Source organism: Petromyzon marinus, chromosome 53 (genome assembly GCF_048934315.1).
Source record: "Petromyzon marinus isolate PM22_M1 ecotype Great Lakes invasive population chromosome 53, UKy_Petmar_22M1.pri1.0, whole genome shotgun sequence".
NCBI lineage: Eukaryota > Metazoa > Chordata > Hyperoartia > Petromyzontiformes > Petromyzontidae > Petromyzon > Petromyzon marinus.
In genome coordinates this window covers 1,321,950-1,444,227 of record NC_133719.1, presented here as the reverse complement: position 1 = coordinate 1,444,227, position 122,278 = coordinate 1,321,950, and the positions used below count along the sequence as shown (strand labels likewise).

The 122,278-nt window shown below is 52.4% G+C and overlaps 1 protein-coding gene across 1 annotated transcript; it reads right to left on the bottom strand.

Annotated features, from left to right (window-relative positions):
* Nucleotides 1-7,013: 7,013 nt before the first annotated feature.
* Nucleotides 7,014-116,554, bottom strand: LOC116953858 (protein kinase C epsilon type-like). Its single transcript, XM_076051894.1, has 17 exons — nt 115,551-116,554; nt 52,620-52,994; nt 47,668-47,799; nt 44,353-44,569; nt 39,775-39,928; nt 30,577-30,611; nt 29,125-29,207; nt 27,560-27,689; nt 26,651-26,784; nt 25,853-25,949; nt 24,875-25,131; nt 24,227-24,475; nt 22,642-22,796; nt 19,566-19,704; nt 15,623-15,811; nt 14,718-14,864; nt 7,014-14,197 (listed from the first exon to the last, which is right to left on the bottom strand). The coding sequence occupies exons 2-17, from the start codon at nt 52,836-52,838 to the stop codon at nt 13,793-13,795; spliced, it is 2,742 nt and encodes a 913-aa protein (XP_075908009.1). The 5' UTR covers nt 52,839-52,994; nt 115,551-116,554; the 3' UTR covers nt 7,014-13,792.
* Between the last annotated feature and the right edge of the window lie 5,724 nt (nt 116,555-122,278).

The following is a 122,278-nucleotide window of genomic DNA, read 5'->3' as shown; positions in this document are numbered from 1 at the left end:
AGTCTGGGTCGGGTATCTATGTGAGTCTATGGGTCTCTATGTGAGTCTATGGGTCTATGTAAGTCGATGGGTCTCTACGTGAGTCTATGAGTCTCTGTGAATCTATGGGTTTCTCTGCGACTCTGTCTCGGTATGAGTCTATGGGTCTGTGAGCCTGTGAGTCCCAGCAAGATGATGGTGATCGTGATGTTGATGGTGGCGGTACGGTAAATGGCTTCCGGTCGCCGAACGAATACCTTGTTAATAGGTAGCACTCATTACACACAAAAAGCTTGCCACAAATGAACCACAATACCTCGCTGCTGATCTCGTCAAGAAACACGAATCATCCTAATGCGACCTCTGCTCATCCTCACAGCAGCGGCTTTTGGCGAGCCACCGAACGGAGATGGTCGCCGCATTTCAGATGCGCTGCTTCGACTGCCGTCTGGAACGCTCTTCCGATATTACGAAGCCACTGGAGCGAGGGCACTTTTAAATCATCGAAGGTTAAAAATAATTTCTTTAAAACTGCTTTGTGTTTAGTTTGTTGTCCTTCCCCCACACCTCCGATTATCACGGTTGGCTACGTCCGGTGCGAAAGAAGTTCAACATACAAATGTCAAATCGTAGTGACCGGTGACTTTAACATTCATGTTGAAGCAGCACGTGACCCACAACATGCTGCTGTCCCTTTAACCAACATGCTGTGATGGAGGAATGTTCAGTGGAGCCCACCCAATGTCATCTCAGACCACATCGTCGTTTGGTGCCACCTGCCATGTCTCCACCAACCAGTACTGCGAGAGGTTGGGAGCCGGAGTGGGTTAAATAAGGAGACATTCCAGACGGCGAATATCAACTCTAAGCTCTCTGGAGCTCACGACGTAGATAGTGCGGGCGGATTTCTGGGGACTCTGTGGGACGGACGTGGCAAAGCAACCAGGGAGCAGATTGGCCGTCGGCGCAGGACCTCCGTGAATGATTTCACTCCGGGGGTTGCTGCCGCTGATAGAGACGTGGAGGGCAATAATCCAGAGTCCTTTCTGCCACCAGCTGCCGACGTTCCGGATATGTTTACGTCATCTCCAGCGGAGGCAACCTGGAGGATCATCATGGCTGCTCCAGCAAAGTCCTGTGCACAGGACCCAACGACGACCAACATTTGGGAGGCGTTTCTTCCGGAGCCTCTGCCTTTCGTCACGAGCTTGTGCAGCGCTTCACTCACGCAGGCCAGTCGAGCCACGAGCCAGCGCCGTGCTACAGCCACGCCACGGTTGAAGAAGGCTGCAGCAGACCCCTCTTGACAAGAATACCTGCAGGCCAATCTCCAATTTGACATTAACGTCGAAAATCGTCGAGGGACTGCTATGTCGTCACCTAATGTCCTATTTAGAGCAAAACAGCCTCGTTCCAAGCCTTCCATCAGCGTCCCGCCATGGTCACTGGGCAGAGGCGGCAATGCTGAAGGTCATCCACAATGCACTCATTGTGGAGGCGTGTGATCGGGTTGATGATAACATCTTCGAGCTGCGTACGGTGTACAGGGTGGTTGGCGTGCTTTCATGGACTGAGTGCTTCGTTACAGGTCGGACACAAAGGGTCAGCCGCTTTGACGATAACCCGTGGTACACACAGGTCACCGTTCACGTGCTGTGTGTCACAGGGACGCCTGCTTGGCCCGGTGTTCTTCCTGCTTTACACCACTGATGCCATCGGCATCGCCCGCCGTCACAGTATCAGCGTGCATTCATAAGCCGACAACGCACAACTTTACTTCCATACGCCAGCTGACTCGTGCGTCTCACACGTCCCACGCCTCATGTGGTGTATCGACGACGGTAGCAACTGGATGACGTGAAACCATCCGAAGCTAAACTTGAGTAGGACTCAATTCATTATACTTGGGAACCCACCATCAGCTTCATAGAGTCAACTGTGAGTCTACACGCAGCAACGGTTGTGACATCCCAGTGTCAGAGAGGGCATCGTGCCTTGGTGTCCTTGCCGATAGCGAACCGGCATTTAGCACTCACAACAGGCGCCTGGCTGGACGGTGCTTCGACCAGCTTCGACAACCGCGCGCAGTCCATCGTGTTCTGACTGTCGAAACTGCGAAGATGCTCGCCCACGCGTCCATCATCATCATCATCGTCACCCACGCAGACTGCTGCAGCAGCAGCAGCTTCGGCTGTGCCAGCGCCGTTCACATGTGGTCACTCAGGTCGGTTTTCAACGCGGCTGTTCGTTTGATAGGAAACAAATATGAGCTGATCACGAGTTTGACACGCGATAAGCTGCGCTGGCTACACATTCAATGGAGGATTGTGTCTAAATTATGCCTACTCATCTGAAAGGATCTCCATCAATCTGTTCCGTCCTATCTCGCCAATCACGCAAAGACAAAGATCCCCTCTGGAGCCGTGTCAGGCTGCGCCAGGGGCAAGTGCTGTTATAGCGAGCACCTAATAAGAACACCGGGGCAGTAGTGTAGCCACAACCAAGCCCGCCGCCGCCTTTGTTTCCCCAGTTCTGATGTTTCACACATGGCAGCAGCGTGTGCTCATTTTAAGGCCGGGTCCATCTAGAGGCGGCCCCAGAATCCAGTTCGGATATTCGTCATTGACGTTGGCCGTGAGCGGGAATCAAACTCGGGGGAGTCGCGGAACGCCCACCCAGCGGAAAAAAACCACGGGGACAAAAACACCACACGCGCACACAGCCACACGCGCACACAGCCACACGCGCACACAGCCACACGCGCACACAGCCACACGCGCACACAGCCACACGCGCACACAGCCACACGCGCACACAGCCACACGCGCACACAGCCACACGCGCACACAGCCACACGCGCACACAGCCACACGCGCACACAGCCACACGCGCACACAGCCACACGCGCACACAGCCACACGCGCACACAGCCACACGCGCACACAGCCACACGCGCACACAGCCACACGCGCACACAGCCACACGCGCACACAGCCACACGCGCACACAGCCACACGCGCACACAGCCACACACTCAGCCACACACACAGCCACACACACAGCCACACACACAGCCAACACACACACAGCCCCGAATGACGCGCATTAAAGGATGCAGATTCAAGTTCAGTTAATAAAGTCGGGGAAGCACGTTCGAAGTCAGGGAACGGGGCGGGGGGAAGGGATGGGGTAGGGATACACACACAGAGAATCACCACCGCCACACACACAGAATCACCGCCACACGCACAGCATCACCGCCACACACACAGAATCACCACCACACACAGAATCACCGCCACACACACAGCATCACCGCCACACACACACAGAATCACCACCACACACACAGTATCACCACCACACACACACAGAATCACCGCCACACACACACAGAATCACCACCACACACACACAGAATCACCGCCACACACACACAGAATCACCGCCACACACACACAGAATCACCACCACACACACACAGAATCACCGCCACACACACAGAATCACCACCACACACACAGAATCACCGCCACACACACACAGAATCACCGCCACACACACACAGACTCACCGCCACACACACAGAATCACCACCACACACACAGCATCACCGCCACACACACACAGAATCACCACACACACACACAGAATCACCGCCACACACACAGCATCACCGCCACACACAGAATCACCGCCACACACACATAGAATCACCGCCACACACACACGGAATCACCGCCACGCACACAGAATCACCGCCACACACACAGAGAATCACCACCACACACACACAGAATCACCGCCACACACACAGAATCACCACCACACACACAGAATCACTGCCACACACACACAGAATCACCGCCACACACACAGAATCACCGCCACACACACACAGCATCACCGCCACACACACAGAATCACCACCACACACACACAGTATCACCGCCACACACACACAGAATCACCACCACACACACACAGAATCACCACCACACACACAGAATCACCGCCACACACACAGCATCACCGCCACACACACAGAATCACCGCCACACACACAGCATCACCGCCACACACACACAGTATCACCGCCACACACACACGGAATCACCGCCACACACACACGGAATCACCGCCACACACACAGCATCACCGCCACACACACACGGAATCACCGCCACACACACAGAATCACCGCCACACACACACAGAATCACCACCACACACACACAATCACCGCCACACACACAGAATCACCGCCACACACACAGAATCACCGCCACACACACAGAATCACCGCCACACACACACAGAATCACCGCCACACACGGAATCATCTGCGACTTCAATAGGCGAGCAAACACAAGGGAGCCCACCACACACACACACACAGAATCACTGCCACACACATGGCTTCACCGCCACTAATGCCAATAGCCGCCATTCGCCACTAAGTGACGGTGATTTCACCATGGCGCCTGTGCCAGGCCAGGTGCACATTGAGGCCACGTGACGTGTGGAAGGTTCGCTGACATGGGTTGGCTGAGATGACCGGTAGATGCACCAACTGTGCCCCCTCCACTGTGCCAACTTTCTTCATTTTAGCCGCCTGGCACTCCGCTCATTGTTGTGAGTGTCGCTCCTCTGCCCTCCGTTGTTGCTGGAGCGTCCTTCACGAGCCTCCTCCATAGGGGCTGATCTTGACACTCTACATCCTCCCGTAGCGCATAAGTCCACCTCTTGTCCAGCCCATGTCATGCCCGTTCAGCACCCCCCTATGCGGCCAAACAGAAGCTGCTTGGGCATGCGGTGGCTGGGCATGCGGGCTACATGACCCAGCCAACGCAGATTTACCTGCCGGAGGAGCTCACCGATGGGACTTTATCCAGATCTTTCAAGGATTGTGAGCTCCTCACACAATCCAGCCTGGTTAAACCCAGGATGGATAGTAGGCATGCCAGCCTGAATGTTTCTAACCGGCGCAGATGTTCAATTAGAGGGATCCACGTTTCACAAGCATAGAGAACGGAGGGCATGACTGTCGCCGAAAAGACCTGAAGCTTCGTGTGGAGCGACAGACCAGGTAGCTTCCACACAGCGTTACACAGCCGATTAAAAGATAATGCCGCTCGACTGATTCAGAGTGAGACCTCTGTTGTTAAACCGGAGCTGGTCATAAGCACAATGCTCAGGTATGGGAAACTCTCCACTCTCTCCACAGCTGCTACATCACCAATGGGGAGCTGAGGGGGTGGAGTGTTTGGTGGCACAAAGTACCCAGGCAGGTGCTTAGTTTTGGTGGGGCTGATGGTAAGACCCCACCTCTTAGTGGCACACTCCAGGTTCAGCAGCAGCGCCTCCAACTCATTCTCTGAGTGAGCATCAATCACCAGATCATGAGCATATATACCATGGTTGACTAAAAGGGAGCCATCCCTCGACCGCACCTGATCATCAATCAACCTCCCGTTGTCAGTTTAACACGTAGGATGCTTTCGCGACCAATATCATCCATAATAGAGGTTTTTGGGTTAGATCGCGTAAATATATAAATGTGTCGTTAAACCCGCCACCACCCGACACAGCCAACTAGTAAGGGTTGTCACGTAAACAGAACGTGGCCAATTCGTCACTAGTACAGCACACCGGTGTGTTAGAGAGCCAAGCCACAACATTTACAAACTGAGTACGACGTTCCGCCAGTAATTACAACCAGCTTCATCAGGCGACAGCCAGATGTGTGGAGAAGTCTTCCTGTTTCGTTCCTTATATAGAGGCGTATGTGTGGTGACCACGCAGCTGCGGTCTTGCACAACGTGGGGGGGGGGGGGGGGGGGTACTTAGGCTACTTATATTATGCATGCACATTATGCGAGCTCTTTGAACTTGTCCTTCCTATCTACTGTGTTTATTAAAATAGCCTTACCACCGGTGATCCCTATTGAAGCACTTTGTAGGCATGCATTTAAATAATGTATTATTTGATTATTCGCTTCCAAGTAACACTAAGACTATCCGAACGGTTAATGTTATTTTGATTTCTTTCAATTTATGGGCTACCAAAAATTCACAAACCTGATGTCCCATTAAGACCCATAGTACAATCGGCTCTGCCACGTACAAATGAGCACAATACGTAACGAAACAAAGACATCCCTACATCGGTAGGACCTCTTCGTTCATCAAAGACTGAACATCTCGTAAATATTATTAAAGATATTAAGCTTAACCCTTATGATATTCTCGTAAGTTTTGATGTGACTTCTTTGTTCACGAGGGTTCCGGTAAACGAGTCAATTCAATTACTCGACACTCTGGTAATGAACAAAGGTTTAGCCAAAGATTTCCCAAGACTAGCTGAACACTGTCTAAAGAACACCTATTTCTTGTGGCAAGGTGACTACTATAAACAAAAGGAAGGAGCAGCAGGTTCTCCTTTGTCTCCTGTGATAGCGAATTTGTACATGGAAGATTTTGAAACAAAAGCAATAGCTTCAAGCACACTGAAACCATCTGCTTGGTTTAGATATGTGGATGACACATTGGTGGTCTGGCCTCACGGCAAAGATACTCTGAACGCATTTCTAAATCATGTCAACTCGCAAAACACATCCATCCAGTTCACCATGCAAGTGGAAGCTGACAGAACTCTACCATTTCTGGATATTCTGCTCGGACGGGGTAGAAATGGTAAAATAACACGCAGTGTTTACCGAAAGAAAATGCATACTGATACCTGTATTAATACAGTGTCACACCATCACCCTGCACAGAAATGTGCTCTTATCAAGACACTAATTCATCGAGCTAAGAAAGTGTCAGATGGTGACAGTCTGAGAAATGAAATTCAACATGTTAAAGAAGCGCTGCAAATGAACGGTTACAATGATGCACAAATCAAACAGGGCATTGAATACCAAAACCAAATAAAATAACAAGAGCATTGAAACTGCCCAAGTAATTAAAACGACCAAAACACCGTACATTGAGGGAGTAGATGTTTGGAAAAACAACACATTCGAGTCAGATTTGGCACGGTACATAAAAAACAGAATTTAATATCTGGTACAACAGATGTATTACAGGGTTAACTGCACGAGTGGTAAATGTTGTTGGGCAAACAGGACGAATGATCAGCACGAGACTAAACGAACATCAGATAAAAATTAAATTATCCCAAATGCAACTGTCAGAAGTAGCAGAACACGCGTGGCAACAAGGAGACTCAATTGATTTTGATAATTTAACACGTAGGCTTTCGCGACCAATATTATTCATAATAAAGGTTTTTGGGTTAGATCGCGTTTATTTATAAATGTGTCGTAACCCTCCACCACCCGACACGGCCAATCAGCAAAAAAAGTGTCACGTTGACAAAGACAAATAATTCACTACTTCAGCCCACCGGTGTGTTGAAGAGTTAATCCACATTTACAGTTTGAGTACGACGTTTCGCTGGTAAATACTTCCAGCATCATCGGGCAATTCGCATCATCATGCCCGATGATGCTGGAAGTATTTACCAGCGAAACGTCGTACTCAAACTGTAAATGTGGATTAACTCTTCAACACACCGGTGGGCTGAAGTAGTGAATTATTTGTCTTTTGTCAACGTGACACTTTTTTTGCTGATTGGCCGTGTCGGGTGGTGGAGGGTTACGACACATTTATAAATAAACGCGATCTAACCCAAAAACCTTTATTATGAATGATTTTGATAATGTTGACGTTTTGTGCAAAACTAGCTATTACTGGCTAAGACTAATGAGATAATCTATCGAAATTGAAAGAAATAAAAATAACTTCAACCGTTCGGATAGCTACCGCCTTAGTGCTGCGTGGAAGCGAATCATCAAATAATAATGCATGCCTACAAAATGCAGCGTACTTCAATAGGGATTATCGTTGGTAGGGCTATTTTAATCAACACAATAGACAGGAAGGACAAGTTTAAAAGGCTCACATAATTCACATGCATCATGTACGTTGTCTCAGTTATCCCCCCCCCCCCCCCCACATTGTGCAAGAGCGCAGAAGGGTGGTCAACACAAGGAACGAAACAGGAAGACTTCTCCACAAATCTGGCTGTCGCCTGATGAAGCTAGTTGTAATTACTGGTGAAACGTCGTTCTCAGTTTGTAAATGTTGTGGCTTTGCTCTCCAACACACCGGTGTGCTGTACTCGTAACGAATTGGCCACGTTCTCTTTACGTGACAACCCTTACGAGTTGACTATGTCGGGTGGTGGCGGGTTTTAACAACGGATTTATATATTTATGCGATCTAACCCAAAAACCTCTATTATGAACCTCCCGTTGTATCTGTACCAGATGTAAATTCCTCCAGTACAGCCATTGAAAGCTTATACGTGGTCAAAGAAAAAGATAGTGTTAAATATTGTGGGAGCCAGATGACATCCCTTTTACACGCCAAAGAGAACAGGGAATGGCTCCAACTCCTGGTCACGAAGCTTTATCCAGGCCTGCCCACCATCATAAAAGCCCTTAATGATTGTGAGCAGAGAGTCAGGGACTCCCAAAGCACGACGAACTGCCCATAGCTCTGGCCTGTTGATGGTATCATAGGCCTTGACCAGGTCAATAAAGCAAATATGTAGGTCTTGTTTGAATTCCCGACACCTCTGCTGTAGCAGACTGACAGAGAATATGGCATGCGCGCAGGACCGCCCTGGTCTGAAACCACATTGGGGCTCCGCAAGCCTCTCCTCAGCGTGCCTGGCAAGGCGATGTTGAATAATCCTTGCCAGGACAATGTTGAGGCACCGCTGCCTAGCCGGGTCCGTCCCTACCTTTCCCCATGTCTGGGCTGAGGGAAATCCCCTCCCCCAAGACCTCACAAAAATGCTTTACAGACCTGTTCCTGGGGGTCGGAGATCAGGTTACCGTTCTTTTCTTTAAGGATGGTGATAGGCCAGGTGCTGAAACTTACTTTTTATGGAATTAAATAGTGATCTGTAATTGCGGGCTACTGAGGAAGATTCCATCTCCTCAGCAACCCACCCCCACCACTCATCCTTACAGTGCCGCACCGCAAAACGAATCTCCAAGCGAAGGCTGTGGCAAGCCTCCTCATTCTCCAATGTTGGATTTTGTAGACGACGGGAGTGGGCCTGTCGTTTTCTCTCAACCAGCCGGAACACCTCCTCCTTCAGCCAGAGTCTCTGGGGAGGTCTGGACTGCATACCCAATGCAGCCATTGCAGTTGCATGAGCCACAGTCCTGAACGTCACCCATTTCCCCTCAGCATCACAAGGAGGGGGGCATGATGCTAACCCCAGCTGCAAGTGGTTGAAATTCCTACTTGAAACTATCCTCAGATAGCTGACACCAGACCACTGTGGGTTGCAATGGGGTGGACACCCACCACCGGAGTGGAAGAATGGCAGGCGCATCTTACAGATAACAAGTCGATGGTCAGTGGGGAAATCAGCTCTACGGTAGATTCTGGTGTCAAGGACATGGGCCCGCATCCACTAGTCCATCATTATATTGTCCAGCAGATTGTCTTGCTTGGACCTTGCATGCATCCATGATGTTGTGTGGATGCGCTGATGCCGGAACAGCGTGTTCATAATAACAAGCCCATGGGCTGCACATAAGTCTAGTAGCCTCCTGTTTTATTAAGCTGATCTGGCCCATCACTCCACTTCAGGTGTCGCATATCATGACCCACTCAGGCATTAAAGTCACCTTGAACTAGTGCCTGGGACAGGTTATAGAAGGCACCCGACTCATCGGCCTTGTCTGCATCCCTCCACCAATGTTCATCTTTGGTGGGGGCGGAAGTAATCACCACCACCATTCCTCTTCTCTTGTTGCTTTTTGGTAGTTTCCTGCCCCGAGTGCAGAACTGTCCACTGCTTATGATGACTGGTACCAGAACCGGTCCACCGGACCTCCTGTATTCCACAAAGGTCCAGACGGTACCGGTCCATCTTCTGACCGAGGGGTGGCAGCCTCTCCTCCGCAACGAGAGTCCGAACGTTCCATGTGTCCAACCTCAGTGTTTTCCTGTTTCTGGATCTACCAGATGGAGTTTGGCCCGAAGGCGTCATGGCCGCCTGTCCCCCTGGTCTCTTGCACGGGCTCATGTCGGTGTTTCCACAATCGTGTTTGGTAGAAAAAAGTGCCAGGTGCAGGGGTTACTACCCCCATGCACACACTGATCTCTCTACATACACATCGCCCAATCACACCAACATGGCCCGCATACACGCATAGCCTGCACCACTTACACACTCTACATCACACACACGGCTACACACACATACATGGAATCACCGCCACCCACACATACAGCCCCACACACGACACATTATCGGTCATGGCAAGCATCCTTGGACGCGCTGATCGATCACTGGAGGGAAGCATTTTGTATTCTGACCCCGCATGGCATTCGTAGTGCCACGCTCAAGTCAGCTCTGTTTACTAAACTATTAAAACTATTCGACCATTTTTTTTGTATTTTACCAGGCAAAGCCCACTGAGCATTATTTAGCTCTTTTTCAGAAGCACGACCACCTGGCTATCACAAATGATTGCCCAACGAAGTGGCTCATCATCATCATCGTGTGGACATTTATAGCAGCAGCCAAAGACTCTAAACGCGTGATTTTGATTCTGTGGAGGGAAAAACCGGAGAACCCGGAGAAAAATCCACGCGACCACGGGGAGAGAGAGAGAGACACGTAAACCCCAAATATACAGCAGGCATCAGGGTCGGGATCAAACCCATGACCTCCTGTATACCAGGCGAGGTAGTTAACATCTCATAGCCACCATAGCGGACAGCCGCACTCGTTTCCGAGTCGGCGGTGGCGCAACGCGCCGGCAGGAACTGGAGCCTGCGGCCCGGTTCCTTGGAGCGGGCCAAGCAGGGAAAGCTGCTCGCCCGCTCTGCGGAGTCCACGGCTGGTGAGTAGCGGCCACACACCACACAGAACCTCAACATGGAACGGAGGCTTCCCCACTGCGGACAGCTGGGCGTCGATAGAAACCGCTACCCACAACCGCTACTCCTAAACGGAATGATACGATGTTTAGACGGCCCCTGCGTGTTCACGACACAAAAGCAGGATGCCGTGTAGCCTCGCCTCCTAGCGCTGCTCTGCCTCCTCCTCCTCGCAGCGCCACCTCCGCCCAAGCGCGACTCGCTCTCGCTCCACGATGCGCGTGAATAATCTATGGTCGGAAGCACATGGTTACGGGGACACGGGGTTACAGTGTCATGGGATCATGGGGACACGGGGTCATGGGGACGCGGGGTCACAGGGTCACAAGGTCATGGAGACGTGGGGTCACAGAGACGCGGGGTCATGGGTTTGCGGGGTCATAGGGTCGTGGGGTCACGGGGTCGTGGGGTCACAGGGACGCGCTAGGAGAGACTATCCCACGAGTCCAATCAGCAGAGACCCTCTTTGTCTCTCTGTCTCCTGTCTCGCCTCTATCTCTCGATCTCTACTGGTTCAGCTTCGCCTTGTTCTGGCTGTCTCATTCACGTACATTCCCTTTAGAACGGCTTGGTGTCTTGTGTTCAGCTCGTTGTCCCGATTATTCGCATGGTTTGGCTATGCACGGTGCGTAAGAAGTTCAACACACTACACACACAGTACAAAGACACGCGCACACACGCAGGCGCATTCCTTCTCCTGCATACCGTCCATCTCCCCTGGTAAAATGCGCAACGCCGGCACCAATGTTGGGCCAACGTTGGGCCAACGTCGCGCGTTCACGGGGGCCGCTTCAGTGGTTGCGACGTCGCTCCCCCCCCCCCCCATCTCCTCTCGCTCCCCTCCCTTCCCTCTCCCCTCTCGTTCCGTTCAGCCGCGACCTCGATGACCCACGGCCGCGATGGGCGACCGCGGTCGGCTCCCCCGGGAGGCCCTGCCTGGGAGGCCCTGCCCGGGAGGCCCTGCCCGGCTTTGTAAACCGTCTTGCCCCCTGTGGACGGCCCCACCTCGTGGCTGGGAGGGGAGAGGCTCGCCGATGGCTCGGGTCGTGAACGACGGCACGGGACCACGGCCACCCGGCTGGTGGGGACGCACGCGGACAACGACGACGACGACACGGCCATCGCGGCCACCAGGACGGGAGCGGTGACGGTGGTGGTGGTGGTGGTGACGATGATGATGGCGATGATGATGGGACGATGTTAATGATAGCAATGGTGGCAATGATGGCAGTGATAGTGAAGATGATGGTGATGATGGTGGTGATCGTGGTGGTGATGATGGTGGTAATAGTGGCGATGGTGATGATGACGATGGTGACAATGGTGACGATGGTGATGGTGACGCTGGTGATGGTGACGATGGTGACAATGGTGATGGTGACGCTGGTGACAATGGTGATGGTGACGATGGTGACAATGGTGATGGTGACGCTGGTGACAATGGTGATGGTGACGCTGGTGATGGTGACGATGGTGACAATGGTGATGGTGACGCTGGTGACAATGGTGATGGTGACGCTGGTGACAATGGTGATGGTGACGCTGGTGATGGTGACGATGGTGACAATGGTGATGGTGACGCTGGTGCGCACACTGAAACGAGAACAGCAGCGACGATTGAACTGCGACTCGGTGCAAATATTGCACGAGTCTTCATCTCACTGGTAGACCTCATCTCCACACCTCCTCCACCTGCTCCACCTCCTCCACTCTCACCTCCTCCTACACTGATCTCAACACCACCTTCATCTCACCGGTAGACTTCATCTCCACACTTCCTCCACCTGCTCCACCTCCTCCACTCTCACCTCCTCCTACACTGATCTCAACACCACCTTCATCTCACCGGTAGACTTCATCTCCACACCTCCACCACCTGCTCCACCTCCTCCACTCTCACCTCCTCCTACACTGATATCAACACCACCTTCATCTCACTGGTAGACCTCATCTCCACACCTCCTCCACCTGCTCCACCTCCTCCACGCTCACCTCCTCCTACACTGATCTCAACACCACCTTCATCTCACCGGTAGACTTCATCTCCACACTTCCTCCACCTGCTCCACCTCCTCCACTCTCACCTCCTCCTACACTGATCTCAACACCACCTTCATCTCACCGGTAGACTTCATCTCCACACCTCCACCACCTGCTCCACCTCCTCCACTCTCACCTCCTCCTACACTGATCTCAACACCACCTTCATCTCACGTCCAACTCATTCACCTCCTCCTCCCGTACACCTCATCCCCTACACTTCATCATCCTCCTCATCGTCCACCCACACCTCCTCCTCGCCATCCCCTACACCTCATCCACTCATCCTCTCGTCACCCACACCTCGTCGTCCTCCTCACCCCCTACACCTCCTCGCCATCATTTAGACCTCATCCACTCCTCATCATCTCCTACACCTCATCCACTCCTCCTCATCATCCCCTACACCTCATCCACTCCTCATCATCATCCCTTACACCTCATTCACTCCTCCTCATCATCTCCTACACCTCATCCACTCCTCCTCGTCCCCTACACCTCATCCACTCCTCATCATCCCCTACACCTCATCCACTCCTCCTCATCATCTCCTACACCTCATCCACTCCTCATAATCTCCTACACCTCATCCACTCCTCCTCATCATCCCCTACACCTCATCCACTCCTCCTCATCATCCTCTACACCTCATCCACTCCTCCTCATCATCCCCTACACCTCATCCACTCCTCCTCATCATCCCCTACACCTCATCCACTCCTCCTCATCATCCTCTACACCTCATCCACTCCTCCTCATCATCCTCTACACCTCATCCACTCCTCCTCATCATCCCCTACACCTCGTCCTCCTCCTCCTCGTCCCCGAGGCCGAAGCCCAGGCGACACTCGGCGTAATATTCGGCCGACCTGGCGGGGCCGCAGGCCCGCGGCACCGGGTCTATGGCGAGCGTGGTCGGGGGCGGGCGGGGGCAGGGGGGGGGCCGCGGGGCCCCCCCACCCCTCGCCGTGGGGGACCGCGGCGGGGGCGTCGGCTGCCGCGGTTGTCGCGGCGACGGCGGCGGGGACGGGGGGGCGCCGCCCCCGCCCCCCAGGCCCGGCCCCGGCCCATCGGCCACGAAGGAGAATCCCCGGAACTCGTCCGGGTGGAGCTGCAGCAGGGCGGCCGGGTCGGTGGGAGTCAGCGCCGGGTCCTCGCGCGTGAAGTCCCCGTCAAAGTTGGTCACGTCACGCTTACCCCGCTACGCAGGGAGGGGCGGCGGCGGGGGGGTAGAGTTAGCCATAGCGTGGGGATAGAGATAGCGTTACGGAGAGGGTTCGGGAGAGGGTTAGGGGTAGGGTTATTGTTGTGGATAGGGGTCGGGGTTTGGTTAGAGCTACGCAGTAAGGTGATCAACAGTTGGTGGTGCCGTCACCACTGCGCTTGTGCCAGGCTAGGTGCATCTTGAGGCTATCACGTGAAGTGCAAGGCTCGCTGCTGGCAGAAGGTCACGGGAGAGACAATGCTGCTGCTGATGATGATATTGATGACGGTACCACTGCTGTTGATGATGCTGCTGCTGCTGATGTTGATGATGTTGCCACTGTTGATGATGCTGCTGATGATGACGATGATGATGATGCTGATGAGGATGATGATGCTGATGAGGATGATGATGATGTTCCTGATGCTGATGAGGATGATGATGCTTCTGATGATGCTGCTGCTGTTGCGCACGAAACCCCCCCTACCCCCCTCTGCCCCCCCTCCCCCAGGCTCACGATGCGTGGGCGGAAGGGAGCGGGGAGCCGGCGGTGCTCCAGGGCATCCCAGTCGAGGCCGCGGTAGAAGGGGTGGGCGCGGATCGCCGCCTCCCCACCCTGCGCCGCCACGCAGCCGAGACGGCGTGCCGGGGACTTCACCATGAACTGGGACACGTGGAGACGCGGGGGGTGAGACGCACGCGGACACGGTGGTGAGACACCGGGCGAGATACGGTGGGGGGAAACACAGTGTGAGACACGGGAGGTGAGACACAGGGGGTGAGACACGGGAGATGAGACGTGCGGAGACACGGTGGGGTGAGACACGGGGGGGGGGGTGAGACACGGTGGGGTGAGACGCGGTGGAGTGAGACATGTGGGGTGAGACACGGGGGGGTGAGACATGGGGGGGTGAGACATGGGGGGGTGAGACACGGGGGGGTGAGACACGGGGGGGTGAGACATGGGGGGGTGAGACACGGGGGGGTGAGACACGGGGGGGGTGAGACACGGTGGGGTGAGACACGGGGGGGTGAGACACGGGGGGGGGGTGAGACACGGGCCGGTGAGACACGGTGGGGTGAGACACGGTGAGGTGAGATAAGGTGGGGTGAGACACAGGGGGGAGTGAGACATAAGGGTTGAGACATGGGGGGGGGTGACACGGGGGGGGGGGGGGAGGGTGAGACACAGGGAGTGGGGTTAGACATTGGGGGGGTGGGGTGAGACACGGGGGGTGGGGTTAGACACGGAGGGTGGTGAGACACGGGGGGGTGGTGAGACACGTGGGGTGATGAGACACGGGGGGGTGGTGAGACACGGGGGGGTGGTGAGACACGGGGGGGTGGTGAGACACGGGGGGGTGGTGAGACACGGGGGGTGGTGAGACACGGGGGGGTGGTGAGACACGGCGTGCGTCTCACGGCCTTGAGGATGTCGACGGCCTGGGTGCTGAGCCACATGGGGAAGGCCACCTCGTCATGGAGGATCGAGTCAAAGAGGTCGTCCTCATTGTCCGCCTCGAAGGGCGGCTGGCCCACCACCATCTCGTAGACAAGGACCCCCATGGCCCACCAGTCCACAGAGGGGCCGTACTCCAGCTCCTGTAGGATCTACTCAACCACCACCACCACCACCATCATAACAACCACCATATTCTTTGGGTCTTTCCGTAAAGTTACGTAGATAGGTTCAAAGAAAATAACAAAAAACTACGACGTTTCGATCGCAACACAAGCGGTCGTTATCAGGAAAAGGGGGTTAGCCTCTAAAGGCAAACTGTTTATAAAGGTTTAAAATGGGCGTAGCCCAAGTATCGTCAGCATGGGCGGGGCAGCTGATGTTAACGTGAGTGATGTTAACGTGAGTGATGTTAATGTGAGTGATGTCAATGTGAGTGATGTTAATGTGAGTGATGTCAATGTGAGTGATGTCAATGTGAGTGATGTTAATGTGAGTGATGTTAATGTGAGTGATGGTACTGGTAGAGGGCCACGACGGGGCTGGGCTGGTGGTGGGTTTTCACAAATTAAAGGGCTGCCAAGTAATCATGGCACCTCGCTTTACACACTCGCACTGTCGACGGTGGAGGTTGCTGTTAGTGGTGATGGTAGTCGTAGAGGGCCACGACGGCACTGGTGGTGGGCTTGCACCAGTAAAGGGCTACTGCTAGTGGTGATGGTAGTAGTGGGTAGTGATGGTCCTGGTGGTGGGCTTCCACCAGTAAAGGTCTACTGCCAGTGGTGGTGGTAGTAGTGGGCAGTGATGGTCCCGGTGGTGGGCTTGCACCAGTAAAGGTCTACTGCTAGTGGTGATGGTAGTAGTGGGCAGTGATGGTCCTGGTGGTGGGCTTCCACCAGTAAAGGTCTACTGCTAGTGGTGATGGTAGTAGTGGGCATTGATGGTCCTGGTGATGGGCTTCCACCAGTAAAGGTCTACTGCTAGTGGTGATGGTAGTAGTGGGCATTGATGGTCCCGGTGGTGGGCTTCCACCAGTAAAGGTCTACTGCCAGTGGTGATGGTAGTAGTGGGCAGTGATGGTCCTGGTGGTGGGCTTCCACCAGTAAAGGTCTACTGCCAGTGGTGATGGTAGTAGTGGGCAGTGATGGTCCTGGTGGTGGGCTTGCACCAGTAAAGGTCTACTGCTAGTGGTGATGGTAGTAGTGGGCAGTGATGGTCCTGGTGGTGGGCTTGCACCAGTAAAGGTCTACTGCCAGTGGTGATGGTAGTAGTGGGCAGTGATGGTCCTGGTGGTGGGCTTGCACCAGTAAAGGTCTACTGCCAGTGGTGATGGTAGTAGTGGGCAGTGATGGTCCTGGTGGTGGGCTTCCACCAGTGAAGGTCTACTGCTAGTGGTGATGGTAGTAGTGGGCAGTGATGGTCGTGGTGGTGGGCTTCCACCAGTAAAAGTCTACTGCTAGTGGTGATGGTAGTAGTGGGCAGTGATGGTCCTGGTGGTGGGCTTCCACCAGTAAAGGTCTACTGCTAGAGGTGGTGGTAGTAGTGGGCAGTGATGGTCCTGGTGGTGGGCTTCCACCAGTAAAGGTGTACTGCTAGTGGTGGTGGTAGTAGTGGGCAGTGATGGTCCTGGTGGTGGGCTTCCACCAGTAAAGGTCTACTGCTAGTGGTGATGGTAGTAGTGGGCAGTGATGGTCCTGGTGGTGGGCTTCCATCAATAAAGGTCTACTGCTAGTGGTGATGGTAGTAGTGGGCAGTGATGGTCCCGGTGGTGGGCTTCCATCAATTAAATGGCTGCCAGGTCTAAAATCGAAACATTATAGCCAGTTATTAGTTAAACTGGTTGATAACGTCCTTCCAGTGATTGCAGATTTTGTACCCATCTTCTCTGTTGAAATGATCACCCATGGCCGAGGTATTGGTCCTACCGTGTTTCAGATCTGCCTTATGTTCACGAACATGGTCCGAGACATGTCGCTTAGTTTCCCCAATGTAATTACTGCCGCAGACACAGCTTAGTTTGTAGACGCCGGGTATTGCATGTCAGGGATCACATCCTTCACAGATGGGATCAGATCACGAATTTTATGTACTGCGTTAAATCGAACCTGGATCTTGTGTTTGCTCATGATTTTGGAAATATATTTGGTGACCCCTGCTATGTATGGCAAGGTGATGGTTTTGATTGGGTCCTCAGATGGTTCTTTCCCAACGGTTGGGGTGATAGCTTTATGGATTGTGTAGTCTGGATATCCATTCTTCTTGAGAGCTTGGTGTATGTGTTCCAGTTCACTTGCTAGGTGGTGATGGTCAGAGATACATCTAGCTCTATGGTGTAGAGTTTTGATGAGGGAATTCTTCTGGGATGGATGGTGGTTAGAGTCAGGTTTTTAGGTAGGCATCCATATGGGTGGCTTTCCTGTAGACAGAGTGGCCCATTGAGCCATCTGGTCTCTTTTCGATGAAAACATCCAAGAATAGTAGCTTGTTATCCTTTTCGACCTCCATGGTGAATTTGATGGCTGGGTGTATAGAATTCATGTGGTTGACGAATTGGTTCAGAGCTGGTCGGCCATGTGGCCAGATGACAAACGTGTCATCTACGTACCTCTTCCACAAGGACGGACGTAGAGTGGATGCCTGGATGGCATCTGTCTCAAATGTTTCCATAAAAAACATTGGCTACAACCGGAGATGAGGGAGAACCCATTGGGGTACCTTCAACTTATTTGTAGAATGTTCCATTCCAGGTGAAGTAAGTGTTGGTGAGGCAGTCTAACCAGGGCCGGTACATCAGCATTCAGTCCTTGTTGGACCAAATCTTCAATGATTGCAATGGTGTCAGGCACAGGAACTTTGGTAAACAAATAGACTACATGAAACTAACGAGCAAATTACCTGTCGATAGTGAGATGTCCTTGATTGAAGATATCAAGTGAGCTGAGTTGAGTACAGCTGAGATGGTCTTACCAGTGAATGGTTGTAAGGTCTCAGACAGAAATCGGGCCAGTTTGTAGGTGGGTGAGTCAATGGTGGAGACGATAGGACGAAGGGGTGTACCCTCATTATGGATTTTTGGTAAGCCATAAAATCTGGGTGTTCTAGCAGCAGAGGGTTTTAAGGAAAACCGCTTGGTTGGTTCGATTAAAGGTGTCGAATCAGTGATGATATTGTTGGTTTTCATAACGAAGCTGTTGGTGGGATCTCTTTTAATTTTTGCATAGCTACCATCATTAAGTAGGTCCTGAATTGTGTTATTGTATGTGGTTTTGTCCATGATAACTGTGGAATTGCCCTTGTCGGCTGAGAATATGAGGATGTCATCTCTCTTTTTTAATTGAGAAAGCTCAAAGCGCTCATCCCTACTGAAGTTGCTGATACGTGTCATTGCATTTTTAAGGATTGCAGTGATTTCCGATCTTGCCACGTCTGCAGTGATGTGTCCCAAACCCTTAAGGGCTACATCGACCTGGGCAATGATATCATCCACTGGGATGTGTTTAGGGGTGACTGCGAAATTCAATAATTTAGCTAGAACCGATTTTAGGCTGTTGGAAATCACAACCACCACCACAATCACCGCAACCACCACCACCACCACTGCAACAACCACCATCACAACAACCAGCACCACCACAACCACCATAACGTGCCAATCGGTGCGTTCTTCGCTCATATTCCCCTTGGAACCAGTGACCGGTTCTCCAACGGGTTACCGCGTAACGCAGTTAACAAGCCCTCGCCCCATCCACGCCCTAAGCTGCGCGAGTTGGAACGAGCGGCGTGGATAGCAGCCACCTCGGCAGAATCAGATCCCTCTCCCTCCCCTCCTACCCCCCACCCACCGCCCCCCTCCTTCCACCCCCCCACCCCAACCTCCCTCCACCCCCCTCCCCGCGGCCCCCCCACCTCGGGAGCGATGTAGTCGGGGGTGCCGCAGAACGTGGAGGTCGTGACCCCGTCCTTCACGCCCTCCTTGCACATCCCAAAGTCGGCGAGCTTGCAGTGCCCCTCGGCATCCAGCAAGATGTTGTCTAGCTTCAGATCCCTGCTCACGGGAACACACGCAGGGGGGGGGGGGGTCACACGCAGGGGAACACGCACACACGGGAACACACGGGAACACACACACATGGGAACACGCGGGAATACACGGGAACACATGTACATGGTAACATGCACACACGGGAACACGCACACACGGGAACACACGGGAACACACGCACATGGGAACATGAACATACGGGAACACGCACACATGGGAGTACATGCAGCGGAACACGCACACAAGGGAATACATGGAAACACGTGCACATGGGAACACGTGGGAACACGTGCACATGGGAACACCCGCAGATGGGAACACGTGAGAACACACACACTTGGGAACACGTGGGAACACACACACGTGAGAACACACACGCGGGAACATACACACGTGGGAACACACACGTGGGAACACACACACGTGGGAACACACACACGTGGGAACACACACACGTGGGAACACACACACGTGGGAACACGTGGGAACACACACACACACGTGGGAACACACACACGTGGGAACACACACACGTGAGAACACACACGCGGGAACATACACACGTGGGAACACACACACGTGAGAACACACACGCAGGAACATACACACGTGGGAACACGTGGGAACACGTGGGAACACACACACGTGGGAACACACACACGTGGGAACACACACACGTGGGAACACGTGGGAACACACACACGTGGGAACACGTGGGAACACGTGGGAACACGTGGGAACACACACACGTGGGAACACGTGGGAACACGTGGGAACACACACACGTGGGAACACGTGGGAACACACACACGTGGGAACACGCGGGAACACGTGGGAACACGTGGGAACACACACACGTGGGAACACGTGGGAACACACACACGTGGGAACACGTGGGAACACATACACGTGGGAACACGTGGGAACACACACACGTGGGAAAACGTGGGAACACACACACGTGGGAACACGTGGGAACACGTGGGAACACGTGGGAACACACACACGTGGGAACACACACACGTGGGAACACGTGGGAACACACACACGTGGGAACACACACACGTGGGAACACGTGGGAACACACACACGTGGGAACACACACACGTGGGAACACGTGGGAACACACACACGTGGGAACACGTGGGAACACACACACGTGGGAACACGCGGGAACACGTGGGAACATCATGGGGCCTCCTTTGCCAGTACCAAAATATGAGAATAGGTTTTCCCCTTTTTTCTGACAACAAAACAGGTGTTGAGATGAGGGTGAGCAGGGTGAGCGTCTCACCGCTAGACCCCCCCCCCCCCCCGTGGTGGTGGTGAGGGTGAGCGGGGGTGAGCACCTCACCGGTAGACCCCCCCGTGGTGGTGGTGAGGGTGAGCGGGGTGAGCGTCTCACCGCTAGACCCCCCGTGGTGGTGGTGGTGGTGGTGAGGGTGAGTGGGATGAGCGTCTCACCGCTAGACCTCCCCGTGGTGGTGGTGAGGGTGAGCGGGGTGAGCGTCTTACCGCTAGACCTCCCCGTGGTGGTGGTGAGGGTGAGCGGGGTGAGCGCCTCACCGGTAGACCCCCCGTGGTGGTGGTGAGGGTGAGCGCCTCACCGCTAGACCCCCCCCTGTGGTGGCGGTGACGGTGAGCGGGGTGAGTGTCTCACCGCTAGACCCCCCGTGGTAGCGGTGAGGGTGAGCGGGGTGAGCGCCTCACCGCTAGACCCCCCCCCCCCGTGGTGGTAGCGGTGAGGGTGAGCGGGGTGAGCGTCTTACCGCTAGACCTCCCCGTGGTAGCGGTGAGGGTGAGCGGGGTGAGCGTCTCACCGCTAGACCTCCCCGTGGTAGCGGTGAGGGTGAGCGGGGTGAGCGTCTCACCGCTAGACCTCCCCGTGGTGGTGGTGAGGGTGAGCGGGGTGAGCGCCTCACCGGTAGACCCCCGTGGTGGTGGTGAGGGTGAGCGCCTCACCGCTAGACCCCCCCCTGTGGTGGCGGTGACGGTGAGCGGGGTGAGCGCCTCACCGCTAGACCCCCCCCCCCCCCCGTGGTGGTAGTGGTGAGGGTGAGCGGGGTGAGTGTCTCACCACTAGACCCCCCCCCCGTGGTGGTGGTGAGGGTGAGCGGGGTGAGCGCCTCACCGCTAGACCCCCCGTGGTGGTGGTGGTGAGGGTGAGCGGGGTGAGCGTCTCACCGCTAGACCCCCCGTGGTGGTGGTGAGGGTGAGCGGGGTGAGCGCCTCACCGCTAGACCCCCCGTGGTGGTGGTGAGTGTGAGCGTCTTACCGCTAGACCCCCCGTGGTGGTGGTGGTGAGGGTGAGCGGGGTGAGCGCCTCACCGCTAGACCTCCCCGTGGTAGCGGTGAGGGTGAGCGGGGTGAGCGCCTCACCGCTAGACCCCCCGTGGTGGTGGTGAGGGTGGTGAGGGTGAGCGCCTCACCACTAGACCCCCCGTGGTGGTGGTGAGGGTGAGCGGGGTGAGCGCCTCACCGCTAGACCCCCCCGTGGTGGTGGTGAGGGTGAGCGGGGTGAGCGCCTCACCGCTAGACCTCCCCGTGGTAGCGGTGAGGGTGAGCGGGGTGAGCGCCTCACCGCTAGACCCCCCGTGGTAGCGGTGAGGGTGAGCGGGGTGAGCGTCTCACCGCTAGACCCCCCGTGGTGGTGGTGAGGGTGAGCGGGGTGAGCGCCTCACCGCGAGACCCCCCGTGGTGGCGGTGAGGGTGAGCGGGGTGAGCGCCTCACCGCTAGACCCCCCGTGGTGGTGGTGAGGGTGAGCGGGGTGAGCGCCTCACCGCGAGACCCCCCGTGGTGGCGGTGAGGGTGAGCGGGGTGAGCGCCTCACCGCTAGACCCCCCGTGGTGGTGGTGAGGGTGAGCGGGGTGAGCGTCTCACCGCTAGACCCCCCGTAGTGGTGGTGAGGGTGGTGAGGGTGAGCGGGGTGAGCGCCTCACCGGTAGACGACGCCGTGGGTGTGCAGGAACGTGAGTGCACAGGTGATCTCGGCAGCGTAGAAGCGCGCTCGCGGCTCGGGGAACTTGCGTGCACGCTGGATGTGGAACATGAGGTCCCCTCCACTCACGCACTCCATCACGAAGAACAGCCGGTCCTGCAGCAACAACAGCAGCAGCAGTAGCAGCAGCAGCAGTAGCAGCAGTAGTAGTAGCAGTAGTAGAAGCAGCAACAGTAACAGCAGAAGCACTGTGTGTAGTTGGGGTGAGGTAGGGGTGAGGGTGAGGTAGGGGTGAGGTAGGAGCGAGGTAGGGGTGAGGGTGAGGTAGGAATGAGGGTGAGGTAGGAGTGAGGGTGAGCTAGGGGTGAGCTAGGGGTGAGCTAGGGGTGAGGGTGAGCTAGGGGTGAGGGTGAGCTAGGGGTGAGGGTGTGATAGAGGTGAGGGTGAGATAGAGGTGATGGTGAGCTAGGGGTGAGGTAGAGGTGAGGGTGAGCGAGGGGTGAGGGTGAGCGAGGGGTGAGCTAGAGGTGAGGGTGAGCTAGAGGTGAGGGTGAGCTAGGGGTGAGGGTGAGCTAGAGGTGAGGGTGAGCTAGGGGTGAGGGTGAGCTAGGGGTGAGGGTGAGCTAGGGGTGAGGGTGAGCTAGGAGTGACGGTGAGGTAGGGGTGAGGGTGAGCTAGGGGTGAGCTAGAAGTGAGGGTGAGCTAGGGGTGAGGGTGAGCTAGGGGTGAGGGGAGGTAGGGGTGAGGGTGAGCTAGGGGTGAGGGTGAGGTAGGGGTGAGGGTGAGCTAGAGGTGAGGGTGAGCTAGGGGTGAGGGTGAGCTAGGGGTGAGGGGAGGTAGGGGTGAGGGTGAGCTAGGGGTGAGGGTGAGCTAGGGGTGAGGGTGAGCTAGAGGTGAGGGTGAGCTAGGGGTGAGGGTGAGCTAGAGGTGAGGGTGAGCTAGGGGTGAGCTAGGGGTGAGGGTGAGCTAGGGGTGAGGGTGAGCTAGGGGTGAGGGTGAGCTAGGGGTGAGCTAGGGGTGAGGGTGAGCTAGAGGTGAGGGTGAGCTAGGGGTGAGGGTGAGCTAGAGGTGAGGGTGAGCTAGGGGTGAGGGTGAGCTAGGAGTGACGGTGAGCTAGGGGTGAGGGTGAGCTAGGGGTGAGCTAGAAGTGAGGGTGAGCTAGAGGTGAGGGTGAGCTAGGGGTGAGGGTGAGCTAGAGGTGAGGGTGAGCTAGGGGTGAGGGTGAGCTAGGGGTGAGGGTGAGCTAGAGGTGAGGGTGAGCTAGGGGTGAGGGTGAGCTAGGAGTGACGGTGAGCTAGGGGTGAGGGTGAGCTAGGGGTGAGCTAGAAGTGAGGGTGAGCTAGAGGTGAGGGTGAGCTAGGGGTGAGGGTGAGCTAGAGGTGAGGGTGAGCTAGGGGTGAGGGTGAGCTAGGGGTGAGGGTGAGCTAGAGGTGAGGGTGAGCTAGGAGTGAGGGTGAGCTAGGGGTGAGGGTGAGCTAGGGGTGAGCTAGGGGTGAGGGTGAGCTAGGGGTTAGGGTGAGCTAGGGGTGAGGGTGAGCTAGGGGTGAGCTAGGGGTGAGGGTGAGCTAGGGGTGATGTGATCTCACCGCGGTCTGGAAGCAGCAGAGCAGCTGGGTGAGGTAGGGGTGAGCACGCCCCGTCACCAGGACGCGCTTCTCCGTCAGGGTGCACTCCACGTCATCGTCCTGTACGATCGCGTCCTTGCGCAGGACCTTCACGGCGAACACCTCACCACCATCCTCACCCTCCTCACCCTCTTCACCACCCTCACCACCCTCACCACCCTCACCAGCCGCCCGGCGTCCCCCCCGGCCACGCAGCTCCGCCAGCAGCACCTGCGCCGCACGGAGTGCAGCTTGAGAATCAACGCGACACACCTTGTGAAATGACAGAAGCTCTCGCTTGGATGCACTTTGTGAGATGACATGGCATGCGGCTCACTGGGGTGCACCTTGAGAAACGACACATTACTGGGTGCACAAGAGACTTGAGTTCACTTTGTGAAATGACAAGACTCACTTGGGTGCACTTTGCTAAAGGACACGTGGGTGCAGGTTGGACACACGCTCCTCGGATGACCACACCCGCAGTGCAACTGAGGGTGCACCCAGCAAAATATCCCACAAGCCCCAGGAACTTTGAAGACGCCCACCCACGTGCGAGCGAATGTGCCACCCACACCGTTTTGGGGTGCACGATGAAAAAGCGCCCCCTTCCCTCCCCTCCTCCCTCACCTTCCCGAAGCTGCCCTTCCCCAGGACCTTGATGAAGTTGAAGTCGCCCAGGCCCAGCTTCCGACGCGGTGCCACCTCGTGGGAGCCGTCGGCTGGGCTCCCCCCTCCCGGTTCGACAGCGAACCCAGGTGGCAGAGGCAGTCCCCCACCCTCCACGGCGACCCCCGCCTCCCCCCCTCCTCCTCCTCCTCCATCCCCTTCACCGCCGTTGAAGGACCGAGCCTTCCTCACACCGAAGTGGCCCTCCTCCTCAACATCTGCAAGGCCCAGCGAGAGAGAGGGGGGAGGAGAGGCGATTAGTTGATCAGGAATGTGCAACCTGATGATGATGCTGCTGATGATGATGATGCTACTGCTGCTGATGCTGCTGCTGATGATTCTGTTACTGCTGATGGTGCTACTACTGATGATGCTGATGGTGATGCTGCTGATGATGATGATGCTGATAGTGATGCTGCTGATGATGATGATGATGATGCTACTGCTGCTGATGGTGATGCTGCTGATGATGATGATGATACTGATGGTGATGCTGCTGCTGATGATGATACTGATGGTGAAGCTGCTGCTGATGATGATACTGATGGTGATGCTGCTGATGTAACTGATGGTGATGCTGCTGCTGATGATGATGCTGATGGTGATGCTGATGATGCTGATGGTGATGCTGCTGATGATGATGCTGATGGTGATGCTGCTGATGATGATGCTGATGATGATGCTACTGCTGCTGATGATGATGCTGCTGCTGCTGATGATGCTGCTGCTGATGATTCTGCTGCTGCTGATGATGATGCTGATGCTACCACTGATGATGCTGCTGATGATGATGATGCTACTGCTGCTGCTGATAATTATGTTACTGCTGACGATGCTACTACTGATGATGCTGCTGCTGATGATGCAGATGCTACTACTGATGCTGCTGCTGATGATGATGCTGATGATGATGATGCTCTTGCTGATGATGCTGCTCACCTTCAGGCTGTGGCTGTGTGGGTGGGGCCGACTTGGACCTGTCCACGTGACTGTGCTGCTTCCCGTCTCCAGCCAGGACCAGAGGGGGGGTGCCTCCCTGATTGGGGGGGGGGGGGAGGGGGGGTGAGAGGGTGAGTGGGTGAGAGGGTTAGAGGGTTAGAGGGTGAGAGGGTGAGTGGGTGAGTGGGTGAGTGGGTGAGTGGGTTAGAGGGTGAGTGGGTGAGAGGGTGAGTGGGTGAGAGGGTGAGTGGGTGAGAGGGTGAGTGGGTGAGAGGGTGAGTGGGTGTGTGGGTGAGAGGGTGAGTGGGTGAGAGGGTGAGTGGGTGAGTGGGTTAGTGGGTTAGAGGGTGAGTGGGTGAGTGGGTGAGTGGGTTAGAGGGTGAGTGGGTGAGAGGGTGAGTGGGTGAGAGGGTGAGTGGGTGAGAGGGTGAGTGGGTGAGAGGGTGAGTGGGTGTGTGGGTGAGAGGGTGAGTGGGTGAGAGGGTGAGAGGGTGAGAGGGTGAGTGGGTGAGAGGCTGAGAGGCTGAGAGGGCGAGAGGGTGAGTGGGTGAGAGGGTGAGAGGGTGAGTGGGTGAATAAGCGAGCAGGTGGGTGAGTGAGCGAGTGAGTGAGGTGGTAAATAGAGGAGATAGTGAGTGGGTTAGTGAGTGGGTGAGCATGGCGGTAGTTGGAGGAGTGAGTGAGTGGGTTAGTAAGTGGGTGAGTGAGTAAGCGAGGTGGTGAGTGAGTGGGTGAGTGAGTGAGCGTGGCGGTGGTTGGAGAAGTGAGTTGGTGAGTGAGTGGGCGAGCGTTGTCCACCTTCCTCCGGGGCTGGTTGATCTTGTCGGGAGTGACCCCGATGGTGGCGAGGACGCGCGCCATCTCCCGCGCGTCCACCCCGCAGTTGGGAGCCACGTTCCGCTCGCACCGGCGGTGCACGTCCATGCGGCACTCTGGGACACGGAGACATGGAGACACGGGGACATGGAGACACGGGGACATGGAGACACGGGGACATGGAGACACGGGGACATGGAGACACAGAGACATGGAGACACGGGGACATGGAGACACGGGGGCATGGATACACGGAGACATGGAGACACGGAGACACAGAGACATGGGGACATGGAGACATGGAGACACAGAGACACAGAGACACGGGAACACGGGGACACGGGGACATGGAGACACAGGGCGTTACAGAGACACGGGGACACGGGGACACGGGGACATGGAGACACAGGGCGTTACAGAGACACGGGGACACGGAGACACAGGGCGTTACAGAGACACGGGGACACGGGGACACGGAGACACACAATGAGACACGGAAGAAATAGATAGTGACATGGAGACACAGACACACCGTGAGACGGAGACGTACCCCCACCCCTCCCTTCCGCTCACCACCACCGCCGCTCACCACCACCACCACTCCTCACCACCACCACCACTCCTCACCACCACCACCACCACTCCTCACCACCACCACTCCTCACAACCACCACTCACCACCACCAGCACTCCTCACCACCACCACCACTCCTCACCACCACCACTCCTCACCACCACCACCACTCCTCACCACCACCACCAGCACTCCTCACCACCACCACTCCTCACCACCACCACTCACCACCACCACTCCTCACCACTCCTCACCACCACCACCACCACTCCTCACCACCACCACCACTCCTCACCACCACCACCAGCACTCCTCACCCTTGCAGTGGAGTCCCTGGCGGAGCAGCCCCCAGAGCAGGGAGCCGCAGTGGTCACAGAAGGTGGGCACCTTGTAGTTGTGGATGTAGAACTTGTGCGGCACGTTGATGTTGAACCTCTGACCCCCGACCTGCACGCACGCAAACACAAAGGTCCCCCGGGTAGCCTCGACGCACTGTGGGGGCAAGCGCTGCGAGCACTTGGCATAGGTGCTCCACCTCCACCACTTCCACCACGATCGTCTCCATCACCACCACCATCACCACCTCCACCACCACCAGCATCACCTCCACCACCACCTCCATCATCTCCACCACCATCACCTCCACCACCACCTCCACCACCACCATCACCTCCACCACCACCATCCCCTCCACCACCACTTCTATTACTACCACCATCACCTCCACCACCACCACCATCCCCTCCACCACCACTTCTATTACTACCACCATCACCACCATCACCACCACCATCCCCTCCACCACCACTTCTATTACTACCACCATCACCTCCACCACCACCACCATCCCCTCCACCACCACTTCTATTACTACCACCATCACCTCCACCACCACCACCATCACCTCTACCATCACCAGTGAGTAGCACCGATGATGGCCGACACGCCGCACGAGCGGGTGGTCAGCACCCACGTCCGCTCGGCCGCCTTTGTCTCTCCAGTGTCGATGTTTATACAAAGACAAAGATCCCCCATATAGCCTTGATACACTGTCGGGGCAAGTGCTGTTAGCGAGCACCTTTGAAGGCCGGCACGGTACACGAAGGGGTGGGTGACCAGCACCACGCCCGACCGCCTTTGTCTCCCTAGTGGCGATGTTTACACACCGCACCAGCTACTCATTTGAGGCTGAGTCGACCTAGAGGAGTCACAGGACCATGTTCCGATAACCGTCACTGGTGGTGGTAGCAGTGAGCGGGAATCGAACTCTGGTCGCCGCCATTCGTAGCGCAGCTGCGCTAACCACTGCGCCACCGCTCCCCCGCTGCGCACACAGTGACGGTGATGGGCAGAGTGGTGAAGATGATGGTGGTGATGGCAGTGATGATGCTCGTGGTGATAATGGAAGTGGTGATGGCGATGCTGCTGCTTGTGGTGATGATGGTTGCGGTGATGGCGATGATGCTTGTGGTGGTGATGGTGGTTGCAGTGATGGCAATACTGCTTGTGGTGGTGATGGTGGTTGCGGTGATGGCGATGCTGCTTGTGATGGTGGTTTCGGTGATGCTGCTTGTGGTGACGGTTGCGGTGATGGCGATGCTGCTTGTGGTGGTGCTGCTGCTGCCCGTGGTGATGGTGATGCTGCTGGTGGTGGTGATGGTGGTGATGGTGGTTGCAGTGATGGTGGTTGTGGTGACGATGGCGGTTGCAGTGATGTTGCTTGTGGTGGTGATGGTGGTTGCGGTGATGGTGGTTGCGGTGATGGCGATGCTGCTTGTGGTGACGGTTGCGGTGATGGCGATGCTGCTTGTGGTGGTGCTGCTGCTGCTGCCCGTGGTGATGGTGCTTGTGGCAGCGATGGTGATGTGGGTGATGGCATCACCTCGGGGGAGGAGTCTCTCTTCATGCCGGGACAGCGCGTGATGATCAGCTGATGACATCGCTTGTGAACAACGCACGTGCACACTGAGGGGGAGGGGCGGGACCAGTGGGGGGATCCAAGATAAGAACGCGAGTCGGATTGGCAGGGATGCGATTTAACTTGATGGGGTGGTCATGGGGATGGCGGAAGTGATGTGGGTAGTGATGGGGCTTGTGATGGTGATGTGGGTAGTGATGGAGGTGGGGGTCGTGATGTGGGCAGTGATGGGGGTTGTGATGGGGGTGGCAATAATGATGGGGGTGCTGATGGTAGTCAGGGAAGTGATGTGGGTAGTGATGGTAGTGGAGATCTTACCATCAACTCCACCAACACTAAGCACCTGCCTGGGTATTTTGTGCCATCAAACACGCCACCCCCTCAGCTCCCCATTGGTGATGGAGCAGTTGTGGAGGGAGTGGAGAGTTTCCCATACCTGGGCGGCGTGCTCATAACCATCTCCGGTTTGGCAGCAGAGGTCTCACCCCGAATCAGTCGAGCGGCAATATCTATTAATCGGCTGCGTAACACTGTGTGGAAGCTACCTGGTCTGTCGCTCCACACGAAGCTTCAGGTCTTCTCGGCTACAGTCATGCCCTCCCTTCTCTATGCTTGTGAAACGTGTATCCCCCTGATGGAACATCTTCGCCGGTTAGAAACATTTAGGCTGGCCTGCCTATGATCCATCCTGGGTTTAACCAGGCTGTATTGTGTGAGGAGTTCACAAATCCTCGAAAGATCTGGACAAAGTCCCATCAGTGAGCTCCTCCGGCAGGCAAATCTGCGTTGGCTGGGTCATGTAGCCCACATGCCCAGTCACTGCATGCCCTAGCAGCTTCTGTTTAGCTGCATAGGGGGGCTAAATGGGCACAGCACGGGCTAGAGAAGAGATGGAGTGATGTGGTACAAGAGGATGTGGGGGCAGTCGCCCTCCAGCAACAACGGAGTCCAGATGAGCAACACTCACAACAACGAGCGGAGCGCCAGGCGGCTAAAACACATCAAGTTGGCACAGAAGGGGGCACAGGTGGTGCATCTGCCAGTCATCACAGTCGGTCAACCCATGGCACCTGGGTCTGTCCCATGACCTCCTGTCAGCTAGTCTTTGACATTTCATGAGGCCTCAAAGTGCACCTGGCCTGGCACGGGCGCCGTGGTGAGATCACTGCCACTTAGTGGCGAATGGCGGCTGTTGTTGTTGGCGGTAGTAATGAGGGTGGTAATGGTGATGGGAGTTGTGATGGGGGTGATGGTGGTGATGGGGGTAGTGATGGTTGGGGTGATGGTGTGGATGGTGATGGTGGTGGTGGTGATGGGGGTGATGGTGGTGATGGTGTGGATGGTGTGGATGGTGATGGTGGTGGGGGTGGTGATGGGGGTGGTGATGGTGGGGGTGATGGTGGGGATGCTATTTACCTTGGCATTGGTAACCCTGTTTGCCTATAACTCCCCTGCACACGCACACAAAGACAAAGATCCCCCGCGTAGCCTCAACAGACCGTGTGGACAAGTGCCATTCACGATCACCTATGAGGGTCGGCACGGCACAAGAGGGGGGATGGGTGGCCAGCACCAAGCCTGGCCGCCTTTGTCTCCCTAGTGGCGATGCTTTTTTACGCACTGCCCCAGGCTGAGTCGACCCACGTGAGACCCAGGACTAGTTTGGATATTCACCGTCACGTGTGTTTGGCCGTGAGTGGGAATCGAACTCAGGTGGTGGGGTTCGTAAGCTGCAGTGGTGCAACTGTGGGCCATATAGTGAACACGACTGTGGTGTGTGCGACACGAACTCTCTCTCTGACACGAACTCTCCGACACGAACTCTCTCTCTACTGACACGAACTCTCTCTCTTTGACACGAACTCTCTCTCTGACACGAACTCTCTCTCTGCTGACACGAACTCTCTCTCTGTGACACAAACTCTCTCTCTGACACGAACTCTGTCTCTGACACGAATTCTCTCTCTCTGACACGAACTCTCTCTCTCTGACACGAACTCTCTCTCTCTGACACGAACTCTCTGACACGAACTCTCTTTCTACTGACACGAACTCTCTCTCTGACACGAACTCTCTCTCTGTGACACAAACTCTCTCTCTCTGACACGAACTCTCTCTCTCTGACACAAACTCTCTGACACAAACTCTCTCTCTGACACGAACTCTCTATCTGACACAAACTCTCTCTCACTCTCTCTGACACGAACTCTCTCTCTCTCTGACACGAACTCTCTCTCTCTGACACGAACTCTCTGACACAAACTCTCTCTCTGTGACACAAACTCTCTCTCTGTGACACGAACTCTCTCTCTGACACGAACTCTCTCTCTGACACAAACTCTCTCTCTGACACGAACTCTCTCTCTCTGACACAAACTCTCTCTCTGACACAAACTCTCTCTCTGACACGAACTCTCTCTCTGACACAAACTCTCTCTCTGACACAAACTCTCTCTCTGACACAAACTCTCGCTCTGACACAAACTCTCTCTCTCTGACACGAACTCTCTCTCTGACACAAACTCTCTCTCTGACACAAACTCTCTCTCTGACACAAACTCTCTCTCTCTGACACGAACTCTCTCTCTGACACAAACTCTCTCTCTGACACAAACTCTCTCTCTGACACAAACTCTCTCTCTCTGACACGAACTCTCTATCTGACACAAACTCTCTCTCTCTCTGACACGAACTCTCTATCTGACACGAACTCTCTCTCTGACACAAACTCTCTCTCTCTGACACAAACTCTCTCTCTCTGACACGAACTCTCTATCTGACACAAACTCTCTCTCTCTGACACGAACTCTCTATCTGACACAAACTCTCTCTCTCTGACACGAACTCTCTATCTGACACGAATTCTCTCTCTCTGACACAAACTCTCTCTCTGACACAAACTCTCTCTCTCTCTGACACGAACTCTCTCTCTCTCTGACACGAACTCTCTATCTGACACAAACTCTCTCTCTCTGACACGAACTCTCTATCTGACACGAATTCTCTCTCTCTGACACAAACTCTCTCTCTGACACAAACTCTCTCTCTCTCTGACACGAACTCTCTCTCTCTCTGACACGAACTCTCTATCTGACACAAACTCTCTCTCTCTGACACGAACTCTCTATCTGACACGAATTCTCTCTCTCTGACACAAACTCTCTCTCTGACACGAACTCTCTCTCTCTCTCTGACACGAACTCTCTCTCTCTCTGACACGAACTCTCTATCTGACACAAACTCTCTCTCTCTGACACGAACTCTCTATCTGACACGAATTCTCTCTCTCTGACACAAACTCTCTCTCTCTGACACGAACTCTCTATCTGACACAAACTCTCTCTCTCTGACACAAACTCTCTCTCTCTGACACGAACTCTCTATCTGACACAAACTCTCTCTCTCTCTCTAACACGAACTCTCTCTCTCTGACACGAACTCTCTATCTGACACAAACTCTCTCTCTCTCTGACACGAACTCTCTATCTGACACAAATTCTCTCTCTCTGACACAAACTCTCTCTCTCTCTCTGACACGAACTCTCTGACACAAACTCTCTCTCTCTGACACGAACTCTCTATCTGACACGAATTCTCTCTCTGACACAAACTCTCTCTCTCTGACACGAATTATCTCTCTCTGACACAAACTCTCTCTCTCTCTGACACAAACTCTCTCTCTCTCTGACACAAACTCTCTCTCTCTCTCTGACACGAACTCTCTCTCTCTCTGACACGAACTCTCTATCTGACACAAACTCTCTCTCTCTGACACGAACTCTCTATCTGACACGAATTCTCTCTCTCTGACACAAACTCTCTCTCTCTGACACGAACTCTCTATCTGACACAAACTCTCTCTCTCTGACACAAACTCTCTCTCTCTGACACGAACTCTCTATCTGACACAAACTCTCTCTCTCTCTCTAACACGAACTCTCTCTCTCTGACACGAACTCTCTATCTGACACAAACTCTCTCTCTCTCTGACACGAACTCTCTATCTGACACAAATTCTCTCTCTCTGACACAAACTCTCTCTCTCTCTGACACGAACTCTCTGACACAAACTCTCTCTCTCTGACACGAACTCTCTATCTGACACGAATTCTCTCTCTGACACAAACTCTCTCTCTCTGACACGAATTATCTCTCTCTGACACAAACTCTCTCTCTCTCTGACACAAACTCTCTCTCTCTGACACAAACTCTCTCTCTCTGACACGAACTCTCTGACACAAACTCTCTCTCTCTGACACGAACTCTCTGACACAAACTCTCTCTCACTGTCTCTGCTGAAGCCCTCTCGTCGTGGCCAGCAGCAGCAGCAGAGACCTCGAACATTGCCATCGTGGCACGCAAGAGGAGAACAATGTGGTGGTGAGGGATTGCTCGTGAGTGAGCGATGGTCAGCGTGTGCTGCGAGGGTGCTGTTAACCTCTGACTTATACCAATAGCCTGCGGTGTAAACAGCCATCATGTGAGCTCGTGCTGGAGGCCTCCGGGGAGGAGAGGCGTCCGTGACGCCTGCTGGCAAGACCCCGTTTGGTGGAGACAGACTCTACCCCCCTCCCCTCGGGGCTTGTCAAGAAACACTTCGGGAGAATTTTCGTGACTGCAGGAATTCATATTATTTGGTTCTCTCGGTAAAGTCACGTAGATAAAAAAAGTGAATAAAAAACAAATAATCAAAAAACACTCGTGTAGACTGTAGCCTGGTTCTTAATATGAGTGAGCGTACTGGCAGTCTATAATGTAGACTTAAGAATCAGGCCACAGTCTACATTATAGACTGCCAGTACACTCACCCAGCTTAATAACCAGGCTACAGTCTACATTATAGACTGTCAGTACACTCATCAAACTTAATAACCAGGCTACAGTCTACATTACAGACTGCCAGTACACTCACTCAGATTAAGATCCAGGCTAGTCTCCATAAGTGTTTTTTATTTTTCACTATTATTTTTATTTGTATTCACGTGATATTTATATTTCTCTCTATGTCACTTTACCGAAAGAACCAAAGAACACTTCAGGAGAACACCGAGGTTGGCCACGTGGAATGTCCGAACGTTTGCCGTGGAGGAGAGACTTCCATTCCTCTGTCGGAAGCTGCACCGGTACCGCCAGGACCTCTGTGGTGTAAAGGAGGTCCGGTGGCCTGGTTCTGGTTCCAGTCCCCACACTTCTCTGCAGGAAACTGCCAACCAACAGGGAGCAGCTCTTCTTTTGAACAAAAGGATGAAGGGGGTGTGGAAGCGTGGGCAGCTGTGAGTCCCAGGTTATTGAGGACTCGCATCTCCATCAACGAGACGAGAGGGATAGTGGTGATAGTGGCTAAGGGGCCGTCCATAAATGAGGTCACGCGATTTTGGACGATTTTTGAAACCCCCCCCCCTCGTCACACGGCGTCGCAAAAAGTCAACCCCCCCTTAAATATGACGTCACAAAGCTCTGCCCCCCCCCCCCAAATATAAATAAAACACGCTTCAAATCGCTTTAAACTATTGTCATTGTAGTGCGTATTTAACGTGGCGCTGCACTCTGTTGTAGGAGAAAAAGTTTATTAAAAAGTCTATTTAATTAAGGAGAACGTGTTGGCTATATTTATTAAAAGTTGCGCATTTTGATGTGACGTCACATTTCTCAAACCCCCCCCCCCCCCCGTCACATTTGTCTAACCCCCCCCAGGTGCGTGACGTAATTTATGGACGGCCTCTTACACCCCCACCAAAGATGAACATCAGTGGATTGATGCTGCCCACGCTGATGAGTCAAATGGCTTTTATTACCTTCTGTCCCAGGTGCTGCCTGATGTCACTCCTCGAGATAGAATCATCCTATTGGGTGACTATAATGCCCGAGTGGGTCATGACGCAGACACCTGGGTTGGAATGATTGGAAAGCATGGGCCAGATCAGCTCAATGACAACGGTAGGAAGCTGCTAGACTTATGTGCAGACCATGAGCTTGTAATCACCAACAAGCTTTTCTGGCATTAGCGCATTCACACAACATCATGAATGTACACTGGGTCCAAGCAAAAACATTCTGGACTACATAGTTACAAAACAGTGAATGCAGGCCCACGTCCTTGACATCAGGACCTACCGTGGAACTGGTCTACCTACTGACCATCGGCTTGTCATCTGTAAGCTGTGCCTACCATTCTCTCACTGTGGTGATAATTATCTATCAAGGACTCCACTCCAAGCCACAATGGCCTGATCCCGTCTAGCTGACGAAGGTTGCAAGCAAGAATTTCATCATCACTTGCAACTGGGCTTGACATCCCCCCCCACCTCCTCCTGACGTCGAAGAGAAATCAGTGTGTTCCAAGACAGCTACTAAAGCAGCTGCTATGGCTGCATTGGGTACGCAGTCCAGGCCTCCCCAGAAGCCCTGGCTAACAGAGGAGCTGTTCCGGAATGTTGAAAGTAAGCGGCAGGCCCACTCCCACCATCAAAAAAGTAACTTGGCGCGCTACACTTATCACCATCCTTAAGGGAAATAAAAGTGAGCCGATCTCCAACCCCCAAGTACAGGTTCGCAGTTTTTACTGAGCAAATCTGCGAGGTCTTGGGGGAGAATCCCCTCAGCTCAAACAACAACCATAGGGGCAAGGCGGGGTTGACCCTGCTGGTGCTGCTGTGTCTGAAATATTGGAGGAAGTAGCCACTCCTTGTGAGTGGTCAGCTGAGGTGCCATCTGTTGAGGAGGTGCGAAGAGCAATCTGGAGCTTGAAACCAGGCAAAGCGCCGGGGAGAGATGACCTTTTAACCGAATTGCTGAGGGATGGTTTCGTTTGTGTACAGACTGCCCTATGTGAAATCATTATGACGGTCTTGTCTACAGGAAGGATTCTGCAGGATTGGAAGGATGCCGTTCTGGTCCCCATTTTTTTTTTTAAGGGGACCACACTGATTGCAAGAACTACCGGGGTTTCTCCCTCCTCAGTGTGCCGGGAAAGGTCCTGGCAAGGATTAATCAACATCGCCTTACCAGGCACGCTGAGGAGAGGCTTGCTGAAACCCCAATGTGGTTTCAGACCAGGACGGTCCTGCACAGATGCCATATATTTTGTGCGTCTGCTATAGCAGACATGTAAGGAATTCTGACAGGACCTACATCTCTGCTTTATTGACCTGGTCAAGGCCTATGAAACCATCAATAGGCCTGGGCTATGGGTTGCTCTTCGTGCTTTTGGAGTCCCTGACTATCTGCTCACAATCATTAAGCACCTTCATGATGTTGGGCAGGCCCAGGTAAAACTACGTGGCCGGGAGTCGGAGCCATTCCCTGTTCACCTCAGAGTGTGACAGAAATGTCCTCTGGCCCCTATACTATTTAACATCGTCCTTGTCCATGTAGTTCGAGAAGATCTCCATGGATGTACAGTGAGGGAAAAAAGTATTTGATCCCCTGCTGATTTTGTACGTTTGCCCACTGACAAAGAAATGATCAGTCTATAATTTTTATTATATGTTTATTTGAACAGTGAGAGACAAAAAAATGCAGAAAAACGCATGTCAAAAATTGTATAAATTAATTTGCATTTTAATGAGGAAAATAAGAAAGATTTCTGGCTCCAAGGTATCTTTTATACAGGTAATGAGCTGAGATTAGGAGCGCACTCTTAAAGGGAGTGCTCCTAATCTCAGCTTGTTACCTGTATAAAAGGCACCTGTCCACAGAAACAATCAATCAGATTCCAAACTCTCCACCATGGCCAAGACCAAAGAGCTCTCCAAGGATGTCAGGGACAAGATTGTAGACCTACACAAGGCTGGAATGGGCTATAAGAACATTGCCAAGCAGCTTGGTGAGAAGGTGACAACAGTTGGTGCGATAATTCGCAAATGGAAAAACACAAAAGAACTGTCAATCTCCCTCGGCCTGGGGCTCCATGCAAGATCTCACCTCGTGGAGTTGCAATGATCATGAGAACGGTGAGGAATCAGCCCAGAACTACACGGGAGGATCTTGTCAATGATCTCAAGGCAGCTGGGACCATAGTCACCAAGAAAACAATTGGTAACACACTACGCCGTGACGGACTGAAATCCTGCAGCGCCCGCAAGGTCCCCCTGCTCAAGAAAGCACATATACATGCCCGTCTGAAGTTTGCCAATGAACATCTGAATGATTTAGAGGACAACTGGGTGAAAGTGTTGTGGTCAGATGAGACCAAAATGGAGCTCTTTGGCATCAACTCAACTCGCCGTGTTTGGAGGAGGATGAATGCTGCCTATGACCCCAAGAACACATTATGCTTTGGGGGTGTTTTTCTGCTAAGTGGACAGGACAACTTCACAGCATCAAAGGGACGATAGACGGGGCCATGTACCGTCAAATCTTGGGTGAGAACCTCCTTCCCTCAGCCAGGGCATTGAAAATGGGTCGTGGATAAGAATTCCAGCATGACAATGACCCAAAACACACGGCCAAGGCAACAAAGGAGTGGCTCAAGATGAAGCACATGAAGGTCCTGGAGTGGCCTAGCCAGTCTCCAGACCTTAATCCCATAGAAAATCTGTGGAGGGAGCTGAAGGTTCGAGTTGCCAAACGTCAGCCTAGAAACCTTAATGACTTGGAGAAGATCTGCAAAGAGGAGTGGGACAAAATCCCTCCTGAGATGTGTGCAAACCTGGTGGCCAACTACAAGAAACGTCTGACCTCTGTGATTGCCAACAAGGGTTTTGCCACCAAGTTCTAAGTCATGTTTTGCAGAGGGGGTCAAATACTTATTTCCCTCATTAAAATGCAAATCAATTTATACAATTTTTGACATGCGTTTTTATGGATTTATTGTTGTTATTCTGTCTCTCACTCTTCAAATAAACCTACCATTAAAATTATAGACTGATCATTTCTTTGTCAGTGGGCAAACGTACAAAATCAGCAGGGGATCAAATACTTTTTTCCCTCACTGTACCGGTGGAAGTTCCATCCGGTACAGATACAATGGGAGGCTGATCGATGCCCAAGATGGGGACTCACCATCAGCTCCGCAAAAGAAAGCACCTGCCTGGGTATTTTATGCCATCAAACACTCCCCTCCCTCAGCTCCCCATGAGTGATGGGGCAGTTGTGGAGAGAGTGGAGAGCTTTCCATACCTGGGCGGTGTGCTTATGACCAGCTCCGGTTTGCAGCCAAGGTCTCACTCAGAATAAATTGAGCGGCATTATCTTTTTATCAGCTATTTAATGCTACCGCATTCCCAAGCAGCTTCTGCTCTGCCATATATAGGGGGCTAAACGGGCTCAGTATGGGCTAGATAAGAGATGGACTCATGTAGTACAAGAGGATGTGGAGCTGATTGAACTTGCAGATGACTTGTTCCAGCAGTGTCAAGATCGGCTTTTGTGAAGGAGGTTAGTGAAGGACGCTGCTGGGGATTTGGTGGCAGTTGCTCTCCAGCAACAACGGAGGGCAGAGGAGTAACACTCACAACATTGAGCAGTGCGTCGGGCGGATAGAATGCAGAGAGTTGGCTCAGTGGGGCATACAGGTGGTGCATCTGTAAGTCATCTCAGTTAGGCAACCCATGGCACTTGGGTCTGTCCTAACAGCTCCTGTCAGCGAGCCTTCGACACTTCACGTGGCCTCAAAGTGCACAGCATGTGCCGTTGTGACGTCACGGGCACTTCGTGGCAAATAGCGGGTTTTGGTATTGGTTGTGTGAGTGAAAAAATGTTGAACTTCGACCGCATCGTACAGAGCCAACCGGGCTAATCAGAGTTACTGCTGTTTACACACCGCACTAGGTACTCATTTAAGGTTGAGTCGATCTAGGTGAGGCCCAGCACCTATTTATGTATTAGTATTGGTCGTGTGCGGGAATCCAACTCTGGTCACCGGATTCGTAGCGGAGGACGCTAACCATTGCGCCACCACTCCCCACTCTGGTGAGTGAGTGTGGTTGTGCGAGTGTGAGTGTGGCGAGTGAGTGGATGAGTGGGTGAAGGTGGTGATGGGGTTTGTGATGGTGGCGAGTGTGGCGAGTGTGGCGAGTGTGGTGAGTGAGTGAATGAGTGGGTGAAGGTGGCGAGTGAGTGAATGAGTGTGGCGAGTGTGAGTGTGGCGGGTGAGTGGATGAGTGTGGCGAGTGTGAGTGTGGTGAGTGAGTGGATGAGTGTGGCGAGTGTGAGTGTGGCGAGTGTGGCGAGTGTGAGTGTGGCGAGTGTGGTGAGTGAGTGGATGAGTGTGGCGAGTGTGAGTGTGACGGGTGAGTGTGGTGAGTGTGAGTGTGGCGAGTGTGGTGAGTGTGAGTGTGGCGAGTGAGTGGATGAGTGTGGCGAGTGTGAGTGTGACGGGTGAGTGTGGTGAGTGTGAGTGTGGCGAGTGTGGTGAGTGTGAGTGTGGCGAGTGAGTGGATGAGTGTGGCGAGTGTGAGTGTGGCGAGTGTGGCGAGTGTGGCGAGTGTGAGTGTGATGGGTGAGTGGATGAGTGTGGCGAGTGTGAGTGTGGTGAGTGTGAGTGTGGCGAGTGTGAGTGTGGCGAGTGTGAGTGTGGCGAGTGAGTGAATGAGTGTGGCGAGTGTGGCGAGTGTGGCGAGTGTGAGCGTGGCGGGTGAGTGGATGAGTGTGGCGAGTGAGCGAGCGACTCACCAGATGAACTCCCGGCAGTGTGAGCAGTAGGTGGGCTGCCGCAGGTAGGTGGCCATGAACTTGTGGCCGCTCACCTGGTGGACGCGCCGCCTCACGGCGCCCTGCCGCTTGCGCGCGAACGGCCGCTCGCGGAAGGTGCCCAGCTCCTCCGACTCTACACAGGCAAAGGTTCCCCATGTAGCCCACACACGTCACTGGGGAAAGGTGCTTGCTGTTAGCGAGAGTGGCACCTCGCGAGAGTGGCTAAAGCCGCCCCCCGCCGCCTTTGTCTCCCCAGTGGCGATGTTTACACACCGCACCAGGTACTCATTTGAGGCTGAGTTGACCTAGGGGAGGCCCAGGACCGTTTCAGATAATCGTCACTGGTGTTGGTGGTCGTGAGCGGGAATCGAACTCGTGTCACCGGGTTCATAGCGCAGCGTAGCGCTCACCGCTACACAGTGGGGGCACCCTCACCCACAGTGGCACACACACAGTGGCACAACAACAACCGCCATTCGCCACTAAGTGGCGGTGACGTCACCACGACGCTTGTGCCAGGCCATGTGCACCTTGAGGCCACGTGAAGTGTCGAACGCCCGCTGGCAGGAGGTCACGGGGCAGACCCAGGTGCCACGGGTCGACTGACTGAGATGACTGGCTGATGCACCACCTGTGCCCCCTACTGTGCCAACCTGCTGTGCTTTAGCCACCCGGCGCTCCGCTCATTGTTCTGAGCATCGCTCCTCCGTCCTCCGTTATTGTTGGAGGGCGACTGCCTCCAACTGCCCAGTAGCATCCTTCACGAGCCTCCTCCACAGAGGCCGATCTTGACACCGCTGGTACCAGTCATCGGCAAGTCCACTCAGCTCCACGTCCTCCTGTACCACATCACTCCATCTCTTCTCTAGCCCGTGCCGCGCCCGCTTAGCCCCCTCAATCCGGCCAAACAAAAGCTGTTTCGGCATGCGGTGGCTGGGCATGCGGGCTACATGATCCAGCCATCGCAGCCTTGCCTGCCGGAGGAGCTCACCGATGGGACCCTGCCCAGATCTTTCAAGGATTTGTGAGCTCCTCACACAATCCAGTCTGGTTAAACCCAGGATGGATCGTAGGCAGGCCAGCCTAAATGTTTCTAACCGGCGAAGATGTTCCATTAGGGGGGTCCACGTTTCGCAAGCGTAGAGAAGGGAGGGAATGACCGTGGCCGAGAAGACCTGAAGCTTAGTGCGGAGCGACAGACCAGGTAGCTTCCACACAGCGTTACGCAACCGATGAAAAGATATTGCCGCTCAACTGATTCGGAGTGAGACCTCTGCTGTTAAACTGGAGCCAGTCATAAGCACACTGCCCAGGTATGGGAAACTCTCCACTCTCTCCACAACTGCCCCATCACCGATTGGGAGTTGTGGGGGTGGAGTGTCCGATGGTACAAAATACCCAGGCAGGTGCTTAGTTTTGGTGGGGCTGATGGTAAGGCCCCACCTCTTAGTGGCACGCTCCAGTCTCAGTAGCAGCATCTCCAACTCCTCCTCTGACTGAGCAGCTATTACCAAATCATCAGCATACATAACGTGGTTGAGCAATAGAGAGCCATCCCTTGACCGCACCCGGGCATCGATTAGCCTCCCATTATATCTGTACCATATGGAGATTCCCCCGGTACAGCTATTGAAGGCTTCACGAACTACGTGGTCAAAATAGATGTTAAATAATGTGGGAGCCAGAGGACATCCCTGTCGCACCCCAAGGTGTACAGGGAATGGCTCTGACTCCTGGCCACGTAGTTTTACCCGGGCCCGCTCACCATCATGAAGGTCCTTAATGATCGTGAGCAGAGGGTCAGGTACTCCAAAAGCATGAAGAACGACCCAGAGCCCAGGCCTACTGATGGTATCATAGGCCTTGACCAGGTCAATAAAGCAGAGATGTAGGTCTTGTTGGAATTCCCAACACCTCTGCTGTAGCAGACGGACAGAAAATATGGCATCTGTGCAGGACCGCCCTTTCCTGAAACCGCATTGGGGCTCCGCAAGCCTCTCCTCAGCGTGCCTGGCAAGGCGATGCTGAATAATCCTTGCCAGGACCTTTCCCGGCACACTGAGGAGTGAGATGCCCCTGTAGTTGTTACAGTCTGTGCGGTCCCCCTTCTTAAAAAGGTCCCCCTTCTTAAAAAGGGGGACCACCAGGGCAACCTTCCAATCCTGCGGAACCCGTCCAGTGGTCCAGACTGTTGTTATGATGTCATATAGGGCAGTCTGTGCACAAACGCCACCCTCCCTCAGCATTTCGCTTGGGAGATCATCTCTGCCCGCTGCCTTTCCTGGTCTCAGACTCCGGATCGCCTTCAATACTTCCTCAGCAGATGGCACCTCAGCCAGCCACTCACAGGCGGTGACTTCTTCCAATATTTGAGGCACCGCAGCCTCAGCAGGGTCATCCTCACTTTGTGCCACGATGTTTTCCTGGCTGAGGGATTTTCCCTCCCCCAGGACCTCACCGAAATGCTCAGAAAATCTGCGAACCTGTTCCTGGTGGTCGGAGATTGGATCACCGTTTTTTCCCCTAATGATGGTAATAGGTGTGGCGCTGCAGGTTAGTTTTTTTGATGTAGTTAAATAACGACTTGTGATCACGGGCCACTGAGGCAGACTCCATCTCCTCAGCAACCCGCGACCACCACCCATCCTTGCAGCGCCTCACGGCTCTCCGAACCTCCGAGCGAAGACTGCGGTAAGCCTCCTCATTCTCTGACGTGGGATTCTGTAGCCGATGACAGTGGGCCTGTCGCTTTTTCTCAACCATCCTGAACACCTCCTCTGTCAGCCAGGGTCTCTGGGGAGGTCTGGACCGCGTACCCAAAGCAGCCATTGCAGCTGCATGAGTCACAGTCCTAAACCTCGCCCATTTACCCTCGACATCAGGAGGAGTCGGGGACGATGCCAATCCCAGCCGCAAGCGATGATGAAATTATTGCTTGCAACTTTCATCAGATAACTGAGACCAGGCCACTTTATGTTGGAATGGGGTCCTGAGTGTACACCCACCACCGGAGTGGAAGAATGGCAGGCACATCTTACAGATGACTAGTCGATGGTCAGAGGAAAGATCAGCTCCACGGTAGGTCCTGGTGTCAAGGACATGGGCTCGCATTCGCTGGTCCGTTACTATGTAGTCCAGCAGATGTTCTTGCTTGGACCCGGCATGCATCCATGATGTTGTGTGGATGCGCCGATGCCGGAACAGCGTGTTGGTAATTACAAGCCCATGGGCTGCACAAAAAATCTAGCAGCCTCCTACCGTTGTTATTGAGCTAATCTGGCCCATGCCCTCCGATCACTCCAGACCAGGTGCCAGTATCATGACCAACTCGGGCATTGAAGTCACCCAACATGATGACTCTATCCCGAGGGGCCACTTTAGCCAGCACCTGTGACAGGAGGTCATAGAAGACATCTGACTCATCGGCTGTGCCTGCATCCCTCCACGGATGTTCATCTTCGGTGGGGGCATAAGTAACCACGACTACCATTCCTCGCCTCCGGTTGATGGGAAGGCGAGCCCAAAGTAGCCTGGGGCTTACAGCTTCCCACACCTCACCGCCACGCTCCCACCCCCCCCCTTCATTCTTTTGTTCAAAAGAAGAGCCACACCCTGTTGTTTGGCAGTCTGCTGCCCCGAGTAGAGGATTGTCCACCCCTCATGGTAGCAGGAGCCAGAGCCTGTCCACCGGACCTCCTGAATGCCGCATAGATCCAGGCGGTACCGGTCCAGCTCCCGACAGAGGAGTGGCAGCCTCTCCTCTGCAGTGAGCGTTCGAACATTCCACGTGGCCACCCGTAGTGGCTTTTCGTTGTTTCTGGAGTAGCCTTGAGGGTAGGTATTCAATCTCCTGGCTCCGCCAATTGGGGTTTGGCCAGGAGACGTCATAGACGCCTGGCCCCCCGGGGCCTCCGGCACAAGCTTATTTGTTACATATTTCAGTTTAACTCGTGGTTTCGTGGTAATTAATTGAAGGTGGAGGGGTTACCAGCCCCTCGCACCCGTCCAGAGCCCCCGTTTAGCCCCTGTGGTGGACACAGGCGCCATGAGGGGAGGGGCCAATCAAAATTGGATCTCCCCCCACAGCACTGTCCACGACAGAGTTGCCCGTCCGGCACCGCGAGGAGGTAGGGGCACACACACAGTGGCACACACACAGTGGCACACACACAGTGGCACACCCACAGTGGCACACCCACAGTGGCACACACACACAGTGGCACACCCACAGTGGCACACACACACAGTGGCACACACACAGTGGCACACACCCAGTGGCACACACACAGTGGCACACACACAGTGGCACACACCCACAGTGGCACACACCCACAGTGGCACACACACAGTGGCACACACACAGTGGCACACACCCACAGTGGCACACACAGTAACACACACAGTGACACACACACAGTGGCACACACACAGTGGCACACACACAGTGGCACACACACACAGTGGCACACACACACAGTGGCACACACACACAGTGGCACACCCACAGTGGCACACACACACAGTGGCACACACAGTGGCACCCGTAGGCCCGCGTACTCTTGGCGAGGCACTCCGTGGGCAGGCCCAGACCGCCGCCTCCACCGCCGGCCCCGGGCAGAGCGACGGCGCGGCCCTCGACGAGGCCGGGCGAGGCCGGGGGAGGAGCTACAAAGGCGGCCGCCCCGGCCCCCCCGGGCCCCCCGGCCTCCTCGTGGCTCGCGGTGCCCTCCAGGTCGATCTCCACCCAGACGCGACCCTCGGGTTCCAGATCCAGCTGGGCGGGGGGTGTGGGGGGAGGGGCGAGGGTGGGAGCGGAGTTGTGGGGGGGGGGGGGAGTCAGTGAGTGGGTCAAGGAGGTGGTGATTGCGTACGTTGGGTGAGCGAATGAGTGAGGGGGAGGATGTGGTGATGAGTGGGTTGGTGAGTTCCTGTGAACATCAATAGCGACATCATCACTGCTGTCACCTCGACCACCACCTCCAACAACAACCGCCATTCGCCACTAAGTGGTGGTGACGTCACCGCGACGCTTGTGCCAGGCCATGTGCACCTTGAGGCCACGTGAAGTGTCGAACGCCCGCTGGCAGGAGGTCACGGGGCAGACCAAGATGCACAGGTCGACTGACTGAGACGACTGGCTGATGCACCACCTGTGCCCCCTACTGTGCCAACTTACTATGCTTTAGCCACCCGGCACTCCGCTCATCGTTATGAGCATCACTCCTCCGCCCTCCGTTATTGTTGGAGGGCGACTACCTCCAACTGCCCAGTAGCGTCCTTCACGAGCCTCCTCCACAGAGGCCGATCTTAATACCGCTGGTACCAGTCATTGGCAAGTCCACTCAGCTCCACGTCCTCCTGTACCACATCCCTCCATCTCTTCTCTAGTCCGTGCCGTGCCCGTTTAGTCCCTTCTATCCAGCCAAACAAAAGCTGTTTAGGCATGCGGTGGCTGGGCATGCGGGCTCCATGGCCCAGCCAATACAGCCTTCCCCGCCGGAGGAGCTCACCGATGGGACCTTGCCCAGATCTTTCAAAGATTTACGAGCTCCTCACACAATCCAGCCTGGTTAAACCCAGGATGGATGGTAGGCAGGCCAGCCTAAGTGTTTCTAACCGGCGAAGATGTTCCATTAGGGGGGTACACGTTTTGCAAGCGTAGAGAAGGGAGGGAATGACTGTGGCTGAGAAGACCTGAAGCTTCATGCGGAGCGACAGACCAGGTAGCTTCCACACTGCGTTACGCAACCGATGAAAAGATAATGCCGCTCGATTGATTCGGAGTGAGACCTCTGCTGTAAAACCGGAGCCGGTCATGAGCACACTGCCCAGGTATGGGAAACTCTCCACTCTCTCCACAACTGCCCTATCTTCTTTGGTTCTTTCGGTAAAGTCACGTAGAATGAGAATAAAATAATAAATTGATAAAATAAAATAACACAATAATATTCTCACGACGTTTCGGCCACAACGCAAGCGGCCTTCATCAGGTGAAGGGACGAGACTGTCTGGTAGGACAGCGCTGTCCAGGGACGAGACTGTCTGGTAGGACAGCGCTGTCCAGGACAGCGCTGTCCAGGACAGCAGGACAGCGCTGTCCTACCAGACAGTCTCGTCCCTTCACCTGATGAAGGCCGCTTGTGTTGTGGCCGAAACGTCGTGAGAATATTATTGTGTTATTTTATTTTATCAATTTATTATTTTATTCTCATTCTACGTGACTTTACCCAAAGAACCAAAGAAGATGAATCCTTGCAGTCACGAAAGCTTTCAATCGAAACTGCCCTATCACCAATTTGGAGTTGTGGGGGTGGAGTGTCTGATGGTACAAAATACCCAGGCAGGTGCTTAATTTTGGTGGGGCTGATGGTAAGGCCCCACCCCTTTGTGGCATGCTCCAGGTTCAGCAGCAACGCCTCCAACTCCTCCTCTGAGTGAGCAGCAATTACCAGATCATCGGCATATATAACATGGTTGAGGAATAGGATATCCCTGTCGCAACCCAAGATGTACAGGGAATGGCTCCGACTCCCGGCCACGAAGTTTTACCCGGGCCCACTCACCATCATGAAGGTCCTTAATGATCTTGATGGGAGGGTCAGGGACTCCGAAAGCACAACAACCCAGAGCCCAGACCTACTGATGCCGGGAAAGGTCCTGGCAAGGATTATTCAACATCGCCTTGCTAGGCACGCTGAGGAGAGGCTTGCAGAGCCGCAATGTGGTTTCACGAAAGGGCGGTCGTGCACAGATGCCATATCTTCTGTCCGTCTGCTACAGCAGAGGTGTAGGGAATTCCAACAAGACCTCTGCTATGACCACCACCACCACAATCACCACCATCACCACCTCCACCATCCTCACCTCCACCACCACCTCCACCATCACCACCACCATCACCTCCATCACCTCTATCACCACCACCTCTATTCACCACCATCACCACCACCTCCACCACCATCACCACCTCCACCACCTCCACCATCACCACCTCCACCACCACCTCTATCAATCCCACCATCACCACCCCCACCATCACTTCCACCATCACCACCTCCACCACCATCACCTCCAACCACCGCCTCCACCACCTCCACCGCCACCACCATCACGACCTTCACCACCACCATCATCACCTCCACCACCATCACCACCTCCACTACCGACAACACCACCATCATCACCTCCACCACCTCCACCACCATCACCACCTCCACTATTTCCACCACCACCTCCACCACCTCCACCAACATCACCACCACCATCACCACCACCTCTACCACCACCTCCATCATCACCTCCACCATCACTTCCACCATCACCAACTCCACCATCACCACCTCCACCACCACCTCCACCATCACCTCCACCATCACCACCTCCACCATCACCACCATCACCACCTCCACCACCTCCACCACCACCATCACCTCCACCACCTCCACCACCTCCACCACCACCATCACCTCCACCATCACCACCTCCACCATCACCACCTCCACCACCTCCACCATCACCACCTCCACCACCTCCACCACCATCACCGCCACCATCACCACCTCCACCACCTCCACCATCATCACCGCCAAAATCACCTCCAACACCACCATCACCACCTCCACCACCATCACCTCCACCATCACCACCTCCACCACCATCACCTCCACCATCACCACCTCCACCATCACCACCTCCACCATCATCACCGCCACCATCACCACCTCCACCACCTCCGCCATCATCACCGCCACCATCACCTCCAACACCACCATCACCACCTCCACCACCATCACCTCCACCATCACCACCTCCACCACCATCACCTCCACCATCACCACCTCCACCATCATCACCGCCACCAATGCCGCCCACCCATTGCTCGAAGTGGGTGTCCCCGCGCTGCAGGAGCTCATCGAAGCTGAGTGTGCAGTCGGCAACGAAGTCGTCGTAGCCCAGCGGAGTGTCGTGGAATACGGCCAGCTGGATGCAGCGTCCGTTGTGCACCTCCACACGAAAAGACAAAGATCCCCCGTATAGCGTTAGCAGACTGTTGGGGCAAGTGCTGTGAGGGGGTGGGTGGGTGGCCAGCACCACGCCCGGCCGCCTTTGTCCCCTAGTGGCGATGTTTACACCGCACAAGGTACTCATTTGAGTCTCAGGACCCGTTCAGATAATCGTCACTGGTGTTGGTAGCCATGAGCGGGAATCGAACCAGGGTCGCGGGTTTCGTAATGCAGCAAGCTAACCACTACACTACCGCTCTCCACTAGACACACACACACACTGACACACACACACACAGACACAGACACACACAGACACACACACAGAGACACAGACACACACAGACACACACACACACAGAGACACACATATACACACACACACAGAGACACAGACACACACACACAGACACACACATACACACACACAGACACACACACAGAGACAGACACACACAGCCACACACACAGACACACACACAGAGACACACACACATAGACACACACACACAGACACACACACAGAGACACAGACACACACAGACACACACACACAGACACACGCACAGACACACACACATACACACACATACACACACAGACACACACACAGAGACACACACAGAGACACAGACACACACAGACACACAGACACACACACACACAGACACACACACACACACAGACACACACAGAGCCACAGATACACACTGACACACACACAGACACACACACAAAGACACACACACAGAGACACACACACAGAGACACACACACATAGACACACACACAAAGACACGCACACAGAGACACAGACACACACAGACACACACACAGACACAGAGACACAGACACACACACAAAGACACACACACCGAGACACAGACACACACACACACAGACACACACACAGAGACACACACACAGAGAGACACACACAGGCACACACACAAAGACACACACATACACACAGACACACACACAGACACACAGAGACACACACAGAGACACAACAACAACAACCAACAACCGCCATTCTCCACTAAGTGGTGGTGACGTCACCACGACGCTTGTGCCAGGCTATGTGCACCCTGAGGCCACGTGAAGTGTCGAACGCCCGATGGCAGGAGGTCACGGGGCAGACCCAGGTGCCACGGGTAGACTGACTGAGATGACTGGCTGATGCACCACCTGTGCCCCCTACTGTGCCAACCCGCTGTGCTCCAGCCACCCGGCGCTCCGCTCGTTGTTGTGAGCGTCGCTCCTCCGCCCTTCGTTGCTGTTGGAGGGCGACTACCTCCAACTGCCCAGTAGCGTCCTTCACGAGCCTCCTCCACAGAGGCCGATCTTGACACCGCTGGTACTAGTCATCGGCAAGTCCACTCAGCTCCACGTCCTCCTGTACCACATCACTCCATCTCTTCTCTAGCCCGTGCCGCGCCCGTTTAGCCCCCTCAATCTGGCCGAACAAAAGCTGTTTCGGCATGCGGTGGCTGGGCATGCGGGCTACATGACCCAGCCATCGCAGCCTTGCCCGCCGGAGGAGCTCACCGATGGGACCTTGCCCAGATCTTTCAAGGATTTGTGAGCTCCTCACACAATCTAGTCTGGTTAAACCCAGGATGGATCGTAGGCAGGCCAGCCTAAATGTTTCTAGCCGGCGAAGATGTTCCATTAAGGGGTCCACGTTTCGCAAGCGTAGAGAAGGGAGGGAATGACCGTGGCCGAGAAGACCTGAAGCTTAGTGCGGAGCGACAGACCAGGTAGCTTCCACACAGCGTTACGCAACCGATGAAAATATATTGCCGCTCGACAGATTCGGAGTGAGACCTCTGTTGTTAAACTGGAGCCGGTCATAAGCACACTGCCCAGGTATGGGAGACTCTCCACTCTCTCCATAACTGCCCCATCACCGATTGAGAGTTGTGGGGGTGGAGTGTCCGATGGTACAAAATACCCAGGCAAGTGCTTAGTTTTGGTGGGGCTGATGGTAAGGCCCCACCTCTTAGTGGCACGCTCCAGTCTCAGCAGCAGCGTCTCCAACTCCTCTGAATGAGCAGCAATTACCAAATCATCAGCATACATAATTTGGTTGAGCAATAGGGAGCCATCCCTTGACCGCACCCGGGCATCGATCAGTCTCCCATTATATCTGTACCATATGGAGATTCCCCCGGTACAGCTATTGAAGGCTTCACGAACTACGTGGTCAAAATAGCTGTTAAATAATGTGGGAGCCAGAGGACATCCCTGTCGCACCCCAAGGTGTACAGGGAATGGCTCTGACTCCCGGCCACACACAGAGACACACACATAGACACACACACAAAGACACACACAGAGACACAGACACACACAGAGACATACACAGACACACGAAGTGGGCTGATCATCATCATCATCCCCTGTACGTCTGACGTTGATTCTTAATGTGGAGGGGAATAACTGGAGGAGGAACAGGAGAAAGATCCACGTGGCCACGCGGAGCGTGAGAACACGCAAACTTCAAATATTCAGCCAGCATCGCGGGGGTCGGGATCGAACCCACGACCTCGTGTATACCTGGCGAGGGAGATGACGTCTCTTAGCCACCGGAGCGACCTTATACAGGGCGGCCGCTAGGATTCGAACCGTGAGCCTCCGCAACAATAAATATCGGGGAGCTGCATTAAACAGTGCCCGTGCCCACCGAAGGTTGCTGTAGCTGCTGCTGCCGCTACTTCCGTATGGCTGCTGATGTAGATGCAGAGACAACAACAAAAACAACCACAATGTAACGTCAGCAGGAGGAGTAGCGGAGTAGCGTTGTATCATCGCTGTGATGATGTCTCCTTCGTTGTATTTGTGGATCGGGGCATTGTCCATAGACTAATATTGCCCATAAACTAACGTTGCTCATAGACTAACACTGCACATAGACTAGCATTGCCTATAGACTAACATTGCCCATAGACTAACATTGCACATAGATTAACATTGCACATAGACAATTACTGCACAGACAAACACTGCACATAGACTAGCATTGCCCATAGACAAACATTGCACAGAGACTTGCATTGCCCATAGACTAACATTGCTCATAGACAATTACTGCACATAGACTAACACTGCACATAGACTAACATTGCCTATGGACTAACATTGCCCATATACTAACATTGCCCATAGACTATCATTGAACATAGACAATTACTGCACAGACAAACACTGCACATAGACTAACATTGCCTATAGACTAACATTGCACATAGACAATTACTGCACATAGACAAACACTGCACATAGACTAACATTGCCTATAGACTAACATTGCCCATAGACTAACATTGCCTATAGACTAACATTGCCCATAGACTAACATTGCACATAGACAATTACTGCACAGACAAACACTGCACATAGACTTGCATTTCCTATAGACTAACATTGCACATAGACTAACATTGCACCATAGACAAACACTGCACAAAGACTAACATTGCCCATAGACTAACATTGCCCATAGATTAACATTGCCCATAGACTACAATTGCACATAGACTAACACTGCACATAGACAATTACTGCACAAACACTGCACATAGACTAACATTGCCCATAGACTAACATTGCCCATAGACTAACATTGCACAGACAAACACTGCACAAACACTGCACATAGACTAACATTGCCTATAGACTAACATTGCCCATAAACTAACATTGCCCATAGACTAACATTGCCCATTGACTAACATTGCACAGACAAACACTGCACAAACACTGCACATAGACTAACATTGCCTATAGACTAACATTGCCCATAAACTAACATTGCCCATAGACTAACATTGCCCATTGACTAACATTGCACAGACAAACACTGCACAAACACTGCACATAGACTAACATTGCCTATAGACTAACATTGCCTATAGACTAACATTGCCTATAGACTAACATTGCCCATAGACTAACATTGCCCATAGACTAACATTGCACAGACAAACACTGCACTAACACTGCACATGCCTATAGACTAACATTGCCCATTGACTAACACTGCACATAGACAATTACTGCACATAGATTGACTTACGGCTGATGTAGATGCAGAGCAACAACCACAATCTACGTGCAGTGTTCGTCTTATCTGCCGGCTTGACCGCCTAAATGCGTCATTGCAAGTTGTTGTTGTTGTTGTCTCTACGTCAGCCTTGGCTGCGATGAGACGAAGACGAAGATCCTCTCCATCCCGCCCCTCCCAAATCTCAATCAACTACAATCACGTCACTCCAGTCCGTTGCAACGTTCGCGCGAGTGGCTGTTTGTGGCTGGCCGCCTCGCGTGTTTGGGGCCATCGGGCCGTGTGCCGAACAACCGTCACGGTTCAGAGAGAGAAATCAAGCCCGAGGATTCGCGACTTCTTGATGGCAAGAAGCGCCGACGATGCCGATGTGGATGATGTTGAGGATGATGCGGATAATGATTCGGATGATGTTGACTCTGCAGATGATGATTTGGATGATATTTATGATGATGCGGATGATGATGTTGATGATGGTGATGATGATGTTGATGATGGTGATGATGATGTTGATGATGATGATGCGGATGATGATGATGTGGATGATGTTGATAATGTGGATGTTGATGACGATGCGGATCATGATTACTATTGAAGCGGGAGATGATGTTGTTGACGATGCGGATGATGGTGATGCTGATGATGGGGATGATGATGCTGATGATGATGATACTTGATTATGACGTTGATGATGATGTTGACGATGATGATGACAACGCTGCTGCTGCTGCTGCTGCCTGGACCGCGCTCACCTCCGTCCAGAACTCCTCGTCCCACCGCGGGTCGTTGCTGCGGCTGCGCGTCTGCGTCTGCCCGATCCGCGTCTCGTCCACGTTGACCGCCACGTAGGGGTCGAGGAGCGTCGTGCCCTGGGCGCGGGGGCTCAGCGAGAGCCGCTGGGACCACGGAGTCGGCCTCAGCGCCACAGCCCCGCGCACGCGGACACGCAGCGAGCCCGAGAAGAACACCATGACCCCCCCCCCTCCTCCACCCCGAGCCTCGCTATGGCTCCACGAGCCTCGCTATGGCTCCACGAGCCTCGCCAGGTGGTTGGTAGTGGTGGTGTGTTGATGTGTGTGGTCCTCGTGGTTCTCGCGATCCCCACGAAATCCCGGCCGCTGTGGCTGCTGTGTGGGCGACAAAGAGGAGGAATCACATTGCGGTCCCGGGCAGTCCCCCCCCCCCCCCACTCATGGCACCGCGCACCTACCTGTGTGTATACCTATGTGTGTGTACGTGTGTGTGTGTAGCCCGCATGCCCAGCCACCGCATGCCGAAACAGCTTTTGTTCGGTCGGATAGAGGGGGCTAAACGGGCGTGGCACGATCTAGAGAAGAGATGGAGTGATGTGGTACAGGAGGATGTGGAGCTGAGTGGACTTGCCGATGACTGGTACCAGCGGTGTCAAGATCGGCCTCTGTGGAGGAGGCTCGTGAAGGATGCTACTGGGCAGTTGGAGGCAGTCGCCCTCCAACAACACGGGAGGGCAGAGAAGCGACGCTCACAACAATGAGCGGAGCGCCGGGTGGCTAAAGCACAACACGTTGGCACAGTAGGGGGCACAGGTGGTGCATCAGCCAGTCATCTCGGTCATCTCAGTCAGTCGACCCGTGGCACCTGGGTCTGCTCCGTGACCCCCTGCCAGCGAGCGTTCGACACTTCACGTGGCCTCAAGGTGCACATAGCCTGGCACAAGAATCGTAGTGACATCACCTCCATTTAGTGGCGAATGGGGGTTGTTGTTATTTATGTGTTTACGTGTGTGTGAACGTGTGGGTCTGGGTACGTAGGTGTGTGTACGTATGCCAACACCGGTGACAATTATCTGAACCGGTCCTGGGCCTCCCCTAGGTCGACTCAGCCTCAAATGAGTACCTGGTGCGGTGTGTAAACATCGCCACTAGGGAGACAAAGGCGGTCGGGCGTGGTGCTGGCCACCCACCCCCTCGTGTGCCGTTCCGGCCTGCATAGATGCTCGCTAACAGCACTTGCCCCTACAGTTTGTTAATGCTTTTCGGGGGATCTTTGTCTTTGTGCCTGTAATTGTATGCGCGCGTGAGAGTGTGTCCCTGTGATTGTCTGTGTCTGTGTGTATGTTTCTCTGTACGTGTGCGTGTGTGTGTGTATATCTGTGTATGTCTGTGTGTATATCTGTGTGTCTGTGTGTATGTTTCTCTGTACGTGTGCGTGTGTGTGTATATCTGTGTATGTCTGTGTGTATATCTGTGTGTCTGTGTGTATATTTCTCTGGACGTGTGCGTCTGTGTGTACGTCTGTGTGTGTCTGCTCGTTTGTCGGTGTGTCTGTGTGTACGTCTGTGTGTGTTTGTGTGTACGACTGAGTGTGTCTGCTAGTTTGTCGGTGTGTCTGTGTGTACGTCTGTGTGTGTCTGTGTGTACGTCTGTGTGTGTCTGTGTGTACGTCTGTGTGTCTCTGTGTGTACGTCTGTGTGTGTATGTGTGTGTCGGTGTGTGTCGGTGTGTGTCTGTGTGTACGTCTGTGTGTGTCGGTATCTGCACATCTACGATGTCTATCTCCCTGTCTCACTTTTGTCTCTGTCGGCCTGTCTGATGACTTTTATGTCCTGTCCGATATAAATGTCTGCATGTGTGCTGTGTCTGCCTGTGTGATGTGTCTACTGTGTCTGCCTGTGTGCTGTGTCTGCCTGTGTGCTGTGTCTGCATGTGTGCTGTGTCTGCATGAGTGCAGTGTCTACATGTGTGATGTGTCTGCTGTGTCTGCATGTGTGCTGTGTCTACGTGTGATGTGTCTGCCTGTGTGCTGTGTCTGCCTGTATGCTGTGTCTGCCTGTGTGCTGTGTCTGCCTGTATGCTGTGTCTGCATGTGTGCTGGGTCTGCTGTGTCTGCATGTGTGCTGTGTCTGCTGTGTGCTGTGTCTGCATGTGTGCTGTGTCTGCTGTGTCTGCTGTGTGCTGTGTCTGCATGTGTGCTGTGTCTGCATGTGTGCTGTGTCTGCCTGTGTGCTGTGTCTGCATGTGTGCTGTGTCTGCATGTCCGCTGTGTCTGCAGTGTCTGCCTGTGTGCTGTGTCTGCATGTCTGCTGTATCTGCATGTGTGCTGTGTCTGCATGTGTGCTGTGTCTGCTGTGTCTGCATGTGTGCTGTGTCAGCTGTGTGCTGTGTCTACATGTGTGCTGTGTCTGCATGTGTGCTGTGTCTGCTGTGTCTGCATGTGTGCTGTGTCTGCTGTGTGCTGTGTCTACATGTGTGTTGTGTCTGCATGTGTGCTGTGTCTGCCTGTGTGCTGTGTCTGCATGTGTGTTGTGTCTGCATGTGTGCTGTGTCTGCATGTCCGCTGTGTCTGCTGTGTCTACATGTGTGCTGTATCTGCATGTGTGCTGTGTCTGCATGGGTGCTGTGTCTGCATGTGGGCTGTGTCTGCTGTGTCTGCATGTGTGCTGTCTGCATGTGTGCTGTGTTTGCTGTGTCTGCATGTGTGCTGTGTCTGCTGTGTCTGCTGTGTCTGCATGTGCGCTGTGTCAGCATGTGTGTTGTGTCTGCTGTGTGCTGTGTCTGCCTGTGTGCTGTGTCTACATGTGTGTTGTGTCTGCATGTGTGCTGTGTCTGCATGTGTGCTGTGTCTGCATGTGTGCTGCGTCTGCATGTCTGCTGTGTGCTGTGTCTGCATGTGTGCTGTGTCTGCATGTGTGCTGTGTCTGCTGTGTCTGCATGTGTGCTGTGTCAGCTGTGTCTGCATGTGTGCTGTGTCTGCTGTGTCTGCATGTATGCTGTGTCTGCATTTGTGCTTTCTGCATGTATGCTGTGTCTGCAGTGTCTGCATGTGTGCTGTGTCTACATGTGTGCTGTGTCTACATGTGTGCTGTGTCTACATGTGTGCTGTGTTTTCATGTCTGCTGTGTCTGCTGTGTCTGCATGTCTGCTGTGTCTGCATGTCTGCTGTGTCTGCATGTGTGCCGTGTCTACAAGTGTGCTGTGTCTGCATGTGTGCTGTGCCTGCTGTGTCTGCTGTTTCTGCTGTGTCTGCATGTGTGCTGTGTCTGCATGTGTGCTGTGTCTGCATGTCTGCTGTGTCTGCTGTGTCTGCTGTGTCTACATGTGTGCTGTGTCTGCATGTCTGCTGTGTCTGTGTGTCTGCTGTGTCTACATGTGTGTTGTGTCTGCTGTGTGCTGTGTCTGCATGTGTGCCGTGCCTACATGTGTGCTGTGTCTGCATGTGTGCTGTGCCTGCTGTGTCTGCTGTGTCTGCTGTGTCTGCATGTCTGCTGTGTCTGCATGTGTGTTGTGTCTGCATGTGTGCTGTGTCAGCATGTCTGCTGTGTCTGCTGTGTGCTGTGTCTGTTGTGTGCTGTGTCTACATTTGTGCTGTGTCTGCATGTGTGCTGTGCCTGCTGTGTCTGCTGTGTCTGCTGTGTCTGCATGTGTGCTCTGTCTGCAGTGTCTGCATGTGTGCTGTGTCTGCGGTGTGCTGTGTCTGCATGTGTTGTGTCTGCTGTGTGCTGTGTAAACATGTGTGCTGTGTCTGCATGTGTGCTGTGTCTGCTGTGTCTGCATGTGTGCTGTGTCTCCTGTGTCTGCATGTATGCTATGTCTGCTGTGTCTGCATTTGTGCTGTCTGCATGTATGCTGTATCTGCTGTGTCTGCATGTGTGCTGTGTTTGCTGTGTCTGCATGTATGTTGTGTCTGCTGTGTCTGCATTTGTGCTGTCTGCATGTATGCTGTGTCTGCTGTGTCTGCATTTGTGCTGTCTGCATGTATGCTGTGTCTGCTGTGTCTGCATGTGTGCTGTGTCTGCAGTGTCTGCATGTGTGCAGTGTCTGCATGTGTGCTGTGTCTACATGTGTGCTGTGTCTACATGTGTGCTGTGTCTGCTGCGTGCTGTGTCTGCATGTGTGTTGTGTCTGCTGTGTGCTGTGTCTGCATGTGTGCTGTGTCTGCATGTGTGCTGTGTCTGCATGTCTGCTGTGTCTGCTGTGTCTACATGTGTGCTGTGTCTGCATGTCTGCTGTGTCTACATGTGTTCTGTGTCTGCAAGTCTGCTGTGTCTGTGTGTCTGCTGTGTCTACATGTGTGTTGTGTCTGCTGTGTGCTGTGTCTGCATGTGTGCCGTGCCTACATGTGTGCTGTGTCTGCATGTGTGCTGTGCCTGCTGTGTCTACATGTGTGCTGTGTCTGCATGTCTGCTGTGTCTGCATGTCTGCTGTGTCTACATGTGTGCTGTGTCTGCTGTGTGCTGTGTCTACATGTGTGCTGTGTCTGCATGTCTGCTGTGTCTGCATGTCTGCTGTGTCTACATGTGTGTTGTGCCTGCTGTGTGCTGTGTCTGCATGTGTGCCGTGCCTACATGTGTGCTGTGTCTACATGTGTGCTGTGTCTACATGTGTGCTGTGTCTGCTGTGTGCTGTGTCTACATGTGTGTTGTGTCTGCTGTGTGCTGTGTCTGCATGTGTGCCGTGCCTACATGTGTGCTGTGTCTGCTGTGCCTGCTGTGTCTGCATGTGTGCTGTGTCTGCATGTGTGCTGTGTCTGCTGTGTCTACATGTCTGCTGTGTCTGCATGTGTGTGGTGTCTGCATGTCTGCTGTGTCTGCTGTGTCTGCATGTGTGCTGTGTCTCCATGTTTGCAGTGTCTGCATGTGTGCTGTGTCTACATGTATGCTGTGTCTACATGTGTGCTGTGTCTACATGTGTGCTGTGTTTTCATGTCTGCTGTGTCTGCTGTGTCTGCATGTCTGCTGTGTCTGCATGTCTGCTGTGTCTGCATGTGTGCCGTGTCTACATGTGTGCTGTGTCTGCATGTGTGCTGTGCCTGCTGTGTCTGCTGTTTCTGCTGTGTCTGCATGTGTGCTGTGTCTGCATGTGTGCTGTGTCTGCATGTCTGCTGTGTCTGCTGTGTCTGCTGTGTCTACATGTGTGCTGTGTCTGCATGTCTGCTGTGTCTGTGTGTCTGCTGTGTCTACATGTGTGTTGTGTCTGCTGTGTGCTGTGTCTGCATGTGTGCCGTGCCTACATGTGTGCTGTGTCTGCATGTGTGCTGTGCCTGCTGTGTCTGCTGTGTCTGCTGTGTCTGCATGTCTGCTGTGTCTGCATGTGTGTTGTGTCTGCATGTGTGCTGTGTCAGCATGTCTGCTGTGTCTGCTGTGTGCTGTGTCTGTTGTGTGCTGTGTCTACATTTGTGCTGTGTCTGCATGTGTGCTGTGCCTGCTGTGTCTGCTGTGTCTGCTGTGTCTACATGTGTGCTCTGTCTGCAGTGTCTGCATGTGTGCTGTGTCTGCGGTGTGCTGTGTCTGCATGTGTTGTGTCTGCTGTGTGCTGTGTAAACATGTGTGCTGTGTCTGCATGTGTGCTGTGTCTGCTGTGTCTGCATGTGTGCTGTGTCTCCTGTGTCTGCATGTATGCTATGTCTGCTGTGTCTGCATTTGTGCTGTCTGCATGTATGCTGTATCTGCTGTGTCTGCATGTGTGCTGTGTTTGCTGTGTCTGCATGTATGCTGTGTCTGCTGTGTCTGCATTTGTGCTGTCTGCATGTATGCTGTGTCTGCTGTGTCTGCATTTGTGCTGTCTGCATGTATGCTGTGTCTGCTGTGTCTGCATGTGTGCTGTGTCTGCAGTGTCTGCATGTGTGCAGTGTCTGCATGTGTGCTGTGTCTACATGTGTGCTGTGTCTACATGTGTGCTGTGTCTGCTGCGTGCTGTGTCTGCATGTGTGTTGTGTCTGCTGTGTGCTGTGTCTGCATGTGTGCTGTGTCTGCATGTGTGCTGTGTCTGCATGTCTGCTGTGTCTGCTGTGTCTACATGTGTGCTGTGTCTGCATGTCTGCTGTGTCTACATGTGTTCTGTGTCTGCAAGTCTGCTGTGTCTGTGTGTCTGCTGTGTCTACATGTGTGTTGTGTCTGCTGTGTGCTGTGTCTGCATGTGTGCCGTGCCTACATGTGTGCTGTGTCTGCATGTGTGCTGTGCCTGCTGTGTCTACATGTGTGCTGTGTCTGCATGTCTGCTGTGTCTGCATGTCTGCTGTGTCTACATGTGTGCTGTGTCTGCTGTGTGCTGTGTCTACATGTGTGCTGTGTCTGCATGTCTGCTGTGTCTGCATGTCTGCTGTGTCTACATGTGTGTTGTGCCTGCTGTGTGCTGTGTCTGCATGTGTGCCGTGCCTACATGTGTGCTGTGTCTACATGTGTGCTGTGTCTACATGTGTGCTGTGTCTGCTGTGTGCTGTGTCTACATGTGTGTTGTGTCTGCTGTGTGCTGTGTCTGCATGTGTGCCGTGCCTACATGTGTGCTGTGTCTGCTGTGCCTGCTGTGTCTGCATGTGTGCTGTGTCTGCATGTGTGCTGTGTCTGCTGTGTCTACATGTCTGCTGTGTCTGCATGTGTGTGGTGTCTGCATGTCTGCTGTGTCTGCTGTGTCTGCATGTGTGCTGTGTCTCCATGTTTGCTGTGTCTGCATGTGTGCTGTGCCTGCATGTGTGCTGTGTCTGCTGTGTCTACATTTCTGCTGTGTCTACATGTGTGCTGTGTCTGCATGTGTGCTGTGTCTACATGTCTGCTGTGTCTTCATGTGTGCTGTGTTTGCTGTGTCTACATTTCTGCTGTGTCTACATGTGTGCTGTGTCTGCATGTGTGCTGTGTCTACATGTCTGCTGTGTCTTCATGTGTGCTGTGTTTGCTGTGTGTGCTGTGTCTGCATGTGTGCTGTGTCTACATGTGTGCTGTGTCTACATGTGTGCTGTGTCTGCTGTGTGCTGTGTCTGCATGTGTGCATGGTCTGCATGTGTGCTGTGTCTACATGTGTGCTGTGTCCACATTTGTGCTGTGTCTGCTGTGTGCTGTGTCTGCTTGTATGTTGCGTCTGCTGTGTGCTGTGTCTACATGTGTGCTGTGTATGCATGTGTGCTGTGTCTGCATGTCTGCTGTGTCTGTGTGTCTGCTGTGTCTACATGTGTGTTGTGTCTGCTGTGTGCTGTGTCTGCATGTGTGCCGTGCCTACATGTGTGCTGTGTCTGCATGTGTGCTGTGCCTGCTGTGTTTGCTGTGTCTGCTGTGTCTGCATGTGTGCTGTGTCTACATGACTGCTTTGTCTGCATGTGTGTGGTGTCTGAATGTGTGCTGTGTCTGCATGTGTGCTGTGTCTGCTGTGTCTGCATGTGTTCTGTGTCTGCATGTTTGCTGTGTCTGCATGTTTGCTGTGCCTGCATGTGTGCTGTGTCTGCTGTGTCTACATGTGTGCTGTGTCTGCGTGTGTGTTGTGTCTGCTGTGTCTGCATGTGTGTTGTGTCTACATGTGTGCTGTGTCTGCATGTGTGCTGTGTCTGCATGTGTGCTGTGTCTACATGTGTGCTGCGTCTGCTGTGTGCTGTGTCTACATGTCTGCTGTATCTACACGTGTGCTGTGTCTGCATGTGTGCTGTGTCTGCTGTGTCTGCATGTGTGCTGTGTCTACATGTGTGCTGTGTCTACATGTGTGCTGTGTCTGCATGTGTGCTGTGTCTGAATGTGTGCTGTGTCTGCTGTGTCTACATGTGTGCTGTGTCTGCATGTGTGCTGTGTCTGAATGCGTGCTGTGTCTGCTGTGTCTACATGTCTGCTGTGTCTGCATGTGTGCTGTGTCTACATGTGTGCTGTGTCTACATGTGTGCTGTGTCTGCTGCGTGCTGTGTCTGCATGTGTGTTGTGTCTGCTGTGTGCTGTGTCTGCTGTGTGCTGTGTCTGCATGTGTGCTGTGTCTGCATGTCTGCTGTGTCTGCTGTGTCTACATGTGTGCTGTGTCTGCATGTCTGCTGTGTCTACATGTGTTCTGTGTCTGCAAGTCTGCTGTGCCTGTGTGTCTGCTGTGTCTACATGTGTGTTGTGTCTGCTGTGTGCTGTGTCTGCATGTGTGCCGTGCCTACATGTGTGCTGTGTCTGCATGTGTGGTGTGCCTGCTGTGTCTACATGTGTGCTGTGTCTGCATGTCTGCTGTGTCTGCATGTCTGCTGTGTCTACATGTGTGCTGTGTCTGCTGTGTGCTGTGTCTACATGTGTGCTGTGTCTGCATGTCTGCTGTGTCTGCATGTCTGCTGTGTCTACATGTGTGTTGTGCCTGCTGTGTGCTGTGTCTGCATGTGTGCCGTGCCTACATGTGTGCTGTGTCTACATGTGTGCTGTGTCTACATGTGTGCTGTGTCTGCTGTGTGCTGTGTCTACATGTGTTTGTGTCTGCTGTGTGCCGTGCCTACATGTGTGCTGTGTCTGCTGTGCCTGCTGTGTCTGCATGTGTGCTGTGTCTGCATGTGTGCTGTGTCTGCTGTGTCTACATGTCTGCTGTGTCTGCATGTGTGTGGTGTCTGCATGTCTGCTGTGTCTGCTGTGTCTGCATGTGTGCTGTGTCTCCATGTTTGCTGTGTCTGCATGTGTGCTGTGCCTGCATGTGTGCTGTGTCTGCTGTGTCTACATTTCTGCTGTGTCTACATGTGTGCTGTGTCTGCATGTGTGCTGTGTCTACATGTCTGCTGTGTCTTCATGTGTGCTGTGTTTGCTGTGTCTACATTTCTGCTGTGTCTACATGTGTGCTGTGTCTGCATGTGTGCTGTGTCTACATGTCTGCTGTGTCTTCATGTGTGCTGTGTTTGCTGTGTGTGCTGTGTCTGCATGTGTGCTGTGTCTACATGTGTGCTGTGTCTACATGTGTGCTGTGTCTGCTGTGTGCTGTGTCTGCATGTGTGCATGGTCTGCATGTGTGCTGTGTCTACATGTGTGCTGTGTCCACATTTGTGCTGTGTCTGCTGTGTGCTGTGTCTGCTTGTGTGTTGCGTCTGCTGTGTGCTGTGTCTACATGTGTGCTGTGTATGCATGTGTGCTGTGTCTGCATGTCTGCTGTGTCTGTGTGTCTGCTGTGTCTACATGTGTGTTGTGTCTGCTGTGTGCTGTGTCTGCATGTGTGCCGTGCCTACATGTGTGCTGTGTCTGCATGTGTGCTGTGCCTGCTGTGTTTGCTGTGTCTGCTGTGTCTGCATGTGTGCTGTGACTACATGACTGCTTTGTCTGCATGTGTGTGGTGTCTGAATGTGTGCTGTGTCTGCATGTGTGCTGTGTCTGCTGTGTCTGCATGTGTTCTGTGTCTGCATGTTTGCTGTGTCTGCATGTTTGCTGTGCCTGCATGTGTGCTGTGTCTGCTGTGTCTACATGTGTGCTGTGTCTGCGTGTGTGTTGTGTCTGCTGTGTCTGCATGTGTGTTGTGTCTACATGTGTGCTGTGTCTGCATGTGTGCTGTGTCTGCATGTGTGCTGTGTCTACATGTGTGCTGCGTCTGCTGTGTGCTGTGTCTACATGTCTGCTGTATCTACACGTGTGCTGTGTCTGCATGTGTGCTGTGTCTGCTGTGTCTGCATGTGTGCTGTGTCTACATGTGTGCTGTGTCTACATGTGTGCTGTGTCTGCATGTGTGCTGTGTCTGAATGTGTGCTGTGTCTGCTGTGTCTACATGTGTGCTGTGTCTGCATGTGTGCTGTGTCTGAATGCGTGCTGTGTCTGCTGTGTCTACATGTCTGCTGTGTCTGCATGTGTGCTGTGTCTACATGTGTGCTGTGTCTACATGTGTGCTGTGTCTGCTGCGTGCTGTGTCTGCATGTGTGTTGTGTCTGCTGTGTGCTGTGTCTGCTGTGTGCTGTGTCTGCATGTGTGCTGTGTCTGCATGTCTGCTGTGTCTGCTGTGTCTACATGTGTGCTGTGTCTGCATGTCTGCTGTGTCTACATGTGTTCTGTGTCTGCAAGTCTGCTGTGCCTGTGTGTCTGCTGTGTCTACATGTGTGTTGTGTCTGCTGTGTGCTGTGTCTGCATGTGTGCCGTGCCTACATGTGTGCTGTGTCTGCATGTGTGGTGTGCCTGCTGTGTCTACATGTGTGCTGTGTCTGCATGTCTGCTGTGTCTGCATGTCTGCTGTGTCTACATGTGTGCTGTGTCTGCTGTGTGCTGTGTCTACATGTGTGCTGTGTCTGCATGTCTGCTGTGTCTGCATGTCTGCTGTGTCTACATGTGTGTTGTGCCTGCTGTGTGCTGTGTCTGCATGTGTGCCGTGCCTACATGTGTGCTGTGTCTACATGTGTGCTGTGTCTACATGTGTGCTGTGTCTGCTGTGTGCTGTGTCTACATGTGTGTTGTGTCTGCTGTGTGCCGTGCCTACATGTGTGCTGTGTCTGCTGTGCCTGCTGTGTCTGCATGTGTGCTGTGTCTGCATGTGTGCTGTGTCTGCTGTGTCTACATGTCTGCTGTGTCTGCATGTGTGTGGTGTCTGCATGTCTGCTGTGTCTGCTGTGTCTGCATGTGTGCTGTGTCTCCATGTTTGCTGTGTCTGCATGTGTGCTGTGCCTGCATGTGTGCTGTGTCTGCTGTGTCTACATTTCTGCTGTGTCTACATGTGTGCTGTGTCTGCATGTGTGCTGTGTCTACATGTCTGCTGTGTCTTCATGTGTGCTGTGTTTGCTGTGTCTACATTTCTGCTGTGTCTACATGTGTGCTGTGTCTGCATGTGTGCTGTGTCTACATGTCTGCTGTGTCTTCATGTGTGCTGTGTTTGCTGTGTGTGCTGTGTCTGCATGTGTGCTGTGTCTACATGTGTGCTGTGTCTACATGTGTGCTGTGTCTGCTGTGTGCTGTGTCTGCATGTGTGCATGGTCTGCATGTGTGCTGTGTCTACATGTGTGCTGTGTCCACATTTGTGCTGTGTCTGCTGTGTGCTGTGTCTGCTTGTGTGTTGCGTCTGCTGTGTGCTGTGTCTACATGTGTGCTATATATGCATGTGTGCTGTGTCTGCATGTCTGCTGTGTCTGTGTGTCTGCTGTGTCTACATGTGTGTTGTGTCTGCTGTGTGCTGTGTCTGCATGTGTGCCGTGCCTACATGTGTGCTGTGTCTGCATGTGTGCTGTGCCTGCTGTGTTTGCTGTGTCTGCTGTGTCTGCATGTGTGCTGTGACTACATGACTGCTTTGTCTGCATGTGTGTGGTGTCTGAATGTGTGCTGTGTCTGCATGTGTGCTGTGTCTGCTGTGTCTGCATGTGTTCTGTGTCTGCATGTTTGCTGTGTCTGCATGTGTGCTGTGCCTGCATGTGTGCTGTGTCTGCTGTGTCTACATGTGTGCTGTGTCTGCGTGTGTGTTGTGTCTGCTGTGTCTGCATGTGTGTTGTGTCTACATGTGTGCTGTGTCTGCATGTGTGCTGTGTCTGCATGTGTGCTGTGTCTACATGTGTGCTTGGTCTGCTGTGTGCTGCGTCTGCTGTGTGCTGTGTCTACATGTCTGCTGTATCTACACGTGTGCTGTGTCTGCATGTGTGCTGTGTCTGCTGTGTCTGCATGTGTGCTGTGTCTACATGTGTGCTGTGTCTACATGTGTGCTGTGTCTGCATGTGTGCTGTGTCTGAATGTGTGCTGTGTCTGCTGTGTCTACATGTGTGCTGTGTCTGCATGTGTGCTGTGTCTGAATGCGTGCTGTGTCTGCTGTGTCTACATGTCTGCTGTGTCTGCATGTGTGCTGTGTCTACATGTCTGCTGTGTCTTCATGTGTGCTGTGTCTGCTGTGTGTGCTGTGTCTGCATGTGTGCTGTGTCTACATATGGGCTGTGTCTGATGTGTGTGCTGTGTCTGCATGTGTGCTGTGTCTGATGTGTGTGCTGTGTCTGCATGTGTGCTGTGTCTACATGTCTGCTGTATCTGCAGTTTGCTGTTTTTGTTGTGTGCTGTGTCTACATTTGTGCTGTGTCTGCAGTGTCTGCATATGTGCTGTGCCTGCTGTGTCTGCTGTGTCTGCTGTGTCTGCATGTGTGCTGTGTCTGCAGTGTCTGCATGTGTGCTGTGTCTGCGGTGTGCTGTGTCTGCATGTGTTGTGTCTGCTGTTACTGTGTAAACATGTGTGCCTTGTCTGCATTTGTGCTGTGTCTGCTGTGTCTGCATGGATGCTGTGTCTGCTGTGTCTGCATGTGTGCTGTGTCTGCTGTGTCTGCATGTATGCTGTGTCTGCTATGTCTGCATTTGTGCTGTCTGCATGTATGTTGTGTCTACTGTGTGCTGTGTCTGCTGTGTGCTGTGTCTGCATGTGTGTTGTGTCTGCTGTGTGCTGTGTCTATATGTGTGCTGTGTCTGCATGTGTGCTGTGTCTGCATCTCTACTGTGTCTGCATGTCTGCTGTGTCTGCATGTGTGCTGTGTCTACATGTGTGTTATGTCTGCTGTGTGCTGTGTCTGCATGTGTGCAGTGTATACATGTGTGCTGTATCTGCATGCGTGCTGTGCCTGCTGTGTCTGCTGTTTCTGCTGTGTCTGCATGTGTGCTGTGTCTGCATGTGTGCTGTGTCTGCTGTGTCTGCATGTGTGTTGTGTCTGGATGTGTGCTGTGTCTGCTGTGTCTACATGTATGCTGTGTCTACATGTGTGCTGTGTCTGATGTGTGTGCTGTGTCTGCATGTGTGCTGTGTCTGATGTGTGTGATGTGTCTGCATGTGTGCTGTGTCTACATGTCTGCTGTATCTGCAGTTTGCTGTGTGTGTTGTGTGCTTTGTCTACATTTGTGCTGAGTCTGCAGTGTCTGCATATGTGCTGTGCCTGCTGTGTCTGCTGTGTCTGCTGTGTCTGCATGTGTGCTGTGTCTGCAGTGTCTGCATGTGTGCTGTGTCTGCGGTGTGCTGTGTCTGCATGTGTTGTTTCTGCTGTTACTGTGTAAACATGTGTGCCTTGTCTGCATTTGTGCTGTGTCTGCTGTGTCTGCATGGATGCTGTGTCTGCTGTGTCTGCATGTGTGCTGTGTTTGCTGTGTCTGCATGTATGCTGTGTCTGCTGTGTCTGCATTTGTGCTGTCTGCATGTATGCTGTTTCTGCTGTGTCTGCATGTGTGCTGTGTCTGCTGTATCTGCATGTATGCTGTGTCTACATGTGTGCTGTGTCTGCATTCGTGCTGTGTCTGCTGTGTCTACATGTGTGTTGTGTCTGCATGTGTGCTGTTTTCTGCTGTGTCAGCATGTGTGCTGTGTCTGCATGTGTGCTGTGTCTGCACGTGTGCTGTGTCTGCATGTGTGCTGTGTCTGCTGTGTCTGCGTGTGTGCTGTGTCTACATGTGTGCTGTGTCTGCATGTGTGCTGTGTCTACATGTGTGCTGTGTCTGCATGTGTGCTGTGTCTGGTGTGTGTGCTGTGTCTGCATGTGTGCTGTGTCTACATGTGTGCTGTGTCTACATGTGTGCTGTGTCTGCTGTGTGCTGTGTCTGCATGTGTGCATGGTCTGCATGTGTGCTGTGTCTACATGTGTGCTGTGTCCACATTTGTGCTGTGTCTGCTGTGTGCTGTGTCTGCTTGTGTGTTGCGTCTGCTGTGTGCTGTGTCTACATGTGTGCTGTGTATGCATGTGTGCTGTGTCTGCATGTCTGCTGTGTCTGTGTGTCTGCTGTGTCTACATGTGTGTTGTGTCTGCTGTGTGCTGTGTCTGCATGTGTGCCGTGCCTACATGTGTGCTGTGTCTGCATGTGTGCTGTGCCTGCTGTGTTTGCTGTGTCTGCTGTGTCTGCATGTGTGCTGTGTCTACATGACTGCTTTGTCTGCATGTGTGTGGTGTCTGAATGTGTGCTGTGTCTGCATGTGTGCTGTGTCTGCTGTGTCTGCATGTGTTCTGTGTCTGCATGTTTGCTGTGTCTGCATGTGTGCTGTGCCTGCATGTGTGCTGTGTCTGCTGTGTCTACATGTGTGCTGTGTCTGCGTGTGTGTTGTGTCTGCTGTGTCTGCATGTGCGTTGTGTCTACATGTGTGCTGTGTCTGCATGTGTGCTGTGTCTGCATGTGTGCTGTGTCTACATGTGTGCTGTGTCTGCTGTGTGCTGCGTCTGCTGTGTGCTGTGTCTACATGTCTGCTGTATCTACACGTGTGCTGTGTCTGCATGTGTGCTGTGTCTGCTGTGTCTGCATGTGTGCTGTGTCTACATGTGTGCTGTGTCTACATGTGTGCTGTGTCTGCATGTGTGCTGTGTCTGAATGTGTGCTGTGTCTGCTGTGTCTACATGTGTGCTGTGTCTGCATGTGTGCTGTGTCTGAATGCGTGCTGTGTCTGCTGTGTCTACATGTCTGCTGTGTCTGCATGTGTGCTGTGTCTACATGTCTGCTGTGTCTTCATGTGTGCTGTGTCTGCTGTGTGTGCTGTGTCTGCATGTGTGCTGTGTCTACATATGGGCTGTGTCTGATGTGTGTGCTGTGTCTGCATGTGTGCTGTGTCTGATGTGTGTGCTGTGTCTGCATGTGTGCTGTGTCTACATGTCTGCTGTATCTGCAGTTTGCTGTTTTTGTTGTGTGCTGTGTCTACATTTGTGCTGTGTCTGCAGTGTCTGCATATGTGCTGTGCCTGCTGTGTCTGCTGTGTCTGCTGTGTCTGCATGTGTGCTGTGTCTGCAGTGTCTGCATGTGTGCTGTGTCTGCGGTGTGCTGTGTCTGCATGTGTTGTGTCTGCTGTTACTGTGTAAACATGTGTGCCTTGTCTGCATTTGTGCTGTGTCTGCTGTGTCTGCATGGATGCTGTGTCTGCTGTGTCTGCATGTGTGCTGTGTCTGCTGTGTCTGCATGTATGCTGTGTCTGCTATGTCTGCATTTGTGCTGTCTGCATGTATGTTGTGTCTACTGTGTGCTGTGTCTGCTGTGTGCTGTGTCTGCATGTGTGTTGTGTCTGCTGTGTGCTGTGTCTATATGTGTGCTGTGTCTGCATCTCTACTGTGTCTGCATGTCTGCTGTGTCTGCATGTGTGCTGTGTCTACATGTGTGTTATGTCTGCTGTGTGCTGTGTCTGCATGTGTGCAGTGTATACATGTGTGCTGTATCTGCATGCGTGCTGTGCCTGCTGTGTCTGCTGTTTCTGCTGTGTCTGCATGTGTGCTGTGTCTGCATGTGTGCTGTGTCTGCTGTGTCTGCATGTGTGTTGTGTCTGGATGTGTGCTGTGTCTGCTGTGTCTACATGTATGCTGTGTCTACATGTGTGCTGTGTCTGATGTGTGTGCTGTGTCTGCATGTGTGCTGTGTCTGATGTGTGTGATGTGTCTGCATGTGTGCTGTGTCTACATGTCTGCTGTATCTGCAGTTTGCTGTGTGTGTTGTGTGCTTTGTCTACATTTGTGCTGTGTCTGCAGTGTCTGCATATGTGCTGTGCCTGCTGTGTCTGCTGTGTCTGCTGTGTCTGCATGTGTGCTGTGTCTGCAGTGTCTGCATGTGTGCTGTGTCTGCGGTGTGCTGTGTCTGCATGTGTTGTTTCTGCTGTTACTGTGTAAACATGTGTGCCTTGTCTGCATTTGTGCTGTGTCTGCTGTGTCTGCATGGATGCTGTGTCTGCTGTGTCTGCATGTGTGCTGTGTTTGCTGTGTCTGCATGTATGCTGTGTCTGCTGTGTCTGCATTTGTGCTGTCTGCATGTATGCTGTTTCTGCTGTGTCTGCATGTGTGCTGTGTCTGCTGTATCTGCATGTATGCTGTGTCTACATGTGTGCTGTGTCTGCATTCGTGCTGTGTCTGCTGTGTCTACATGTGTGTTGTGTCTGCATGTGTGCTGTTTTCTGCTGTGTCAGCATGTGTGCTGTGTCTGCATGTGTGCTGTGTCTGCACGTGTGCTGTGTCTGCATGTGTGCTGTGTCTGCTGTGTCTGCGTGTGTGCTGTGTCTACATGTGTGCTGTGTCTGCATGTGTGCTGTGTCTACATGTGTGCTGTGTCTGCATGTGTGCTGTGTCTGGTGTGTGTGCTGTGTCTACATATGTGCTGTATCTACACGTGTGCTGTGTCTGCATTTGTGTTGTGTCTGCATGTGTGCTGTGTCTGCTTTGTCTGCATGTGTGCTGTGTCTTCATGTGTGCTGTGTCTGCTGTGTGTGCTGTGTCTGCATGTGTGCTGTGTCTGCTGAGTCTGCATGTATGCTGTGTCTGCTGTGTCTGAATTTGTGCTGTCTGCATGTATGCTGTGTCTGCTGTGTCTGCATGTGTGCTGTGTCTGCAGTGTATGCATGTTTGCTGTGTCTGCATATGTACTGTGTCTGCATGTGTGCTGTGTCTACATGTGTGCTGTGTCTACATGTCTGCTGTGTCTGCATGTGTGCTGTGTCTACATGTGTGTTGTATCTGGTGTGTGCTGTGTCTACATGTGTGCTGTGTCTGCATGTCTGCTGTGTCTGCATATCTGCTGTGTCTGCATGTCTGCTGTGTCTGCATGTGTGCTGTGTCTACATGTGTGTTGTGTCTGCTGTGTGTTGTGTCTGCATGTGTGCTGTGTCTGCATGTGTGCTGTGCCTGCTGTGTCGGCTGTGTCTGCTGTGTCTGCATGTGTGCTGTGTCTGCATGTGTGCTGTGTCTGCTGTGTCTGCATTTGTGTTGTGTCTGAATGTGTGCTGTGTCTGCTGTGTCTACATGTGTGCTGTGTCTGCATGTGTGCTGTGTCTGCATGTGTGCTGCGTCTGCATGTTTGCTGTGTCTGCATGTGTGCTGTGTCTGCATGTGTGCTGTGTCTACATATGTGCTGTGTCTACATGTGTGCTGTGTCTACATGTGTGCTGTGTCTGCTGTGTGCAGTGTCTACATATGTGCTGTATCTACACGTGTGCTGTCTGCATTTGTGTTGTGTCTGCATGTGTGCTGTGTCTGCTGTGTCTGCATGTGTGCTGTGTCTACATGTGTGCTGTATCTGCATGTGTGCTGTGTCTGCATGTGTGCTGTGTCTGCTGTGTCTACATGTGTGCTGTGTCTACATGTGTGCTGTGTCTGCATATGTGCTGTGTCTACATGTGTGCTGTGTCTACTGTGTGCTGTGTCTGCTGTGTGCTGTGTCTACATATGTGCTGTATCTATACGTGTGCTGTGTCTCCATTTGTGTTGTTTCTGCAAGTGTGCTGTGTCTGCATGTGTGCTGTGGCTGCATGTGTGCTGTGTCTACATGTGTGCTGTGTCTGCATGTGTGCTGTGTCTGCTGTGTGCTGTGTCTGCATGTGAGTTGGGCCTGCTGTGTTTCTTTGTCTACATGTGTGCTGTGTCTGCATGTGTGCTGTGTCTGCTGTATCTGCATGTATGCTGTGTCTACATGTGTGTTGTGTCTGCATGTGTGCTGTGTCTGCATGTGTGCTGTCTGCTGTATCTGCATGTCTGCTGTTTCTGCATGTCTGCTGTGTCTACATGTGTTCTGTGTCTGCATGTCTGCTGTGTCTACAGGTGTGCTGTCTGCATGTGTGTTGTGTCTACATGTCTGCAGTGTCTACCTGTGTGCTGTGTCTACATGTGTGTTGTGTCTGCTGTGTGCCGTGTCTACCTGTGTGCTGTGTCTACCTGTGTGCTGTGTCTGCATGTATGCTGTGTCTGCTGTGTCTGCATGTGTGCTGTGTCTGCAGTGTCTGCATCTTTGCTGTGTCTGCATGTGTGCTGTGTCTACATGTGTGCTGTGTCTGAATGTGTGCTGTGTCTGCATGTCTGCTGTGTCTGCATGTCTGCTGTGTCTGCTGTGTCTGCATATCTGCTTTGTCTGCATATCTGCTGTGTCTGCATGTGTGCTGTGTCTACATGTGTGTTGTGTCTGCTGTGTGCTGTGTCTGCATGTGTGCCGTGTCTACATGTGTGCTGTGTCTGCATGTGTGCTGTGCCTGCTGTGTCTGCTGTGTCTGCTGTGTCTGCATGTGTGCTGTGTCTGCAGTGTCTGCATGTGTGCTGTGTCTGCGGTGTGCTGTGTCTGCATGTGTTGTTTCTGCTGTTACTGTGTAAACATGTGTGCCTTGTCTGCATTTGTGCTGTGTCTGCTGTGTCTGCATGGATGCTGTGTCTGCTGTGTCTGCATGTGTGCTGTGTTTGCTGTGTCTGCATGTATGCTGTGTCTGCTGTGTCTGCATTTGTGCTGTCTGCATGTATGCTGTTTCTGCTGTGTCTGCATGTGTGCTGTGTCTGCTGTATCTGCATGTATGCTGTGTCTACATGTGTGCTGTGTCTGCATTCGTGCTGTGTCTGCTGTGTCTACATGTGTGTTGTGTCTGCATGTGTGCTGTTTTCTGCTGTGTCAGCATGTGTGCTGTGTCTGCATGTGTGCTGTGTCTGCACGTGTGCTGTGTCTGCATGTGTGCTGTGTCTGCTGTGTCTGCGTGTGTGCTGTGTCTACATGTGTGCTGTGTCTGCATGTGTGCTGTGTCTACATGTGTGCTGTGTCTGCATGTGTGCTGTGTCTGGTGTGTGTGCTGTGTCTACATATGTGCTGTATCTACACGTGTGCTGTGTCTGCATTTGTGTTGTGTCTGCATGTGTGCTGTGTCTGCTTTGTCTGCATGTGTGCTGTGTCTTCATGTGTGCTGTGTCTGCTGTGTGTGCTGTGTCTGCATGTGTGCTGTGTCTGCTGAGTCTGCATGTATGCTGTGTCTGCTGTGTCTGAATTTGTGCTGTCTGCATGTATGCTGTGTCTGCTGTGTCTGCATGTGTGCTGTGTCTGCAGTGTATGCATGTTTGCTGTGTCTGCATATGTACTGTGTCTGCATGTGTGCTGTGTCTACATGTGTGCTGTGTCTACATGTCTGCTGTGTCTGCATGTGTGCTGTGTCTACATGTGTGTTGTATCTGGTGTGTGCTGTGTCTACATGTGTGCTGTGTCTGCATGTCTGCTGTGTCTGCATATCTGCTGTGTCTGCATGTCTGCTGTGTCTGCATGTGTGCTGTGTCTACATGTGTGTTGTGTCTGCTGTGTGTTGTGTCTGCATGTGTGCTGTGTCTGCATGTGTGCTGTGCCTGCTGTGTCGGCTGTGTCTGCTGTGTCTGCATGTGTGCTGTGTCTGCATGTGTGCTGTGTCTGCTGTGTCTGCATTTGTGTTGTGTCTGAATGTGTGCTGTGTCTGCTGTGTCTACATGTGTGCTGTGTCTGCATGTGTGCTGTGTCTGCATGTGTGCTGCGTCTGCATGTTTGCTGTGTCTGCATGTGTGCTGTGTCTGCATGTGTGCTGTGTCTACATATGTGCTGTGTCTACATGTGTGCTGTGTCTACATGTGTGCTGTGTCTGCTGTGTGCAGTGTCTACATATGTGCTGTATCTACACGTGTGCTGTCTGCATTTGTGTTGTGTCTGCATGTGTGCTGTGTCTGCTGTGTCTGCATGTGTGCTGTGTCTACATGTGTGCTGTATCTGCATGTGTGCTGTGTCTGCATGTGTGCTGTGTCTGCTGTGTCTACATGTGTGCTGTGTCTACATGTGTGCTGTGTCTGCATATGTGCTGTGTCTACATGTGTGCTGTGTCTACTGTGTGCTGTGTCTGCTGTGTGCTGTGTCTACATATGTGCTGTATCTATACGTGTGCTGTGTCTCCATTTGTGTTGTTTCTGCAAGTGTGCTGTGTCTGCATGTGTGCTGTGGCTGCATGTGTGCTGTGTCTACATGTGTGCTGTGTCTGCATGTGTGCTGTGTCTGCTGTGTGCTGTGTCTGCATGTGAGTTGGGCCTGCTGTGTTTCTTTGTCTACATGTGTGCTGTGTCTGCATGTGTGCTGTGTCTGCTGTATCTGCATGTATGCTGTGTCTACATGTGTGTTGTGTCTGCATGTGTGCTGTGTCTGCATGTGTGCTGTCTGCTGTATCTGCATGTCTGCTGTTTCTGCATGTCTGCTGTGTCTACATGTGTTCTGTGTCTGCATGTCTGCTGTGTCTACAGGTGTGCTGTCTGCATGTGTGTTGTGTCTACATGTCTGCAGTGTCTACCTGTGTGCTGTGTCTACATGTGTGTTGTGTCTGCTGTGTGCCGTGTCTACCTGTGTGCTGTGTCTACCTGTGTGCTGTGTCTGCATGTATGCTGTGTCTGCTGTGTCTGCATGTGTGCTGTGTCTGCAGTGTCTGCATCTTTGCTGTGTCTGCATGTGTGCTGTGTCTACATGTGTGCTGTGTCTGAATGTGTGCTGTGTCTGCATGTCTGCTGTGTCTGCATGTCTGCTGTGTCTGCTGTGTCTGCATATCTGCTTTGTCTGCATATCTGCTGTGTCTGCATGTGTGCTGTGTCTACATGTGTGTTGTGTCTGCTGTGTGCTGTGTCTGCATGTGTGCCGTGTCTACATGTGTGCTGTGTCTGCATGTGTGCTGTGCCTGCTGTGTCTGCTGTGTCAGCTGTATCTGCATGTGTGCTGTGTCTGCATTTGTGCTGTGTCTGCTGTGTCTACATGTCTGCTGTGTCTGCATGTGTGTTTTGTTTGTATGTGTGCTGTGTCTGCTGTGTCTGCATATCTGCTTTGTCTGCATATCTGCTGTGTCTGCATGTGTGCTGTGTCTACATGTTTGTTGTGTCTGCTGTGTGCTGTGTCTGCATGTGTGCCGTGTCTACATGTGTGCTGTGTCTGCATGTGTGCTGTGCCTGCTGTGTCTGCTGTGTCTGCTGTATCTGCATGTGTGCTGTGTCTGCATTTGTGCTGTGTCTGCTGTGTCTACATGTCTGCTGTGTCTGCATGTGTGTTTTGTCTGTATGTGTGCTGTGTCTGCTATGTCTACATGTGTGCTGTGTCTGCATGTGTGCTGTGTCTGCATGTCTGCTGTGTCTGCTGTGTCTACATGTGTGCTGTGTCTGCATGGGTGCTGTCTCTGCATGTCTGCTGTGTCTGCAGTGTCTGCATGTGTGCTGTGTCTACATATTTGCTGTGTCTACATGTGTGCTGTGTCTGCTCTGTGCTGTGTCTGCATGTGTGTTGTGTCTGCTGTGTGCTGTGTCTATATGTGTGCTGTGTCTGCATGTGTGCTGTTTCTGCATCTCTGCTGTGTCTGCATGTCTGCTGTGTCTGCATGTGTGCTGTGTCTACATGTGTGCTGTGACTGCTGTGTCTACATGTCTGCAGTGTCTACCTGTGTGCTGTGTCTACATGTGTGTTGTGTCTGCTGTGTGCCGTGTCTACCTGTGTGCTGTGTCTACCTGTGTGCTGTGTCTGCATGTATGCTGTGTCTGCTGTGTCTGCATGTGTGCTGTGTCTGCAGTGTCTGCATCTTTGCTGTGTCTGCATGTGTGCTGTGTCTACATGTGTGTTGTGTCTGCTGTGTGCTGTGTCTGCATGTGTGCCGTGTCTACATGTGTGCTGTGTCTGCATGTGTGCTGTGCCTGCTGTGTCTGCTGTGTCTGTGTATCTGCATGTGTGCTGTGTCTGCATTTGTGCTGTGTCTGCTGTGTCTACATGTCTGCTGTGTCTGCATGTGTGTTTTGTCTGTATGTGTGCTGTGTCTGCTATGTCTACATGTGTGCTGTGTCTGCATGTGTGCTGTGTCTGCATGTCTGCTGTGTCTGCTGTGTCTGCATGTGTGCTGTGTCTGCATGTTTGCTGTCTGCATGTGTGCTGTGTCTGCTGTGTCTACATGTGTGCTGTGTCTGCATGGGTGCTGTCTCTGCATGCCTGCTGTGTCTGCAGTGTCTGCATGTGTGCTGTGTCTATATATTTGCTGTGTCTACATGTGTGCTGTGTCTGCTCTGTGCTGTGTCTGCATGTGTGTTGTGTCTGCTGTGTGCTGTGTCTATATGTGTGCTGTGTCTGCATGTGTGCTGTTTCTGCATCTCTGCTGTGTCTGCATGTCTGATGTGTCTGCATGTGTGCTGTGTCTACATGTGTGCTGTGACTGCTGTGTCTACATGTCTGCAGTGTCTACCTGTGTGCTGTGTCTACATGTGTGTTGTGTCTGCTGTGTGCCGTGTCTACCTGTGTGCTGTGTCTACCTGTGTGCTGTGTCTGCATGTATGCTGTGTCTGCTGTGTCTGCATGTGTGCTGTGTCTGCAGTGTCTGCATCTTTGCTGTGTCTGCATGTGTGCTGTGTCTACATGTGTGCTGTGTCTACATGTGTGCTGTGTCTGCATGTGTGTTGTGTTTGCTGTGTGCTGTGTCTGCATGTGTGCTGTGCCTGCTGTGTCTGCTGTGTCTGTGTATCTGCATGTGTGCTGTGTCTGCATTTGTGCTGTGTCTGCTGTGTCTACATGTCTGCTGTGTCTGCATGTGTGTTTTGTCTGTATGTGTGCTGTGTCTGCTATGTCTACATGTGTGCTGTGTCTGCATGTGTGCTGTGTCTGCATGTCTGCTGTGTCTGCTGTGTCTGCATGTGTGCTGTGTCTACATGTGTGCTGTGTCTGAATGTGTGCTGTGTCTGCATGTCTGCTGTGTCTGCATGTCTGCTGTGTCTACATGTGTGTTGTGTCTGCTGTGTGCTGTGTCTGCATGTGTGCCGTGTCTACATGTGTGCTGTGTCTGCATGTGTGCTGTGCCTGCTGTGTCTGCTGTGTCAACTGTATCTGCATGTGTGCTGTGTCTGCATTTGTGCTGTGTCTGCTGTGTCTACATGTCTGCTGTGTCTGCATGTGTGTTTTGTCTGTATGTGTGCTGTGTCTGCTGTGTCTGCATATCTGCTTTGTCTGCATATCTGCTGTGTCTGCATGTGTGCTGTGTCTACATGTTTGTTGTGTCTGCTGTGTGCTGTGTCTGCATGTGTGCCGTGTCTACATGTGTGCTGTGTCTGCATGTGTGCTGTGCCTGCTGTGTCTGCTGTGTCTGCTGTATCTGCATGTGTGCTGTGTCTGCATTTGTGCTGTGTCTGCTGTGTCTACATGTCTGCTGTGTCTGCATGTGTGTTTTGTCTGTATGTGTGCTGTGTCTGCTATGTCTACATGTGTGCTGTGTCTGCATGTGTGCTGTGTCTGCATGTCTGCTGTGTCTGCTGTGTCTGCATGTGGGCTGTGTCTGCATGTTTGCTGTGTCTGCATGTGTGCTGTGTCTGCTGTGTCTACATGTGTGCTGTGTCTGCATGGGTGCTGTCTCTGCATGTCTGCTGTGTCTGCAGTGTCTGCATGTGTGCTGTGTCTACATATTTGCTGTGTCTACATGTGTGCTGTGTCTGCTCTGTGCTGTGTCTGCATGTGTGTTGTGTCTGCTGTGTGCTGTGTCTATATGTGTGCTGTGTCTGCATGTGTGCTGTTTCTGCATCTCTGCTGTGTCTGCATGTCTGCTGTGTCTGCATGTGTGCTGTGTCTACATGTGTGCTGTGACTGCTGTGTCTACATGTCTGCAGTGTCTACCTGTGTGCTGTGTCTACATGTGTGTTGTGTCTGCTGTGTGCCGTGTCTACCTGTGTGCTGTGTCTACCTGTGTGCTGTGTCTGCATGTATGCTGTGTCTGCTGTGTCTGCATGTGTGTTGTGTCTGCAGTGTCTGCATCTTTGCTGTGTCTGCATGTGTGCTGTGTCTACATGTGTGTTGTGTCTGCTGTGTGCTGTGTCTGCATGTGTGCCGTGTCTACATGTGTGCTGTGTCTGCATGTGTGCTGTGCCTGCTGTGTCTGCTGTGTCTGTGTATCTGCATGTGTGCTGTGTCTGCATTTGTGCTGTGTCTGCTGTGTCTACATGTCTGCTGTGTCTGCATGTGTGTTTTGTCTGTATGTGTGCTGTGTCTGCTATGTCTACATGTGTGCTGTGTCTGCATGTGTGCTGTGTCTGCATGTCTGCTGTGTCTGCTGTGTCTGCATGTGTGCTGTGTCTGCATGTTTGCTGTGTCTGCATGTGTGCTGTGTCTGCTGTGTCTACATGTGTGCTGTGTCTGCATGGGTGCTGTCTCTGCATGCCTGCTGTGTCTGCAGTGTCTGCATGTGTGCTGTGTCTATATATTTGCTGTGTCTACATGTGTGCTGTGTCTGCTCTGTGCTGTGTCTGCATGTGTGTTGTGTCTGCTGTGTGCTGTGTCTATATGTGTGCTGTGTCTGCATGTGTGCTGTTTCTGCATCTCTGCTGTGTCTGCATGTCTGATGTGTCTGCATGTGTGCTGTGTCTACATGTGTGCTGTGACTGCTGTGTCTACATGTCTGCAGTGTCTACCTGTGTGCTGTGTCTACATGTGTGTTGTGTCTGCTGTGTGCCGTGTCTACCTGTGTGCTGTGTCTACCTGTGTGCTGTGTCTGCATGTATGCTGTGTCTGCTGTGTCTGCATGTGTGCTGTGTCTGCAGTGTCTGCATCTTTGCTGTGTCTGCATGTGTGCTGTGTCTACATGTGTGCTGTGTCTACATGTGTGCTGTGTCTGCATGTGTGTTGTGTTTGCTGTGTGCTGTGTCTGCATGTGTGCTGTGCCTGCTGTGTCTGCTGTGTCTGTGTATCTGCATGTGTGCTGTGTCTGCATTTGTGCTGTGTCTGCTGTGTCTACATGTCTGCTGTGTCTGCATGTGTGTTTTGTCTGTATGTGTGCTGTGTCTGCTATGTCTACATGTGTGCTGTGTCTGCATGTGTGCTGTGTCTGCATGTCTGCTGTGTCTGCTGTGTCTGCATGTGTGCTGTGTCTGCATGTTTGCTGTGTCTGCATGTGTGCTGTGTCTGCTGTGTCTACATGTGTGCTGTGTCTCAATGGGTGCTGTCTCTGCATGTCTGCTGTGTCTGCAGTGTCTGCATGTGTGCTGTGTCTACATATTTGCTGTGTCTACATGTGTGCTGTGTCTGCTCTGTGCTGTGTCTGCATGTGTGTTGTGTCTGCTGTGTGCTGTGTCTATATGTGTGCTGTGTCTGCATGTGTGCTGTTTCTGCATCTCTGCTGTGTCTGCATGTCTGCTGTGTCTGCATGGGTGCTGTGTCTACATGTGTGCTGTGACTGCTGTGTCTAAATGTCTGCAGTGTCTACCTGTGTGCTGTGTCTACATGTGTGTTGTGTCTGCTGTGTGCCGTGTCTACCTGTGTGCTGTGTCTACCTGTGTGCTGTGTCTGCATGTATGCTGTGTCTGCTGTGTCTACCTGTGTGCTGTGTCTGCATGTATGCTGTGTCTGCTGTGTCTGCAGTGTCTGCATCTTTGCTGTGTCTGCATGTGTGCTGTGTCTACATGTGTGCTGTGTCTACATGTGTGCTGTGTCTGCATGTGTGTTGTGTTTGCTGTGTGCTGTGTCTACATGTGTGCTGTGTCTGAATGTGTGCTGTGTCTGCATGTCTGCTGTGTCTGCATGTCTGCTGCGTCTGCTGTGTCTGCATATCTGCTTTGTCTGCATATCTGCTGTGTCTGCATGTGTGCTGTGTCTACATGTGTGTTGTGTCTGCTGTGTCTGCATGTGTGCCGTGTCTACATGTGTGCTGTGTCTGCATGTGTGCTGTGCCTGCTGTGTCTGCTGTGTCTGCTGTATCTGCATGTGTGCTGTGTCTGCATTTGTGCTGTGTCTGCTGTGTCTACATGTCTGCTGTGTCTGCATGTGTGTTTTGTCTGTATGTGTGCTGTGTCTGCTATGTCTACATGTGTGCTGTGTCTGCATGTGTGCTGTGTCTGCATGTCTGCTGTGTCTGCTGTGTCTGCATGTGTGCTGTGTCTGCATGTTTGCTGTGTCTGCATGTGTGCTGTGTCTGCTGTGTCTACATGTGTGCTGTGTCTGCATGGGTGCTGTCTCTACATGTCTGCTGTGTCTGCAGTGTCTGCATGTGTGCTGTGTCTACATATTTGCTGTGTCTACATGTGTGCTGTGTCTGCTCTGTGCTGTGTCTGCATGTGTGTTGTGTCTGCTGTGTGCTGTGTCTATATGTGTGCTGTGTCTGCATGTGTGCTGTTTCTGCATCTCTGCTGTGTCTGCATGTCTGCTGTGTCTGCATGTGTGCTGTGTCTACATGTGTGCTGTGACTGCTGTGTCTACATGTCTGCAGTGTCTACCTGTGTGCTGTGTCTACATGTGTGTTGTTTCTGCTGTGTGCCGTGTCTACCTGTGTGCTGTGTCTACCTGTGTGCTGTGTCTGCATGTATGCTGTGTCTGCTGTGTCTGCATGTGTGCTGTGTCTGCAGTGTCTGCATCTTTGCTGTGTCTGCATGTGTGCTGTGTCTACATGTGTGTTGTGTCTGCTGTGTGCTGTGTCTGCATGTGTGCCGTGTCTACATGTGTGCTGTGTCTGCATGTGTGCAGTGCCTGCTGTGTCTGCTGTGTCTGTGTATCTGCATGTGTGCTGTGTCTGCATTTGTGCTGTGTCTGCTGTGTCTACATGTCTGCTGTGTCTGCATGTGTGTTTTGTCTGTATGTGTGCTGTGTCTGCTATGTCTACATGTGTGCTGTGTCTGCATGTGTGCTGTGTCTGCATGTCTGCTGTGTCTGCTGTGTCTGCATGTGTGCTGTGTCTGCATGTTTGCTGTGTCTGCATGTGTGCTGTGTCTGCTGTGTCTACATGTGTGCTGTGTCTGCATGGGTGCTGTCTCTGCATGCCTGCTGTGTCTGCAGTGTCTGCATGTGTGCTGTGTCTATATATTTGCTGTGTCTACATGTGTGCTGTGTCTGCTCTGTGCTGTGTCTGCATGTGTGTTGTGTCTGCTGTGTGCTGTGTCTATATGTGTGCTGTGTCTGCATGTGTGCTGTTTCTGCATCTCTGCTGTGTCTGCATGTCTGATGTGTCTGCATGTGTGCTGTGTCTACATGTGTGCTGTGACTGCTGTGTCTACATGTCTGCAGTGTCTACCTGTGTGCTGTGTCTACATGTGTGTTGTGTCTGCTGTGTGCCGTGTCTACCTGTGTGCTGTGTCTACCTGTGTGCTGTGTCTGCATGTATGCTGTGTCTGCTGTGTCTGCATGTGTGCTGTGTCTGCAGTGTCTGCATCTTTGCTGTGTCTGCATGTGTGCTGTGTCTACATGTGTGCTGTGTCTACATGTGTGCTGTGTCTGCATGTGTGTTGTGTTTGCTGTGTGCTGTGTCTGCATGTGTGCTGTGCCTGCTGTGTCTGCTGTGTCTGTGTATCTGCATGTGTGCTGTGTCTGCATTTGTGCTGTGTCTGCTGTGTCTACATGTCTGCTGTGTCTGCATGTGTGTTTTGTCTGTATGTGTGCTGTGTCTGCTATGTCTACATGTGTGCTGTGTCTGCATGTGTGCTGTGTCTGCATGTCTGCTGTGTCTGCTGTGTCTGCATGTGTGCTGTGTCTGCATGTTTGCTGTGTCTGCATGTGTGCTGTGTCTGCTGTGTCTACATGTGTGCTGTGTCTCAATGGGTGCTGTCTCTGCATGTCTGCTGTGTCTGCAGTGTCTGCATGTGTGCTGTGTCTACATATTTGCTGTGTCTACATGTGTGCTGTGTCTGCTCTGTGCTGTGTCTGCATGTGTGTTGTGTCTGCTGTGTGCTGTGTCTATATGTGTGCTGTGTCTGCATGTGTGCTGTTTCTGCATCTCTGCTGTGTCTGCATGTCTGCTGTGTCTGCATGGGTGCTGTGTCTACATGTGTGCTGTGACTGCTGTGTCTAAATGTCTGCAGTGTCTACCTGTGTGCTGTGTCTACATGTGTGTTGTGTCTGCTGTGTGCCGTGTCTACCTGTGTGCTGTGTCTACCTGTGTGCTGTGTCTGCATGTATGCTGTGTCTGCTGTGTCTACCTGTGTGCTGTGTCTGCATGTATGCTGTGTCTGCTGTGTCTGCAGTGTCTGCATCTTTGCTGTGTCTGCATGTGTGCTGTGTCTACATGTGTGCTGTGTCTACATGTGTGCTGTGTCTGCATGTGTGTTGTGTTTGCTGTGTGCTGTGTCTACATGTGTGCTGTGTCTGAATGTGTGCTGTGTCTGCATGTCTGCTGTGTCTGCATGTCTGCTGCGTCTGCTGTGTCTGCATATCTGCTTTGTCTGCATATCTGCTGTGTCTGCATGTGTGCTGTGTCTACATGTGTGTTGTGTCTGCTGTGTCTGCATGTGTGCCGTGTCTACATGTGTGCTGTGTCTGCATGTGTGCTGTGCCTGCTGTGTCTGCTGTGTCTGCTGTATCTGCATGTGTGCTGTGTCTGCATTTGTGCTGTGTCTGCTGTGTCTACATGTCTGCTGTGTCTGCATGTGTGTTTTGTCTGTATGTGTGCTGTGTCTGCTATGTCTACATGTGTGCTGTGTCTGCATGTGTGCTGTGTCTGCATGTCTGCTGTGTCTGCTGTGTCTGCATGTGTGCTGTGTCTGCATGTTTGCTGTGTCTGCATGTGTGCTGTGTCTGCTGTGTCTACATGTGTGCTGTGTCTGCATGGGTGCTGTCTCTACATGTCTGCTGTGTCTGCAGTGTCTGCATGTGTGCTGTGTCTACATATTTGCTGTGTCTACATGTGTGCTGTGTCTGCTCTGTGCTGTGTCTGCATGTGTGTTGTGTCTGCTGTGTGCTGTGTCTATATGTGTGCTGTGTCTGCATGTGTGCTGTTTCTGCATCTCTGCTGTGTCTGCATGTCTGCTGTGTCTGCATGTGTGCTGTGTCTACATGTGTGCTGTGACTGCTGTGTCTACCTGTGTGCTGTGTCTACATGTGTGTTGTTTCTGCTGTGTGCCGTGTCTACCTGTGTGCTGTGTCTACCTGTGTGCTGTGTCTGCATGTATGCTGTGTCTGCTGTGTCTGCATGTGTGCTGTGTCTGCAGTGTCTGCATCTTTGCTGTGTCTGCATGTGTGCTGTGTCTACATGTGTGTTGTGTCTGCTGTGTGCTGTGTCTGCATGTGTGCCGTGTCTACATGTGTGCTGTGTCTGCATGTGTGCAGTGCCTGCTGTGTCTGCTGTGTCTGTGTATCTGCATGTGTGCTGTGTCTGCATTTGTGCTGTGTCTGCTGTGTCTACATGTCTGCTGTGTCTGCATGTGTGTTTTGTCTGTATGTGTGCTGTGTCTGCTATGTCTACATGTGTGCTGTGTCTGCATGTGTGCTGTGTCTGCATGTCTGCTGTGTCTGCTGTGTCTGCATGTGTGCTGTGTCTGCATGTTTGCTGTGTCTGCATGTGTGCTGTGTCTGCTGTGTCTACATGTGTGCTGTGTCTGCATGGGTGCTGTCTCTGCATGCCTGCTGTGTCTGCAGTGTCTGCATGTGTGCTGTGTCTATATATTTGCTGTGTCTACATGTGTGCTGTGTCTGCTCTGTGCTGTGTCTGCATGTGTGTTGTGTCTGCTGTGTCTATATGTGTGCTGTGTCTGCATGTGTGCTGTTTCTGCATCTCTGCTGTGTCTGCATGTCTGATGTGTCTGCATGTGTGCTGTGTCTACATGTGTGCTGTGACTGCTGTGTCTACATGTCTGCAGTGTCTACCTGTGTGCTGTGTCTACATGTGTGTTGTGTCTGCTGTGTGCCGTGTCTACCTGTGTGCTGTGTCTACCTGTGTGCTGTGTCTGCATGTATGCTGTGTCTGCTGTGTCTGCATGTGTGCTGTGTCTGCAGTGTCTGCATCTTTGCTGTGTCTGCATGTGTGCTGTGTCTACATGTGTGCTGTGTCTACATGTGTGCTGTGTCTGCATGTGTGTTGTGTTTGCTGTGTGCTGTGTCTGCATGTGTGCTGTGCCTGCTGTGTCTGCTGTGTCTGTGTATCTGCATGTGTGCTGTGTCTGCATTTGTGCTGTGTCTGCTGTGTCTACATGTCTGCTGTGTCTGCATGTGTGTTTTGTCTGTATGTGTGCTGTGTCTGCTATGTCTACATGTGTGCTGTGTCTGCATGTGTGCTGTGTCTGCATGTCTGCTGTGTCTGCTGTGTCTGCATGTGTGCTGTGTCTGCATGTTTGCTGTGTCTGCATGTGTGCTGTGTATGCTGTGTCTACATGTGTGCTGTGTCTGTATGGGTGCTGTCTCTGCATGTCTGCTGTGTCTGCAGTGTCTGCATGTGTGCTGTGTCTACATATTTGCTGTGTCTACATGTGTGCTGTGTCTGCTCTGTGCTGTGTCTGCATGTGTGTTGTGTCTGCTGTGTGCTGTGTCTATATGTGTGCTGTGTCTGCATGTGTGCTGTTTCTGCATCTCTGCTGTGTCTGCATGTCTGCTTTGTCTGCATGGGTGCTGTGTCTACATGTGTGCTGTGACTGCTGTGTCTACATGTCTGCAGTGTCTACCTGTGTGCTGTGTCTACATGTGTGTTGTGTCTGCTGTGTGCCGTGTCTACCTGTGTGCTGTGTCTACCTGTGTGCTGTGTCTGCATGTATGCTGTGTCTGCTGTGTCTGCATGTGTGCTGTGTCTGCAGTGTCTGCATCTTTGCTGTGTCTGCATGTGTGCTGTGTCTACATGTGTGTTGTGTCTGCTGTGTGCTGTGTCTGCATGTGTGCCGTGTCTACATGTGTGCTGTGTCTGCATGTGTGCTGTGCCTGCTGTGTCTGCTGTGTCTGTGTATCTGCATGTGTGCTGTGTCTGCATTTGTGCTGTGTCTGCTGTGTCTACATGTCTGCTGTGTCTGCATGTGTGTTTTGTCTGTATGTGTGCTGTGTCTGCTATGTCTACATGTGTGCTGTGTCTGCATGTGTGCTGTGTCTGCATGTCTGCTGTGTCTGCTGTGTCTGCATGTGTGCTGTGTCTGCATGTTTGCTGTGTCTGCATGTGTGCTGTGTCTGCTGTGTCTACATGTGTGCTGTGTCTGCATGGGTGCTGTCTCTGCATGCCTGCTGTGTCTGCAGTGTCTGCATGTGTGCTGTGTCTATATATTTGCTGTGTCTACATGTGTGCTGTGTCTGCTCTGTGCTGTGTCTGCATGTGTGTTGTGTCTGCTGTGTCTATATGTGTGCTGTGTCTGCATGTGTGCTGTTTCTGCATCTCTGCTGTGTCTGCATGTCTGATGTGTCTGCATGTGTGCTGTGTCTACATGTGTGCTGTCACTGCTGTGTCTACATGTCTGCAGTGTCTACCTGTGTGCTGTGTCTACATGTGTGTTGTGTCTGCTGTGTGCCGTGTCTACCTGTGTGCTGTGTCTACCTGTGTGCTGTGTCTGCATGTATGCTGTGTCTGCTGTGTCTGCATGTGTGCTGTGTCTGCAGTGTCTGCATCTTTGCTGTGTCTGCATGTGTGCTGTGTCTACATGTGTGCTGTGTCTACATGTGTGCTGTGTCTGCATGTGTGTTGTGTTTGCTGTGTGCTGTGTCTGCATGTGTGCTGTGCCTGCTGTGTCTGCTGTGTCTGTGTATCTGCATGTGTGCTGTGTCTGCATTTGTGCTGTCTGCTGTGTCTACATGTCTGCTGTGTCTGCATGTGTGTTTTGTCTGTATGTGTGCTGTGTCTGCTATGTCTACATGTGTGCTGTGTCTGCATGTGTGCTGTGTCTGCATGTCTGCTGTGTCTGCTGTGTCTGCATGTGTGCTGTGTCTGCATGTTTGCTGTGTCTGCATGTGTGCTGTGTCTGCTGTGTCTACATGTGTGCTGTGTCTGCATGGGTGCTGTCTCTGCATGTCTGCTGTGTCTGCAGTGTCTGCATGTGTGCTGTGTCTACATATTTGCTGTGTCTACATGTGTGCTGTGTCTGCTCTGTGCTGTGTCTGCATGTGTGTTGTGTCTGCTGTGTGCTGTGTCTATATGTGTGCTGTGTCTGCATGTGTGCTGTTTCTGAATCTCTGCTGTGTCTGCATGTCTGCTGTGTCTGCATGGGTGCTGTGTCTACATGTGTGCTGTGACTGCTGTGTCTACATGTATGCAGTGTCTACCTGTGTGCTGTGTCTACATGTGTGTTGTGTCTGCTGTGTGCCGTGTCTACCTGTGTGCTGTGTCTACCTGTGTGCTGTGTCTGCATGTATGCTGTGTCTGCTGTGTCTACCTGTGTGCTGTGTCTGCATGTATGCTGTGTCTGCTGTGTCTGCAGTGTCTGCATCTTTGCTGTGTCTGCATGTGTGCTGTGTCTACATGTGTGCTGTGTCTACATGTGTGCTGTGTCTGCATGTGTGTTGTGTTTGCTGTGTGCTGTGTCTACATGTGTGCTGTGTCTGAATGTGTGCTGTGTCTGCATGTCTGCTGTGTCTGCATGTCTGCTGTGTCTGCTGTGTCTGCATATCTGCTTTGTCTGCATATCTGCTGTGTCTGCATGTGTGCTGTGTCTACATGTGTGTTGTGTCTGCTGTGTCTGCATGTGTGCCGTGTCTACATGTGTGCTGTGTCTGCATGTGTGCTGTGCCTGCTGTGTCTGCTGTGTCTGCTGTATCTGCATGTGTGCTGTGTCTGCATTTGTGCTGTGTCTGCTGTGTCTACATGTCTGCTGTGTCTGCATGTGTGTTTTGTCTGTATGTGTGCTGTGTCTGCTATGTCTACATGTGTGCTGTGTCTGCATGTGTGCTGTGTCTGCATGTCTGCTGTGTCTGCTGTGTCTGCATGTGTGCTGTGTCTGCATGTTTGCTGTGTCTGCTTGTGTGCTGTGTCTGCTGTGTCTACATGTGTGCTGTGTCTGCATGGGTGCTGTCTCTGCATGTCTGCTGTGTCTGCAGTGTCTGCATGTGTGCTGTGTCTACATATTTGCTGTGTCTACATGTGTGCTGTGTCTGCTCTGTGCTGTGTCTGCATGTGTGTTGTGTCTGCTGTGTGCTGTGTCTATATGTGTGCTGTGTCTGCATGTGTGCTGTTTCTGCATCTCTGCTGTGTCTGCATGTCTGCTGTGTCTGCATGTGTGCTGTGTCTACATGTGTGTTATGTCTGCTCTGTGCTGTGTCTGCATGTGTGCAGTGTCTACATGTGTACTGTATCTGCATGTGTGCTGTGCCTGCTGTGTCTGCTGTTTCTGCTGTCTGCATGTGTGCTGTGTCTGCATGTGTGCTGTGTCTGCTGTGTCTGCATATGTGTTGTGTCTGCATGTGTGCTGTGTCTGCTGTGTCTACATCTGTGCTGTGTCTATATGTGTGCTGTGTCTGCTGTGTCTACATGTGTGCTGTGTCTACATGTCTGCTGTGTCTGCGTGTGTGCTGTGTCTACATGTGTGCTGTGTCTGCATGTGTGCTGTGTCTACATGTGTGCTGTGTCTGCATGTGTGCTGTGTCTGCTGTGTGTGCTGTGTCTACATATGTGCTGTATCTACACGTGTGCGGTGTCTGCATTTGTGTTGTGTCTGCATGTGTGCTGTGTCTGCTGTGTCTACATGTGTGCTGTGTCTTCATGTGTGCTGTGTCTGCTGTGTGTGCTGTGTCTGCATGTGTGCTGTGTCTGGTGAGTCTGCATGTATGCTGTGTCTGCTGTGTCTGAATTTGTGCTGTCTGCATGTATGCTGTGTCTGCTGTGTCTGCATGTGTGCTGTGTCTGCAGTGTATGCATGTTTGCTGTGTCTGCAAATGTACTGTGTCTGCATGTGTGCTGTGTCTACATGTGTGCTGTGTCTACATGTGTGCTGTGTCTGCTGTGTGCTGTGTCTGCATGTGCGCTGTGTCTGCATGTGTGCTGTGCCTGCTGTGTCGGCTGTGTCTGCTGTGTCTGCATGTGTGCTGTGTCTGCATGTGTGCTATGTCTGCTGTGTCTGCATTTGTGTTGTGTCTGAATGTGTGCTGTGTCTGCTGTGTCTACATGTGTGCTGTGTCTGCCTGTGTGCTGTGTCTGCTGTGTGCTGCGTCTGCATGTTTGCTGTGTCTGCATATGTGCTGTGTCTGTTGTGTCTACATGTGTGCTGTGTCTACATGTGTGTTGTGTCTGCATGTGTGCTGTGTCTGCTGTGTCTGCAGTTGTGCTGTGTCTACATGTCTGCTCTGTCTGCATGTGTGCTGTGTCTGCTGTGTGTGCTGTGTCTGCATGTGTGCTGTGTCTACATGTGTGCTGTTTCTGCATGTGTGCTGTGTCTACATGTGTGCTGTGTCTGCTGTGTGCAGTGTCTACATATGTGCTGTATCTACACGTGTGCTGTCTGCATTTGTGTTGTGTCTGCATGTGTGCTGTGTCTGCTGTGTCTGCATGTGTGCTGTGTCTACATGTGTGCTGTGTCTGCATGTGTGCTGTGTCTGCATGTGTGCTGTGTCTACATGTGTGTTGTGTCTGCTGTGTCTGCATGTGTGCCGTGTCTACATGTGTGCTGTGTCTGCATGTGTGCTGTGCCTGCTGTGTCTGCTGTGTCTGCTGTATCTGCATGTGTGCTGTGTCTGCATTTGTGCTGTGTCTGCTGTGTCTACATGTCTGCTGTGTCTGCATGTGTGTTTTGTCTGTATGTGTGCTGTGTCTGCTATGTCTACATGTGTGCTGTGTCTGCATGTGTGCTGTGTCTGCATGTCTGCTGTGTCTGCTGTGTCTGCATGTGTGCTGTGTCTGCATGTTTGCTGTGTCTGCATGTGTGCTGTGTCTGCTGTGTCTACATGTGTGCTGTGTCTGCATGGGTGCTGTCTCTACATGTCTGCTGTGTCTGCAGTGTCTGCATGTGTGCTGTGTCTACATATTTGCTGTGTCTACATGTGTGCTGTGTCTGCTCTGTGCTGTGTCTGCATGTGTGTTGTGTCTGCTGTGTGCTGTGTCTATATGTGTGCTGTGTCTGCATGTGTGCTGTTTCTGCATCTCTGCTGTGTCTGCATGTCTGCTGTGTCTGCATGTGTGCTGTGTCTACATGTGTGCTGTGACTGCTGTGTCTACATGTCTGCAGTGTCTACCTGTGTGCTGTGTCTACATGTGTGTTGTTTCTGCTGTGTGCCGTGTCTACCTGTGTGCTGTGTCTACCTGTGTGCTGTGTCTGCATGTATGCTGTGTCTGCTGTGTCTGCATGTGTGCTGTGTCTGCAGTGTCTGCATCTTTGCTGTGTCTGCATGTGTGCTGTGTCTACATGTGTGTTGTGTCTGCTGTGTGCTGTGTCTGCATGTGTGCCGTGTCTACATGTGTGCTGTGTCTGCATGTGTGCAGTGCCTGCTGTGTCTGCTGTGTCTGTGTATCTGCATGTGTGCTGTGTCTGCATTTGTGCTGTGTCTGCTGTGTCTACATGTCTGCTGTGTCTGCATGTGTGTTTTGTCTGTATGTGTGCTGTGTCTGCTATGTCTACATGTGTGCTGTGTCTGCATGTGTGCTGTGTCTGCATGTCTGCTGTGTCTGCTGTGTCTGCATGTGTGCTGTGTCTGCATGTTTGCTGTGTCTGCATGTGTGCTGTGTCTGCTGTGTCTACATGTGTGCTGTGTCTGCATGGGTGCTGTCTCTGCATGCCTGCTGTGTCTGCAGTGTCTGCATGTGTGCTGTGTCTATATATTTGCTGTGTCTACATGTGTGCTGTGTCTGCTCTGTGCTGTGTCTGCATGTGTGTTGTGTCTGCTGTGTGCTGTGTCTATATGTGTGCTGTGTCTGCATGTGTGCTGTTTCTGCATCTCTGCTGTGTCTGCATGTCTGATGTGTCTGCATGTGTGCTGTGTCTACATGTGTGCTGTGACTGCTGTGTCTACATGTCTGCAGTGTCTACCTGTGTGCTGTGTCTACATGTGTGTTGTGTCTGCTGTGTGCCGTGTCTACCTGTGTGCTGTGTCTACCTGTGTGCTGTGTCTGCATGTATGCTGTGTCTGCTGTGTCTGCATGTGTGCTGTGTCTGCAGTGTCTGCATCTTTGCTGTGTCTGCATGTGTGCTGTGTCTACATGTGTGCTGTGTCTACATGTGTGCTGTGTCTGCATGTGTGTTGTGTTTGCTGTGTGCTGTGTCTGCATGTGTGCTGTGCCTGCTGTGTCTGCTGTGTCTGTGTATCTGCATGTGTGCTGTGTCTGCATTTGTGCTGTGTCTGCTGTGTCTACATGTCTGCTGTGTCTGCATGTGTGTTTTGTCTGTATGTGTGCTGTGTCTGCTATGTCTACATGTGTGCTGTGTCTGCATGTGTGCTGTGTCTGCATGTCTGCTGTGTCTGCTGTGTCTGCATGTGTGCTGTGTCTGCATGTTTGCTGTGTCTGCATGTGTGCTGTGTCTGCTGTGTCTACATGTGTGCTGTGTCTCAATGGGTGCTGTCTCTGCATGTCTGCTGTGTCTGCAGTGTCTGCATGTGTGCTGTGTCTACATATTTGCTGTGTCTACATGTGTGCTGTGTCTGCTCTGTGCTGTGTCTGCATGTGTGTTGTGTCTGCTGTGTGCTGTGTCTATATGTGTGCTGTGTCTGCATGTGTGCTGTTTCTGCATCTCTGCTGTGTCTGCATGTCTGCTGTGTCTGCATGGGTGCTGTGTCTACATGTGTGCTGTGACTGCTGTGTCTAAATGTCTGCAGTGTCTACCTGTGTGCTGTGTCTACATGTGTGTTGTGTCTGCTGTGTGCCGTGTCTACCTGTGTGCTGTGTCTACCTGTGTGCTGTGTCTGCATGTATGCTGTGTCTGCTGTGTCTACCTGTGTGCTGTGTCTGCATGTATGCTGTGTCTGCTGTGTCTGCAGTGTCTGCATCTTTGCTGTGTCTGCATGTGTGCTGTGTCTACATGTGTGCTGTGTCTACATGTGTGCTGTGTCTGCATGTGTGTTGTGTTTGCTGTGTGCTGTGTCTACATGTGTGCTGTGTCTGAATGTGTGCTGTGTCTGCATGTCTGCTGTGTCTGCATGTCTGCTGCGTCTGCTGTGTCTGCATATCTGCTTTGTCTGCATATCTGCTGTGTCTGCATGTGTGCTGTGTCTACATGTGTGTTGTGTCTGCTGTGTCTGCATGTGTGCCGTGTCTACATGTGTGCTGTGTCTGCATGTGTGCTGTGCCTGCTGTGTCTGCTGTGTCTGCTGTATCTGCATGTGTGCTGTGTCTGCATTTGTGCTGTGTCTGCTGTGTCTACATGTCTGCTGTGTCTGCATGTGTGTTTTGTCTGTATGTGTGCTGTGTCTGCTATGTCTACATGTGTGCTGTGTCTGCATGTGTGCTGTGTCTGCATGTCTGCTGTGTCTGCTGTGTCTGCATGTGTGCTGTGTCTGCATGTTTGCTGTGTCTGCATGTGTGCTGTGTCTGCTGTGTCTACATGTGTGCTGTGTCTGCATGGGTGCTGTCTCTACATGTCTGCTGTGTCTGCAGTGTCTGCATGTGTGCTGTGTCTACATATTTGCTGTGTCTACATGTGTGCTGTGTCTGCTCTGTGCTGTGTCTGCATGTGTGTTGTGTCTGCTGTGTGCTGTGTCTATATGTGTGCTGTGTCTGCATGTGTGCTGTTTCTGCATCTCTGCTGTGTCTGCATGTCTGCTGTGTCTGCATGTGTGCTGTGTCTACATGTGTGCTGTGACTGCTGTGTCTACATGTCTGCAGTGTCTACCTGTGTGCTGTGTCTACATGTGTGTTGTTTCTGCTGTGTGCCGTGTCTACCTGTGTGCTGTGTCTACCTGTGTGCTGTGTCTGCATGTATGCTGTGTCTGCTGTGTCTGCATGTGTGCTGTGTCTGCAGTGTCTGCATCTTTGCTGTGTCTGCATGTGTGCTGTGTCTACATGTGTGTTGTGTCTGCTGTGTGCTGTGTCTGCATGTGTGCCGTGTCTACATGTGTGCTGTGTCTGCATGTGTGCAGTGCCTGCTGTGTCTGCTGTGTCTGTGTATCTGCATGTGTGCTGTGTCTGCATTTGTGCTGTGTCTGCTGTGTCTACATGTCTGCTGTGTCTGCATGTGTGTTTTGTCTGTATGTGTGCTGTGTCTGCTATGTCTACATGTGTGCTGTGTCTGCATGTGTGCTGTGTCTGCATGTCTGCTGTGTCTGCTGTGTCTGCATGTGTGCTGTGTCTGCATGTTTGCTGTGTCTGCATGTGTGCTGTGTCTGCTGTGTCTACATGTGTGCTGTGTCTGCATGGGTGCTGTCTCTGCATGCCTGCTGTGTCTGCAGTGTCTGCATGTGTGCTGTGTCTATATATTTGCTGTGTCTACATGTGTGCTGTGTCTGCTCTGTGCTGTGTCTGCATGTGTGTTGTGTCTGCTGTGTCTATATGTGTGCTGTGTCTGCATGTGTGCTGTTTCTGCATCTCTGCTGTGTCTGCATGTCTGATGTGTCTGCATGTGTGCTGTGTCTACATGTGTGCTGTGACTGCTGTGTCTACATGTCTGCAGTGTCTACCTGTGTGCTGTGTCTACATGTGTGTTGTGTCTGCTGTGTGCCGTGTCTACCTGTGTGCTGTGTCTACCTGTGTGCTGTGTCTGCATGTATGCTGTGTCTGCTGTGTCTGCATGTGTGCTGTGTCTGCAGTGTCTGCATCTTTGCTGTGTCTGCATGTGTGCTGTGTCTACATGTGTGCTGTGTCTACATGTGTGCTGTGTCTGCATGTGTGTTGTGTTTGCTGTGTGCTGTGTCTGCATGTGTGCTGTGCCTGCTGTGTCTGCTGTGTCTGTGTATCTGCATGTGTGCTGTGTCTGCATTTGTGCTGTGTCTGCTGTGTCTACATGTCTGCTGTGTCTGCATGTGTGTTTTGTCTGTATGTGTGCTGTGTCTGCTATGTCTACATGTGTGCTGTGTCTGCATGTGTGCTGTGTCTGCATGTCTGCTGTGTCTGCTGTGTCTGCATGTGTGCTGTGTCTGCATGTTTGCTGTGTCTGCATGTGTGCTGTGTATGCTGTGTCTACATGTGTGCTGTGTCTGTATGGGTGCTGTCTCTGCATGTCTGCTGTGTCTGCAGTGTCTGCATGTGTGCTGTGTCTACATATTTGCTGTGTCTACATGTGTGCTGTGTCTGCTCTGTGCTGTGTCTGCATGTGTGTTGTGTCTGCTGTGTGCTGTGTCTATATGTGTGCTGTGTCTGCATGTGTGCTGTTTCTGCATCTCTGCTGTGTCTGCATGTCTGCTTTGTCTGCATGGGTGCTGTGTCTACATGTGTGCTGTGACTGCTGTGTCTACATGTCTGCAGTGTCTACCTGTGTGCTGTGTCTACATGTGTGTTGTGTCTGCTGTGTGCCGTGTCTACCTGTGTGCTGTGTCTACCTGTGTGCTGTGTCTGCATGTATGCTGTGTCTGCTGTGTCTGCATGTGTGCTGTGTCTGCAGTGTCTGCATCTTTGCTGTGTCTGCATGTGTGCTGTGTCTACATGTGTGTTGTGTCTGCTGTGTGCTGTGTCTGCATGTGTGCCGTGTCTACATGTGTGCTGTGTCTGCATGTGTGCTGTGCCTGCTGTGTCTGCTGTGTCTGTGTATCTGCATGTGTGCTGTGTCTGCATTTGTGCTGTGTCTGCTGTGTCTACATGTCTGCTGTGTCTGCATGTGTGTTTTGTCTGTATGTGTGCTGTGTCTGCTATGTCTACATGTGTGCTGTGTCTGCATGTGTGCTGTGTCTGCATGTCTGCTGTGTCTGCTGTGTCTGCATGTGTGCTGTGTCTGCATGTTTGCTGTGTCTGCATGTGTGCTGTGTCTGCTGTGTCTACATGTGTGCTGTGTCTGCATGGGTGCTGTCTCTGCATGCCTGCTGTGTCTGCAGTGTCTGCATGTGTGCTGTGTCTATATATTTGCTGTGTCTACATGTGTGCTGTGTCTGCTCTGTGCTGTGTCTGCATGTGTGTTGTGTCTGCTGTGTCTATATGTGTGCTGTGTCTGCATGTGTGCTGTTTCTGCATCTCTGCTGTGTCTGCATGTCTGATGTGTCTGCATGTGTGCTGTGTCTACATGTGTGCTGTCACTGCTGTGTCTACATGTCTGCAGTGTCTACCTGTGTGCTGTGTCTACATGTGTGTTGTGTCTGCTGTGTGCCGTGTCTACCTGTGTGCTGTGTCTACCTGTGTGCTGTGTCTGCATGTATGCTGTGTCTGCTGTGTCTGCATGTGTGCTGTGTCTGCAGTGTCTGCATCTTTGCTGTGTCTGCATGTGTGCTGTGTCTACATGTGTGCTGTGTCTACATGTGTGCTGTGTCTGCATGTGTGTTGTGTTTGCTGTGTGCTGTGTCTGCATGTGTGCTGTGCCTGCTGTGTCTGCTGTGTCTGTGTATCTGCATGTGTGCTGTGTCTGCATTTGTGCTGTCTGCTGTGTCTACATGTCTGCTGTGTCTGCATGTGTGTTTTGTCTGTATGTGTGCTGTGTCTGCTATGTCTACATGTGTGCTGTGTCTGCATGTGTGCTGTGTCTGCATGTCTGCTGTGTCTGCTGTGTCTGCATGTGTGCTGTGTCTGCATGTTTGCTGTGTCTGCATGTGTGCTGTGTCTGCTGTGTCTACATGTGTGCTGTGTCTGCATGGGTGCTGTCTCTGCATGTCTGCTGTGTCTGCAGTGTCTGCATGTGTGCTGTGTCTACATATTTGCTGTGTCTACATGTGTGCTGTGTCTGCTCTGTGCTGTGTCTGCATGTGTGTTGTGTCTGCTGTGTGCTGTGTCTATATGTGTGCTGTGTCTGCATGTGTGCTGTTTCTGAATCTCTGCTGTGTCTGCATGTCTGCTGTGTCTGCATGGGTGCTGTGTCTACATGTGTGCTGTGACTGCTGTGTCTACATGTATGCAGTGTCTACCTGTGTGCTGTGTCTACATGTGTGTTGTGTCTGCTGTGTGCCGTGTCTACCTGTGTGCTGTGTCTACCTGTGTGCTGTGTCTGCATGTATGCTGTGTCTGCTGTGTCTACCTGTGTGCTGTGTCTGCATGTATGCTGTGTCTGCTGTGTCTGCAGTGTCTGCATCTTTGCTGTGTCTGCATGTGTGCTGTGTCTACATGTGTGCTGTGTCTACATGTGTGCTGTGTCTGCATGTGTGTTGTGTTTGCTGTGTGCTGTGTCTACATGTGTGCTGTGTCTGAATGTGTGCTGTGTCTGCATGTCTGCTGTGTCTGCATGTCTGCTGTGTCTGCTGTGTCTGCATATCTGCTTTGTCTGCATATCTGCTGTGTCTGCATGTGTGCTGTGTCTACATGTGTGTTGTGTCTGCTGTGTCTGCATGTGTGCCGTGTCTACATGTGTGCTGTGTCTGCATGTGTGCTGTGCCTGCTGTGTCTGCTGTGTCTGCTGTATCTGCATGTGTGCTGTGTCTGCATTTGTGCTGTGTCTGCTGTGTCTACATGTCTGCTGTGTCTGCATGTGTGTTTTGTCTGTATGTGTGCTGTGTCTGCTATGTCTACATGTGTGCTGTGTCTGCATGTGTGCTGTGTCTGCATGTCTGCTGTGTCTGCTGTGTCTGCATGTGTGCTGTGTCTGCATGTTTGCTGTGTCTGCTTGTGTGCTGTGTCTGCTGTGTCTACATGTGTGCTGTGTCTGCATGGGTGCTGTCTCTGCATGTCTGCTGTGTCTGCAGTGTCTGCATGTGTGCTGTGTCTACATATTTGCTGTGTCTACATGTGTGCTGTGTCTGCTCTGTGCTGTGTCTGCATGTGTGTTGTGTCTGCTGTGTGCTGTGTCTATATGTGTGCTGTGTCTGCATGTGTGCTGTTTCTGCATCTCTGCTGTGTCTGCATGTCTGCTGTGTCTGCATGTGTGCTGTGTCTACATGTGTGTTATGTCTGCTCTGTGCTGTGTCTGCATGTGTGCAGTGTCTACATGTGTACTGTATCTGCATGTGTGCTGTGCCTGCTGTGTCTGCTGTTTCTGCTGTCTGCATGTGTGCTGTGTCTGCATGTGTGCTGTGTCTGCTGTGTCTGCATATGTGTTGTGTCTGCATGTGTGCTGTGTCTGCTGTGTCTACATCTGTGCTGTGTCTATATGTGTGCTGTGTCTGCTGTGTCTACATGTGTGCTGTGTCTACATGTCTGCTGTGTCTGCGTGTGTGCTGTGTCTACATGTGTGCTGTGTCTGCATGTGTGCTGTGTCTACATGTGTGCTGTGTCTGCATGTGTGCTGTGTCTGCTGTGTGTGCTGTGTCTACATATGTGCTGTATCTACACGTGTGCGGTGTCTGCATTTGTGTTGTGTCTGCATGTGTGCTGTGTCTGCTGTGTCTACATGTGTGCTGTGTCTTCATGTGTGCTGTGTCTGCTGTGTGTGCTGTGTCTGCATGTGTGCTGTGTCTGGTGAGTCTGCATGTATGCTGTGTCTGCTGTGTCTGAATTTGTGCTGTCTGCATGTATGCTGTGTCTGCTGTGTCTGCATGTGTGCTGTGTCTGCAGTGTATGCATGTTTGCTGTGTCTGCAAATGTACTGTGTCTGCATGTGTGCTGTGTCTACATGTGTGCTGTGTCTACATGTGTGCTGTGTCTGCTGTGTGCTGTGTCTGCATGTGCGCTGTGTCTGCATGTGTGCTGTGCCTGCTGTGTCGGCTGTGTCTGCTGTGTCTGCATGTGTGCTGTGTCTGCATGTGTGCTATGTCTGCTGTGTCTGCATTTGTGTTGTGTCTGAATGTGTGCTGTGTCTGCTGTGTCTACATGTGTGCTGTGTCTGCCTGTGTGCTGTGTCTGCTGTGTGCTGCGTCTGCATGTTTGCTGTGTCTGCATATGTGCTGTGTCTGTTGTGTCTACATGTGTGCTGTGTCTACATGTGTGTTGTGTCTGCATGTGTGCTGTGTCTGCTGTGTCTGCAGTTGTGCTGTGTCTACATGTCTGCTCTGTCTGCATGTGTGCTGTGTCTGCTGTGTGTGCTGTGTCTGCATGTGTGCTGTGTCTACATGTGTGCTGTGTCTGCATGTGTGCTGTGTCTACATGTGTGCTGTGTCTGCTGTGTGCAGTGTCTACATATGTGCTGTATCTACACGTGTGCTGTCTGCATTTGTGTTGTGTCTGCATGTGTGCTGTGTCTGCTGTGTCTGCATGTGTGCTGTGTCTACATGTGTGCTGTGTCTGCATGTGTGCTGTGTCTGCATGTGTGCTGTGTCTGCTGTATCTACATGTGTGCTGTGTCTACATGTGTGCTGTGTCTGCATATGTGCTGTGTCTACATGTGTGCTGTGTCTACTGTGTGCTGTGTCTGCTGTGTGCTGTGTCTACATGTGTGTTGTGTCTGCTGTGTGCCGTGTCTACCTGTGTGCTGTGTCTACCTGTGTGCTGTGTCTGCATGTATGCTGTGTCTGCTGTGTCTGCATGTGTGCTGTGTCTGCAGTGTCTGCATCTTTGCTGTGTCTGCATGTGTGCTGTGTCTACATGTGTGTTGTGTCTGCTGTGTGCTGTGTCTGCATGTGTGCCGTGTCTACATGTGTGCTGTGTCTGCATGTGTGCTGTGCCTGCTGTGTCTGCTGTGTCTGTGTATCTGCATGTGTGCTGTGTCTGCATTTGTGCTGTGTCTGCTGTGTCTACATGTCTGCTGTGTCTGCATGTGTGTTTTGTCTGTATGTGTGCTGTGTCTGCTATGTCTACATGTGTGCTGTGTCTGCATGTGTGCTGTGTCTGCATGTCTGCTGTGTCTGCTGTGTCTGCATGTGTGCTGTGTCTGCATGTTTGCTGTGTCTGCATGTGTGCTGTGTCTGCTGTGTCTACATGTGTGCTGTGTCTGCATGGGTGCTGTCTCTGCATGCCTGCTGTGTCTGCAGTGTCTGCATGTGTGCTGTGTCTATATATTTGCTGTGTCTACATGTGTGCTGTGTCTGCTCTGTGCTGTGTCTGCATGTGTGTTGTGTCTGCTGTGTGCTGTGTCTATATGTGTGCTGTGTCTGCATGTGTGCTGTTTCTGCATCTCTGCTGTGTCTGCATGTCTACTGTGTCTGCATGTGTGCTGTGTCTACATGTGTGCTGTGACTGCTGTGTCTACATGTCTGCAGTGTCTACCTGTGTGCTGTGTCTACATGTGTGTTGTGTCTGCTGTGTGCCGTGTCTACCTGTGTGCTGTGTCTACCTGTGTGCTGTGTCTGCATATATGCTGTGTCTGCTGTGTCTGCATGTGTGCTGTGTCTGCAGTGTCTGCATCTTTGCTGTGTCTGCATGTGTGCTGTGTCTACATGTGTGCTGTGTCTACATGTGTGCTGTGTCTGCATGTGTGTTGTGTTTGCTGTGTGCTGTGTCTGCATGTGTGCTGTGCCTGCTGTGTCTGCTGTGTCTGTGTATCTGCATGTGTGCTGTGTCTGCATTTGTGCTGTGTCTGCTGTGTCTACATGTCTGCTGTGTCTGCATATGTGTTTTGTCTGTATGTGTGCTGTGTCTGCTATGTCTACATGTGTGCTGTGTCTGCATGTGTGCTGTGTCTGCATGTCTGCTGTGTCTGCTGTGTCTGCATGTGTGCTGTGTCTGCATGTTTGCTGTGTCTGCATGTGTGCTGTGTCTGCTGTGTCTACATGTGTGCTGTGTCTGCATGGGTGCTGTCTCTGCATGTCTGCTGTGTCTGCAGTGTCTGCATGTGTGCTGTGTCTACATATTTGCTGTGTCTACATGTGTGCTGTGTCTGCTCTGTGCTGTGTCTGCATGTGTGTTGTGTCTGCTGTGTGCTGTGTCTATATGTGTGCTGTGTCTGCATGTGTGCTGTTTCTGCATCTCTGCTGTGTCTGCATGTCTGCTGTGTCTGCATGTGTGCTGTGTCTACATGTGTGCTGTGACTGCTGTGTCTACATGTCTGCAGTGTCTACCTGTGTGCTGTGTCTACATGTGTGTTGTGTCTGCTGTGTGCTGTGTCTACCTGTGTGCTGTGTCTACCTGTGTGCTGTGTCTGCATGTATGCTGTGTCTGCTGTGTCTACCTGTGTGCTGTGTCTGCATGTATGCTGTGTCTGCTGTGTCTGCAGTGTCTGCATCTTTGCTGTGTCTGCATGTGTGCTGTGTCTACATGTGTGCTGTGTCTACATGTGTGCTGTGTCTGCATGTGTGTTGTGTTTGCTGTGTGCTGTGTCTACATGTGTGCTGTGTCTGAATGTGTGCTGTGTCTGCATGTCTGCTGTGTCTGCATGTCTGCTGTGTCTGCTGTGTCTGCATATCTGCTTTGTCTGTATATCTGCTGTGTCTGCATGTGTGCTGTGTCTACATGTGTGTTGTGTCTGCTGTGTGCTGTGTCTGCATGTGTGCCGTGTCTACATGTGTGCTGTGTCTGCATGTGTGCTGTGCCTGCTGTGTCTGCTGTGTCTGCTGTATCTGCATGTGTGTTGTGTCTGCATTTGTGCTGTGTCTGCTGTGTCTACATGTCTGCTGTGTCTGCATGTGTGTTTTGTCTGTATGTGTGCTGTGTCTGCTATGTCTACATGTGTGCTGTGTCTGCATGTGTGCTGTGTCTGCATGTCTGCTGTGTCTGCTGTGTCTGCATGTGTGCTGTGTCTGCATGTTTGCTGTGTCTGCATGTGTGCTGTGTCTGCTGTGTCTACATGTGTGCTGTGTCTGCATGGGTGCTGTCTCTGCATGTCTCCTGTGTCTGCAGTGTCTGCATGTGTGCTGTGTCTACATATTTGCTGTGTCTACATGTGTGCTGTGTCTGCTCTGTGCTGGGTCTGCATGTGTGTTGTGTCCTGTGTGTGCTGTGTCTATATGTGTGCTGTGTCTGCATGTGTGCTGTTTCTGCATCTCTGCTGTGTCTGCATGTCTGCTGTGTCTGCATGTGTGCTGTGTCTACATGTGTGTTATGTCGGCTCTGTGCTGTGTCTGCATGTGTGCAGTGTCTACATGTGTACTGTATCTGTATGTGTGCTGTGCCTGCTGTGTCTGCTGTTTCTGCTGTCTGCATGTGTGCTGTGTCTGCATGTGTGCTGTGTCTGCTGTGTCTGCATATGTGTTGTGTCTGCATGTGTGCTGTGTCTGCTGTGTCTACATCTGTGCTGTGTCTATATGTGTGCTGTGTCTGCTGTGTCTACATGTGTGCTGTGTCTACATGTCTGCTGTGTCTGCGTGTGTGCTGTGTCTACATGTGTGCTGTGTCTGCATGTGTGCTGTGTCTACATGTGTGCTGTGTCTGCATGTGTGCTGTGTCTGCTGTGTGTGCTGTGTCTACATATGTGCTGTATCTACACGTGTGCGGTGTCTGCATTTGTGTTGTGTCTGCATGTGTGCTGTGTCTGCTGTGTCTACATGTGTGCTGTGTCTTCATGTGTGCTGTGTCTGCTGTGTGTGCTGTGTCTGCATGTGTGCTGTGTCTGCTGAGTTTGCATGTATGCTGTGTCTGCTGTGTCTGAATTTGTGCTGTCTGCATGTATGCTGTGTCTGCTGTGTCTGCATGTGTGCTGTGTCTGCAGTGTATGCATGTTTGCTGTGTCTGCATATGTACTGTGTCTGCATGTGTGCTGTGTCTACATGTGTGCTGTGTCTACATGTGTGCTGTGTCTGCTGTGTGCTGTGTCTGCATGTGCGCTGTGTCTGCATGTGTGCTGTGCCTGCTGTGTCGGCTGTGTCTGATGTGTCTGCATGTGTGCTGTGTCTGCATGTGTGCTATGTCTGCTGTGTCTGCATTTGTGTTGTGTCTGAATGTGTGCTGTGTCTGCTGTGTCTACATGTGTGCTGTGTCTGCCTGTGTGCTGTGTCTGCTGTGTGCTGCGTCTGCATGTTTGCTGTGTCTGCATGTGTGCTGTGTCTGTTGTGTCTACATGTGTGCTGTGTCTACATGTGTGTTGTGTCTGCATGTGTGCTGTGTCTGCTGTGTCTGCAGTTGTGCTGTGTCTACATGTCTGCTCTGTCTGCATGTGTGCTGTGTCTGCTGTGTGTGCTGTGTCTGCATGTTTGCTGTGTCTACATGTGTGCTGTGTCTGCATGTGTGCTGTGTCTACATGTGTGCTGTGTCTGCTGTGTGCAGTGTCTACATATGTGCTGTATCTACACGTGTGCTGTCTGCATTTGTGTTGTGTCTGCATGTGTGCTGTGTCTGCTGTGTCTGCATGTGTGCTGTGTCTACATGTGTGCTGTGTCTGCATGTGTGCTGTGTCTGCATGTGTGCTGTGTCTGCTGTGTCTACATGTGTGCTGTGTCTACATGTGTGCTGTGTCTGCATATGTGCTGTGTCTACATGTGTGCTGTGTCTACTGTGTGCTGTGTCTGCTGTGTGCTGTGTCTACATATGTGCTGTATCTATACGTGTGCTGTGTCTCCATTTGTGTTGTTTCTGCATGTGTGCTGTGTCTGCTGTGTCTGCATGTGTGCTGTGGCTGCATGTGTGCTGTGTCTACATGTGTGCTGTGTCTGCATGTGTGCTGTGTCTGCTGTGTGCTGTGTCTGCATGTGAGTTGGGCCTGCTGTGTGCTGTGTCTACATGTGTGCTGTGTCTGCATGTGTGCTGTGTCTGCATGTCTGCTGTGTTTCCTGTGTCTGCATGTGTGTTGTGTCTGCTGTATCTGCATGTATGCTGTGTCTACATGTGTGCTGTGTCTGCATTCGTGCTGTGTCTGCTGTGTCTACATGTGTGCTGTGTCTGCATGTGTGTTGTGTCTGCATGTGTGCTGTGTCTGCATGTGTGCTGTCTGCTGTGTCTGCATGTCTGCTGTTTCTGCATGTCTGCTGTGTCTACAGGTGTGCTGTGTGCATGTGTGCTGTGTCTACATGTGTGCTGTGACTGCTGTGTCTACATGTGTGCTGTGTCTGCCTGTGTGCTGTGTCTGCTGTGTGCTGTGTCTACATGTGTGCTGTATCTACATGTGTGTTGTGTCTACATGTGTGCTGTGTCTGCCTGTGTGTTGTGTCTACATGTGTGCTGTGTCTGCCTGTGTGCTGTGTCTGCTGTGTGCTGTGTCTACATGTGTGCTGTATCAACATGTGCGTTGTGTCTACATGTGTGCTGTGTCTACACGTGTGCTGTGTCTGCCTGTGTGCTGTGTCTGCTGTGTGCTGTGTCTACATGTGTGCTGTATCAACATGTGTGTTGTGTCTACATGTGTGCTGTGTCTACACGTGTGCTGTGTCTGCATGTGTGTTGTGTCTGCATGTGTGCTGTGTCTACCTGTGTGCTGTGTCTACATGTGTGCTGTGTCTACATGTGTGCTGTGTCTGCTATGTGCTGTGTCTACCTGTGTGCTGTGTCTACCTGTGTGCTGTGTCTGCATGTGTGCTGTGTCTGCTGTGTCTGCATGTATGCTGTGTCTGCTGTGTCTGCATGTGTGCTGTGTTTGCTGTGTCTGCATGTATGCTGTGTCTGCTGTGACTGCATTTGTGCTGTCTGCATGTATGCTGTGTCTGCATGTCTGCTGTATCTGCAGTGTCTGCATGTATGCAGTGTCTGCATGTGTGCTGTGTCTACATGTGTGCTGTGTCTGCAGTGTCTGCATGTGTGCAGTGTCTACATGTGTGCTGTGTCTACATGTGTGCTGTGTCTACATGTGTGCTGTGTCTACATGTGTGCTGTGGCTGCTGTGTGCTGTATCTGCATGTGTGCATGGTCTACATGTGTGTTGTGTCTGCTGTGTGCTGTGTCTGCATGTGTGCTGTGTCTGCATGCGTGCTGTGTCTGCATGTGTGCTGTGTCTGCTGTGTGTGCTGTGTCTGCATGTGTGCTGGGTCTGCATGTGTGCTGTGTCTGGATGTCTGCTGTGTCTGCTGTGTCTGCATGTGTGCTGTGTATGCATGTTTGCTGTGTCTGCATGTGTGCTGTGTCTTCTGTGTCTACATGTGTACTGTCAACATGTATGCCGTGTCTACATGTGTGCTGTGTCTGCATGTGTGCTGTGTCTGCATGTCTGCTGTGTCTGCTGTGTCTGCATGTGTGCTGTGTCTGCATGTTTGCTGTGTCTGCATGTGTGCTGTGTCTGCTGTGTCTACATGTGTGCTGTGTCTGCATGTGTGCTGTGTCTGCATGTCTGCTGTGTCTGCTGTGTCTGCATGTGTGCTGTGTCTGCATGTTTGCTGTGTCTGCATGTGTGCTGTGTCTGCTGTGTCTACATGTGTGCTGTGTCTGCATGTGTGCTGTGTCTACATGTGTGCTGTATCTACACGTGTGCTGTGTCTGCATGTGTGCTGTTTTCTGCTGTGTCAGCATGTGTGCTGTGTCTACATGTGTGCGGTGTCTGCATGTGTGCTGTGTCTTCATGTGTGCTGTGTCTGCTGTGTCTACATGTGTGCTGTGTCTACATGTGTGCTGTCTGCATTTATGCTGTCTACATGTCTGCTGTGTCTGCGTGTGTGCTGTGTCTACATGTGTGGTGTGTCTGCATGTGTGCTGTGTCTGCGTGTGTGCTGTTTCTACATGTGTGCTGTGTCTGCATTTGTGTTGTGTCTGCATGTGTGCTGTGTCTGCTGTGTCTGCATGTGTGCTGTGTCTACATGTGTGCTGTATCTGCATGTGTGCTGTGCCTGCTGTGTCTGCTGTTTCTGCTGTCTGCATGTGTGCTGTGTCTGCATGTGTGCTGTGTCTGCTGTGTCTGCATGTGTGTTGTGTCTGCATGTGTGCTGTGTCTGCTGTGTCTACATCTGTGCTGTGTCTATATGTGTGCTGTGTCTGCATGTTTGTTGCGTCTGCATGTGTGCTGTGTCTGCTGTGTCTACATGTGTTGTGTCTAGATGTCTGCTGTGTCTACATGTCTGCTGTGTTTGCATGTGTGCTGTGTCTGCTGTGTGTGCTGTGTCTGCATGTGTGCTGTGTTTACATGTGTGCTGTGTCTGCATGTGTGCTGTGTCAACATGTGTGCTGTGTCTGCTGGTTGCTGTGTCTGCTGTGTGCTGTGTCTACATGTGTGCTGTGTCTACACGTGTGCTGTGTCTGCATGTGTGTTGTTTCTGCTATGTGCTGTGTCTACCTGTGTGCTGTGTCTACCTGTGTGCTGTGTCTGCATGTGTGCTGTGTCTACATGTGTGCTGTGTCTACCTGTGTGCTGTGTCTACATGTGTGCTGTGTCTGCTATGTGCTGTGTCTACCTGTGTGCTGTGTCTACCTGTGTGCTGTGTCTGCATGTGTGCTGTGTCTGCTGTGTCTGCATGTATGCTGTGTCTGCTGTGTCTGCATGTGTGCTGTGTTTGCTGTGTCTGCATGAATGCTGTGTTTGCTGTGACTGCATTTGTGCTGTCTGCATGTATGCTGTGTCTGCTGTGTCTGCATGTGTGCTGTGTCTGCAGTGTCTGCATGTGTGCAGTGTCTGCATGTGTGCTGTGTCTACATGTGTGCTGTGTCTACATGTCTGCTGTGGCTGCTGTGTGCTGTGTCTGCATGTGTGTTGTGTCTGCTGTGTGCTGTGTCTGCATGTGTGCTGTGTCTGCATGCGTGCTGTGTCTGCATGTGTGCTGTGTCTGCTGTGTGTGCTGTGTCTGCATGTGTGCTGTGTCTGCATGTGTGCTGTGTCTGCATGTCTGCTGTGTCTGCTGTGTCTGCATGTGTGCTGTGTATGCATGTTTGCTGTGTCTGCATGTGTGCTGTGTCTTCTGTGTCTACATGTGTACTGTCTACATGTGTGCTGTGTCTGCATGTGTGTTGTGTCTGCATGTGTGCTGTGTCTGCTGTGTCTACATGTGTGCTGTGTCTACATGTGTGCTGTGTCTATATGTCTGCTGTGTCTACATGTGTGCTGTGTATGCTGTGTGCTGTGTCTGCTGTGTGCTGTGTCTGCATGTGTGCTGTGTCTACATGTGTGCGGTGTCTGCATGTGTGCTGTGTATGCATGTGTGCTGTGTCTGCTGTGTCTACATGTGTACTGTGTCTACATGTGTGCTGTCTGCATTTATGCTGTCTACATGTCTGCTGTGTCTGCGTGTGTGCTGTGTCTACATGTGTGCTGCGTCTGCACGAGTGCTGTGTCTACATGTGTGGTGTGTCTGCATGTGTGCTGTGTCTGCTGTGTGTGCTGTGTCTACTGTGTGCTGTGTCTGCTGTGTGCTGTGTCTACATATGTGCTGTATCTACACGTGTGCTGTGTCTGCATTTGTGTTGTGTCAGCATGTGTGCTGTGTCTGCTGTGTCTGCATGTGTGCTGTGTCTACATGTGTGCTGTGTCTGCATTTGTGTTGTCTGAATGTATGCTGTGTCTGCTGTGTCTGCATGTGTGCTGTGTCTGCAGTGTATGCATGTTTGCTGTGTCTGCATATGTACTGTGTCTGCATGTGTGCTGTGTCTACATGTGCGCTGTGTCTACATGTGTGCTGTGTCTGCTGTGTGCTGTGTCTGCATGTGTGTTGTGTCTGCTGTGTGCTGTGTCTGCATGTGTGCTGTGTCTGCATGCGTGCTGTGTCTGCATGTGTGCTGTGTCTGCTGTGTGTGCTGTGTCTGCATGTGTGCTGTGTCTGCATGTGTGCTGTGTCTGCATGTCTGCTGTGTCTAGTGTGTCTGCATGTGTGCTGTGTATGCATGTTTGCTGTGTCTGGATTTGTGTTGTCTGAATGTATGCTGTGTCTGCTGTGTCTGCATGTGTGCTGTGTCTGCAGTGTATGCATGTTTGCTGTGTCTGCATATGTACTGTGTCTGCATGTGTGCTGTGTCTACATGTGTGCTGTGTCTGCTGTGTGCTGTGTCTGCATGTGTCTTGTATCTGCTGTGTGCTGTGTCTACATGTGTGCTGTGTGTGCATGTCTGCTGTGTCTGCATATCTGCTGTATCTGCATGTCTGCTGTGTCTGCATGTGTGCTGTGTCTGCATGTGTGCTGTGCCTGCTGTGTCGGCTGTGTCTGCTGTGTCTGCATGTGTGCTGTGTCTGCATGTGTGCTATGTCTGCTGTGTCTGCATTTGTGTTGTGTCTGAATGTGTGCTGTGTCTGCTGTGTCTACATGTGTGCTGTGTCTGCATGTGTGCTGTGTCTGCATGTGTGTTGTGTCTGCATGTGTGCTGTGTCTGCTGTGTCTGCAGTTGTGCTGTGTCTACATGTCTGCTCTGTCTGCATGTGTGCTGTGTCTGCTGTGTGTGCTGAGTCTGCATGTGTGCTGTGTCTACATGTGTCCTGTGTCTGCATCTGTGCTGTCTATATGTGTGCTGTGTCTGATGTGTGCAGTGTCTACATATGTGCTGTATCTACACGTGTGCTGTCTGAATTTGTGTTGTGTCTGCATGTGTGCTGTGTCTGCTGTGTATGCATGTGTGCTGTGTCTACATGTATGCTGTGTCTGCTGTGTCTACATGTGTGCTGTGTCTGCATGTGTGCTGTGTCTACATGTGTGCTGTATCTATACGTGTGCTGTGTCTCCATTTGTGTTGTTTCTGCATGTGTGCTGTGTCTGCTGTGTTTGCATGTGTGCTGTGTCTACATGTGTGCTGTGTCTGCATGTGTGCTGTGTCTGCATGTGTGCTGTGTATGCTGTGTCTGCATGTATGCTGTGTCTGCTGTGTCTGCATGTGTGCTGTGTTTGCTGTGTCTGCATGTATGCTGTGTCTGCTGTGTCTGCATTTGTGCTGTCTACATGTATGCTGTGTCTGCTGTGTCTGCATGTGTGCTGTGTCTGCAGTGTCTGCATGTGTGCAGTGTCTACATGTGTGCTGTGTCTACATGTGTGCTGTGTCTGCTGTGTGCTGTGTCTGCATGTGTGTTGTGTCTGCTGTGTGCTGTGTCTGCATGTGTGCTGTGTCTGCATGTGTGCTGTGTCTGCATGTGTGCTGTGTCTGCTGTGTGTGCTGTGTCTGCATGTGTGCTGTGTCTGCATGTGTTCTGTGTCTGCATGTCTGCTGTGTCTGCATGTGTGCTGTGTATGCATGTTTGCTGTGTCTGCATGTGTGCTGTGTCTGCATGTGTGCTGTGTCTTCTGTGTCTACATGTGTACTATCTACATGTGTGCTGTGTCTGCATGTGTGTTGTGTCTGCATGTGTGCTGTGTCTGTTGTGTCTACATGTGTGTTGTGTCTACATGTATGCTGTGTCTACATGTGTGCTGTGTCTGCATGTGTGCTGTGTCTATATGTCTGCTGTGTCTGCATGTGTGCTGTGTCTGCTGTGTGCTGTGTCTGCATGTGTGCTGTGTCTGCTGTGTGCTGTGTCTGCATGTGTGCAGTGTTTACATGTATGCTGTGTCTACATGTGTGCTGTGTCTGCATGTGTGCTGTGTCTATATGTCTGCTGTGTCTACCTGTGTGCTGTGTCTACATGTGTGTTGTGTCTGCTGTATGCCGTGTCTGAATGTGTGCTGTGTTTGCATGTCTGCTGTGTCTGCATGTCTGCTGTGTCTGCTGTGTCAGCATCTTTGCTGTGTCTGCATGTGTGCTCTGTCTGCATGTGTGCTGTGTCTGCATGTGTGTTGTGTCTGAATGTGTGCTGTGTCTGCATGTCTGCTGTGTCTGCATGTCTGCTGTGTCTGCTGTGTCTGCATATCTGCTGTGTCTGTATGTCTGCTGTGTCTGCATGTGTGCTGTGTCTACATGTGTTTTGTGTCTGCTGTGTGCTGTGTCTACATGTGTGCTGTGTCTGCATGTGTGCCGTGTCTACATGTGTGCTGTGTCTGCTGTGTCTACATGTCTGCTGTGTCTGCATGTGTGTTTTATCTGAATGTATGCTGTGTCTGCTGTGTCTACATGTCTGCTGTGTCTGCATGTGTGTTTTATCTGAATGTATGCTGTGTCTGCTGTGTCTACATGTGTGCTGTGTCTGCATGCGTGCTGTGTCTGCATGTCTGCTGTGTCTGCTGTGTCTGCATGTGTACTGTGTCTGCATGTTTGCTGTGTCTGCTGTGTCTACTTGTGTCCTGTGTCTGCATGTGTGTTGTGTCTGCATGTGTGCTGTGTCTGCATGTGTGCTGTCTGCTGTGTCTGCATGTCTGCTGTTTCGGCAAGTCTGCTGTGTCTACATGTGTGCTGTGTCTGCTGTGTGTGCTGTGTCTGCATGTCTGCTGTGTCTACATGTGTGCTGTGTCTGCATGTGTGCTGTGTCTACATGTGTGCAGTGTCTGCTGTGTGCTGTGTCTGCTGTGTGCTGTGTCTACATATGTGGTGTATCTACACGTGTGCTGTGTCTGCATTTGTGTTGTGTCTGCATGTGTGCTGTGTCTGCTGTGTCTGCATGTGTGTTGTGTCTACATGTGTGCTGTGTCTGCATGTGTGCTGTGTCTGCATGTGTGCTGTGTCTGCATGTCTGCTGTGTCTGCATATCTGCTGTGTCTGCATGTCTGCTGTGTCTGCATGTGTGCTGTGTCTACATGTGTGTTGTGTCTGCTGTGTGCTGTGTCTGCATGTGTGCTCTGTCTGCATGTGTGCTGTGCCTGCTGTGTCGGCTGTGTCTGCTGTGTCTGCATGTGTGCTGTGTCTGCATGTGTGTTATGTCTGCTGTGTCTGCATGTGTGTTGTGTCTGAATGTGTGCTGTGTCTGCTGTGTCTACATGTGTGCTGTGTCTACATGTGTGCTGTGTCTGCATGTGTGTTGTGTCTGCATGTGTGCTGTGTCTGCTGTGTCTGCAGTTGTGCTGTGTCTACATGTCTGCTCTGTCTGCATGTGTGCTGTGTCTGCTGTGTGTGCTGTGTCTGCATGTGTGCTGTGTCTTCATATGTGCTGTGTCTGCATGTGTGCTGTGTCTACATGTGTGCTGTGTCTGCTGTGTGCTGTGTCTACATATGTGCTGTATCTACACGTGTGCTGTGTCTGCATTTGTGTTGTGTCTGCATGTGTGCTGTGTCTGCTGTGTCTACATGTGTGCTGTGTCTGCATGTGTGCTGTGTCTGCATGTGTGCTGTGTTTGCTGTGTCTGCATGTATGCTGTGTCTGCTGTGTCTGCATTTGTGCTGTCTGCATGTATGCTGTGTCTGCTGTGTCTGCATGTGTGCTGTGTCTGCAGTGTCTGCATGTGTGCAGTGTATGCATGTGTGCTGTGTCTACATGTGTTCTGTGTCTACATGTGTGCTGTGTCTGCTGTGTGCTGTGTCTGCATGTGTGTTGTGTCTGCTGTGTGCTGTGTCTGCATGTGTGCTGTGTCTGCATGTGTGCTGTGTCTGCATGTGTGCTGTGTCTGCTGTGTGTGCTGTGTCTGCATGTGTGCTGTGTCTGCATGTGTTCTGTGTCTGCATGTCTGCTCTGTCTGCTGTGTCTGCATGTGTGCTGTGTATGCATGTTTGCTGTGTCTGCATGTGTGCTGTGTCTGCATGTGTGCTGTGTCTTCTGTGTCTACATGTGTACTATCTACATGTGTGCTGTGTCTACATGTGTGGTGTGTCTACATGTGTGCTGTGTCTGCATGTGTGCTGTGTCAACATGTGTGCTGTGTCTGCTGGTTGCTGTGTCTGCTGTGTGCTGTGTCTACATGTGTGCTGTGTCTGCATGTGTGCCGTGTCTACATGTGTGCTGTGTCTGCTGTGTCTACATGTCTGCTGTGTCTGCATGTGTGTTTTATCTGAATGTATGCTGTGTCTGCTGTGTCTACATGTGTGCTGTGTCTGCATGCGTGCTGTGTCTGCATGTCTGCTGTGTCTGCTGTGTCTGCATGTGTACTGTGTCTGCATGTTTGCTGTGTCTGCTGTGTCTACTTGTGTCCTGTGTCTGCATGTGTGTTGTGTCTGCATGTGTGCTGTGTCTGCATGTGTGCTGTCTGCTGTGTCTGCATGTCTGCTGTTTCGGCAAGTCTGCTGTGTCTACATGTGTGCTGTGTGTGCTGTGTCTGCATGTCTGCTGTGTCTACATGTGTGCTGTGTCTGCATGTGTGCTGTGTCTACATGTGTGCAGTGTCTGCTGTGTGCTGTGTCTGCTGTGTGCTGTGTCTACATATGTGGTGTATCTACACGTGTGCTGTGTCTGCATTTGTGTTGTGTCTGCATGTGTGCTGTGTCTGCTGTGTCTGCATGTGTGTTGTGTCTACATGTGTGCTGTGTCTGCATGTGTGCTGTGTCTGCATGTGTGCTGTGTCTGCATGTCTGCTGTGTCTGCATATCTGCTGTGTCTGCATGTCTGCTGTGTCTGCATGTGTGCTGTGTCTACATGTGTGTTGTGTCTGCTGTGTGCTGTGTCTGCATGTGTGCTCTGTCTGCATGTGTGCTGTGCCTGCTGTGTCGGCTGTGTCTGCTGTGTCTGCATGTGTGCTGTGTCTGCATGTGTGTTATGTATGCTGTGTCTGCATGTGTGTTGTGTCTGAATGTGTGCTGTGTCTGCTGTGTCTACATGTGTGCTGTGTCTACATGTGTGCTGTGTCTGCATGTGTGTTGTGTCTGCATGTGTGCTGTGTCTGCTGTGTCTGCAGTTGTGCTGTGTCTACATGTCTGCTCTGTCTGCATGTGTGCTGTGTCTGCTGTGTGTGCTGTGTCTGCATGTGTGCTGTGTCTACATATGTGCTGTGTCTGCATGTGTGCTGTGTCTACATGTGTGCTGTGTCTGCTGTGTGCTGTGTCTACATATGTGCTGTATCTACACGTGTGCTGTGTCTGCATTTGTGTTGTGTCTGCATGTGTGCTGTGTCTGCTGTGTCTACATGTGTGCTGTGTCTGCATGTGTGCTGTGTCTGCATGTGTGCTGTGTTTGCTGTGTCTGCATGTATGCTGTGTCTGCTGTGTCTGCATTTGTGCTGTCTGCATGTATGCTGTGTCTGCTGTGTCTGCATGTGTGCTGTGTCTGCAGTGTCTGCATGTGTGCAGTGTATGCATGTGTGCTGTGTCTACATGTGTTCTGTGTCTACATGTGTGCTGTGTCTGCTGTGTGCTGTGTCTGCATGTGTGTTGTGTCTGCTGTGTGCTGTGTCTGCATGTGTGCTGTGTCTGCATGTGTGCTGTGTCTGCATGTGTGCTGTGTCTGCTGTGTGTGCTGTGTCTGCATGTGTGCTGTGTCTGCATGTGTTCTGTGTCTGCATGTCTGCTCTGTCTGCTGTGTCTGCATGTGTGCTGTGTATGCATGTTTGCTGTGTCTGCATGTGTGCTGTGTCTGCATGTGTGCTGTGTCTTCTGTGTCTACATGTGTACTATCTACATGTGTGCTGTGTCTACATGTGTGGTGTGTCTACATGTGTGCTGTGTCTGCATGTGTGCTGTGTCAACATGTGTGCTGTGTCTGCTGGTTGCTGTGTCTGCTGTGTGCTGTGTCTACATGTGTGCTGTGTCTACACGTGTGCTGTGTCTGCATGTGTGTTGTGTCTGCTATGTGCTGTGTCTACCTGTGTGCTGTGTCTACCTGTGTGCTGTGTCTGCATGTGTGCTGTGTCTACATGTGTGCTGTGTCTACCTGTGTGCTGTGTCTACATGTGTGCTGTGTCTGCTATGTGCTGTGTCTACCTGTGTGCTGTGTCTACCTGTGTGCTGTGTCTGCATGTGTGCTGTGTCTGCTGTGTCTGCATGTATGCTGTGTCTGCTGTGTCTGCATGTGTGCTTTGTTTGCTGTGTCTGCATGAATGCTGTGTCTGCTGTGACTGCATTTGTGCTGTCTGCATGTATGCTGTGTCTGCTGTGTCTGCATGTGTGCTGTGTCTGCAGTGTCTGCATGTGTGCAGTGTCTGCATGTGTGCTGTGTCTACATGTGTGCTGTGTCTACATGTGTGCTGTGGCTGCTGTGTGCTGTGTCTGCATGTGTGTTGTGTCTGCTGTGTGCTGTGTCTGCATGTGTGCTGTGTCTGCATGCGTGCTGTGTCTGCATGTGTGCTGTGTCTGCTGTGTGTGCTGTGTCTGCATGTGTGCTGTGTCTGCATGTGTGCTGTGTCTGCATGTCTGCTGTGTCTGCTGTGTCTGCATGTGTGCTGTGTATGCATGTTTGCTGTGTCTGCATGTGTGCTGTGTCTTCTGTGTCTACATGTGTACTGTCTACATGTGTGCTGTGTCTGCATGTGTGTTGTGTCTGCATGTGTGCTGTGTCTGCTGTGTCTACATGTGTGTTGTGTCTACATGTATGCTGTGTCTACATGTGTGCTGTGTCTGCATGTGTGCTGTGTCTATATGTCTGCTGTGTCTACATGTGTGCTGTGTCTGCTGTGTGCTGTGTCTGCTGTGTGCTGTGTCTGCATGTGTGCTGTGTCTACATGTGTGCGGTGTCTGCATGTGTGCTGTGTCTGCATGTGTGCTGTGTCTGCTGTGTCTACATGTGTGCTGTGTCTACATGTGTGCTGTCTGCATTTATGCTGTCTACATGTCTGCTGTGTCTGCGTGTGTGCTGTGTCTACATGTGTGCTGCGTCTGCACGAGTGCTGTGTCTACATGTGTGTTGTGTCTGCATGTGTGCTGTGTCTGCTGTGTGTGCTGTGTCTACTGTGTGCTGTGTCTGCTTTGTGCTGTGTCTACATATGTGCTGTATCTACACGTGTGCTGTGTCTGCATTTGTGTTGTGTCTGCATGTGTGCTGTGTCTGCTGTGTCTGCATGTGTGCTGTGTCTACATGTGTGCTGTGTCTGCATTTGTGTTGTCTGAATGGATGCAGTGTCTGCTGTGTCTGCATGTGTGCTGTGTCTGCAGTGTATGCATGTTTGCTGTGTCTGCATATGTACTGTGTCTGCATGTGTGCTGTGTCTACATGTGTGCTGTGTCTACATGTGTGCTGTGTCTGCTGTGTGCTGTGTCTGCATGTGTCTTGTATCTGCTGTGTGCTGTGTCTACATGTGTGCTGTGTCTGCATGTCTTCTGTGTCTGCATATCTGCTGTATCTGCATGTCTGCTGTGTCTGCATGTGTGCTGTGTCTGCATGTGTGCTGTGCCTGCTGTGTCGGCTGTGTCTGCTGTGTCTGCATGTGTGCTGTGTCTGCATGTGTGCTATGTCTGCTGTGTCTGCATTTGTGTTGTGTCTGAATGTGTGCTGTGTCTGCTGTGTCTACATGTGTGCTGTGTCTGCATGTGTGCTGTGTCTGCATGTGTGTTGTGTCTGCATGTGTGCTGTGTCTGCTGTGTGTGCTGAGTCTGCATGTGTGCTGTGTCTACATGTGTCCTGTGTCTGCATCTGTGCTCTTTACATGTGTGCTGTGTCTGCTGTGTGCAGTGTCTACATATGTGCTGTATCTACACGTGTGATGTCTGAATTTGTGTTGTGTCTGCATGTGTGCTGTGTCTGCTGTGTATGCATGTGTGCTGTGTCTACATGTATGCTGTGTCTGCTGTGTCTACATGTGTGCTGTGTCTGCATGTGTGCTGTGTCTACATGTGTGCTGTATCTATACGTGTGCTGTGTCTCCATTTGTGTTGTTTCTGCATGTGTGCTGTGTCTGCTGTGTTTGCATGTGTGCTGTGTCTACATGTGTGCTGTGTCTGCATGTGTGCTGTGTCTGCATGTGTGCTGTGTCTGCTGTGTCTGCATGTATGCTGTGTCTGCTGTGTCTGCATGTGTGCTGTGTTTGCTGTGTCTGCATGTATGCTGTGTCTGCTGTGTCTGCATTTGTGCTGTCTACATGTATGCTGTGTCTGCTGTGTCTGCATGTGTGCTATGTCTGCAGTGTCTGCATGTGTGCAGTGTCTACATGTGTGCTGTGTCTACATGTGTGCTGTGTCTGCTGTGTGCTGTGTCTGCATGTGTGTTGTGTCTGCTGTGTGCTGTGTCTGCATGTGTGCTGTGTCTGCATGTGTGCTGTGTCTGCATGTGTGCTGTGTCTGCTGTGTGTGCTGTGTCTGCATGTGTGCTGTGTCTGCATGTGTTCTGTGTCTGCATGTCTGCTGTGTCTGCATGTGTGCTGTGTATGCATGTTTGCTGTGTCTGCATGTGTGCTGTGTCTGCATGTGTGCTGTGTCTTCTGTGTCTACATGTGTACTGTCTACATGTGTGCTGTGTCTGCATGTGTGTTGTGTCTGCATGTGTGCTGTGTCTGCTGTGTCTACATGTGTGTTGTGTCTACATGTATGCTGTGTCTACATGTGTGCTGTGTCTGCATGTGTGCTGTGGCTATATGTCTGCTGTGTCTGCATGTGTGCTGTGTCTGCTGTGTGCTGTGTCTGCATGTGTGCTGTGTCTGCTGTGTGCTGTGTCTGCATGTGTGCAGTGTCTACATGTATGCTGTGTCTACATGTGTGCTGTGTCTGCATGTGTGCTGTGTCTATATGTCTGCTGTGTCTACCTGTGTGCTGTGTCTACATGTGTGTTGTGTCTGCTGTATGCCGTGTCTGAATGTGTGCTGTGTTTGCATGTCTGCTGTGTCTGCTGTGTCAGCATCTTTGCTGTGTCTGCATGTGTGCTCTGTCTGCATGTGTGCTGTGTCTGCATGTGTGTTGTGTCTGCTGTGTGCTGTGTCTACATGTGTACTGTGTCTACATGTGTGCTGTGTCTGCATGTGTGTTGTGTCTGCTGTGTGCTGTGTCTACATGTGTGCTGTGTCTGAATGTGTGCTGTGTCTGCATGTCTGCTGTGTCTGCATGTCTGCTGTGTCTGCTGTGTCTGCATATCTGCTGTGTCTGTATGTCTGCTGTGTCTGCATGTGTGCTGTGTCTACATGTGTATTGTGTCTGCTGTGTGCTGTGTCTACATGTGTGCTGTGTCTGCATGTGTGCCGTGTCTACATGTGTGCTGTGTCTGCTGTGTCTACATGTCTGCTGTGTCTGCATGTGTGTTTTGTCTGAATGTATGCTGTGTCTGCTGTGTCTACAAGTGTGCTGTGTCTGCATGCGTGCTGTGTCTGCATGTCTGCTGTGTCTGCTGTGTCTGCATGTGTACTGTGTCTGCATGTTTGCTGTGTCTGCTGTGTCTACTTGTGTCCTGTGTCTGCATGTGTGTTGTGTCTGCATGTGTGCTGTGTCTGCATGTGTGCTGTCTGCTGTGTCTGCATGTCTGCTGTTTCTGCAAGTCTGAGGTGTCTACATGTGTGCTGTGTCTGCAGTGTGTGCTGTGTCTGCATGTCTGCTGTGTCTACATGTGTGCTGTGTCTGCTGTGTGTGCTGTGTCTGCATGTCTGCTGTGTCTACATGTGTGCTGTGTCTGCATGTGTGCTGTGTCTACATGTGTGCAGTGTCTGCTGTGTGCTGTGTCTGCTGTGTGCTGTGTCTACATATGTGGTGTATCTACACGTGTGCTGTGTCTGCATTTGTGTTGTGTCTGCATGTGTGCTGTGTCTGCTGTGTCTGCATGTGTGTTGTGTCTACATGTGTGCTGTGTCTGCATGTGTGCTGTGTCTGCATGTGTGCTGTGTCTGCATGTCTGCTGTGTCTGCATATCTGCTGTGTCTGCATGTCTGCTGTGTCTGCATGTGTGCTGTGTCTACATGTGTGTTGTGTCTGCTGTGTGCTGTGTCTGCATGTGTGCTCTGTCTGCATGTGTGCTGTGCCTGCTGTGTCGGCTGTGTCTGCTGTGTCTGCATGTGTGCTGTGTGTGCATGTGTGCTATGTCTGCTGTGTCTGCATGTGTGTTGTGTCTGAATGTGTGCTGTGTCTGCTGTGTCTACATGTGTGCTGTGTCTACATGTGTGCTGTGTCTGCATGTGTGTTGTGTCTGCATGTGTGCTGTGTCTGCTGTGTCTGCAGTTGTGCTGTGTCTACATGTCTGCTCTGTCTGCATGTGTGCTGTGTTTGCTGTGTGTGCTGTGTCTGCATGTGTGCTGTGTCTACATATGTGCTGTGTCTGCATGTGTGCTGTGTCTACATGTGTGCTGTGTCTGCTGTGTGCTGTGTCTACATATGTGCTGTATCTACACGTGTGCTGTGTCTGCATTTGTGTTGTGTCTGCATGTGTGCTGTGTCTGCTGTGTCTACATGTGTGCTGTGTCTGCATGTGTGCTGTGTCTGCATGTGTGCTGTGTTTGCTGTGTCTGCATGTATGCTGTGTCTGCTGTGTCTGCATTTGTGCTGTCTGCATGTATGCTGTGTCTGCTGTGTCTGCATGTGTGCTGTGTCTGCAGTGTCTGCATGTGTGCAGTGTATGCATGTGTGCTGTGTCTACATGTGTGCTGTGTCTACATGTGTGCTGTGTCTGCTGTGTGCTGTGTCTGCATGTGTGTTGTGTCTGCTGTGTGCTGTGTCTGCATGTGTGCTGTGTCTGCATGTGTGCTGTGTCTGCATGTGTGCTGTGTCTGCTGTGTGTGCTGTGTCTGCATGTGTGCTGTGTCTGCATGTGTTCTGTGTCTGCATGTCTGCTGTGTCTGCTGTGTCTGCATGTTTGCTGTGTCTGCATGTGTGCTGTGTCTGCATGTGTGCTGTGTCTTCTGTGTCTACATGTGTACTGTCTACATGTGTGCTGTGTCTACATGTGTGGTGTGTCTACATGTGTGCTGTGTCTGCATGTGTGCTGTGTCTATATGTCTGCTGTGTCTGCTGTGTGCTGTGTCTGCTGTGTCTACTTGTGTCCTGTGTCTGCATGTGTGTTGTGTCTGCATGTGTGCTGTGTCTGCATGTGTGCTGTCTGCTGTGTCTGCATGTCTGCTGTGTCTGCATGTGTGCTGTGTCTACATGTGTGCTGTGTCTGCATGTGTGCTGTGTCTGCATGTGTGCTGTGTCTACATGTGTGCTGTGTCTGCTGTGTGCTGTGTCTGCTGTGTGCTGTGTCTACATATGTGCTGTATCTACACGTGTGCTGTGTCTGCATTTGTGTTGTGTCTACATGTGTGCTGTGTCTGCATGTGTGCTGTGTCTGCATGTGTGCTGTGTCTGCATGTCTGCTGTGTCTGCATATCTGCTGTGTCTGCATGTCTGCTGTGTCTGCATGTGTGCTGTGTCTGCATGTGTGCTGTGTCTGCATGTCTGCTGTGTCTGCATGTGTGCTGTGTCTACATGTGTGCTCTGTCTGCATGTGTGCTGTGCCTGCTGTGTCGGCTGTGTCTGCTGTGTCTGCATGTGTGCTGTGTCTGCATGTGTGCTATGTCTGCTGTGTCTGCATGTGTGTTGTGTCTGAATGTGTGCTGTGTCTGCTGTGTCTACATGTGTGCTGTGTCTGCATGTGTGCTGTGTCTGCTGCGTCTGCATGTTTGCTGTGTCTGCTGCGTCTGCATGTTTGCTGTGTCTGCATGTGTGCTGTGTCTGTTGTGTCTACATGTGTGCTGTGTCTACATGTGTGCTGTGTCTGCATGTGTGTTGTGTTTGCATGTGTGCTGTGTCTGCTGTGTCTGCAGTTGTGCTGTGTCTACATGTCTGCTCTGTCTGCATGTGTGCTGTGTCTGCTGTGTGTGCTGTGTCTGCATGTGTGCTGTGTCTACATGTGTGCTGTGTCTACATGTGTGCTGTGTCTGCATGTGTGCTGTGTCTGCTGTGTCTGCAGTTGTGCTGTGTCTACATGTCTGCTCTGTCTGCATGTGTGCTGTGTCTGCTGTGTGTGCTGTGTCTGCATGTGTGCTGTGTCTACATGTGTGCTGTGTCTGCATGTGTGCTGTGTCTACATATGTGCTGTGTCTGCATGTGTGCTGTGTCTACCTGTGTGCTGTGTCTGCATGTGTGCTGTGTCTACCTGTGTGCTGTGTCTACCTGTGTGCTGTGTCTGCATGTGTGCTTTGTCTACCTGTGTGCTGTGTCTACATGTGTCCTGTGTCTACATGTCTGCTGTGTCTACATGTGTGCTGTGTCTACCTGTGTGCTGTGTCTACATGTGTGCTGTGTCTACATGTGTGCTGTGTCTACCTGTGTGCTGTGTCTACATGTGTGCTGTGTCTACCTGTGTGCTGTGTCTACATGTGTGCTGTATCTACATGTGTGCTGTGTCTGCTGTGTGCTGTCTACATGTGTGCTGTGTCTACATGTGTGCTGTGTCTACATGTGTGCTGTGTCTACCTGTCTGCTTGTTGTCTGTTGTGAGGTACAACCATCTGGCGGCGGTGGCGATGGTCGCACGGGACGAGGTGGAGGAGGACGAGGTGGAGGAAGACGAGGTGGAGGAGGACGAGGTGGAGGAGGACGAGGTGGAGGAGGGCCCTCTCGGTGGAGATGGAGGCGGCGGCGATGGTTCCGAAGCCACGGACGGCGACTCTCCTTGTTTACTGATGATGCTGATGACGATGATGATGCTGAAGACGATGATGATGCTGATGACGATGATGATGCTGCTAACGATGATGATGCTGCTGACGATGATGATGATGCTGACGCTGCTGATGGTGATGGTGCTGCTGCTGATGACGATGATGATGACGATGCTGAAGCTGCTGATGGTGATGATGCTGCTGATGACGATGATGCTCCTGCTAATGATGCTGCTGATGATAATGCTGCTGCTCCTGCTGCTGATGATGATGCTGATGGTGCTGCTGCTGATGATGATGCTGACGATGCTGCTGATGGTTATGATGTTCCTACTAATGATGGTGCTGATGATGCTTCTGCGCTTGCTGCTGATGATGATGCTGCTGATGGTGATGATGGCTGCTGCTGATGATGATGGTGCTGATTGTAACGGTGGTGCTGATGATAATGGTGCTGATGATGATGCTATTTCGGATTCTGGTAATGCTGACGATGGTGATGATGATGGCTGCTACTGTCACTCCTCCGTCTCGCGGCGAGGATTTTTCTCGGCGGTGACGCGGAGAGCGAGAGGCGATGTCTGCATGGACGCGCTCTCTCTCTCCCTATCTCTCTCCCTCTCTCTCTCTATCCCCTGCCTCTCTCTCTCTCTCTGTCCCCTGCCTCTCTCTCTCTATCCCCTGCCTCTCTCCTCCCTCTCTCTCTCCCTCTCTCCTCCGTCGACCGCTCCTCTTATCTCTTGCTCATCAATCTCCGCTCCTCACTCTCGCCTCTACCTCTTCTCCCTCCTCCACTTTCTCCCTCTCCTCTCCACCCTTCTCCCCTATCTGTCCCCCCCCCCTCTCCCGCTGTCTCTCTCTCTGTGTCCCCCCCCCTCTCCCGCTGTCTCTCTCTCTGTGTCCCCCCCCCTCTCCCGCTGTCTCTATTTTTGTTACGATCAGAGGAAACAAGAAGATGCTCGGTGTAGTCGGCACTTTGCTCCGTTCATCATTTCGTTTTTTTTGTTTTTTTATGCTTTGCTTTATGTAACCCCCCCCCCCCCACCCCTTTTAAATGAAAGACCCAACAATATATTGTTTTTCTCACTTTTTTCTGCTCTCCTTACCCCTTCCCTCTCTCTCTACCCCCTCTCTGCCTCTCGTCTCTCTCTACCCCCCTCTCTGCCCCCCCTCTCTCTCTGCCCCCTCTCTTCCTACTCCATTTCGCTCTCTCTCGCTCACTCTCTTGCTCTCTCTCTCTTTTTTTATAACTACAAGTGCTGCACCTGCACGCAGTCCTTCTCGCAGTCCCACGGCCTCCGACGGGTAGCTGAGATCTGCATGCACAGAACTCTCTACCGTCATCTGCCACCGAGCACACGGCCTCCTCCAGCACCCACTGCTCCTTGAAGGCCGGCACGGCGTGGGTCAGCCGCACACGGCGGAACTCCGGCCACACACACCCTGGCTCCGACCAGAGCACGGAAGATGCCCAGGCTGCTGGCCGGACGTTGCCCCTCCAGGGCCACCTTCCTCGCCCTGTATATGGCGAGCTTGGCGTAGCCGAAGAGCACGTTGACCAGCCCCTGAAGATGTTGGGGTCCGTCGCCCTTCGGGTATCCAAAGATGAGGACCGTCAGGGAGAAGTGGAGGCTGAACCTTAGGAGGATGTTTCTCAGGAACTTGAACAGCGAGTCCAGGCTCTTGCACTCCACGTATTGGTGCGCCACCGTCTCCACTTTACCTCAGGACCGACACTCCGGGGACGTGTCGGTGAAGCGCCAGGGAGGCGTTGGTGGTGACGGTGCCGTGGGCGATGCTCCAGCTCAGGTCGCCGATGCGGTTGTACGTCGGGCTGGAGTAGAGTTGCCTCCAGCGAGGCTTCTCCGGAGAGATGCAGGGCAGGGCTCTCCTCCAGGCATGGTCCTTGTGGCTCCTCAGGGTGTCCTGTTGGTGGAACCGGACCATGTAGGAGTAGACCACCTTCCTCTTTACATTTGCGAAGGCCACTTCCGGCAGGTCTTCCTGCCGGCACAAGTTGTGATCCGCCTTCGTTTGTCGGCATTGGCGATGCAGTGGCACGACTGAGAGCTCCGGTGGAGGGGGACCGAGAGGGGCCTCGTCATCCCCGACGCCGATGGGGGGTGTTCTCCCCATCGCTGCCGCTGAGAAGGCCCCCTTGGCTTCGGCCAGGATCCGGGCAGCCACCCAGAGCGAATGCAGCCCCCCTGTCTTTGCGGCCATGTCTGCTGGTCCGAGCCACCGGCCCCGTGTTTCAGGCTCCACCAGATCTCCCATCCTGGTGAGCCACGCATTGGCGAGGCACTTCTCCATGCCTGGGGTGGCGGTGGTGGATGGCAGCTTTGTCTGTGGGTTCCTGAGGATCGGTTCGAAGACCAGATCCTCGGCAGATCGCGGCTGGTTCAGCCTCCTGACGGCGAGGGAGCTCCATGTCTGCAGGACGCTTCTGTAGAAGGGTGGCAGCTGTCCCAGTGGGAGGCCCTGCAGGTCCATGTAGAATAGTTGCTTGGAGCACTGCAGACCCCCCAGCTGTTTCAGGAGGAAAGAGGCCGTGACGCTCCAGGCCGGTGCAGGAGCGGCATTCAGGAACTTTTGCGTGGCCTGCAGTCGGAAGGTGGCCAGCTGACTCCGCACACACACCAGCCCGTGACCGCCCTCGTCCAGTGGCAGGGCCAGGACCCCAGCCGTGACCCGGTGTCCTCCACCCGACCAGAAGAAGTCGAGGACTCGCTTCTGAAGTGCGTTGACGAGGCTCATGGGGGGGGTGCAGGGAGAAAAGCCGGTGCCACAGCATGGACGTCACCAGCTGGTTCACCACCAACGTCTTTGTCCTGAAGGTGAGGAACTTGCACAGGCGACTCCAGGTGCCCCGCCGCTCCTTCACCTTCTCCTCCAGCTCGACCCAGTTCCTCTGCGGTGGTTCCTCCTCTGGTCCAAGGAACACTCCCAGGTGGTGCAGCGATGTTGTGCTGCAATTGATAGCTTTTGCCTTCTCACGACACTCGGTCATGTCCCATGCTCCAACCAGCAGGCCGCTGCACTTTTGCCAGTTCATTTTTGATGAGGAGGCTTTCGAAAATACCTCCTGGCACTTATGCAGCAGGGCGAGATCATCCAGGGAGCGCAGGATGAGGAGGACGTCGTCGGCATATGCCGTTAGGACCAATTTGACGCTTGGTTCCCTCAGCACCAGACCGCTGAGTCTCCGCCTTATGAAACTCAGGAAAGGCTCTAATGCCAGGGCATAAAGTTGGCCCGACAAAGGGCATCCCTGTCTCACTCCTCGCTCGAATTTGACCGGGGCAGTGAGGGCGCCGTTGATCTATGATCATGCACTCCGCCTTGGTGTAAAGTAGGTGGATCATTCGGACAAAGGCATCCCCAAAACCAAAGGTCTTGAGGGTTCCCAGCAGGTATTTGTGGTCCACTCTGTCAAAAGCCTTTTCCTGGTCAAGAGCCAGAAACGCGATTGGGATGCCCAACCTCTGGGACACCGCGATGAGGTCCCTGACCAGGAAGATGCCATCGTGGATGGTTCGTCCGGGGATGGTGTAGGACTGGTCCCCGTTTACGACTTGTGCAATCACCCCTTTCAGTCGCAGGGAGAGAGTCTTCATCAATATTTTGTAGTCTGTGTTCAGGAGGGACACCGGTCGCCAGTTTTGTAGGTGCCTCAGGTCTCCGTTTTTGGGAAGCAGAGTGAGCACCGCCCTCCTCCAAGACTGAGGCATCACCCCGGTGACTGACGCTTCCTCCAGCACCTCTCTGTAGTCCTTCATGCAAGGATGGCCAAAAAACGGCGTAAAACTCCCCAGTTAGCCCGTCTAACCCTGTGGATTTATTTGGGGCCAGTCCTCTTACAGCTGCGTCAAGGTCAGTCCTGGTGAGCTTTTGCTCTAGCAGCTCTTTCCCGTCTTCCCCCAGGGTGGGTAGACCACTCCATGCCTCCGCCTGGGCCGGTTCCGATGTTTCTTCAGGGGAGAACAGGTTGCCGTAGATGTCTGTGATGATGGTCGACGTCTACTGGAGTTCGTGCACCAGGACACCGTCACCATCAAAGAGGCACTCCATGGATTTGCGTCTCCCGTTCTGCCTCCCGAGGGAGTAGAAAAGCGGGGATCCCGTGTCGAGGTCCGTGATGAGCTTCACCCGGGATCACACAAACGCTCCCCTTGTCTGCTCCTCCTGTAGCCCTTTGGGACGCTCCCTATTCTCCTCGTATTCTCGGAGAAGAGCAGGGTCGCTGTCCTCAGCGAGGCGACCCTCCAAATCGAGGACTCGGGCTTCCATGTTGGTGATGTCTGCGTTCTTCAGTCTGGTGCTCCCCCAGGTGTATTGTTGGCACAACAGACTAGTGTGCACTTTGCCCATATCCCACCACTGGGCCAGAGAGTCGAACTGCGTTTTGGTTTTTCGCCACTCTTCCCAGAAGTCCTCGAACATTTCTAAGAAGGCACCATCCTCCAGCAGCGTGTTGTTAAAATGCCAGTGGGACGCGCCCTCACGGGCCCTCTTCAGCCTGACACGGAGCACGATGAGGTTGTGGTCCGTGAAGGGTGCCACCCTGATGCCAGACGTTATGGGGCATGTCACAAAGCGCTTAGAGATGTAAAATCTGTCGAGCCTGGACTTCGTCACCGAGCCATCGCGCCTCGTGTACGTGAACTGGCGTTGGCCCGGGTGATGTCTGCGCCACACATCCACCAAGGCGGCGTCCTCCATGAGTCCCTGCATTTCCCTCTTCGGCCCAACTCCCCCCGGCTGCCCCCCCCCCGAACGATCCAGGGTGCCGAGTGTGCAGTTGTGGTCGCCACCCACAATCACGCACTCGTCATCCGGGATCCCGGCCAGGTGCCTCCTCAGGAGGTGCAGAAACGGGATCTTCTCCTTGTTGGTCACAGGCGCGTACACGTTCAGCAGGTGGGTGGTGACATCGCCTACCCTGACCGTTAACGCGAGCAGCCTTCCCTTCACCACTTCGGTGTGGGTGATGAGCTCGGGATGAAACCCTTTTGAAAACAGGGTCGCGACTCCACAGGAGGTGTTGTCAAGGTGGCTGTAGAAGGAGTCTCCTCCCCACTCCTTCTTCCAGTCATCCCCGTCCTCGACCGTGAGATGCGTCTCCTGAATGAAGAAGACAGAGGCAGCGTGTTTCCTCGCAAGAGACATTGCGGAAAACCTCCGCACTGCCTCCCTGCACCCGTTCACGTTCATGGAGCCGATGTACACAGGCATTGCTTGTTCCTTTCCTCCGTGGCCTCCCACCTTGTAATTTGTTTGCGGAAATATCTCAGCTTTGCTCTCTCCTTGCCCCGGGACTTGAGTCCCTGCTTGGCGAGGAGTCTCTCGGCTTGAGTAACAGAGGCCTTATTGCCTTGCTGTCCTTCCATCGAGCCAATGCAATGTCCGCTCTGTCCTTCCTCATGTTGGTCTCGTCGAGGAATTTCCAGAGATCTTCCGGGGAGACCAGGGGAGTCTGAGGGTCAAGGAGTGTAGACCCCTGGCTGCTCTCGCTCCCCACGCTGAAGCAGTCGTCCCGATCTGAGTCGATTTCCTCAGCGTCCGACTCCGCTGGAAGAGCTGCAGCGGCTGGGCTGGCGCACGGCCCAGCGGCGTCCTCTCCCCCAGTGTCAGGGATGGCCTGGGATGGCTTCTGCTCAGGCTCTTCGGGTGGATGGCCCGGTGTCTCTTCCGCTGGTTTTGGGTCAGCAGTGGGACGAGGACCTTTCTCCTCATTCCCATCCATTTCGTCCTTGCCCTTGGTGAGTGTCTCTCTGCCAACGTCTTCCTCTTGGTCAAGGGCTTCATGTATAGCTGGTGGGGAGTGAGTCTCTATGACCACAGTAGATGGGTCGATTTGCGTGGCGATGTCGCCTTCATCGTCCATGGTCTCCTGCTGTGGAAACCCTTCCCCAGACGCACGCTACTTCTTCCTCTTGGCGGGTTTCTTCCTCGCCGCCCGCGCGTCACTCGGCATGGCGTCCGGGAAGGCGAAAACCGCGTCGTCAGTGTCTGGCAGCTGTTCTGCTTCCTCCCCTGGTGTGGGGGGTTTCACCGCTTCTTCCTGTTCGAGGTCTGGGAGGGGTTCCTCCTCTGAATCTGACCCTTGAGATCCGGGTCCTTCTGTATTTTTCCTCTTGTGATTTGTCACATGAGGCGGCGAAGTTGGGGCCACGACCTCAGGTGTAAGAGGCTGCGTGGCTGGCGGGTCCGGTGTGGGCTGTTGGGGGCCTTGTTGCAATGAGGGCTCTTGCTGCTTTGCCCCTTTGCTCTGCCTCCCTCCTCCCCGCTCTTTTCTCCGACCCTCGCCTTCGTCGGTTTAGGGCAATCCCTTCGGAAGTGTCCCTCTTCTTTGCAGAGATTGCATCTGATGCAATCCTTGGCATAAAACAGTCTATTGGCAATGCCTGCATAGACAATGACAAAAAAGCCCTCTTCCTGCTGTCCGGGAGTCAGCAGGACGTGCACCTGCCTCTTGAAAGATAAAATGTGATTCAGAGCAGGGTTTCTGCATCCCAGTAACAGGGCTCGCACTGGCAC

What these genes read in the sequence shown, in the direction of transcription:
- LOC116953858 (XM_076051894.1), bottom strand. Translation starts at nt 52,838, where the DNA reads ATGGTGTTCTTCTCGGGCTCGCTGCGTGTCCGCGTGCGCGGGGCTGTG. An exon ending in TCTGCTGCTTCCAGACCGCG is followed by an intron (nt 22,797 to 24,226) that starts GTGAGATCACAT and finishes TTGTTGCTGCAG; the next exon opens with GACCGGCTGTTCTTCGTGAT. An exon ending in ACCCACGGCGTCGTCTACCG is followed by an intron (nt 19,705 to 22,641) that starts GTGAGGCGCTCA and finishes TCCCGTGAGCAG; the next exon opens with GGATCTGAAGCTAGACAACA.